Source organism: Arachis stenosperma, chromosome 6, assembly GCF_014773155.1.
Source record: "Arachis stenosperma cultivar V10309 chromosome 6, arast.V10309.gnm1.PFL2, whole genome shotgun sequence".
In the NCBI taxonomy this organism is placed as follows: domain Eukaryota; kingdom Viridiplantae; phylum Streptophyta; class Magnoliopsida; order Fabales; family Fabaceae; genus Arachis; species Arachis stenosperma.
Window position 1 is genome coordinate 22071112 of NC_080382.1, and position 143868 is coordinate 22214979.

Consider the following 143868-nt stretch of genomic DNA (forward strand, 5'->3'; position numbering starts at 1 on the left):
ACACTATTGAATGCACTGTGCACATGTCTAGTTTGTCCGAGCCAAGTGGCACATATTATGAGCAATAACTCTATTTGCTAATGCTAAATCTGTCTTCTTGCGAGTTCGTAAATGGCAGTGTACTTTGGAATATAACCATAGGTCCACAGGCCATAGGGCAAGGTTCACGTGCCAATTCAAAATGTTATTCACGGTCTCTCACCTGCTTCCCCATTCCTTTGAACGCTGGGCAGATCTGTAATCTAACATTTAAAAGGGTGTGTTTGAAACCGTTGGAGTTGGAAGGAAAGAAGCACGTTTAAATTTCTGAAAAATTTCAATTTTTGGTCTGACAAATTTGTTTTTCATGAACGCAGAAGTAATTTTGTTGTCAAAACTACGTTTACAAGAAACAACTATTTGTAGCTTCTGCGTTTTTTTAACTGACTTTTAGCCATAGATACTAACAATTTATTTACCTTTTATCAACTTTATTCTTTATATACGTTATTGTATTATTTATAAAATTCTTGTTATTTCTATTTATATGAGTTCTATTTTCTATTATTTATTATTTTTATTTTTTTTCAACTATTTATTTGACATTATACACTTTTATAATTGTGATTTTTTTGTATTATGTTTGTTATTATCTTTTTATAATATAATTTATTAATTCTATTAGGTAAAATAAATTAAACAAAAAATTAACTGTAAATAATAATAATAGTAAAAAGTTATAACATACTAAAAAATAAGTACCAAAAATACTAAAAATATATTATATAAAAAGATCATCAACAACTTTTAGATTTGTTTCAATCACTATAAAGTAAATATTTAATTTTTTTATTATTTTCAGTATTCTCTTTCATAATTGTAATCCTCGTATACTATGTTTTAGTGTAATTTTTTATAATATAAATTATGATTCCATTAAAAAAGATAAATTAAATAAAAAATTAATCATAAATAATAATAAAATCATAAACGTTGAATTCCAAATTAATATTAAGAATAAGATTATTGAGAGTACTAGAATACGAGTACGATGTAAAAAATACTAAAGTAACATTTAATACTTAGAAAATGTAACATATTTGATTAAATATTCTTTTATAGATATATATATAATTTATATTTTTTATTTTTATTTAAAAATATATTTTATCTATTTTTATATGTTATTTTAATTTTAGTAAATAAATATTAATTTTATTATAAAATTAACTAATAAGATGTATTTAAATATCTAAATTAAAATAATAGGATAATATAAAAAAATTTTAAGTTGATGTCTATTTTAGTAATTTTTTATCTAAAAGTAATTTTGAATGGTATAAGCCAAACAACATTTATTTTACTATAATTTATTTTGATAAAAAATTATCAAACATAAATCATTTTAAGACAAACTTATTTTTGATCAAAATCAAATTTACAAAATTAATTTTATACAAATTTTCGTTTACAAACTATAATTCAAACACACACTAAAAATTTACACCCAGCCGATCGGATGGAGTTCTATAGTTTTCATATATGTCACCAACGCTGAGAAAACAATGTTGTAAGCTTATTACTCCAATAACTTATGCGTTATCTCAACTCTCATCAATATATCTTTTTTCTTTTTTGTTATTAATACAGAATTAATAGTTACATTCGTCTCTAAAAGATTACTATTTTTTAAATTAGTTCTCAAATAATATTTTTAGTCATATTAATTTTTAAAAAATAAAACGTAAGTCAAATTGGTTCTTCATTAGTTAGATAAAACGTATCACGTTAAGTGCCACGTGGCATGATGACGTGTTACGTTAAGTGCTATGTGTCACCAGATAATTGGTTGACGTGTCAGGTCAGCGACACCTGCACGCCACGTGTCACTTGACATATAAAATTTTAAAATACAAATGACAAAATCATTTTATAATAATTCAATTATTTTATTATTTTATTTAAAGAAAATTTTTCTTATTAAAATCTAAAAGTAATAAAATTAGTACTATAAATTCTTTTTTAAAAATTTAATATTATGAAAAAAATAAAAAAATTATATAAGGACTAAATTGATTAAGTTTTGAAATTGTAGAGATGAGAATGATGTACGTTTGAATTTTCAGGAACTATTTTGATTATAAATAACTTTTTTACATGTCAAGTGTGCTATGTCTCATTGACCTGACACGTCAACCAATCATCTGGTGTCACGTGACATTTAACGTGACACGTTATCATCTAACTAACGGAATGATCAATTTGACTTATGTTCTATTTTTTAAAAACTAATATGACTAAAAAATCATTTGAGGACTAATTTAAAAAATAGATGATTTTTCATAAACGAATTTGACTATTAACCTTATTAATAAAAATATATATAATAGATAACATACACGATATTAGAATTTTTCTTACGTAGACATGAATAAATTTGTGATGATGTAAGTATCAGGGCAATTCACCTAAATAAATTGTTTCACCTTCAAAATTACACAAATGCATTGTGTTACGGTGGGTAACCGGAGATTGATGGGCTGGATGGAGTTGGTTGGCCCAAATGTGTGAAGGAGGAGGATTCCGAAGGGATCTGCAACTCGGAAGGCTCCGTCCGACTTGTTTATGCGAGGAGATGGGGGTGGTACCTGCAAAGACACTCCGATGTCTAAGTCAGCAAGGGTGTAAGCAGGTCTAGAGAGTATTGGGCTTAGAGATACCTGAGGGGTGTTAGTGTATTTATAGTGGTGAACCAATAACCACCGTTAGAGTAGTGCCATATTTCTAGGGTGTTAACCGTCCCATTATCTTAGGGAGGTTAAGATATGGCTCGTGGAAGTGGTTAGAGAGATTCTAGGGATAGTTACTCATTTAAATGAGTGTTTATCCGCCAGCTAATCTCGTGCCCGACTTCTTTAGAACAGGTCGTGGTGAATATCGACTTCATATGATGAAGATTGGTACTGGTGAGACCCAACCCTTTGGATTAGGTCCTTTGCTTGATCCTGGGCCTTTATTATTGGGCCAGGGTATGAACAGTGCCCCTACTCGAGCCCAATTTTTTCAAGATTTGGGTTCGAGTATTCTGCTCGGGGTCGTAGCCGACTTGTTGGAGGACCGACGTGATTTTCTGAAACCGACATGACTTTCCGTGTCCTTTTGGTTCTGACAGTTACGTCTAATCAAGCGTCGTGTCCGTTAGGGATGTGCGTAGGTCTTGGTAACGGTGCATTCTCATTAATGACTGCTCCGCTTTTACCATTATGCCCCTTAGCATGTTTATAAATACTTTCCCTCTCTTTTATTTTTTTGTTTCTGCAATTTTTCAAATTTCTTCTTTCTTCGTTCGTGCTGCGTTCTTGCGTTTGGAGACTTCTGCTTCTTCCAACCTTCACTTTTGGATAAAGGTTAGCTTTCCTTCTTTCATGACATGCTTTGTGTTTGCATGCTTTTATTTTGTAGGTAGATAGGTTGGTTTATAGATTTTGACTCCGTATCTCCTCCCTTTAGAGACCGTGTTTTTGATTTTCCTTTTTTTTTTTCTTTTGTAGGCTTTTGTCACCCTTTATAAGAAAAAAGAAATGGCTTCCGTAGATGTTCTTTCTCAATGGGTTGATGTCACGGTCCTAGGGGAGGAACCCTTGGTCGATGCTGAGTTTATTACTCATCTTCGTACTCACCACAGGATTTGTACTTCTGATGAGGACGAGCCAAAATATGAGTTGGTGGTCCCGGGTCCAGAAGACCGGGTTTGTTTTGGGAGGGCCAATGAGGCGGCCCCTCATTTTTTCTTTATGTATGAATGTATGATCACCCGTTTGGGTGTTTTTCTTCCTTTTCGCATTTTGAGATGTCTGTTTTGCACCACTGTCGAGTTGCCCCTACCCAACTTCACCCCAATTCTTGGGATTTTCTGAAAATTTACCAATTTATTAGTCACGCTTTGGACTTTCCAACCTCTTTGTGGATTTTCTTCTATCTTTTCCACATGACTAAGCCCTTTAGTGGGCTAAATAACAAGCAGCAATGGGTGTCTTTCCGAGCCATACAAGGTCGGAGAATTTTCACCCTTTTTGACGAATCCTTCCACGACTTCAAAAATTATTTTTTCAAAGTGCAAGCTGTAGAGGGTCACCACCCTTTTTTCTTGGATGAGAATTCTTCCCCTCGCTTTCCCCTCTATTGGTTAGAGGCCTCCCCTTGTGAGAAGTACGGTCTGGACGACCTGGATGAGGTGGAGGCGGCCATTGTGGGGTTTTTCCGAGAAGTGTGGGGGATGGCCCCATACTTGGATACTAGGAAATTCCTCCAGGGATCGCCGACCTTTGTTCGGTCGCAACTAGGTAGTTTATATATATATATATATATATACATTTCTTATTTTCAACTTGTATCTGCCGACTTTGAGGTTTGCCGACTTGTAATTTTTGCTAATTGTTTCTTTTGCAGATATGGCAAGGAAGAATGCTCAAGAATCTTACCAGAGAGTTCAGGAGGCTAAAGCAAAGTCTCGGGCCAGGGCTGGTGGTGCCAGGGCAATCATCTCTCCTCCTCCTCCTCCTCCTCCTCCTCAGAACGTGGGGACCCCCTCTCAGCCCATTGTGATTTCTTCTTCAGCCTTATCTCGGCCGCTCCCCTCCGCCCGACTTTTTTCTGAGCCAGAGAAGAAGAAGTGCAAGACTTTAGAGTCTGGCTCTTCTTTTGATGGTGGGGTTAAGGCGGATGCTCTTGCATTCGTCCGAAAGAACATCTATCCCCATATAAGTATGGATGATGTTTCTGTTCGAAACCACCTCACCACTCTGGCTGAGGAGAGTTTTAGGGCGGCGGGTGTTTGTGGCAAGCTTTTGGATATTTTTGAGAAGACTTCTCTCAGCTCTTTGGGGTTAACCTCGAAGGTTGAGGAGCTGGAAGGGAGGCTTCTTTCTTATCAGGAGCATGAGAGGGAGTTGAAGGAGGAGGTCGCCAAGCTGAGGGCGGAGAGATATAGCCTTCGGGAGAAGGAGAGTAAGTTGCGGGCCCAATGCAACATGGAGGCGAGTTTGAGGAAGACAGCACAGGAGAGTTATCAGAGTTTATTTCAAGATCTTGTGTCTGTGAAGAAGGATTTGTTGAACTCTCGAGATGCGTATGCCGAGTTGGAGGACTCTGTCGCTGATGGTGCCGAGGAGGCTTGGAGGATTTTCAAGGAGCAGGTCGGAGTTATTGCTCCTGACTTGGATCTTTCTCCTTTAGATCCAGACAAGGTCGTCATTGATGGTGCTATTGTGGATCCTCCTGCCCCCGTGATCGTTTCCGAGCCAGAATTGAAGACTCGGGGGCAGAGGATTATTGAGTCCCATCCTCGTTCCAAGGACGCTTCGAGTTCTTCTGTTGTTCCTCCGACTTCCTCTTCATCTCCCGTGGTTGCCTCTCTTCCTGATCCTGGTGGCGCTCTTCCTAACTCTGGTGGTGGTGATCCATCTACTCTTCTGCAGAAATAACTTTTTTTATGGCTATATGGGGGCTCGGCCTGTGAGTCTCCTCTTTTTTAAACTCTTTGCTTGTTGGTGGTGTTTGGACAATTTCTTTTGGCCTTTTAAGGCCGTAAACAAAATATTTTATAAGTACCCTTTTTAATAAGGGTTTTAACGAAATAAATACCCTTTTTTGGATAAGGGTTTAAGTTACCTTATGCGTGTATGCTTTTCTGATTTTGATTTTTCGAAGTCTCCTTGATCTTTTTCTGAAAACCTTTCTCTTTGGCTTGTCTGTTTTTCTGAGCCTTTAAAGACTTTTTTTTGACAGCCTTTAATCTCTTTTTTGTTATCCTTTATACTCAACTTTGTTTTATTGAGTTCTTATGACTTAGGTTATTTTTGCGATTCGTTTTCTTTTGTACTCGGTTTTTTCCTTTCGACTTATGAGTCGGGATGTTTCCGAATTTTTACAATCAACTTCTATAACCTCATTACACCGACTTGTACCTCGTCGTTTTATCCTGACGACCATCTAGGTCGGTTCATGGGATTTTCACGTTTTGTCGAGCTTAAGTCGGCGCGTTTCGTAGAAAGACTTAAAATAGAAAAGAGTTTATAAGAGATATGAAAAAAAAGATCTTTATTGATTGGGGAGGTACCTTCTTGGTACTAAGGGTTTTTAATAACCTTTTTTCCCTTAGCCTCTACTATAATGCCTCATTAAAAACCCTTCTCCAGAAAAAACCCTTTGATTTTGGGAAAAAATCATGAAGTTGGGAAAAGAGTACACCAGGGAGTAGAGTTCGCTTTTAACTGTAGTACCTTTTCATATTACATGCATGCCACGACCTTGGGAACTCAGTGTCGTTCAGGTCGGTTACTTTATAATAGCCTTTTCCTAAAACTTCATTGACTTTGTATGGTCCCTTCCAATTAGCAGCAAGTTTTCCTTCCCCTGATTTGTTGACTCCAATGTCGTTTCTGATTAAGACCAAGTCATTCGGGGCAAATGTTCTTCGAATGACTTTTTTGTTGTACCTTGTAGTCATCCTTTGCTTCAATGCTGCTTCTCTTATCTGGGCATCTTCTCGGACTTCGGGGAGCAAGTCGAGCTCCTCTTTGTGCCCCTGTATGTTTCCGATCTCGTCATGGAGAATTACCCTTGGGCTTTGTTCATTGATTTCTATTGGTATCATTGCTTCTACGCCATAGACTAGTCGGAAGGGCGTTTCTCCAGTGGCGGATTGGGGCGTTGTCCTGTAAGCCTATAGCACTTGGGGGAGCTCTTCAGCCCAAGCTCCTTTTGCTTCTTGTAATCTTTTCTTTAGCCCTGCCAGTATGACTTTATTGGCTGCCTCGGCTTGCCCATTGGCTTGCGGGTGCTCTACCGAGGTGAACTGGTGTTTGATTCTCATACTGGCTACTAAGCTTCTGAAGGTAGAGTCGGTGAATTGGGTTCCATTATCTGTAGTAATGGAGTAAGGTATCCCATATCTTGTGATGATATTTTTGTAGAGGAACCTCCGACTTCTTTGAGCGGTGATGGTGGCCAATGGTTCTGCTTCTATCCACTTTGTGAAGTAATCTATTCCCACGATTAGGTATTTGACTTGTCCTGACGCTTGGGAAAAAGGACCTAACAAATCCATTCCCCTTTTGCAAAGGGCCATGGAGAAGTGATACTGATGAGTTCTTCTGGTGGAGCCACGTGGAAATTTGCATGCATCTGACATGGTTGACACTTTTTCACAAATTCTGTGGCATCTTTCTGCAAGGTCGGCCAGTAGAATCCAGCTCGGATTACTTTCCTGGCTAGTGACCTTGCTCCGAGATGGTTTCCGCAGATCCCACTATGCACTTCCTCCAATACCTCGGCAGTTTTTGAGGTCGGTACACACTTTAATAATGGTGTTGATATCCCTCTTTTGTAGAGAATATTTCTTACCAAGGTGTAGTGTTGTGCTCCCCTTCGGATCTTTTTAGCCTCTTTCTATTCTTTAGGGAGGATGTCGAATTTCATGTATTCGACCAAGGGGTTCATCCATCCGAGGTTTAAACCGATTACCTCAAGTACTTCTTGTTTGTCTTCTATTTTTACTACCGAGGGTTCCTGGAGGGTTTCTTGGATCAGGCTTCTGTTGTTTCCTCCTGGCTTGGTACTTGCTAACTTAGATAGGGCGTCCGCTCTGCTGTTCAGATCCTGAGTTATATGTTTAACCTCAGTTTCTGCAAAGCGCCCAAGGTGCTCCAGAGTTTTCTCCAAGTACCTCTTCATATTTGGGTCCTTTGCCTGATACTCTCCGCTTATCTGGGAGGTCACTACTTATGAGTCGCTATATATCATCACCTTTGTAGCACCGACTTCTTCTGCCAGCTTTAATCCAGCAATCAAGGCTTCATATTCTGCCTGGTTGTTTGAAGCTGGAAATTCAAATTTTAGGGAAACCTCTATCTGGGTTCCTCTTTCATCTACCAATATTATGCCTGCGCCGCTTCCTGTTTTGTTGGAGGATCCGTCTACATAGAGTTCCCATGTAGTTGGTTTTTCCTCCTGATCCCCTGCGTATTCTGCAACGAAGTCGGCGAGGCATTGGGCTTTGACCGCCGTCCGAGTTTCATATCTTAAGTCGAACTCGGAGAGCTCTATTGCCCATTGAACCATTCTCCCTGAAACATCCGTCTTTTGGAGGATTTGCTTCATGGGTTGGTTCGTACGGACTCTTATTGTGTGAGCCTGAAAGTAAGGTCGTAGCCTTCGTGAGGCTATTACTAAGGAGTAGGCAAACTTCTCTAGTTTGTGGTATCTTAGCTCAGGGCCTTGTAGAACTTTACTGATGAAATAAACTGGATGTTGTCCGACCTCATCTTCTCTTATCAGGGCCGATGAGACAGCCTTGTCTGCTACGGATAAGTACAGGACGAGGTCTTTCCCAGGTACTAGTCGGGTCAGAATAGGAGGTTGGCTTAAAAACTTTTTGAACTCCTGGAACGCCTCCTCGCATTCAGGAGTCCATTCGAACTGGCATCCCTTTCTTAATAAGGAGAACAATGGAAGGGATTTTAGTGCCGATCTTGCCAAAAATCTGGAGAGGGCTGCAAGTCGGCCATTCAGTTGCTGGACTTCTCTCAAACAAGTCGGGCTTTTCATTTCTAGGATGGCTCTACACTTATCGGGATTGGCTTCGATCCCTCTTTGTGTTAGCATAAATCCTAGAAATTTCCCTGCCTCCACCGCGAAGGCGCACTTTGCGGGATTTAGTCTCACCCCGTGCAGCCTTATGGTGTCAAAGACTTGTGAGAGGTCTGACAAGAGGTCGACTTCTTTCTTGGTTTTTACCAGCATGTCGTCGACGTATACTTCCATTAGACTCCCCAGGTGAGGGGAAAACACTTTATTCATCAATCTTTGATATGTGACTCCTGCATTCTTTAACCCGAATGGCATGACCACGTAGCAGAAATTAGCTCTGGGTGTGATGAATGATGTTTTCTCCTGGTCTGGCTCATACATTGGGATTTGATTATATCCCGAATAGGCGTCCATAAATGATAGGTATTGATACCTCGAGCTGGAGTCCACTAGGGTATCAATACTTGGCAGTGGATAAGGGTCCTTGGGACATGCCTTATTTAAGTCGGTATAGTCGACACACATTCTCCATTTGCCATTCTGTTTTTTGACTAGCACTACATTGGCTAGCCATGTTGGGTACTTGACTTCTCTGATGAAGCCAGCTTCCAGGAGCGCCTGCACTTGTTCTTCTACTATTAGGGCTCGTTCTGGGCCGAGCTTGCGTCTTCTTTGTTGTACAGGTCGGGATCCCGGATAAACCGAGAGCTTGTGGGACATGAGCTCGGGGTCTATCCCAGGCATGTCAGAGGCCTTCCAGGCGAAGAGGTCGGAGTTATCTCTTAGGAGCTTAGTCAATTCTTGTTTTAGGGTTTCCCCTAGGTTGGCTCCTATATGAGTATTTTTCCCTTCCTCTTTGCCGACCTGTATCTCCTCGGTTTTTCCTCCCGGTTGTGGTCGCAGCTCTTCTCTGGCCCTTGCACCGCCGAGCTCTATTGTGTGAACTTCTCTGCCCTTTTCTCTCAGATTTAGGCTTTCATTGTAGCATTTCCTTGCCAACTTTTGATCCCCTCTTACCGTTGCTATCCCTGCTGAGGTCGGGAATTTCATGCAAAGGTGGGGAGTGGATACCACGGCTCCAATTAAAGCATTATATGCTGACCCCACATCAATGACTATGAAGTCTATACTCAGAGTCTTTGATTTTTCCCCTTTTCCAAAAGTGGTGTGGAGGGGCAAAAATTCCAGTGGTTTTATTGGCGTGTCCCCTAATCCGTATAGGGTGTCGGGGTAGGCTCTTAATTCTTTCTCATCCAACCCTAGCTTGTCAAAAGTGGGCTTAAAAAGGATGTCCGCCGAGCTTCCTTGGTCTACTAGGGTTCTGTGGAGATGGGCATTCGCCAGGATCATAGTTATTACTACTGGATCATCGTGTCCAGGGATTATTCCTTGCCCATCTTCTTTTGTGAATGAAATGGTAGGGAGGTCGGATGACTCTTCTCCGACCTGGTAGACTCTTTTGAGATGTCTTTTGCGAGAGGATTTGGTGAGTCCCCCTCCCGCAAATCCTCCTAAGATCATATGGATATGTCTCTCTGGAGTCTGCGGCGGTGGGTCTCTTCTATCCATATCGTCTCGCTTTCTCTTTCCATGACCGTCCGACCTTTCTATGAGATATCTATCAAGCCGACCTTTTCTAGCCAGCTTTTCTATCACATTTTTAAGGTCGTAACAGTCGTTTGTGGAGTGATCATATATTTTATGGTACTCACAGTAATCGCTGCGGCTTCCCTCTTTTTTATTTTTAATGGGTCTAGGGGGTGGCAGTCTTTCAGTGTTACAAATCTCTCTGTATACATCCACTATAGAAACTTTCAGGGGAGTATAAGAGTGATATTTTCTTGGTCTCTCGAGACCGAGTTCTTCCTTTTTCTTGGTTTCCCTTTCCCTCTCTTTTGTTGAGGGAGGGGGCCCAGGTCGCCAACTCAGGTCTCTCAACTTAGCGTTTTTCTCCATATTGATGTACTTTTCAGCTCTTTCCTGTACATCACTTAGAGAAACGGGGTGTCTTTTAGATATGGATTGTGAGAAGGGACATTCTCTGAGTCCATTGACTAACCCCATTATGACTGCCTCTGTGGGCAGGTCTTGAATCTCTAAACATGCTTTATTGAACCTTTCCATATAGGCTCGTAAAGATTCTCCGACCTCCTGTTTTATTCCCAGGAGGCTCGGTGCATGTTTCACTTTGTCTTTCTGGATAGAGAACCTCATCAAAAACTTCCTTGAGAGGTCTTCAAAGCTAGTAACCGACCTCGGGGGGAGGCTATCGAACCACTTCATCGCTGCTTTCGATAGAGTGGTCGGGAAAGCTTTGCATCGCATAGCGTCGGAAGCATCAGCTAGGTACATCCGACTTTTGAAGTTGCTCAGGTGATGCTTTGGATCCGTGGTTCCGTCATAGAGGTCCATATCAGGGCTTTTGAAGTTCCTCGAAACTTTTGCCCTCATTATGTCCTCGCTGAAAGGATCCTCCCCACCTAAGGGCGGCTCTTCTTGTTCGTCACGGGAGTTGCGACCTTTGAGGGAGGATTCTAACTTTAAGAGTTTTCTTTCTAACTCTTTTCGTCGTTCCATCTCCTCTTTTAGGTTCTTTTCAGTTTCCTTTTGTCGCTCCCGTTCTTGTTCTAACTGTTCCAGGCGACTGTGGACTAATCCCATGAGTTCAGTTACATGGGATGGTCCCTCTTTCTCTGATTCGCGCCCTTCTGAAGAGTTTACCTTCGGGTTTTTTACTCCAGAGGTACTTTCCCTGTGTTGATTATCAATTTCCTGGTGGAGGGTGAAGTCCGCATCGTTATTGCCTGTGTCCAGATTCTCTTGCTCGGAATCTGTCTCCACATGGCCCTCTTCGTGGGATCTGTCCGCCATCAGTGGTTGATCTCTCGGGTCCCCGGCAACGGCGCCAATGTTACGGTGGGTAACCGGAGATTGATGGGCTGGATGGAGTTAGTTGGCCCAAATGTGTGAAGGAGGAGGATTCCGAAGGGATCTGCAACTCGGAAGGCTCCGTCCGACTTGTTTATGCGAGGAGATGGGGGTGGTACCTGCAAAGACACTCCGATGCCTAAGTCAGTAAGGGTGTAAGCAGGTCTAGAGAGTATTGGGCTTAGAGATACCTGAGGGGTGTCAGTGTATTTATAGTGGTGAACCAATAACCACCGTTGGAGTAGTGCCATATTTCTAGGGTGTTAACCGTCCCATTATCTTAGGGAGGTTAAGATATGGCTCGTGGAAGTGGTTAGAGAGATTCTAGGGATAGTTACTCATTTAAATGAGTGTTTATCCGCCAGCTAATCTCGTGCCCGACTTCTTTAGAACAGGTCGTGGTGAATACCGACTTCATAGGATGAAGATTGGTACTGGTGAGACCCAACCCTTTGGATTAGGTCCTTTGCTTGATCCTGGGCCTTTATTATTGGGCCAGGGTATGAACACATTGTTTCCAAAATGAATACGCAAATGCATTGTTTCACATATCTATGGAAACCATTACTGGCAGTAGCGGTTTACAGAAACACAGAATCCGCTGCTGCCAACCGCAGATTACGTTGAGTTGTGGCAGTATGAAAACCGCTGTTGTCTGCCGCGGTTTTTGCATGATTATGATTGGTCATAAACCGCTACTAACATTAGCGATTTATGTGCATTGGGACACGTGTGTAACCGCTAGAGGTAACAGCGGTTTACGTTGAGTATGAAAACAAATAGTTTTACTAATCTTTATCTAAAAAATAATTACAAAACAAATAATTAATAGTATATACTATTTAAATAATATCATAAATAAAAAATTTTAATTTATCATTTTACAATATAATTTAAAAAAGTATAAATATGCATGTAATAAATTTTTTATTTATATTTATTATTAAAAGTGAGACTAAATTACAAATAAAAAAATACAATACTCAAAGTATTAAATTATATAAATCAAGATTAATTTTTTTTATTCTCATCTCTTTTAAAATTTATAAATAATAAAATAATTTATTTTTAGCCAAAAATTTACTAAATCATATATTTTTCTCTTTAAAAATCATTTCATTCTCCGAATTTCCTTTGTATGGTTGATATAAATAAAAGAAAATGAAATAATTTTAAAGAGAAAAATATATGATTTAGTGAACTTTTGGCTAAAAATAAATTATTTTATTATTTATAAATTTTAAAAGAGATGAGAATAAAAAAAATTAGTATTGATTTATATAATTTAATACTTTGAGTATTGTATTTTTTTATTTGTAATTTAGTCTCACTTTTAATAATAAATACAAATAAAAAATTTATTACATGCATATTTATATTTTTTAAATTATATTGTGAAATGATAAATTAAATTTTTTTATTTATGATATTATTTAAATAGTATATACTATTAATTATTTGTTTTGTAATGATTTTTTAGATAAAATTAGTAAAACTATTTGTTTTCATACTCAACGTAAACCGCTGCTGCCTCTAGCGGTTTACACTCGTGTCCCAATGTACATATACCGCTACTGGTAGCAGTGGTTTATGATCAATCATAATCATACAGAAACCACGTCAGGCAACAACGGTTTCTATGCTGCCACAACTCAACGGAATCTGCGGCTGGCAGCAGCTGATTCTGTGTTTCTGTAAACTCGATTTTCATAAATATGTGAAATAATGCATTGGCATCTTCGTTTTGAAAATAATGCATTTGCGTAATTTTAAAGGTGAAACAATTTATTTAAGTAAATTGACCTAAGTATCATGCATAGAACACCTGACAAAAAGTTAAAATTTATTACGATTTAAAATAAATAAATTAATTCTGATAATTTTGATCAGACTAAATGATTTTTTATGTTTTAAATACAATTTGATATTTGATATTTTTATATAAAATTTTGATTTCAACGCCTTTGCTATATATATAATTTTTTAAAAAAATAAATAAAAATCCATATAAATTTTTGTACAGTAAACAAATATATATTTTAATTTTTTAATAAGTTTTATGTATACACTAATATTAAATTTCATTGATCATTTTATTCTTTCCGTCACTTAAATAACTTTTTCGATAATATGAAAAAAGTCAAGTGGCATGATATTGATCATGATAATTTTGTACATTGTGTGACTTGAATTTAACAAATAATAACAAAAAATTATGAGATTAAAGTAAAATTCTCTCTCTAATCCTTCTCCGCATCTCTAATATTCAGAATTTGTAAATTCTAATATATTAAATGTCACAATCTCAATAAAGAAAGAACGTACTCTATGTTTGTGCAAGTGGTTGTGGTGGCTCTTCTTCCTCGCTGAAGAATAGGAAGAAGAAGAAATTCGACTACAACAACGACAAATATCTGCATAGACTTAATGCAGTGCTACTTGAGTCTGCTACAGAGTGGAACACAATAAGATTATTTTTTCGTTGTTCGTGATGGGAGGTATGTGATTTCTTATTCTGTTTATGATGATAAATACTATGCAATTTATGTGAAATGGTTGAAATTGTCCTCAAATTTATGAATGCAAAAGGTTGAATTGAGGTGTGATTATTTCGTTTAGGTTGATAAAATTGTTGATGCTAAAAAAAATTGGGAGATTTAAGAGTAGCGTTGTTTATTTGGTTTGTGCTTACAGGCCGAGTTAATACAAAGGATCGCTTGAGCAGATTGGACATCATTGACCGAAGTGATAATGAATGTGTTATGTGTAACAATGAAATTAAAACTGTACAACAGTTGTTTGTTACTGGTGAATATGTTTGGCAGATGTGGTGCGCATGGATTACTCATGTGGGTCGTATTTAGAGCATCCTAGGATCCATAAAAGAACACTTTGAGAGTTGGAGGACGATGCCTTTGAAAAAAGACGTACGAAAAACATAGTTAGTGAGATTCTTTTCTGTTATATGAAATATCTGGTTGTGTAGGAATGAGTTCATTTTTTATAACAAGACAACAAATATAGTGAATTCTGTTGATAGGTCATTTTATTGCTCTAAGGAATGGTGCAAAAGTTAGCTCATGTTGTTAATGGCTATGTCGAAAATGACATAGAAGTTACTAAATTTCATGTTTATATATTTTGTAAGCTTCACTAAGTATGTTGAACTTGTCTCGTCTTTTAAAAAAAATATAAAAAAAACAAATAAAAAAAAATGAAAAAGTTGTTGTAGACAATTAATGACAAAAAGATAAAAATAACCAATAGAATTTGATATTGATCTATACACATTAATCATTAAAAAATTAAAATATACATCTAACCACAGTGTAAAAATTTATATGTATTTTTGTCAATTCTTACCACTTTTTTTTAAAAAGCTATTGACCTTATATTAATTAATGGGTATATAAAGCTTCAAAACAACGGTGTTAGTACTATAATCTTTGCTCTTTCCTTTTCCAACAACGTATTCGGTGTCTCATTGAATACTATGCCTTCTTGCTATACTTTATGTTTCAACAAACTTAATGTAATTCAGTTGGACAATAAATGTTGCAAAGGGAAGGGGGAAGAAAAGAAGACAAAGCTCTCTACAAAGTAATAACAAAACAGAGCCATCAGTTGCTTAAAGTTTGAGAAAATCAAATTAGGATGATGTATCCGTTTCAAAAATGTGCAAAATATATATTAAATCTGAATCCCTTTAACTGCAGCTAAGCAGTAAAGTGTAATGAGATTAAATAATTGTCTTTTCGTCTCCATCCTTGAGAAATCTACAATAATTCGTGTAGCTTGCAAGTTGTAAAAGAGAAGTTCCAAATCAAATGATTTGGTCTCATTTGCATGTGGCATTAGTTTATATGATTGAAGGCTTGAATGCCCATTACACATTTTATAATGGGATGGACCAGCATATGATTTAGGTAGATTTACAGGATATATATCGTAGGAACCTTCCCGGTGTCAATCCAATGCAGTCGGTGACCATATAATATAGAAAGAGTTTTAAGCGATTAAAACAATTGAAATAATCCATTTAAAATTTTTACAATAATATATGTGTCCAATTTTAACTGATCCACATGCAAAAAGACAACAACATCATTAATCTAAAATTAATAATCATCGCAAGCATTCACTAATACGTGTGGTACACCAGACAAGATCCAGGTTGATTAAAAGAAAAGCAAAACTATATATAGAACAGAGACGACGACGAATAAAACTACAACACATCACTGGGAACCATATATTATAGAATCACACTCTTAAAATCCAGATGGAAGGGATGACCTTAAGAAGAGGATAAGCAAAAGAATATAATTTAATTGTTTCACTATACTAGACATTAACCGTTGTAATTATCATAACCGCATTCGCTATTGATTCATAAGAACTAAACAAGATCGGAAATCCCTGCGAAAAAATTAAACTCACAGTGAAGAGAGGGCAGTATCCAATGTTGTTGTTGTGGTCGGAAAAGGAGAGTGGAGAGAAGCTTCGCGAAGGAGGGCAGGCTTGATGCTTTTGATGCGGCGCGTGAGGGATACTTGCGTGTGTCTGAGGGCAGTGGTTTCCTTTTGAAGCTGCCGGATTCAGTACTTGTGATCCAAACACCTCACGCTCAGACCAAGGATTGCGGTCATCGCCAACATCTGGACCAAGCTCTCCTTTTCCTTCATCGCATTCCCCATCAGCCCCATTCGATCCTTTGCTCTTTTCTCCTTCCACCTCATTAGATCACCTAATATTCTTCTCTACTTGATTTAACACTATCTTATTCCTCTTGCTATCCTCCTCCTTACATTTGAATTTCCAATTTTCGTCTTTTAATTTTACTTCCCTGTATCTATTTATACTTATCAAAGCGAAACTACTTTTGCTTTAAAGAATAGGAAAAATCAAACTTTTTCAGCCATAATAATTAGTTAAAATTTTTTATAATTTACTTAATTTATATTGTTTAATAACAGCTTTATTTTTTATTTCACTCTCTTATCATTTTTTGCTTATCATATTCTTATCAAATTCACTTATTAATGATATTAATTATAAAATTATATTCCTTTTTATTAGATATTCTTATAATCAATACTTAATATTCTTTTTTATAATTTAATTTTTATATATAAAAATACAATAAAAATTAATAATAAAAATAATAATTAAGAACTGTAATTATAATATCAATTACATTAAATAATTACGATTAATTCTTTATCTGTTGTGATATTTATCATTAATTATTTATGTTAATTCAATAATGTTTATTCAAAAATCACAGGAATAACACCATTGCAAGCACAAAAGTGTATAAGGCAAGAAATTTTACAAGAAATCGTATTTATCATTACAATTTGTATGGCAATTAAATTCGACTTTAATACAGTACCTATAGCAGAAGGTATTGAAGAATTTGAACAACAAACGGACTCACCCGATGAGATTGTTGTCAATCAATCAATTTTCGAGAATATGAAAAACTACACTAGCTCTAATGAGGTATGGTAATAATCCGGATTATTTTTTGTGTATTTTTTACGCGCATTTATACCTATATATACTATTTAGTGAATTGCCAATTTTAACACTTTATTATATGCATAATATTCTTGATCATTATTTGTTTGCTATTTATGTAAAGAAAAATAATTTTTTATTATTTTTGCTATATTTTTTAATTTTTAAAAATATTTTTATCATGTTGATCTCTAAAGTAAGAAGTATTTTTTTGAGTATTTAAATTTTTTTTGGTAATTAATATTTAAATTTTTTTAATACATTTCAGTAGTTTGCTCACTAATATTTTTTTGTTAAATAAAAAAAAAAGAAACAAATAAGACAACAAAAAAAAAAGACTAAGCACTATAGTTTATTGGTCTAAAATTCTGCCAATTATGACCTTTTTGTTTATGCTGTTTATTTTTTCTTTTTTGTATATGAAGACGAAGGAAATAATATTTATTTAAATAAATATTTATATCATGCTTTTTATTCCTTCTTCTTATAATTAATTAGTTATCAAATTATGAATTTTTTATTTTAATTTGCTTAATAACAATAATTTTTTTAGAAAATTCAAAATAAATAAATATATAAAAATTATTTTATCATGACCAATCCATTAATCCATAGAAAAACTATAAAAATTTTTATATTATCTTTTTAAAAAATTAGAATATTTTATTTTATTTACCGACAAATTTTTATTAGACAAGAAAAAAAATCAAAACAGACATATCTAGTTTTTATGTCTATATATAAATTATTATTTCTATTATTATTATTATTATTATTATTATTATTATTATTATTATTTCAACCACTAGCACAGTCATACAATGTTCGTTGTATCGAGTATGATACTAATTGTATCTTCATTTATACTTATATTGTACTATTTAATAAATTACTAATTTTAGCACTTTAGTTATATGCATAACATTCGTGTAAAGTTCATGTTTTATACAATCAATAAGTTCATATAAATAACATCCATAATTACACGAAGTTAACATCCACGTTAACATATATAATGGCAGGAAATTAGCACCTAAAATTACAGTAGTGTGTTTTATTTGTTCTACTCGATAGCGAAATTAGCCACTTTTGTATAGTTAACTATTAGGTAGAGTTTCATTTGTTTTTTTCCTTTTTTTTCAAGTCATAAACCAAGGTATTGGTGACGAGGAGTTAGAGCCCGAGGAGGGAATGTGCTTCGGCACATTAGAAGATGCGCGTGCATATTATTACCGATATGCGGTTAGGACTGGTTTTGTTGTCAAAATAAGAACCACCGGCTGGGAGACTAGAAACAGTCAGAGAGTGGTTGTTAATCAGGCTTTGCATTGTAACAGAGATGGATACCATACATCCCGTGTAAAGGCACCTAAGAGAAGAAAAACGGTGGCCAAAACAAACTGCAAAATCCGTTTGCTATTTGGCATTAGATAAGATGACAGGACAGTGGAGGATTTCTTGAGTAGAGATATTCCACTCACACCCGCTTAATCCGAAGCTATCTGGAATGTTCTCAACAAACCGTCAGCTAAGTATGCATGTGAAGGACTTGATATAGCAAAACGACCAAGCTGGCATTAGACCGAGTAAGACGTATCAGGCACTAGCCAATGCCGCCGGTGGCCCTGCCAACCTCACCTTTACAGAGAAGGATGTTAGAAATTACATTAGTCGTTACTTATGCATTTCCAGATATGAGACGGATCCAAAAGAGTTACTTAAGCACTTCTCACGAGTGAAGGAGGTCAATCCGAACTTTTTCTTTGAAATAGATGTGGAGGAAAACCATAGCCTTAGAAATGTGTTTTGGGTCGATGCTCGGTATAGAGTTACATGGGAATATTTTGGTGATGTCATGACGTTTGACACTACTTACAAGACTAATAGATACCAAATTATTATTTTTTTGTTCAACTTAATTAGATTTTTTTCAGCTAAGGCATTTCGATTTTACACATACGTTACATGTTTTTATATTTCCATTGATTAGGTACGACATATCGTTCGGGTCTTTCGTAGGTGTCAACCACCATAAGATGTCTATGCTTTTTGGGTGCACATTATTGCGAAATAAGGACACCCGTACATTCCAATGGCTTTTTTGTACTTGGTTGAAGTGCATGGAAAAGACCCTCATATGTGTTATAACAGATCAATTCCTGCAGATGCGTTATGCGTTAGAGACCACATTACCAAACACACGCCATAGATGGTGCATATGGCATATCCTAAAGAAGATATCAAACAAGCTGGTTGGTTACTGTCGTTTCGATCAGCTCAACACATGCATGAAGATGATTGTGTTTGAATCTAAATATAAGGATTCATTTGAAAGAGATTGGCACAATTCTATTAAAGAGTATGACCTCCACAATTTTAGATGGCTAAACGGTGGTATAATCTTTCAGTTTATTGCTGCCTCTGTGTGGCTTCTCTATAAATGTTATTTTATAGTCAATATGGATGTTGCACTTATGGGTTAACTTACGCTATTTTTTTTTTGCATTTTTTTCCTATTCATTGGCAGATATGTTTGCTGACCGACAGATGTAGGTGCCAGTATTTTTCAAGGACGAATTCTGGGCTGGCATGAGGAGCACACATCGTAGTGAGAGCATGCATGCAGTTTTCGATAAGTACTTAAACAGTAAGAGCTCTTTGTTGCAATTTATTCGCCAATACCAAACTTATGTTATAGACAAGGAGCAAAATGAGCTTGAGTGTGATATTGCTGATTTAAGAGGTATTATTCCTTGTGTTTTCAGCTCACCAATAGAGAAGCAGTTCCAAAGAGAATATACAAACTCCATGTTTCGAGATGTTTAGGATCAATTTATAAAAAAAGGCCGATTGTGACATCTCCTCAATCAACCATCATGGAACAAGTATAGTTTGTGAAGTTGACCAACAAAAGATGGTGTTTGACATGTTAGTGTATAGCAGATACCAAGTCGTGTATTACTCGCAGTCATCAGAAGTTCAATGTGATTGCTTTATGTTCCAATCGAATGGTATTTTATGCTGCCACATTCTTGCTGTTCTTCTACATTTTTGTATAACAGCAGTGTCCTCACAATACATTCTATTCTGATAGAGTAAGAATGTTAGTTGGAAATACACATACATCAGGAGTAGCATTGACATCGACCATTCTGACGAAAGCATGACCATTTTTAGGGAATTGTGTTTTGATTTTTACAATGCCGCTCAGGATTTCGTGGTTACTCCAGAGGTTGCTGCTATATTGCGTGATGTCATGGATAGTGCTAGGCACAAGCTCAAAGAACACAAAAAATCTGAGCATCAAGCTGCACATGTTCCAAGTGTAATTAACTCACATACGCGTGATGAGTGTTCCGTTAGCATGGATGAGCTACAGGGCCCACGTCGTGTTCCTACGCGAGGTCGTCCAATGTCCACCAGACTTGGGACAGATCTAGAAAAAATCTATTAAAAAGAGGACACGCAAATACAAGAACACTCACAATCACAACAAGGTAAATATGAGATCTACCATTTTTTTTACGTCATTTGTTTGTTTTAAGTGTGTTGAATGGATGATAAATTATGATGTTATTTTTCAATATGATTTGTGTGTTCAGGGACCTAATGGTAATGCACAACCATCTCCTACCAATGTGGCATATTCCTACAAAGATACGCAATGGGCTTGTTCAGAAATGACAGACAATTTGGCTACGCACTCTGGTTCCTTCACATCACTATTGAATTCATTCCATAACGCCGAACAATTGTGTATGTGTACCTAGTATATTTTTCAGAACATTAATGTCATGTCCATTTATTTATTGTTTCCTCTTTATTTTTGTTTTTAAATTTTTTTTCGCATGAAGCATTTTTAGAGGATTCGAAGTTTAACAGCACTACATATCATAAGCATTAGAGTTTAGCAATTACTTTGTACTTTAGTCATGCTTCAACGTTATTTTACATTATCATAATTTGGTGGTTTGTTAAGTTGGTTTTATATATTTTAATATACTCAACTTTATTTTACCTTGTTACAACTTCATATATCATTATTAAACAAAATATAATAATAGACTTGGGCAACTAATATATAACCTTTTTATTTTTTTACTCTTTTTTACCGTTATTATTTCTTATAATATTTAAAATAATAAATGATCAGTTGATAATTTGATCATTATGATAATTTAGGTGCATTACATTAAGTTTAAAATTGAATTTTAAAAGTTTTTATACACAATAAGGTCTTTATTTTATTATTTAAAAATTAGATATCAAAAAGGTATATCCAGGCATATATTTTATTTACATCCAATAACATCCTCTAGTTTATTAAAATAACAACCACGATCGAGCATTTATTGTTTGGGCATAGATATTTTTAGCTGGCTATTAAGTATGGATAATTTTAACGTTCAATTAAAATTTTTTTTAGTAGATATACGAAAGAAAGTTCAAACTTCAATCAACGTGTTTTCGATCTGAGCAAAAACAAGCTAAACATATATAAAAAAAAACTAAGAATTTAAAAACAATTTTTTTTCATACATAATTTTTTACTGTAATAGTGAATTCTTGTGTTTTTTTCCAGTCTAAATCCAAAAACATTCGCAAGAATTTCATGATAAAATCCAATAAATCCTGCAACCATATTAACAGTAAATACATACAGCAACTCTAGTCCTAATTAATTGTTTGTAGATATATTTACCCTACTGTCCAATATAAGTAACCTTGTAAAAAAGATGCACTCGTTTTTGGTTTAAATCCAATAACATCCATTTGTATTTCATGATAACATCCATAAAATTTTAAAATAAAATTAACAGAAAACACACATAGACCAACTCTAATCCCAATTTATGGCTTATAGTTCCATTTAGCTTTCTTAGCCCGTTCCGCTCTTCGAACCAGTGATCTTGTCCTTGGATTTGTCCAATGGTTTTCAATATTTTTCTTCTTTTCCCTATCCTCCACATGACGACATGGCACATTGATACACCTTCTACCACGCTCCTAGAGACGTTGTCTTTGCAAATTAATATGTCAGTTACAATTTCTTTCCGAATTTGTTGCACTTGGGCCTTTGGTGACAAACAGATGTATTTGTGTTTGGTATAAAATACATTAAAGAAGAAAATATAAATCCAACCATCATAAGTAGAATTCATCCAAAAAGAGTTATTTATCAATTATTAAATGCGTAAAAAAGTATCGGCATATGTTTTGGATTACACTAATCGTCGTCCAAATAGGCATGTTCAATTCATCCTCTACCAAGATCTTTGGATCCCACATTTTCATCCATTTAATGATATATACACCATAGTCCCATCTATGCAACACAAACAACAAAAAGTCATGCCAATATATTAAAATTTTGCTTTGGTTGATTTTTTTAACTATTCTTCGTTTTCATCTCTAGACTTACCCATTTGGCTGTTTTTGGAGCTTTGTTTCATAGCAACACTCATAGCTCTCAGCTGTGAATACTACATTCATGTCTACAGTTGCTGCCAACTCTTAGAGAAGAAAGTCCTATGACAAGCCAGATAGAAAAAATTAGGGAGAAAAATATAAAAAACATACATGAAAGGCAACAACTAACACCCAAAAAAATTTGCATCATCAAATCTATTCTCACATACTACATATTTATCTATTTTCTCTCGGTGCTCGGAGTGTGGGCCATTGTGCATGGAGTATAACACCCATAGTTATCAGTATGCCGGTGGAGTACATATAGCCACCAGTGATAATCTCGACACACTGGAACGAACCACTTCATCGTTGAATAAAGCATGTTAGCATATAGTTTTTTTTTCCGCATTCTTGTAATGAAAAATAGATTTTGTGTGTAGATAAGTAAGTACGTGAATTACTTACATATTTAACTTGTTTTGCCTTTTCTGCATCGAACCAGTGCTGCCCCGCGGCCCATGAAGCTGCTAAGAACAGGGACAAAACCAGTGTTCGTGTCGACACATTGTTCAATATTATCATTAGTCAATATTAGGGCATGCAAACCCATTTTGGATTAGTTAAACACCTAACGAAATAATTAAGAGTATCCTTTACCGACACAATTATGGGTATTAATTAATATCCAGCGGGTAAGGATAGATTGCACTAACCATTAGTCTCGGCAGAATACAGTAAAAATTCGTGCAGAACCTTGCGTTGCTCGAAGCATTGAACATGACACAATAGTAATCAACCACCTGAACAAAATAAATGCATTGCATTTCATAGCACTTTAATGCAGAATACATACTCACCAATTAATTACGGTTTTTTTGTTCGGTCTTACTGTATCGCTTAATCTTCTACGCTATCCCAGTGATTGAAGGTCCGCTCACTACAGCTGAACATCATCACCATTGCAAATCCACGCGAGCGTGGCATTCTTTGCAACCCTACGATTTGCCGTCCACTTGTATATCTTGTTCATGTCATCACTTGTAGGCCTTGCAGCACCCACAGATGACATTAGTGTGTTCACCACATCTTTTATTTTTCTTATGTTTTCTGGTGCTTCGGGTTTCGGAGTCGCATTTTGTTCGTTTGTTACCGGAGATCCTGGCGTTGAGTCTGGTATGTGCATCTGAGTGATGCCAAGCGAGAATGACAGAATTGGAAAGTCAACTTGAATTGGGTCCTCTGGCGCAACATACACTTTCATTGCAAGTTCTCCGGATTCCCTGCACATTCACTAACAATTAAGTGCTCTTAACTGAGCACGAATTAAAGTAAAGAAAGTTGTGTAACTAGCATAAGATTAGATAGATAACATCTATTATTGATTAAATATTTCACCTGAAAAGTAGGAAAGAGTCAAAGATAAAAAGTCATGCACCTACTATAATTATCAATACTTCGTATTATTGTTAAATTCTAACTTGCCTTTTCTTTGAAGGTACTTCATTAATATTATCATTTATTCCGTTTTCAACAGGTATGTTGGGCATTGTCTCATCCCCTGTGGGCGTTTCAGTACATGTCTTATTCATACTCATAGTATTCCCCCTATTGGACATATTTTGGGACTCTTGACTGTAGTTTCTATTTAAATAAATTGAAAGTTGAGCAGCTATAGGTGATAATAACAAAAGACACTTGACACAAATCTGATATGATCAAGTAAATCTTGTACGCTTAAATGTGTAAATGATGTTAATTCGAAAGTTTACCCAAAGTTTCTTCGTGCAGAATAAAGTAAAGAATGGATAGTAACATCCGCAATGCCAACCAATTAGCAACCATAATGCCACACAGATAACATCGGGTGTGAGGCATGCATAACATTTGAATTAAAATGATAAATATTAGCTATTTGAACTCCTATTCTAGATAAATCTACAAGTTACAACCTCTAATGTTGCCATCCTTCTCAACTAAGCACAATATTATACGTAGGTAACTATTAAAATTACTTTATAGATGGTAAAATTTTATATACAAACAAATGTAATGATTAATTATGTTAACGCAGATGTCCCAAAAAAAAATTTATACTAGTATACTATTAGAAAGAGACAGGTTAGAGCATTAAAATTTCATATTATAACTGAAAAATCATTAACTTGCCTTTCCTCGGATGACCCTTCATCAACATCATCATTTGCTGCATTTACCATTAGCGTGTCGTCCATTGTCTCCTCCCCTGTGGGCGTTTCCATACATGTCTTGTTCTTACACACTTTATTCTCCCAATGCATCCGTTTTGTGAATCTTGACTACAATTTCTGTTTAAATAAATTGAATGTTGAACAACTATAAGTAATAATAGAAAAAGGTCACCTAGCACAAATATAATCCAATCAAGTAAATCTAGTACACCCAAATATATAAATGAGTTTAATTCAAAAGTTTACCCAAGGCTGCTTTGTGCCGAGTAAAGTACAGAATGGTCAATAATATCCGTAATTCCAATCAGTTAACATCCATAAGGCCACATGGATAACATCAGGTGTCAGGCATACTTAACATCCAAACTAATAAGACAAAAATTAGCTATTCAAAATACCATTTAAAGTAACTAATATTGGCATTACTTAGATCTTTATTTAATTGGAATAACGCTCATCAAACTGTCATCTATGTTGCACATTAAAACCAAAGCAGCTTAGTAAAGGTAGGGCTGGCAATCTATACCCTATCTGCGGATACCCAACCCGGACCAACCCGTTTGAGTAGGGTTGTCTACCCTACCCGCAGGGCAGGTAGGGTAGGGTAGGGTACGGGTTTAGGATATACCCTATCCTACCTTACCTGCACCCCTAATATATTATATAATATATATGTAATGAAGAAAGTGAGTGTTGAACTCACAATCTTTCTCTTATAAAAACTTGAAATAACTACTAAACTAGTTGATGATCATATTATTTGTAGTTTTATGATAGATTTCTTTAAGATTTTATTATTTTTAATTTTAATTTGAACTTAATTTTTTTTATTTTATTAAAATGTATGAAATTTGGAATAATTAAATTTTATATTTGCTTGAAATTTTTTTATTTTTCTGTGGATAGGGTCGGGTAGGGTAGGGTTTAGAATTTTAGAGTGTGGATATAGTTAGGGTTGAGAAATTCTCAACTCGCGAGTAGCGTTATGGTAGAATCCAAACCATACCCTACCCTACTCATTACCAGCCCTAAGTAAAGGGTTTTTAGCTATGCATATAAGGGAGAGGACACAGTTTTCAAAGTTATTATTTTATGAAGTGAATGCTAAAACATAAAAAGATGTATTTAAATGTGTAAGGTCTATTGCCATGCTCAAGATAAGTAGCTCCAACAGTTTTTTAAAGATGAATATATAAGTTACAGCATAATATCACACTTCTAAATTAGATAAATAATTAATTACTTTATACATGATAAAACTTTATATACGATTAAAAAGATGCAAAAACTAAAAAATATTTATACTAGAATACTATTAAAAAGACGCAGGTTAGAATAATAAAATTTTATACTATAATTGAAAAATCATTGAATTGCCTTTTTCTGGAAAGATGTTCATCAAATTTAGCAGGTGACGCATGACCAGCCGGTATGTCGATCTTAGTTTCATCTACCGTGGGAGCTTCTTTACGAGTCTTTCTATTAGACTTTTTTTTTCCTAATGCATCCTTTCTTTTATACACAGTTGTACTTTTTTGGTATCTCAGACATCTTCCCAATTAAATTTAGAATCCCCTACAGTGTACAAAGTATAAGTTTTATTTTCATCATAGCTTAAAAGAAGTGATCCAATTAACATATCTTTCACACTTATCACTATTAAAAGATTATATATCTATCATATGCCTCACCGAGTAAGATGTGTTTTCCTCTTCATCCATCTTCTTTAGATCAGCAAGTGATCAGTCTCTGATCCACGGTTCTCTCCAACTATATCTTCCTAAATCTCCATTCTTGTTAGTATGGAGATATATAATTTGAAAGTTATAGTAATTGCTATAAACAAGGTTTACTATATAATAACAAATAACAAATCAAAGGTTAGAGATATACGGCTCACCAGTAATGCGAACATACATTCATCTACTGTCTTCTTCCCTACATCCTGAAACCTCAAAACTCCCTCAATTAGAAAATCATAAATGTACCTCACCCAATATATCTTTCTTGGATTCGATACATTAATGGCAGCCCATATATGTATGCCTGAAACGGTGGCCTTCAATGAGAAAAAGAACAAACACTTCGCTATCAACATGATGAACTGTCTCCGGAAGTTGATTCTATCGTCATCGGACTGCATCGAGCATGTGATAGCATCCCTTTTCAAATATGCTTGTGTCTTTCCTGTGAAGCTGTTAAAAAGTCGGTGTTCTGCTGGTGTTTCTGAAATTTTGAAACTATTCCCTGCCAAACACAAAATGAGTCGATGTAGTCCAAATCTTTAATGGCTAATTTTACCGAAAACATATAATCAACAAGATTATTGTGAATTTTTTTTCTTTTCTCCCTATTTTATGTGAGAGATTGCTTACCATGGTTCCGTAGTCCAAAATACCGCACAATGGATTGAACCAATATGAAAATTTTTCTTGTTTTGACGATCAAAGACTTCTCATTCCGACTATATGATGATGATGCTAATGCCACCATCATATCTTGGTTGACAGCCCATTCGGGCACATATTGCAGCCAGCCAAATCCCATGTTCTCCACCTCCATTATTTTCTCTCTACCCGCATCTGAACCTAATTACTTCATAACTGAAGCCATGCAACATGACGAGTATCTAGATACCAGTGTTTTCTACACAAACATTCATAATCAGCACAAAGTAACAACGAAGGAGAATGTCAGTTTTAACATTTACTATTAAAATACAACAACCCGAGTTTATAGTTAATTCATGCTAACCATTCAACATACCTTTTTTGGTCCACAAGTTTTTTTGCAGTCCTCTTTCGGGAGCGTTATTCTTATGTGTCTCTTTTTTGCTCCTGGTATGAGTCATGCCTACTTGTTTTTTGAACACCTGTTCACGAGCAACTGCTATATATACTTAAATAGCCCACTTAACTTAATCATCACATACCAACATGTTATCAATAGCATAGCTACGCTAACAACTTTGCTTAGTATAACATCTATGATTGAAACATATCTTGCTTTATTATTAAACTATCACAATAGCCTCCCAAAATACCATTTACGTGTCCAGCTTTTTGAGAGTTTACTGTTAATCTCTAGAAAATTTTAAATTCGATACCCACCTGAACTAACAACTTTGCTTGCAAATAACTTTGAACAAAAGTATGATATCAAGAGATTGCATATGAAATTATGATCCTCCCTCATATCCCATTCTCTATTACTACCGTGATTGTTGTGATAACCACACTAATTAGGTTAGTTCAATACAAAAATCATGATTATTTATTATGTATCCATCATTCTCATAATCATTTCACTAAAGTAACTAATCAAAATTGAGTGAATTAATTTGTTTAACTATATACCATTATTTAAATAGTCATATATGTATGTATGTTCAGTTCTTAGCAGACACCAATTATGTAGGAATGTCTACTAATCTATGCAAAATTTCAACACAACTTTTTATAAAGATAAAGCAATTCACACTAAAAAAAATCAAGGCATAACATCTCTATTGCATCCGTATCTAGAAGAATTTTTTTTACATGAATAAAAACAGAAATCTAAAGAAAAAATACTTTGTCACTAACCTTAAATACTCCTTATGTACTCCCACTATAGTTAACTATCATTATCAGTCAACTATTAAAAAATACATAATTTAAGTGGCACATAAAAATAATACTTTATTCATATTTTTTTCTGTCTCCCAGTAGAATTGACAAAGAGAAAAAAAAGGAAAGGTATCTGAAGCAGCTAGAATGAAAGCAATTTCGTTCTTGCTCTGCTCCTTCGACTCAACTTTATCATCTAGAGACATAAACGCGGCTTTTTCAGTGGAGAACTTTGAAGTATGGAGGCAACTTGAATGAAATGGCTACTTTACATTTGTCACACTATGAATAACTTTAAAGAAAACATAACACCAAGCACGCAAAATAGCAAATCAAACCACAGTTGAACAAATAAAAAATCAGGAAAATCGTAACACCTTAGAAAAATCATGGTTGCTTATGAAAACGAAAAAACCCCTTTTTTGATGTCTTTCCTTCATCTCCACGCCCAAAACGCCATATTTGCAAGCTTTTTCCTTTTCCTAAACACACCAATGTGAGATAAAGACCAAAACTTTCATCGTTAACATCGAATCTAGCCACATGCAATAACTGATAATGGAGCCCCAATATGCCAATTAATCGAAACATAAAACGAGATAACATACCTATAGAAGTCGGAGATAAGGCTATGCGATGCTCCGATGACAAAGCTGCTGGGTTTCCTCCTCTCTGCGCTTTTTGTTTTTCTCGGTTGTGAGCTTATGGTTCGAATGAAATGGGGAGAAAAGTCTTGATCTTTCACTGGGGTTAATTTGATAGTGTTTTCGGATATTAATCTACTAGACAGAAATTGTATTTTAATTGATATAAATGTAGATGAAAGATGTTAGGGATTTAATTTAGAAAAAATTAAAATAAATTTTGAAAATGAAATTAATTACTCCACGCATGGAGAAGAAGGTTGAGTGATAAATATATTATTGATAAGCAGGTGTACTCCACTCACTTATCATGAGATTGTCATTTATTCTGAAATTGACATTTATTTTGTGCTATATCTACATTATATACTATGTATAACTGTTAACTGTCAAGTAGTCAAAGATAAAAAAAAATGAAACTTGATTATTGCATTAAAGTCTAAAGAAGAGAAATGCCAGATGAAAATTAAAATTTATTGTTTTTTTTTTCATAAATCATCCATCAATAGTTAAAAATGTAAACAAAAAATATATTATTAAATTATTAAAATAAAAAAAATTAAATTGATGACCAAAAATAATAACCACAAATAATAAATTTTGATAATTTTTTAACAATTCTCTTTAAAGAATCATAGGAAGTGATTTCTTTTCATGTAATGTTAGGATGTCATTTTGACATGCCTTCAACGCAAGTGCTAGGCAACTAATATGATGTCTTATTTTGAATATTCTTGGAAGCCTTGTTTATTACCAACTAATTACGTTTTACATCTCAAGTCGAGGGTATAGACTATAGAGTTGCAAAATCATTCTGGTTAATTTTTTTGGATATTGGATAAAAATTGGTATAATCCTTTAATACTGGAAGTTATGGTGTTTTACAAAATTCTGGGGGCTATAGAATTCGTAGAGTGCAAATTGTCAGATTAATTTTTTTTTTAATTTATAAAGACAATACATAGACTGCGTATTATATTATTTTAATATTAAATTACAATACGCAAACTGCGTATTGTATTATTTTAATATTAAATTGCGTATTGTAAATACACAGTTTGCGTATTGTCAATACAATACGTGTTCTGTGTATTGTGCTTGCACAGAGCAACACCCCCATAACACTGTAAATCTCTATTTTTTGTAACATTAATGTAAAACTCTCTCCACTCTTCCATATTAAAATAAAAAATCCAATCATTCTAGGTGATTCTCGAGAGTTAACACGCCAATTCCGTGCTATGTATATGATACTTACTGTGGCGGTGTTATTACTTAGTACTTCAGCTCCTCTGAAGTCAACCAAACGTGTACCCAGCCCAATTCAGGGGCAAGATCAGTAATCCCACATTACAATTTACAGAAATGGTGACAATTGATTGACTTGCACCATCAGATCACCTATCATATCGTCCACATCAATGGTCAAATACTAAAGATCCTCAATAGTTGTAACGAAATCAGATCACTAAAATCCGCAAGGACGCAACATGTACATATACTATTTTTGATGAATTCTTCTTGTGTCTGAATTTAGCCCAAAAGTTGATAAAAGTATTAAACCATTTCAAGTGGGGCTATCTCCATTCAAGGGAAAAAAAAGAAAAAAAAGAAAAAAAACACAGAAAATAAGTGGGGCTATCCAACGCCTCATTGTTATAACCAAGGCGTGTGGGGAAAATTAAAATTTCACACATCCATCTGGATGTCTGTCAGAATGATCCAGACCAATTAGTCACAATTACCCAAACTTTCTAGAAACTAGAAAGACACCTAGGATGGCCACACGAAATAGAGGCACTGAAGCAGAAAATACATATCCACAAAAGCTGCAGTTACGACTTGTCCTGCTCAGAATGTCCATCTAGCCGCTGTCTCACATCAAATCGCAACGTCTCCAAATATTCCTGCGCAATCAAGTGTGTCCAACTTTTAAGAGTTCATATGCACAAGACCTGTATGCAAAAGCTTAAAAGCAGAAGCACAACACCAAAGAATACTTACGCTGGCAAGACTCTCATTACTGCATAACTCATCCAGAATATCATCGGTAACATTTACACCCCCAGATACCAGGACGGCATTTTCAGCTACAGCACGGAAAACATCTGTTGGTGGGCTCAAGTGATCAATCCTATCCACCACTTCTTGAAGGTTGAGCTGGAATACATACGAGATAAATATACATTTGTAACTACTATTATTGCACCTCAGCTTAGAAAATAGGTTAATGATAATAGATTCATTGGGGAGATTTTTTTTGAGAGAAAAAGGGGGGGGGGGGGGGGGGACAACCTATATATTATGGTTGAGAGCAAACCAAAAGAAAGCCGAAGATACGATTATCTAAACCAAAGCAAGTAACTAGAAGCTAATCTTATTTTCTCAATAGCCCAGATAAATTACAAAACATGGATGTGCAGTAATACAGGAATCTGCGTACAGACCTGTAAAGTTGTATTATCGGAGTTTTCATCTCTGCAAGGTGCCAAGGTCTCAGGTTCTGCAGCAGAGAATAGTGGAGGAGGAGTATCCCCACCAGCCGCTCGGGATACAATAGGCATCATCTGTTGAAGAATCGTCGAAAAATCAATGCCACCCCCTTGCCCCCTTTCCATCCCGGCAAACATATTTCCCATATCCTGACTGCCAACCTGTTGGACAATTTGATTGACTGTGTTCATCATCTGTGGGCTCTGCGTGAACTGCTGCAACATATTCCTCAAGCCATTAGGTGAGTCAACCCCAGTTTGCTGTGAAACCCCTTCAAGCAAACCATTCAAAGCAGGGCTATGCAAAACCTGAGACATCAAACCAGCCATATCAATCTGCCTATTACTAGAGGGCAGCGGCTGCTGGGATGGTCTATTAGGATTTCTTGCATTCACAGAAGAGCCATGACTTGGAAGAGCTTGTAATGTGTGTTGACCCTCTGTTCCAGTTTGCTGACTTTGGTTGACAGAAGAACCGGATGATACGTCAGCGCCTTTACTTACAGGAGGTTGAAGTCGTGTCCGCCTCTGTTTTCACAAATAAATTTGTCTATAAATAATTTTAAACAAAATGTTGAAGAATACCTCCTGATGTATTACTGGGATTCACTGCTCAAATTCAGACTCATCTCTCAAATTACATTTTCTAAAATACATGAATAAAATTTTCGAAGGGACAGAAGAAACTACAGCAGCCTTTTAAATGATATGGAAATACCATTCCAACATCAAAGCGAACAAATACATTTCACAGAGCATGCCACATCAATGGGGAAATTTAAGGCATCTTAGTCAGAAAAAATCACGAATAAGCTTACCTTACGCTCTAAGCCACCCATGCCCAATCCAAGAGGAGCAGCTCTGGCAGGTTCAGCTACACCCTGTTTCGCACTTGCAGATGGAGCATCCTTTACTTGTTCTGATTTCACTGTTGTTTCTCCACCAGAAGAGCTTTGTAAACCTTGACCGGAAGAACTTGAAGGGTAATTGTCAACTGAAACACCTCTCTCATCATTATCACAGGTTTGCACTGCCTCAGTTTGGAGCTGGTTGTGATTGAGGTTAAATATTAGTCAATTAAAATTTTTATGGGGAATAGATATATAATTAGCTATGGGTAGAAGTACTACAGCTCCACTTACAGAGCCACAGCCAACTGAGGATGCAGTTGCAGTTCTGAAGCCATTCATCCCGGTGGTATCTGCCTGCTCATCTCTCTGGGAAGACCTTGATTCAGAACCAGAAGACAAGTCTCGGCCAGTTGATGCCATCTGACCTGTTTAGATGCAAAAACAGTTTAAAAACTTGAATGCTAGCGGAAGCTACATATTTTGCACAAGAAATTGACACGCACCTGATGGAGCTGTGTTATCTCCTTGTATATTACGAACTAAGTTCCTAAAGAAATTCGATTCATTTGCAGCAGATGACCATGGAGTTGAATTATGTGGTGGCTGTGAAGTAGAAACACCTGACCCAGTCTGTGTGCCACTGGCAACTCCAACACCAGGAGGGTGAGATGGGAAGGCTGCCGACATGAAATTTCTAACGGGCAACGCACGTGCAGAACCTGAATCCCCAGGGCCAGGCTCATTACGGTTTTCATTTCTTGTCCCTTCTCCATTATTTGTCCTAGAACTAATTGCTGAAACAATGGGAGCAAGAGCAGTACCTGGTACAAAGAAGAGTTATTAAAGGTTTGAACGATTCAAAGAAAACCCAGAACTAGTTATATGTACCAGCATGTATATGAATGTTCACATTCCGCGGAGCACTTCCAATACCAATGGCACCAAATGCTGGAGGAGTTGAAGAAGGAATAGGACCACCAAATAGTGAGTTTGTCTGAAGAGGAAAGGGCTGAAAATAGCACAACATCAGTAACATCAGAAACTACAATGTAAACAGTATCCAACCTGTCCAAAAGACTAGAGAAAATGTTAAACAAGGACATAAGCAAAATTCCAGTTTCCCATTTGAATTAATTAATTGCATTTTGAAGAAGCATCACCTAATGCTGAAATAATTGGTCTGGAAGAACCATTAAAAAAAAAATTATAGATTTAAAAAATGTCAAACCTGAACCATTACAGGATTTGGCCCTGATGGAGAAATATAAACTGCAGGTCCAGCATTTACAGCAGATTCTGCCTGAAAATTGAATATTAACCTGAAGGATCTGTTGACACAATAAACTAAACCAAATCCCTTAAGTAAAGGATGAAAACATACAGGAGACTGTCCCATACGCAGGGTTAAAATCGTTCGGCCAAGCTCAAGTAAAAGTGTGCCCAAATGCTGCATAGCAAGTCCTAAGTGTGCTGCCTCTGACTGTATTTGATCCCTTATACTTAAATCAGACGAAGTTCCCTCTCGCTCCAACCGTCCAGCAATATGCTAGAGTCCCAAATTATATATAAAACATTCAGATAGGATACATGATAAGGATGGAAAGGTTAATAAACATAATGATCCTACATTTAAATATGAACTTCATCGCGATAACAATATTTCTGTGTTTCTCAGAAGTAACTTAAGACTCGTATTATGCTTAGTATTTATGCTTCATTGCGCGAACATATGTGATCACTGATCAGAGATGGACAATAAGGAAAGAGGAAATTGGAAGTTTTATATAACAAGAGACTAAGTAATAAATGCATCTCCCGAATAAATCATTAAAAGGGTAAGTATGAATATTTGTAAAAGGGAATCCTTAATTACAGATATCGCAGCAACAGCTTGATGACTAAGCAACTGTTCTGTACGATGCAAGATGGTGCTTAATGCTTCAACTGTTGGCAACCCTTGTGCATTGGTAGGCAATTCAACCCGTTGATCTCCAGCATTAGTTGAAGATAAATTTGACTGATAACCTGCATAAATAAATCTATATAACTCCATTTCCTTTTCATTTGCATTAAAAAAATCAAGTGTCAGTGTCATCACCATTTAGCAATAGTGTCTGTTCCATGCGATTTATAAATTCAGAGAGTGTGTTCAATGAATCAGGAATTGGCTGAAATGTAAAAGAAAATGAATGAGGAAAATTGTTAATTGTAATCAACAATGCATTAAATTTCAAGATTTGGAGAGTAATGCATAAATGTTACTATGTTCATACAGCATTGAGAGAAGGGATTGGTATGGCCCCAGAAGCCACAGGAATTTGAACAACATGAGGCAGAGATTGGAATGCCTGACCAGGAAATGTCTGGCCAGACTGTGCTTGATTTCCAGATGCATTTTGATTCCCAGAATTCACGACCGCAGCTTCATTCCCTAGCGGAGCCTGTACAGATAGATTGGGCTCTAGTTTAAATACATACCTACTTGGCTACTTGGTTCAATGGACATATATTGCACAATGCATGCAGCAAAACAACATACACAAACATCAAAGCACAAGCCTGTGATCCGCATCAAATCTCTTTGACAAATCGTAGCAAACAAGTAGTATCATGAGGAAAAGTACACATTTTAGCCCTCCAAAAAATTGGGGAAAATAAAGTCTCCAAAATTAGATAAAAACTCAAGATACTTGATATTTAAAAATATTGGGAAGGATACATATATATATAATGAAGGTTTTATGCACTAAGGAATACAAGCCACCTGAAGCAGGTAATAAGCAAGTAAAGGTCTCACGATCTACTTAGTAGAAATGGTGATGGATGTCAAAAGGAGGGGCCTAAACAACAATATTTAGGAATGTTGCAAGAAAAATCACAAGAAACTTACTTAAAAACCTATTAACCTAGGTAGGGGTGCACATGGGCCGGGTGAAGCCGGGTTTGATGTGACCCAAAACCCGACCCGAAATGTACACCGGGTCTATTTATTAGACCCGAACCCGGCCCTAGACCCGATGAAACCAATACACTTTCGGGCCACAATTATACCGGGTAAAAACCGGGTGAAAACCGGGCCGTTAACATTACATTACGTTGATACCTTCTTATAAGCTAGCATGTAAAAATATACAAATTTTCAAGACTCCAACCATTATTTAACATGGTAAAATTCACTTAGAAAAATATAACAAGAACCAACCCTTCTTCAAAATTAAAGCATAACCACAATCAATACTAATATTATCTAATAATACCAAATATTTAAATCAATACAAATAACACAATATTATGCATTAGTCTAAAGTTTTATGCATTCTAAACATAAAACATTAATTTATAGTCTTATAATGACTAACACAAAATATTAAGATTTACAATACTTAAATTCCACATAAGAATAGTAATGATCCATCACTAATAACACAAAATATTAATTGTGTATGATGACCGGGCCACCGGGCCGACTTCGGGTGACCCGAGCTATGGCCCAGACCCGACTCGAAATAATGACCGGGTCTATTTTTGAGACCCTTACCCAGCCCTAAATCCGATGAAATCACATCAAATTAGCCCCAAAAATATTCGGGACCGGGCCGGGCCTTCGGGCCGGGCCGGGTCTGTGCACCCCTAAACCTAGGCAACAGATAGGCTATGGACTTGATCAAAGTCAATTTTGGATTAAAAAAAGTTGGATATGTGTAGTACAAAAAAAAATATATCAAAATGATGCAAATACAAGGGATAAAGAGCTTTTCAAACAAAACGCGATACTAACTGTAGCAGGTTGGGTAGCATTGGGAGGACTACTTGTGTTCTGACCACCAATTCCAATAGAATTCAAAACTGCCCCAATAACCTGAAAACATGGCACATCTATATTTCTTTGGTAATAGCATTATAGCAAAAGTACTTTTTGGAAAACTTAACAGAATAAACAATGAATATGAACTACTAAGATATAGATGCTAATTACAAAAGACACACCCGTGTAAGGTCAGGAACAATGCCTTCTCCTTGGTCCCCCACATTAAAAGTTCCAAGAACAACACTGTGTGAAATTTGTCCAACACGGTTACGAGGAGGCACGGAGGCTGCATCATTTCCTTCCAAATAAGAAGATTTATCACTAGTACAGTACAATACAACAAAGCATTGATGTAATTAAATCTGACAGAAACCTAGTGGAGGGGAGAAAAAACTTCAACATGAATGCATCCTTAAGTTATAACTGCATTACCATTAGCACCAGCTGGCTCAGCAGTACTATTACCAGAAGCCTGTGACTGATTTGGTTGCCTTTCAACTAGATGCAAGGTATGCCCATTCTCGATATCTTCAATGGTTAAGGATTACGGTATAAAACAAATAGATAAGCACCACAATTTTCAAACACAAACTCATTTCCCCATTTGATTCAAGCTATATCATTTCCATCTGCCTTAAAATCAAATCCATTCTTTTTCGAAAGCCAGACTGATAGCAATGTTGAATAATGAGAAGACACTAGCCATACCTATTGTGCTTTGCTTACAAAAAGATAAACAAATTATTCAACAACTAAGAAAACATCCAGTCCACCATAAATTATTCTAACAAAAAACAACGAGTCACAATTGGAAGGATACGATACTCAGATAGCACATGCTCGTCCTTTAAGACTTTTCCTCTAAAAATCAGCCGTTGCTGACCAACTGGAAGACCAATTTCATTAGCAATTTTCTCCTTTAACAACGAAACAGGCATCTGAAACCATTTTTAAGACCAAACTAGTATTATAATCTGATGGTCTAATATAAGAGCAGAAAATTTTTTTTTGGGGGGTACAAAAATCCAGTAATTGACATAGATGGAGACGGTTCTTACATTTTTGTCCAGTTGAAAATTATAGACACGTGAATCTAGAGTCTTGATGTTGAGTTGAACAGTTGAATCCGAACACTCAGCCGATGTAATGCCGGAACTAGAGCCTTCATTAGAGCCCTGACTTGCCATGCTGTTTTCTCAGCAACAATTTCACGGACCAAAAAATTCTATAGAAAAAATCCCCCGGGGCCAAGGAAAAACAATTAAATAGGAGGTAAACATTCATTTTCAGGCATTTAATTACAAAATTCATTAAAAAGGAAGCCATATCACGAATGCGGATATTAAAGAAAATTATGTAATGTGTACTATTTACTTTTCTCAAGAACTCGTTATTCATAAAGACGCTCAACGGCATTATTGCCGTGGCACCTCATCTTCATCGAATATATCAACTAGGTGAATGGATATCCAATCCATACATTTTGCAAGTAAAAATTGCTTATTTCTATGGACACATAACGACATATAGAGGCCACAAAGTATAACATAACAGGTCTCCTACAGCACAAGCAATCTAGACACGGCACCAAAGCATGGCAATGAACAGGTTTATATCCGCGACATAAACAAAGGCAACTGAAGAATACAGAAATACATTTGAAATTCTTGAAATGATTTATAGGACTAGTAAAAAGTAAAATGCCTGAAAGTTAGGACAGATTTTGATACAGCATAAAGAGAGTAAAAATAATGAGACATGAGAGATATTTGATAGATAAATCAGGGCAAAAGGAAAGCAGCAGAGGATGTATAATTACATTAGAAAGGAAAAAAAATAATAAAAAGTGGTGACAGAACCCGATCCAAGAGTGAGCAGAAGAAGTTGGCGTTGGGGAAAGAGGTAGGAAGTAGGGAGAGAGAAAGAAGCGGTAAGATCTGAGGGTATAGAAGATTCTAGAGAGTTAACAACGAAAAAATGAATGAAGTATAGGATAAGATAGGAACAACCGAAACGGCGGAAATAGTGCTCACCGTAACCGGAGATGAAGGCGATGATCTTTGTGCGTTTGTTTAATTTGGAGCAGTAGCAGAAACCCAAGAAAATGAGGGCTATTGCTATTGCAAATTTGCAATTGTATGCTAATACCTTCTTTTATTATTTATTTATTTATATTATTATCGTGTCGTAGAAAAAGAAAGGAAATGGAAATATCAAATATGGAATGCGTGATGTTTGGGAGGAGTATCGGGTATGAAAGTTTTCTCCTAGTCCCTGTGGGCTACTATGGGGGATAGTTGGGCCTTTTTGTTAAGGCATAAATCACTTTGAAGAAGCCCAAGTAAGAGAGGCGCGCGAGGTCGCTGTGGATATTTTTCTCCAGTTGTTTAAAGGGATGGGAGAAAGGAAAACAAAAATAAAGGGATGGAGTATCAGCCACGTGTGCTAAAGAAGATCACAAGCCAAAGTTATGGCACAGGTTGAAGTTGAAGTTGAAGTTGAAGCAGCTCGGTTGTTCATCTTAAAAACGCAACAACGTAGGATTACTCCACATTCGCCCAAATGAAATAAGGAAGGAAGCAACTAGCAAGTGATATAAATATAATTGAGGAGCTGATTAGATTAGAGATATCAGAGGTAGCAGTAGCTTGTTGTCCTGAACCAGATAGAAGAAGCAATAAAGAAAGAAAGAAGATAAGGATGGCGTTTCTGTCGTCCTCAGCTTCAAACTTGCTGGGAACCAAAGTCCTAATATCGCCCCCAACTCCGAAAACAACGAAATCGAGCTCCGCAAGAACAAGCAGGCTCATCAACGCAAAAAACCTGCAACAGCAACCACAACCACAATGGAAGAAATCACTGCCTGCTCTCACCGCCCTCTTCATCTCCTCCCTTACCCCACAACCACAAGCCATCGCCGTAGACAACGCAGGGCCCCCAACCGTCATCGAGGCCCAGCAGCCCAGCACCCAGAATCCCTCTCCATTCTCTCAGAACCTTCTCCTCAACGCCCCCAAACCCCAGGCCCAGGCCTCGTCGGACCTCCCCGAGGGCTCCCAGTGGCGTTACAGCGAGTTCCTCAACGCCGTCAAGAAGGGCAAGGTCGAGAGGGTCAGGTTCAGTAAGGACGGCTCCGCCCTCCAGCTCACCGCCGTCGACGGCCGCCGCGCCACCGTCATCGTCCCCAACGATCCCGATCTCATCGACATCCTCGCTATGAACGGCGTCGACATCTCCGTCTCCGAGGGCGACTCCGGCAACGGCCTCTTCAACTTCATCGGCAACCTCCTCTTCCCCTTCCTCGCCTTCGCAGGCCTCTTCCTCCTCTTCCGTAGGGCCCAGGGTGGCCCCGGGGGCCCAGGCGGCCTCGGAGGCCCCATGGACTTCGGCCGCTCAAAGTCCAAGTTCCAGGAGGTCCCCGAAACCGGCGTCACCTTCGCTGACGTCGCAGGCGCTGACCAAGCCAAGCTGGAATTGCAGGAAGTTGTTGATTTTCTCAAGAACCCTGACAAGTACACCGCTTTGGGTGCTAAGATCCCAAAAGGGTGTCTTCTGGTGGGGCCACCTGGAACCGGGAAGACCCTTCTGGCACGGGCGGTTGCCGGTGAGGCCGGAGTACCGTTCTTCTCTTGCGCGGCTTCGGAGTTCGTGGAGCTGTTTGTTGGGGTTGGTGCTTCCCGCGTTAGGGATTTGTTTGAGAAAGCCAAGTCAAAGGCGCCGTGCATTGTTTTCATTGATGAGATTGATGCCGTGGGGAGGCAGAGAGGGGCTGGTCTCGGAGGCGGGAACGATGAGAGGGAGCAGACCATTAACCAGCTCCTGACGGAGATGGATGGCTTCTCTGGTAATTCCGGTGTCATTGTTTTGGCTGCTACCAACAGGCCCGATGTCCTCGACTCTGCCCTGCTGCGGCCCGGCAGGTTCGATAGGCAGGTTACTGTTGACAGGCCTGATGTTGCTGGCAGAGTTAAGATCCTTCAGGTAAGCATCCTCTCTTGATGGACTCACTGGGGATTTAATGCTAATCTTGATAAACTTAAGCACTTGTGATATGAACCCTTAGTTTTTTTCATATATGGAATTGGTTGTTTGGAATGATATATAGTGCATGCTTGGATGATTGGTATTAGCCTATTAGGTTCTCTCACCACTTTCAGTATATCCAAATGTTTGCTGGTGTCTAAGATAAGCATGTAGGTGCACACATGTCTGTATCTTGACTTGTAAACTTTTCATGCCTTTCAGGTACATTCTAGAGGAAAGGCACTTGCAAAGGATGTTGACTTTGAAAAGATTGCAAGAAGAACCCCAGGATTCACCGGGGCCGACTTGCAGAATCTGATGAATGAAGCAGCTATTCTTGCAGCAAGGCGTGACCTTAAGGAAATAAGTAAAGATGAGATATCCGATGCCCTTGAGAGGATCATTGCTGGACCAGAAAAGAAAAATGCAGTTGTTTCAGATGAGAAGAAGAAATTAGTAGCCTACCACGGTTTGTATTATTTATTATGTGTTACGTAGCTAAGCTTTGCTGCTTTTAATTTATTCTTGGGTCATAAACAATTTTTTCGTTATTAATTTCAGAGGCTGGCCATGCTCTAGTGGGTGCTTTGATGCCCGAATATGATCCTGTGGCGAAGATTTCAATCATTCCTCGCGGCCAAGCTGGTGGTCTCACATTTTTTGCTCCCAGTGAAGAGAGGCTTGAGTCTGGACTGTACAGCAGAAGCTACTTGGAAAATCAGATGGCAGTTGCTCTAGGAGGAAGGTTAGTAGACCATTGCTCCATTGCATATGTGATTTTGGGGTTTGATAAGTACTATCACACCACCTCGTAGTTTGAACCCATGGATGGGTTTTGATAATTTTTTAGCATGATTTTTAACCATGGTTTTAAACTAGTTAGCTTTATTCAGAAAACAAAAGGAGCAAGTACACAATAACACAAACTCATGATTAATAATTATAGAAAGAAGAAAAAATAGATAAAAAGTTTTGGCAGCGCCACCAAAGGTTTCTAGAAGTAGCGCCCAATTCCATGCAAGAAAACCCCAAATTACAGAACTAATTAAAATAAAAATAATAAAATAAGTCCTAAATTGGAAGATAACTATAATATTATACATTGGTTGGTCAACCGCTCTCCCCAAGTTAGCACCTAATTGTCTGCTTTATGTCACTATCAAACATCACCAAGGAAAACTGCTATCCGTGTTCCTATTGAAACATAGACTAGGATAGGATGTGGTTTCTCTACAGGAACTTACTCATCAAGAAGAACTACTTGGGAAGAATCGTCCTCCATGTTCATGATCCATCAAAACCTCATGATCATGGTCAGAGGGTCTTGTTGGGTTGCTTAGTCTCTGGAAAAACGTGTTGTCACCTCCACCTTGTGTGCTACCACTATACATGAACTGTTGGTTTTGTGGCTGAAAGAGATTTTGATGGTGTTGTTGCTGTTGTAGAAGGTAACCAGCTGGGGGTGAAACCATGAGCGTCGAAGAGTTTACAGCTGGGACAGGGCGTGACCCGAACCCAAGACCCAGCAGATTTGGCAGCCCTGATGGTGCAGCTGGGGATGCTGTTGGTGCAAAGGGAGCGTTTGGGCCTCCGGTGAATTGCTGCACCATGGCACGGAAGTTTGTGGTGTCTGTGGTCAGCAAAGTGGTGGGAGTTCGCCGTGAGGCCCGTGATCGGCGCCGTGCAGGCTTTGAGACCCGGCCCTCTGGGCTTAGATTTGGGGATGATGTTGGTGGTGAACCCGAATTCACCATCATCCCCATCCCTGGCAGAGGGTTGGTGGTGGCAGTGGCAGTGGCAGTGGCAGTGGTGGGGGTTGCTGCGGTGACGGGAATTGAAGGATTACCTTGGGAAGGGAAATTTTGGTTGTAGAATTGTAACCAGTCATTTGGGGCAGACATGGTTTAGTTCATGACCAATGGCCATATAGGAGGACAAGAAATTGGACAGTTGAGGGGGAAGGAAACTAACGTGTTGTGACTTGGTATTTATGGTGGTTGTATTTGTTTTTTTTTTTTTTTCTTCTTTTCTTTTAAGTGCATTTTATTATTTTATAGTGGTTTATAGTTTATACCTAGTATTGAGTCAAAAGTGTGAACGTAGGGCATGATCCCTGACTCTGAATTTTGGGGAAAGCAGTATATTCTAAAGGCGGCAGCCACTGACATGTCTTGGGAGATTAACCAATTAACTTCTTAATCTTTTGTTAATTATTATTACAATTTAAATATAGTTTTTTTAATTTTTATTTTCCTCTCAGAGAATTCCAATGCAATTGTAAACTTGGATTTAACAAAAGTAGAAAACAAATAAATATTTCGTGTAACATGTGCCATTATCTTAAAGAAAAAGGGTTTGGTGTGGAAAATATTTGAGTTTGACTGAGTGACGTGTTGAGCATGAGCTTCTGGAAGTGGGTTGATTGGGAGATTATCTATCTAATCTGTGGCAGTGTCTTCCTTCCTTATGCCCTGCGTGTTCCTGGAAGCATCATCATCCTCTCTATCTCTCCTCGTGTAGTTTGGCAGTAGGTGAATCTGTTGACTGAGTCAAAATAGAATAAGCAAATATTAATATTTTATGAAAAAGCACATTAAAACTTTATGAAACATGGTGGTGGTATTTTATGGTCACTCACTCACTCAGACCCAAACAATGAATGCATGCAGGGTTGCAGAAGAGGTAATATTCGGGGAGGAAAATGTGACGACAGGAGCATCAAATGACTTCATGCAAGTTTCAAGGGTGGCAAGGCAGATGGTTGAGAGATTCGGGTTCAGCAAGAAGATTGGACAAGTTGCTATTGGCGGCCCTGGTGGTAATCCATTCTTGGGCCAACAGGTATGGTACCTACATCACATTTTCATCGCTGTCGTCATTCTTGGACATGCTTTCATTTCTCACTATTACCTATGTTATTCTTAACTAACCGCAGATGTCAACGCAAAAGGATTACTCCATGGCAACTGCCGATGTTGTGGATGCAGAGGTGAGGGAGCTAGTGGAAACAGCCTATTCGAGGGCTAAGCAAATCATAACCACCCACATCGACATCCTTCACAAGCTTGCCCAGCTTCTCATTGAAAAGGAAACCGTCGATGGCGAAGAGTTCATGAGCCTCTTCATTGATGGCCAAGCTGAACTTTATGTTGCCTAAGGCCCAACCTTGTTTCCCTACCAATCAGCACAAATCTTGTTCTTGTTTGTATCATAAGAGCAGTACACATGTTTAACAATTCGGTCAATACACTTCATCAAAGCAAGAAGTCGAAAGTTGTATAAAATGGTTTAGAAGCAGAGACATTTATTTGTGGGATGAATGCATCTGGAAAAGTTGTGCATTGTTCTCCATTCACACCCAGTTCAATACAAAGATTGCACTATACATTTTAGGTTTCACTTTATAGTTTTGTTTGCCTTTACTTCTTAAGTGTTACTATCTCTTAATCTTTGCTTCTGAGTTCTGTCTTTTTACATGTCTGACCTTATTTTATTAATTTCAAATAAACATTTTAACTTATTTTAAGAAGTTTAATTTTAATGCACCGAACATACAATCACATCCGTTTTTTCCCATGACCATTCACACTATTAATGTATGTATAAAATTATTTTATATTTGTATCAAAGTTAAATTTTATTTTAAATGCGTAACATGTAAATTTCAATTAACCAACCCTTTCTTCGAAGGTTAACATATATGACATATAAAACCTTGGATGCAATGCGACAAGAATCAACGAATGGTGCAATATGAATAAAGCGAAAGAAAACTAATGAATGTTGTTGAGATCTCCCGAAAGATGGTTGTCTGGCTCAATTTGCTGGCACAATTGTTCATATGCACGAGTGGCGGAGGCAGTGAACCTCTCCATTGCAGCAAAAATATGTTGGAGACCTGACTGCAAGCTCATAGCAGCAAGAAGTTCACCACGATGCACAGCATCCCCTCTACCCATCTTTATCTCCCGAGACTGAATCACTTTGTGCATCTTTTGCTCCTGCCTCTCCAAGATTTTCACTTGTCTCTCCAGTTCCTTGTCCAATGTTGCTTTTTGACGAGGGTCTGAGATATGCTTATCCAAGATCTCATTCACTCTGAGGATGAATCTGTTGACGGCTTCCACCATTTCCTTCTCCGATAGATCATCCATTGCCCGTGACCATTTGCTGCAGATAACAAACAGAGGCGGTGCACCAATCCCACCAGAGGAAAAGGGTGGTACTGCTGTTGTTTCTTCAAGATCATGCATCAGGCATCTTACTAGCCAGCCATTCAAGGCTTTGACATGCGACTTTTGGGCGTATATCCAATCTGAGAAGCTTAGAGTCCAGTTCTTAATCTCAGATTTGAGTTTTATTGCTGCATAGAGATGAGAATTACTGAGCTTTTCGTTGAAGGAGGTATCTAAACTCCTGGCTTCAGCAATCTGCCTACACTGTCGTTTGTAACATTCTAGCATGTCTTTCCACATTCGAAGAAACCTTTTTCTCACATATATGAACCAGTGTTAGCTAAGGGGTATCAATATAGCTAGCAAACAGCATCTAGAGAAAAGAGGGTTCAGAGTATATACCTAAAGAGGAAGGTGCTGATGTGCGGCCATAACTGGTGCTCCCTCAAGTCGCATATGGTGTTAGATATGTTGTCAACTACTTGGAAAGATATTTTCATTTTGGTAGCTAGAAGAGCAATCATGGTCTCCAGGGAATCAATCTTGTGAGCATCAGCACCCGTTTTACTGATGCGCCTCAACTGCCTACACTTGTTCTGATGGATTATGCGCAATTTCTCCTCGCCCTGAAATGAAATAGCCGCGTTAGTTCATTTTAGTATTAACAAATCAACTCATCACACATGGTTGGTTGGTGCATATATACCTTGACTTCATCGTAGAGCTTCTTCTCCCACATACATAGCTTGTTTAGAGTAGAGCAAACATTCTCGGATCCCATTGATCTCCGACCAACCAAGAGGGATGATTGCATGCTGCAATGGACCGTGACAGGCGTTGAAGGACTAGTAAATACCTGCATCAACTTGCAACCAACTGAAAAAAAAACCTTACTTTTTTAATTCAAAACTTGTTCATCTGATTTGAAATTGATAAACAAAATACACAACACAGGAGTGGGTAGCCGCAGCCATAGGTGATAATGAGTACCTGGATTAACGGCTATATTGCGATGGTACCGAAGTTTGCCAACGTCCAACATTTCCAAGATTGGGTTTCCCGATTCAGATGCTTTCTCAAAAAGAAGCTGAATCTCTTTCATTGCCTCAGAGAAACTACTACCTTTGGCGAAAGGATCCTCCGATTCTTTCTTGTTCCAAGTTGAAGTCTTTTCCTTGGAAGAAGCAGCAGCAGCGTCAGCAGCATCCTCCTTCTGCTGCTTGGCTTCTCCTTTGTGAGTGTGATGATGATGAGTAGGAGTAGGAGTGTGCGGGTTGGGAGCAGTGTAGGGGAGATGGTATTTGTCGAAAGAAGTGTCAAAGAAGTTGAGGAAATCCCATTCTGAGGTGCTCGGCGGTGACGGAGGAGGAGGAGGAGGTGAGGAATCATAACGGGTAGTGCTTTGGTTGAACAAGTGGGATATTTTATTCGTATCCATATCCATATCCGCATCCGTATCTGTATCTGTATCCTCATCCACTGAGCCTGAGGAGGCAGAGGAGGAAGAGTGCACATGTTGATGGCAATTAGAATAAGGAGGTAATGGTAATGTTTCAGAGTGACGGAAGAAGGTGTGGAGAGCGAGGCCAAGACTTTTGAGGGACTGCATGTGTGCCACGTGTGCATCAGCCACAGCGTAGCTCTGGCGGAGGGCCTCGTCCAGCAAGTTGCAGCGCTCGCGGCACAGAGCCACCGCCGGAAGTCCATCCACTCTTGAGGCGTTGCAACCCATCACCCCTGTCTTGCTTTCCTTGAAACTGTAAAATGTCGAATTTGAATTGGAATGAATGTTACTATTACTTCTATTACATTACATTCACTTACATGGAAGCGGAAGGGGAGCCTTATTGCTTTATTCGATACTAACTGGTAGTACTAGTAGTGAATAACGGTGATTATTAATATGATTAATAGCATTCAAGTGTATGTTAGGATAGCATATTGACTTATTATGACTAGCTTGAGGGGTGGGCCTCTCTTTCTAATTTCTATGTTTACCCATTAACTTCCAAAAGTGGCGGGTACTGCCAATGCAACGTCTCTCTTCCTCCTAACTCCTAATTCAATTATTGTTCATTGCTATTCGTGGTCCTTTCCTTCTATCCTTATGCCTATGTACTCTTTATTCTCTCTACTGCTGCTACTACTAACCTTTTACGTTCTCTCACACACACACTCAACTTTTTCATATCTTTTATTCTTAGGTAAAAAGATAATTACGTTATTGACTTTGAATCAAGAGAGTCATTGGTATAAACATGTCTAAAACGTTTTTTTTTAAGATATTTTTTAATTATTAAAATTTAACACATATAATTAATTAAATTATGTTATTTTTATTAAAATTAGACTAAATAAATTAGTTTAACTAAAAAACGATAAATCAAATCTTAAATTAATTTAAATTAATATTATTTTTTTATAAAAATTAACTACAATACTTTTATTATAAATACTCTTATTATAAAAAATAATTAAAATATTTTTATTTTATATATATATATATATATATATATATATTAATTTTAAAAATTCTAAATCTTAATTATATGACTGGAGAGAAGTAAAAGACTAGAATTTAGGATTTTTAAAATTATATATATATATATATATATATATATATATATATATAGTCATTTTCTATAATAAGGATATTGAGATCATTTTCTATAAAAAAAATTAATTTAGATCACTTCAAGATTTGATTCACTATTTTTTCAATCAAATTAATTTGTCTAGCCTAATTTTGACAAAAATAACACTTTAATCGATTATATATGTTAAATTTTAACTACTAAAAAATATCTTTAAAAAAACGTTTTAAGCGTCTTTATCTGAGTGGCTCCCTTGATTAGAAGAAGAAGAAGAATGTCTACTGAAAGCTTGAGTTCTGTAGTAGAAAAAAGGTCACCGGAAGAAGAAGATCTGGTGGCAAAGAATACCAAGAAAGTCAAAATGGATGAATTCATACAAGAAAAGAATAAAATGGAGGAGGGAGAACAGACCATAGAACCGGATGAAGAGGCTATGGAGGAGGGACACATCGTGCCAGAAGAAGTAGGTGTTCAGGAGACCATTCCGGAACAAGCAACGAAGGCTTTCTATAAAGACAAACTGATAAGTAATGGTTTAGACAAACTGAATCCAGAAGAGATTGTGGACATGGTAGCAGAAGATTATCTTTCTGGGGAAGAGCTGATGGAATCAGAGGAGGATGAAAAGACTCCCTTCAATCCTATGCCAAAAGTTGAAGTTACGCTCGAGGAGTATGACGAATGGTGTAGACCATGGAAGCAATCACTCATAGTGAAACCTCTGGGAAAGAAGCTGAACCTACCTACTATGGAGAGATGGGTTAGTAGAAGATGGTCCAAGAAGGGGGCTGTCCATGTCATGGACTTAGAAGGAGGATATTTTTTTATTCGCTTCTCGGACCAGGGAGACTATGCGCATGCCCTCTTTGAAGGACCATGGAGGATTGCTGATCATTATCTACTCATTTAGAGATGGAGACCTTTGTTTATCCCAAAGGAAAATGAGGTTCAAAAGGTAGCAGTTTGGGTACGTATCCCAAATCTCCCAGCAGAATTATACAATAGATATTTCTTATGGAAGGTGGGTAAATCTATTGGAACTATGCTAAAAGTAGATGAACACACTTCTATACATTCAAGAGGTAAGTTTGCAAGGATTTGTGTTGAGATCGATATTCGAAAAAAATTGGTGCCGTCCTTCTCAGCACTTGGGAAAGAATTCAACCTTGTGTACGAGGGACTACATCAAATCTATTTTAATTGCGGTAAATACGGTCATCGAATAGAGGGCTGTCCGGATGAAAATAAAGAAGGACAGAAGGAAATAAGGCTTGACCAACAGAACCACCATGCAGCTGCCGGAGATCTTCCTGCTCAGAACACTTTCGAACAGATTCCAATTCCGAACCAGAAAGGAAAAAAATTGTGATGGAGAAAAATCAGGGGGCTGGTCTTGAGGAGAAAGCCGTTGCTAATAATGAGCAATCTTCTCAGATTTTTACTAAAAATAAAGTAGCTGATACAATTAAGGAGGTGGGGCCCTTTGGCCCTTGGATGATTGTGAAGAAGCCCCAAAGAAGAAATAAACAGAGATATGGAGAATTTAATGAGGAGAAAAAGAAAGCAGTTAATGCAAACAGATTTGGCATACTAGTTGATGAAGAAAACAACCAGGAAACAAATATGGAAAAACAAGATATTGCCAATTTGGACAAGAAAGAAGGTGGGAACCAGACAAGCAAGGACGACAAGCAAGGAGTTAGTGTGGAAGCATCTCTGAAAATGCAAGGTGCAGGAAACAAGAAAAACATGTTTAACAAAGCAAATAAAGGAAAAAGTATTGAGAATAGCAGGAAGTTCTCTGCTATCCAACCAAAATTTGGAAGAATAAAAGATGTCCAGCAACCTTTAGTACCCAAAGGAGAAAAAGAACACAACTATAAAGAGGATCAAGGAAACAAGATAAAGAGCATCATGAGTACTGGAATCAGTTCAATAATCTGTTGAAGGGCATTTACAAAAGCCACCAGCAAGGAAACCACATTAACTTCAACGAACCTTCCAACCCTCTTTTAAGCAATCTTATTGCCAAGACCATGGGTGGAGGCAGACCGGAAGGAGAAAGCAGTGGTACTCTCAAGGACAAACCACCAAAAATAAATCAGGATGAATGTGTGAACATGATTATGGATGGCAGACATGACAAGCAGCCAGTGCAAATTCCAGTTGGAGAAGACAAGGAAGAGGAATATGGTCCCAAGCCTATGGATGACTAAGTCTATCTTTTTGGCCAGGAAGCTTCTATACTCTTTGATTTGTCCTTTTTACTTCTTTTCTTTTTATGATGAGGAATATTTTAATTTGGAATTGCATAGGTGCCTCAGCTAAGGGGCTCAATTCTTTGATTAAGGATATAACATATAGATATCATAGCTGCTTTTGTGTCCTTCTTGAGACTCATGTTTCAGGCAGGAAAGCAGAAAATATTATAAAGAACTTAGGTTTTGATGATTGGTGTGTTAGCGATGCTGAAGGTTTTTCTGGCGGAATTTGGTGCCTTTGGATGAAAGATAAGTGGATGATAAAACCAATTATAGTGCATAAACAGTTCATACACCTTGAAGTGCAATGGGATAAGGATCAGCCATGGATGTTCACAGCTGTTTACGGCAGCCCACAGGTGGGAAGAAGAAGGGAGCTTTGGAAAGGATTGGATGACATTACTAGAACTATTGACGGACCATGGCGTTTAGGGGGGAGATTTTAACTCTGTTCTCACCTTAAATGACACTGGGATTACATCTAATTTATCTCAAGACTCTAATACTTTTCTTAACTGTATTAATAGGTGTGATCTTAACGATCTAAGCTTCACTGGCCCACCCTTTACCTGGCAAAGGGGCAATGTCGAGAGAAGATTAGATCGGTGTTTAAGTAACCTGGATTTTTCTAACAGATTTTTGGAAGTGGGAGTAAGACATTTACCTAAGTTAAAATCTGACCACTTACCTATTCTTCTTGATTTTCAGATGGTAGAGCATGACCGAGGACCCAAACCTTTCAGATTTTTGGCACCTTGGGTTCTTCATAATGATTATAAGAATATGGTGGAGAGGAGCTAGAATAATAGGAACAATTTACTGCAGAATATTTCTGACGTTACAAATAACATGAAGGTCTGAAATAGGGAAGTTTTTGGACATATCTTTCACAAAAAATAGCAGATTATAGCTAGATTAGAGGGAATCAGCAATAGACTCTCGTTCTCTAGCAATCCCTTTCTAGAGAAACTACAAAAAGATCTATGTAAAGAGTATGAGAGCATAGCAACACAGGAGGAAGCCTATTGGATGCAGATGTCTAGATGCATATATATCAAGTTCGGAGATAAAAATTCTAAATACTTTCATTAAAAAGCTAATGGAAGAAGGAAGAGGAATAAAGTGATTGCTTTGAAAAATGAAGAAGGGAAATGGGTGGATGATGTGGAGTACTTAAAGAATTGGGGTGTTAATTTTTTCAAAGAGTTGTACTATGCAGAATTAGATGAAATCCCTTCGCAGTCAGTGGCTGCTTTCCAACGCTAGAAAGAATAGAATATGAGGAAATTGAAAAGGAGGTGACCTCTGATGAAGTTAAAGATGCGGTTTTTAGCATGGGTAGCGGAAGGTCCCAGGAAGCGATGGTCTCCCAGCCAAATTCTATCAACACTCTTGGAACATAGTGGCTGAATCCCTGGTAAATTGGGTTAAGATGATATTTAGGGATCCTAGTAACATTGCTGAGGTCAACAAAACTCTCATCTCCATCATACCAAAGATTTCAACGCCTGAAAATTTTGGACACTTTAGACCCATCAGTGTCTGCAACGTTTGTTACAAAATTATTACGAAGATTGTGGCTTCAAGACTAAAGAGATTCATGCCCACTCTCATTTCAAATACTCAAGCGAGTTTTATTCTTGGACGTGTGAGTGCAGATAATATCCTTGTGGTGCAAGAAATGATTCACACAATGAGAAATAAAAATCATGGTAAAAGCTTTATGGCTATAAAAATAGATTTAGAGAAGGCCTACGATAGATTGAGCTGGAGATTTATTACAGAGACTTTGGAGGAGGCTAGAGTTCCAAATACCATCATTTCGGTAATCAAGCACTGCATTACATCTTCTACCATGAATCTTTTGTGGAATGGCTCGCCGTTAGAGACCTTTACCCCAATGAGGGGTATTAGACAGGGAGACCCCTTATCCCCATATCTTTTTGTTCTATGCATAGAAAGACTATCTCATTTAATTAATAAATTAGTTGTAGACAAAAAATGGAAACCTATTACCCTTTCACGTAATGGACCTAAAATCTCTCACCTTTGTTTTGCAGATGACTTGGTACTCTTTGCTGAAGCAAACATCAAACAAGTACAAGTGATCAAGGATGCGCTTAGGAAGTTCTGTGAGAGCTCAGGACAAAAGATTAGTCTGAATAAATCTTGCGTCTTCTTCTCAAAGAATGTGAACCACAATATCAGAAATCATCTGAGTCAAGAGCTAGAAATCGCGCTTACGGCTAACTTGGGGAAATACCTAGGTGTTCCACTCATCCATGAAAGATGTAATCAACATCACTTCCAATTTATCATCGATCGCATGCAGGCTAAGCTCGCGTTTTGGAAAAGAAGGTCCTTATCTCTAGCAGGTAGGTGCACGCTGATTCAATCGGTGTTATCAACTATCCCAAGTTACTGTATGCAAACTATGAAGAATCCCACGACAGTTTGCAACCGCATTGACAAAATTTGTAGAGACTTCCTCTGGGGCAGCAGTGAAGAGGGAAAAAGAATTCACCTTATAAACTGGGATAAGGTGTGCAGAACCAAAGAAAAGGGTGGGTTAGGAATTCGAAAAGCGCAGGAAACAAATAATTTGTTCCTAATGAAGCTTGCTTGGGGTCTAATCCATAACCGAGATGCTCTATGGGTTCAAGTAATGAGGACGAAATATGGGTGTGGAGAGGAGACTATTCCCAAAATCCGCCTCAAAACCAGCAACTCAAATGCTTGGAGTGGAATTACAAGAGTCTGGGAGAACATTCAACAGAACTTAATTTGACAAATAGGAGATGGTAAGAAGATATCCTTTTGGAAGGATCACTGGATTCCGGAGATACACAGGCTAAAAGAGGTTGCTCTAAATAATCCTAGTAAGGAACAACTACGACAGAGGGTTGCAGACTATGCTGCTAGCCAAGGGGAATGAAACTGGGAGGCAATTCGAAGTGTGCTAACAGAAGAAATCATAGACCATATTCGAATAATTAAAGCACCCACTGATAGGATTGGGAGTGACACAACAGGGTGGCTACAAACTCCTAATGGAGTTTTCACTATAAAATCAGCCTACGAGTTCTACTACAACGGAAACGAGGAAACGGATTTCTCATACAAATAGTTGTGGAAAATTAAACTACCTCAGAGGATAAAATTCTTTGCATGGTTATCAGCCATGAGGTGCTTCTGACAAACTCAAATATAAAGAAAAGAGGCCTTACCGAGAATGACAGATGCCCGAGGTATCACAGAGAGGAGGAGACTTTGCTCCATATATTACGAGACTGTCCTTTTGCTTGTAGTATTTGGAAGAGCATGGTAAATAGAGATTATCAGAATATTTTCTTTAACCAAAATTTTAAAGAATGGTTAAGAACAAACCTAAATTTTATCTCTCATATGCAAAATGGGACTTCTTGGACCATCCACTTTGTTACAACCTGCAATACTCTATGGAGGTGCAGGAATGAGCTTATCTTTGACAACCAGAACATACAAAGTAATCAACTTTGTCATTTAATCACTAGATTATCAGAGAATTATGCCTCAACTTTTGGCAATACAGAGGGTTCAATTAATAATATAAGACTTACGAAGAAAATTCAAGTTGGGTGGACACCTCCAGAGGAAGGGTGGGTCAAGCTGAACGTCGACGGTTCTATGTACCATCCAGGAAGCAGAGGAGCGTGTGGTGGTGTGCTTAGAGACCTGAACGGAGATTTCATTGCAGGGTTTTGCATGAATATAGGCTGTTGTAGCATAACAACGGCAGAACTTTGGGGAATATATCTTAGGATCAAGCTTGCAGTTGAGATGGGTATCCCCAACCTGGAGGTGGAATCGGACTCTCACTGCGTTATCACCATTGTTGGGATGCCTTCAGTTGAAGCTCACGCAAACTCGTCTCTGGCTTGTTCGATCAAGGAGCTTGAAACCAGGTTGGAAAATGTAAAAATCAGCCATGTCTATAGAGAATCCAACTTTTGTGCTGATTCAATGGCGAAGCTCGGACACACAATGGAAGAGGGAGTCACCGTTTTTAGACATCCCCTGTCATTGTTGATGATGCATCTTCTTGCAGATATAAGGGAAGTTAAATTTCCAAGAGTAGTTGTTGTTTAGCTTTCTTTTTGTCGTTGGGCCTGTGGCCCTTTCATTATAAAAAAAATCTGAGTGGCTCCCTTGAATTAATTAGTCATTAAGAAAAATAAAGAGTATTAATTAGATTTCTATGATAATAAATAATAGACACGTTATATTTTTATGTTAATTTATTATATAAAAGATCGTCACATAAATAACAAATGTTAGAATGAAATTTTACCTGCTTTGTTAGGGTTCTTAATAAATAAACAGCAATCGATAAAAATTATATAAAAACTAAAAAGATAATAAATATTTCTGTTCCGGACAAAAGACAACATAACCGATGAAGCAATAAAGGTCGCAACGGGATAACAGCAACGCCAGATCACCCGATCCTGTAACTGCTGAACCCCAACCATAATGAGCACTAAATGCCGGAAAACGACAACCTCCAAAGACAGGAGTTAAAAGGAAGAGTTCAGGTAAATACACGAAAAAAAAACTTTTTGCTATTTCATACACTATTGACTTTAGAGTGTCTTGCAGGTTGTCCTCCCAACCTAGTTTTGTAACCTTCGAAGTTGAGATCTCTAGTTCTTCCACTTCACCAGCTTGTAACCTTGCTTGGAGCATAAATAATTTTACTCTACAAAATTATATTATTTTCATAGTCATATCACAATAACAAAACACATCTATTTTGAATTTGACATGCTAATCTCTAAAACGGTCAAACAATGATCCGACTCTCAAATTTAAATCTTTTTTACAGTCTAAACTAGTAAAAATTTGATAATCATCAACTAATTTTTAAATTTAAATACTTCTATTATCTTAATAAATAAGATAAAATAATAAAACAAAAATTATATAAAAAAAATAAAAAACTCTCTCTCGTAAATATTATACATCCATAACCCTCACTTATAATTTAGACTCATTCTAATTTAAGCATCATATCTTTATAAATATTACTTCCTACCACTCTAAAAATTCAATCACATCATCACTAACACCGATAAATGTATGATCCTTTCTTCAATTCGTACCAACAAAATTTCGTACAACATCCTATACCCATTGCTTGCTATCATAAAAATGCTAATTGAATAATTGATACTTAGGGTCAAAGTACTTACTTTTTAGTTTTTAAACTTCTTCTACATCCTACATTCTAACATCTACATGTAAATAGTGAAATAGGGCCGCTAAAATATACGCACATTTATTCAGTCACACACCGACATTTGTGTATAAAAGTTTTAGTGTCATATTCTTTAAATTTATACCCTTAATTAATCCAATATGCCAATAATTAATTTCCATTAAAAATCTATTTGACCAATAAATTATTATATATATAAAACAAAATTCAAATATTAACGCTTAAACGAATAAATAAATTTATCATCAATCTAAATTTGTTAAATTGGTACATTATATATCAATTATGTTAAATATATATTAAATATTAATCATACTTATAAAATATATATAAAAAATAAATAAATATTTAAAAAAATACTGGAGAACAATTAAAAATTAATATTTTTTACTATCACTTTTAACCATCAATCGAATTCGTTTTAGTTTAATAATCTAATAATATATTTTAATTCACACTTTTAAATATTGATAATTAATTTATGGTCTAAAATAATAAATTTTAATAAATTTTTCAATCATTAATGCAAGGAAAACTACGACCTCAGTAGATAATTTTTTGTGGCTATATTGCAACTGGAGTATAATTCCGTTAATTTTCTCTAGTTTTCAAATTAGCCATAAATACTAATCATTATTGTGCAAAGCATAAGGCAAAGAGCCTTAACTTTATGATTTATCATGCAAAGCTGAATGAATGAATCCAAAGATCATAATTTGATTTCAGTAAGTGCAAAAGTAATTAATTTAAAATGACAAAAAAGATAATCCTAAAGTTATTACGAACACATTGTGATCTTTTTTTGGTGAACGAAGGCATCATGATTTAGGATGATGGCAAGCAGGAGCGGAGCTAGATGAAATATTAGAGGGGGCAAAAAATATTTACACAATAAAATAAGATTAAAATAAAATTTTAAGGGAGGCTAAACTGAAATTTACATATAATTTACATGTAAAAAATTAAAATTAGGGGGGGCCGTTGCCCCCCTCTTCTTATACCTGGCTCCGCCACTGATGGCAAGGGAAACGATGCATAGATTTGGCCAGGTGGGAAATCAGATATGCGTCTCTTCCTCAAAAGAATATTTTCGATGGAATTCCAACTCATTTAATTTTGTTTGCGTCGTACTCTATAACATAGAGATTGGGAGACAAAAATTAAAAAATTGAGACTAAATTAAATTTTTATATTATATTTAATGTAAAATATATATGATTAAGTTATATTTTAGTATTTGTTTTGTTGAAAATAAATATAAAAATAAAATAAATATTCTTAATTAAATTTATTATAAAAAATGTTGCTAAAATTTTAATTTTGATTTTTAGTTTTAATTCTCTATATTTTTATCTTTTAAAAATATTAAAAAAATTAAAATTTTATGTCCCAAACTACAATATTAAATCATAATTTTTCAATCTTAGTGTTCGGTAAGTTGGTGGCTGAACGGGTCGGAGATGCTATGAGTGTGCGTGTGGTTGGAGGGGACCTAGCTCTGGGCGGCTGGTGCGTGAGTGGATCTCCCTGGCTGGCGCTGGTGAGTGAGGAATGGGGCTTCACGACCTCCCGAGTTGTTGTAGTGAAGGGGGGGGGGGGGGAGGGGAGCCACCTACAAAAGGGACTCCAATGCTCAAGTCAGAATCCATACAAGGCGGCAGAAAAGGTGATGGTTAGGTGACGTACCTCAGGGGAGGGGTAGGACCCTCCCCTTATATAGTCTGTACTAGGGCGGGTCCCACAGGAATAGACCCTCCTTCCAGGAAGTTTCCTTCCTAGCTGTCAAGTGCCTCGTGGGAGGGGAGGTGACAGGCGGGTCTCCTCCTGGTTCGGACCGTGCGACTTCGTCGGGTCGGCCGTTCGGGCCGGGGTACTAAACCAGCTGGGTTGGGCCGGAACAGTACCCCCAACACGCCAGCTATGGTCGTAAGCGCCGTTGCTAGCGCGTTCTATTCTCCTTTCTCCTTGGTTGGGATCCTCACGGGGTCGGCCGCTCGTAATTGGGTCGTACCCTTTACGCACGAGTAAGTTTCACCATTTCGGAAAATGGCATCCGTTGCCTCATTTCTCGCGCTGGGCATTTAATGCTCTTAATTGCTGATTTGAATCCTGAGTGAAATGTTCATTTTGCCCTTGCCTTTCGCGCTACTCAATCGTCAGTTACATTTCAGTTTTGTGCCTTCCCTTCTCTATTTTTCAAAACACTCTCCTCTTTTCATCACCCTTTCATTTTCTCTACAACTCCTCTCTGATTCTCCAGGCTCAAGCGCTTCGATACGCTCTCGTTCGATCAAGGCTTTGTTTTTACTACCTCTTCGTTCATCATTTCTTGGTAAGCATCATCTTCCCCTTCCTTCTGGTAGATTGACCTTGTATTGCCATTACTTTTTTACTGCCTGGAATACGTATGGTTGCTTGTTGTTGCTGCTTATTTTTTGTAGCTTTTAGGCCATGCATGTGCATTGTTTGAATTACTCTGCTGTTAGTTAGACTTTAGAGGGGGTTACTATTTAGATTTTTGGTTTTTAGTCTTCGTTTAACTGTAGATTTAGCCTTTGTTTATCTGTAGATAGGCTCACTGTAGTATATAGTGTTAGTTCCGATTTTTTCGGCTTCCCGACCTCGTAGTCTGACTTTGAGTGGTGCCCCTACTGTAGGTATGGCACAGCGTCCCATCGCGAGGGTTCCTATCGCGAGAGCTCCTGTAGTGAGGGCTCCTGTAGACCGGTATGCCTGGGTGACCTCGGATGTGAAGGATACTCCTTCGCAAATAACTCTGGAGGAGCTTACGGAGTTCCGTCAGACCGACCAGTTGTGCAGTGGGGGTCCTGAAGAGGACTATTACGACGTGTTTGTTCCTGCGGATCGGGAGCGAATACGTAACCTTAACTTAAACACTCCGTGGGTTGCTGATTGGATTTGGTTGTACAAAGCAATGTTCACCAGCCTGGGAGTTTGCATCCCCTTCCCCCCTTACAAATGGCGCTATTGAACCGATGTGACGTGGCGCCGTCACAACTGCACCCCAATAGTTGGGCCTCCATCCGATGCTTCGAGATGGTCTGCGAATATCTTGAGCTACCGGTCTCGGTGGAGGTCTTCTTATGGTTCTTTGTCTTGACGAATCCCTCCAAAGAAGGGAAAGCCAAAAAGGGATACATGTCTTTCTGGGCAGCCCAGGGTCGACGGATTTTTTCGTTGTTCAAAGATTCTTTTCACGGTTTCAAGGAAAAGTACTTTAAGGTGCGGCCTGTGGAAGGTCATCATCCCTTCTGGTTAACCCTGGAGGGAGAACACCGCATCCCGACTTACTGGAGCTTCGGGGCTGGGGCCAATGTGTTCACGAAGGTTACATACAAAGGCCTAACCCCGCAAAACAAAAAGGTTGCCGACGTAATGTTGGCTATTTTTGGCAAAAATTATGTTAACCCACACCTTCTTATGGGTGATCGCGAGATGAGTAGGGTTACATAGGTGAGTAGTCGTCTGGTCATAGTTTCCTTATTTCATTTTATTTACTTATTTATCATTCCCCTTACTGAGCTCTTACGTGTTTCCTTGTTTCAGTGTCAATGGCTGGCGAACAGGTTGGACTTGACAATTTATTTCAAATGTTTCTTCACGGGGACAGTGATGATAGCTCTGCCACCCATACCAATGAGGCGTCGCCTTCTCCTGCTGCCGATGCGCAATCCCAACTCCCCCAGGGGAGCAGGTCGGTACAAGCGCAGGTTCGATCCCTCGGCCAGAGTTCGAAAAAGAGGGGGCGGGGCCCGAGGTTGTCGTTGTCGATAATCCGAGGAAGAGGAAACCGACCTCGAGCCTCGAGGGAGTTCTTACCGTGATGGAGAAGAACTTCGATGCCATGAACTTTATTGACTCCCAGCTCCTACCCGGCACGGAGGACTTCTTCTACAGTGGAGATTTTGCCTCCCAAGCCAAGTGGGTGTATCGCACCTTGCTTTGGGCAGCCACCATAGCAAGGAAAGCGGAGCCCATTTTGGCGGGGGCTCGGACTCTGGAGAATAGCTTCAATCAGTCGCCAATGCTAATGAGAAGTACAAACTTGAAGTGAAGTTACTATAGACACAGCTGGCTGCTTCTGAAGAGAAGGTGAAGACTTCCGATGCGACAGTCGCTCAACTTACTGAGCGAGAGCTTACTTTAGAGAGTTAGCTCAACATCGTTCAAGGTCGGGTGAAGGAGCTAAAGAGGGAGCGTAACGATGTTGTCTCGTCGGCAAACACTGCCAAGGCTGAAGTTGCCGATTTGAAGAAAAAGAATAAGGTGGCGGTGAAGCATGCTCGAAATGCCATTGGGGCTAACGAGGAGGCGATTAAGGCACAGGTGAAGTTGCTGGCTCCCGAGTTTGATGTCTCGGCTGTCAGCGCTTTCAAGACCATCAAAGATGGCAAGATTATCGACCTCCCAAAGAAGTGAAATGTAAAGACTTGTATTATTTCTTTTGCCGCTTGTGGCTTATTGTTATGTGCTTTCGAACTGGTAATTTGTAGTTTTTTGTAAAACGATTTACCATTTTGTCAAACACTGACAACAATCGAAACTGAGCAGTGGATTTATTGTTTAATCACTTGGATTATGGCCTTATTTGCGTTGCGGTTTAGTGTGGTGCTTAACGAATTCTTTGGCTTCCGGGGTGATCAATCCCGCAATGCCGCAATCTTACAGGTCGAAGTGACCGAACGATGTCATAAAGGCAGTAAGTCGGGAATAAGAAAGAAATTATTAAAGCTCAACGAAGCGTAATTAGAGCATGCTAAGTTCATGAACTAAGCAAACGAGGTAAGTAATTAGTAGCAAATGAACATGAAACTAAAGACAAGTAAACAGTAGCCGGTAAACTTGGAACTAAAGATAGGTGAACATGAAACGAGTCACTAAATCGGGTTACCGGTTGACTGCGGGTTTGTTAATGCTTCTAAGAGTAAAATCTCTTTAAGTTCCCTACGTTTCACGTTCTGAGCACTTCCTTTCCGTCTAGTCACTCTAGTTTATATGCTCCACTGCTGACTACTTCCTTTCCCCTGTAGGGGCCTTCCCAGCTGGCTGCCAGCTTCCCTTCTTCTGGGGTCGGGAGGCCAACATCGTTGCGTCGTAAGATCAGGTCGTTAAGTTCAAAACTCCTTTTAAGCACTTTGGCGTTGTACCGTAGGGCTATCCTCTGCTTTAACGCCGTCTCTAACAAGTGGGCCATCTCCCTGGTCTCGTCAACCAGGTCCTTCTTTACTGCTTCCTCGACTCCACCAAGGAGTAGTTGTGGGCTTGATTTTCCTAGTTCCACAGGGATCACCGCATCGACCCCGTAAGTAAGTCGAAAAAGAGTCTCCATGGTGGAAGATTGTAGTGTTGTCCTATAGGACCATAAAACTGATGCGAGTTCATCTGCCCATGCTCCTTTCTTCTGGTTAATTTGTTTCTTCAAGCCTTGGAGGATGACTTTATTTGCTGCCTCCACCTAGCCATTGGTCTGCGGGTGCTCCACTGATGAGAACCTTTGCTTTATCCCTAGGCCAGTAAAAAACTCACCAAACTTCTTTTCAGCAAACTGTGTCCCATTATCTGATATTACAACCTCCGGGATACCAAACCGGGAGATCACTTGACGCCACATGAATTTTCGGTAATTTACTGATGATATGCTGGCCAGAGCTTCCGCTTCGACCCACTTGGTGTAGTAGTCTATGGCCACGATCAGGTATTTGACCTGTCCAGGTCCTACCGGGAAGGGCCCTAGGAGGCCAACTCCCCACTGACTGAAAGGTCGGGAGACCAGAAGGAAACTCAATTTCGTTGCTGGGGTCTGGTGCGCGAAATTGTGATCACTACACAACTTTGCACAACTAACCAGCAAGTGCACTGGGTCGTCCAAGTAATAAACCTTACGCGAGTAAGGGTTGATCCCACGGAGATTGTTGGTATGAAGCAAGCTATGGTCACCTTGTAGATCTTAGTCAGGCAGACTCAAATGGGTATAGATGATGAATAAAACATAAAGATAAAGATAGAGATACTTATGTATATCATTGGTGAGAGCTTCAGATAAGCGTATGAAGATGCTTGGTGGTGCACGAAATTGTGATCAATACTTTTCAAAACATAAACAATCCCTAGTAATGGCTCCAAAGACTTGGTGCTCAATACCATGGCATAAACACAACTTCGCACAACTAACCAGCAAGTGCACTGGGTCGTCCAAGTAATAAACCTTACGCGAGTAAGGGTCGATCCCACGGAGATTGGTGGTATGAAGCAAGCTATGGTCATCTTGTAAATCTCAGTCAGGCAGACTCAAATGGGTATAGTGGTAAACGAATAAAGCAATAAGATAAAGATAGAGATACTTATGCATATCATTGGTGAGAGCTTCAGATAAGCGTATGAAGATGCCTTCCCTTCCGTCTCTCTGCTTTCTTACTGTCTTCATCCAATCCTTCTTACTCCTTTCCATGGCAAGCTCGTGTAGGGTTTCACCGTTGTCAGTGGCTACCTCCCATCCTCTCATTGGAAATACGTCCCTGATGCTCTGTCACAGCATAGGCTATCCATCTGTCGGTTCTCAATCAGGCCGGAATAGAATCCAGTGATTCTTTTGCGTCTGTCACTAACGCCCCGCCCTCAGGAGTTTGAAGCACGTCACAGTCATTCAATCATTGAATCCTACTCAGAATACCACAGACAAGGTTAGACCTTCCGGATTCTCTTGAATGCCGCCATCAGTTCTTGCCTATACCACGAAGACTCCGATTAAAGAATCCAAGAGATATTCACTAAGCCTCGTATGCTTGTAGAACAAGAGTGGTTGTCAGTCACTTTGTTCATGAGTGAGAATGGTGATGATCCGTGACAATCATCACCTTCATCAAGTTGAAGAACAAGTGATATCTTGGACAAAGAACAAGCGGAATTGAATAGAAGAACAATAGTAATTGCATTAATACTCGAGGTACAGCAGAGCTCCACACCTTAATCTATGGTGTGTAGAAACTCCACCGTTGAAAATACATAAGAACAAGGTCTAGGCATGGCCGAATGGCCAGCCTCCCAAACGATCTAAGATAGCATAAAACTCAAAGATAGCTACCCCGATGTCAAATACAATAGTAAAAGGTCCTACTTATAGAAAACTAGTAGCCTAAGGTGTACAAAGATGAGTAAATGACATAAAAATCCACTTCCGGGCCCACTTGGTGTGTGCTTGGGCTGAGCAATGAAGCATTTTCGTGTAGAGACTCTCCTTGGAGTTAAACGCCAGCTTTTATGCCAGTTTGGGCGTTTAACTCCCATTTAGGTGCCAGTTCCGGCGTTTAACGCTGGAATTTCTTGAGGTGACTTTGAACGCCGGTTTGGGCCATCAAATCTTGGGCAAAGTATAGACTATCATATATTTCTGGAAAGCCCAGGATGTCTACTTTCCAACGCCGTTGGGAGCGCGCCAATTGGGCTTCTGTAGCTCCAGAAAATCCACTTCGAGTGCAGGGAGGTCAGAATCCAACAGCATCTGCAGTCCTTTTCAGTCTCTGAATCAGATTTTTGCTCAGGTCCCTCAATTTCAGCCTGAAAATACCTGAAATCACAGAAAAACACACAAACTCATATTAAAGTCCAGAAAAGTGAATTTTAATTAAAAACTAATAAAAATATACTAAAAACTAACTAGATCACACTAAAAACATACTAAAAACAATGCCAAAAAGCGTACAAATTATCCGCTCATCACTTGGTCCCTTCCGTCTCTCTGCTTTCCTAATGTCTTCATCCAATCCTTCTCACTCCTTTCCATGGCAAGCTTATGCAAGGGTTTCACCGTTGTCAGTGGCTACCTCCCATCCTCTCATTGGAAATGTTCAACGCACCCTGTCATGGCACGGCTATCCATCTGTCGGTTCTCAATCAGGCCGGAATAGAATCCAGTGATTCTTTTGCGTCTGTCACTAACGCCCCGCCCTCAGGAGTTTGAAGCACGTCACAGTCATTCAATCATTGAATCCTACTCAGAATACCACAGACAAGGTTAGACCTTCCGGATTCTCTTGAATGCCGCCATCAGTTCTTGCCTATACCACGAAGACTCTGATCTCACGGAATGGCTGGCTCGTTTGTCAGGCGAGCACTCGGTTGTCAGGCGATCAACCATGCATCATGTATCAGGAATCCAAGAGATATTCACCCAATCTAAGGTAGAACGGAGGTGGTTGTCAGTCACACGTTCATAGGTGAGAATGATGATGAGTGTCAGGGATCATCACATTCATCAAGTTGAAGAACAAGTGATATCTTGGACAAAGAACAAGTGGAATTGAATAGAAGAACAATAGTAATTGCATTAATACTCGAGGTACAGCAGAGCTCCACACCTTAATCTATGGTGTGTAGAAACTCCACCGTTGAAAATACATAAGAACAAGGTCTAGGCATGGCCGAATGGCCAGCCTCCCAAAGTGATCAAAAGATCTAAAGAACAAAAGTTTCCAAAGATCAGAAGATGAAAATACAATAGTAAAAGGTCCTATATATAGAAAACTAGTAGCCTAGGGTGTACAGAGATGAGTAAATGACATAAAAATCCACTTCTGGGCCCACTTGGTGTGTGCTTGGGCTGAGCATTGAAGCATTTTTCGTGTAGAGACTCTTCTTGGAGTTAAACGCCAGCTTTTATGCCAGTTTGGGCGTTTAACTCCCATTTTGGTGCCAGTTCCGGCGTTTGACGCTGGGAAATCTGAAGGTGACTTTGAACGCCGATTTGGGCCATCAAATCTTGGGCAAAGTATGGACTATCATATATTGCTGGAAAGCCCAGGATGTCTACTTTCCAACGCCATTGAGAGCGCGCCAATTGGGCTTCTCTAGCTCCAGAAAATCCACTTCGAGTGTAGGGAGGTCAGAATCCAACAGCATCTGCAGTCCTTTTCAGTCTCTGAATCAGATTTTTGCTCAAGTCCCTCAATTTCAGCCAGAAAATACCTGAAATCATAGAAAAACACACAAACTCGTAGTAAAGTCCAGAAAAGTGAATTTTAATTAAAAACTAATAAAAGTATATTAAAAACTAACTAAATCATACTAAAAACATACTAAAAACAATGCCAAAAAGCGTACAAATTATCCGCTCATCAGGGTCCTATAGAAATTGGCGTTTCCCTGGCACTTTTTGCATTTCTTCACGAATTCATGGGAGTCCACCATCATCGAGGGCCAATAGTAACCGGCCTTGATGAGCTTCTGTGCCAAAGCTTTTCCCCCGATGTGGTGGTCGCAACACCCCTCATGGACTTTTCTTAAGATATAGTCTGTTTGGTTGGGGCGTAGGCATTTTAATAGGGGTTGGTTTAGTCCTCTCTTGAATAGCTGGCCCAGTACTATTACGTACTTTGCTGCCTCTCTCCTTAACACCTTTGCAGTCTTGTGGTCGTCAAGGAGCTTGACGTTTTCCAAGAAATAGGTAATTGCGTCAATCCATGAGGGAACGACGTCGGCTCGGGACACACATAGGGCGACTGTCGGCTCTTTTACCAATCCTTGGATCAAAAACCAATTTTCCGTTCCTGGATTCATGCTAGCCAGTTTTGATAGGAGGTTGGCTCGGATATTCCTTTCTCTTGGAACATGCTGAACCACGACCTCATCGAATTCTTCATTCAAATTTTTTACCCTTTCCAAATATTTTTGTAGTAGGGAGTCCCTGGCTTGATATGTCCCATTGATTTGGGATGTGACGACTTGGGAGTTGCTGTTCACCTCCACCCTGGTCGCCCCAACGTCTTTTGCTAAGAGCAGGCCACCAATGAGGGCTTCATATTCTGCTTGGTTGTTAGAGATTGAAAACTCAAACTTGATGAACTGCTCATATACTATTCCGGTCGGGCTCTTTAGGATTATCTCTGCTCCCCCGAACGTTTGGTCGGACGCTCCATCCACATGGAGTTTCCACCGCGTGTTCGGGGTCTCATGAGGGTCTCCAATTACTTTCACCAGGAAATTGGCCATTGCCTGCGCTTTAATTGCGTGTCTGGACTCATATTGCAGATCGTATTGAGACAACTCGACTACCCAAGTCATCATCCACCCAGCCAGGTCGGGCTTTTGCAGGACTTGCCGAATCGCTTTATCCGTCCTGACGACTACACGATGCCCTTGGAAGTATTGTCATAGCCTTTGGGACGAGGTCAAAAGCGCATATGCTAGCTTTTCCAACTTACTGTACCTTAACTCTGCCCCTTATAGTGCTTTGCTAACAAAGTAGACCGGCTGCTAGATTTTTCCCTCTTCTCGCACCAAAATGCCGCCAAGGCTTCGTCTGTTACTGCCAAGCATAAAAACAGCGTTTCCCCATCCGTGGGCTTGCCGAGAAGGGGGGTGCCGAGAGTATGCTTTTGAAGTGGTTGAAAGTCTCTTTGCAAGCTGGGGTCCACTCAAAAGCTATTGCCTTTTTCATCAAGGTAAAGAATGGGATGGCTTTGGCCGCCGATGTGCTGAGAAAATGGGATAGGGCCGTGAGTCTTCTGGCTAACCTTTGGACGCCCTTGATGCATCCCGGGCTCGTCATTCGGAGAATTGCCTCGCACTTCTCAAGGTTGGCTTCAACTCCCCTCTGGGTTATCATGAAACCTAGGAACTTCCCGGCCTCCATGGCAAAAGCGCACTTGAGGGGGTTAAGCCTCATATTGTGTCGTCGGAGTGACGCGAACACAGTCTTTATGTCACCAACCAGGTCTTTCGATTGGCTGGTCTTCACCAGGATGTCATTCACGCACTTCTACCGACTTCCCGATAAGGTCAATGAAAACTTTGCTCATCAGCCTTTGATAAGTCGCTCTCGCATTTTTTAGTCCGAACGGCATTACTCTGTAGCAGTAAGTGCCACCTGGCGTTATGAACGTCATTTTCTCCTCGTCCAGCCGGTGCATCAATATCTAGTCAGAGTACGCATCCATGAAGCTCAGAAAGAGGTATCCCGCAGCCGCATCCACTAAATCATCAATGTTGGGGAGGGGGAAGGAGTCCTTGGAGCATGCCTTGTTGAGGTTTGAGTAGTCTACACACATCATCCACTTCCCGTTGGCCTTCTTAACTAGGACTATGTTCGACAACCAGGTCGAGTAGTCTAGTTCCTGGATAAATCATGCTTCTAACAAGCTAGTTTGCTTGGCCATCTCGTTGGCTCTTTTCTGGGACAGCTTCTTTTGCCTTTGGGCTACGGGCTTAGCATCTGCCTTCACGGCCAAGTGATGCGACATGAACTGGGGGTCGATCCCCGATATGTCGGCTGGTGTCCAGGCAAACAAGTCGCCATTTGCTCAAATTATTTCTATCAAGGGTTCTTCAGGTTGTGGGGGAGGTTTCTGTTCACGAAAGTGAACTTGTCTTCCGAGTTACCAACCCTAAATTTTTCCAGATCTCCTTCAGGCTCTGGTCTTGGTTTGTCCTCAATCCTAGTATCGAGATCGAGGAAGACTCCGAACTTCTCCTTCGACTTCTTCCTTAGGGAGAGGCTGGCGTTATTGCACGCGACCGCCGTTTCCAGGTCTCCTCTGATGGATGCCACCGATCCGTCGTCGGCTACAAATTTCATAACCAGTAACTTAGTGCATATTACCGCACAAAACTCGTTGATTGTTTTCCTCCCCAAGATAAGGTTGTAAGCCGTGGAGTCCCTCAGAACGAGGAACTTCGCCATTAGCGACCTCTTTCCTTGGCCTCCTCCTATGGAGACCGGGAGGGAACCTATCCTGTAAGGCTTTATAAAATTATCTCCTAGGCCGACCACCCCGTGCTGATGAGTCTTTAAGTCGGTTTCTCGGAGGCCCAGAGCGTCAAACACGTTTTGGAACATAATGTTGGAGTCGACGCTGGTGTCGACGAGAATTCGCTTGACCAACCCGGTTTCCACTCTTGCCGTGATTACCATGGGAGGGTTCTCCGAGAGGTCGTGGAACCATTGGTCCTCTGGTCCTAACGATATCATTGGGTTCTCCTGTGGGAGGGTCCATGGTTAGTTGATGATACAGCCAAGACCTTGGCATCTTTCTTTGCTGCGGACTTCGATCTTGGTGCTACATCCCTCCCGACTATGACATTTAGGATATTGAGGCCGCAGTCATTGTCCTCTTCGAGCTCTTGCCTTGGCTTCACAGCACGGCTTCTATCGTCGTCAGGTCAGTCGTGCTCTCGCCTCTTGTGTTTTCTTATGAACCGCGAGAAGTCAGCCAAGTTGCCTTCCCAAATTGCTTGTTCCAGAGCATCCTTCAAGTCGAAGCAAACTTGGGTTTTATGGCCAAAACCCTTGTGGTAATCATAGTAGAGGTTCTTATTTCTGCCGGTTCTATCTTTGAGCTGGCGAGGCTTCATCAAGATGCCTTTATCGGCTATTTGTTGGTACACCTCAACGATCGGGGCCATCAAAGGGGTATAGTTAGTGAACTTTCCTACCCGGGGGACGGCTTGAGGGGTCTAGATGGTCCTCCGTCCTTGGAGTGTTCCTTAGGCCTTTCCTTGTTCCCAGGCTGATGAGCATGATGATAGGCGGGCTGCCGCTTGTTGCTGCCACCACTTGGCTGACCTCCTCGTCGTTGATGTACTCTCTCGCCACATTCTGGATTTGCTGCATTGTACACACAGGTTTGGTGGTGAGGTATTTCCTAAAATATTTGTTCAATAACCCGTTTGTCAGACACGGGCTGGCCATCGAGTCGGTCAGGCCGTTAATCTCTAGGCATTCGTCGTTGAACCTATCTAGATACTTCTTGGTCGGTTTCCCGCTTCTTTGGGTCACCCTTAGAAGGTTGATCGGGTGCTTGGCCTTGGCAATACGCGTGGTGAACTGTCCTAGAAAGCCATGAGTTATGTCTGCGAAAGTCGTCACGGACCCCTGAGGGAGCGCATTGAACCACCGAATTGTCAGCCCCGCTAGGGTCACGGGGAAAGCGCGACATCTCACCTCGTCGCCCACACCCTCCAGGTTCATCCTGGCCTCAAAAGCCATTAGATGTTTCTAGGGGTCCTGGGTTCCATCATATCTCATGTCCGTGGGCTTGTCGAAGTATTTCAGCAGCCGGACCTCGGGAATGGAGTGGTGGAAAGGGGTTGTTCCCATGATTATGGGGTTTCATCATCTTCTCAGTCTCTCACGGCTCTTTTCTCGATCTTCCTCCTCAACGTGTCTCGCTAAGGGTCGAGTGTAGATTATGGGGTCTTGTCATCTCCTTGGTATTTCCCTGCTTTCCCCCTCGTCCTCCGACTCCACGCGGGTCATGGGGGATCGGGAACCCGTTGCACACCTGGCGTGGTGCCTCCGGGGCTTCTACCTCGGGCTTTCCCTCTCCTTTGAGGAGACCGGGAGCGACGTTGGCTCGGGCCGGGCTGGTAGCGCTCCTTGGTCCCCAACTCCCTCTCCAGATTTTGCACCCTGTAGCACAACTCTTGCATTATTCTTACGCTGTCACTTCCTGTTCCTCCGAAAAGACGCCTTTCTCTGGAACGGGAGAGGAGCTCGTCCCCACGGGAGGGGGATCTCGTGCGTTTGCGGGAAGAAACCAAAGGGGCCGCCCTACTGATTCGGTGAGTGTTCATCTCTACGCACAGCTCGCCTCCATGTTGCCCTTCCACCAGGCCTAGCAGGAAGTCCATTCAGGCCAAGGGTCCCCACAGACGACGCCAATGTTCGGTAAGTCGGTGGCTGAATGGGTCGAAGAAGCTATGAGTGTGCGTATGGTTGGAGGGGACCTGGCTTTGAGCGGCTGGTGCGTGAGTAGATCTCCCTGGCTGGCGCTGGTGAGTGAGGAATGGGGCTTCACAACCTCCCGAGTTGTAATGAAAAGGGGGGGAGCCATCTGTAAAAGGGACTCTAACGCTCAAGTCAGAATCTGTACAAGGCGGCAGAAAAGGTGATGATTAAGTGACGTACCTCCAGGGAGGAGTAAGGCCCTCCCGTTATATAGTCTGTATTAGGGCGGGTCCCACAGGAGCAGACCCTCCTTCCAGAAAGTTTCCTTTCCAGCTATCAAGTGCTTCATGGGAGGGGAGGTGACATGCGGGTCTCCTCCCGATTCGGACCGTGCGAGTTCGTCGGATCGGCCGATCGGGCCGGGATACTAAACTAGTTGGGCTGGACCGAAACACTTAGTATGTGAAAACTAGCACCAACTATATGTATATATGTATTGAGACATATTCGAACTAGATATAGAACCATATATATAATTTTTTTCTCGAAAACCAAGGTCTCCTTTGGTATAGAGAATAAAATAACATATAAAAAGTCGTTCATGAATTTAGTATAGAGAATCTGTAATTTCAAATATCCCTCGGACAAAGAACACGCCACTGGGAATCTAGGAATTGGGACTAAATAAAGTTATTAAAGTAAAGTAAGCATAGAGTATTTGCTCACCAGAGTCAAGAGGAAGAGACACGTCGGCTTTTGTGGGGTCGTTTGTGGGGAACGAGTTATTTTTACAGACAACCATAACTTTGTCATAATTTTGTTTAAAATAAAATTGAACCTTTTATCCATCTTCATGACACTTCAAAGTTTTACTTACTGGCTATATACCTTTTTATCTTTTCTTACTTTCTAACGCAATAGTTTCTTCACTTCAAAAGCATGCTCAAAGGAAAATGCTCATTTTCATAATATAATGTTAATTTGTGTGTGAGTTGCTAGTTAGGACGCAGAGTGGATGGCGTGATCCAAAATGGATACTTTCATCATTATGTTCAAGCTACCCCTAAATACAAGACCAGCAAAACGAAAAGGCTCTCAGATTTTAACAGGTGAGTTATAGCCTGCACCGATCAAAATGAGGTGAATGATATACCTTGTTTTTTCTGTTTTGTTGTCCCCTTCATATAGATGACACGTGTAAAAAATTTTCATCATGTGACAAAGTGCAGGTTGCTTTATTTCTGTTTCTCGGATGTGCAAGTGATATATGAAAATTTTACTTTTAGCCCAGTAATGTCTATTTTGTAAATAATAAAGAAATTGTAATGCAAAATTAGAAAATATGAAATACAATTTTTTGGTATTGTATAAAATACATATTTATTAAAAAGATTTCTTCCAACATCGTTTGGGTTTATTGTTGTTCAAATATTGGCTTCTGTTTTTTGAAGCCCAAATCAACCCATTGACCCCAACTCAAGGTATCACAGCTATCCCGACTAGAGAGAAGTCAAGAATTCCTCGTCAGGGCCAAGACAGAATCGTAAGAAGTGGCGGTAAAGAAAAGATGGTGATGAGTCCTAACGACGACGACGGTTCGCGTTACGGCAACACATGACGTCAGTCGACACAGTAATGACGAGGTACGGGAGCTGCGTCTTCTTCGCATGGGAGAGACGATGTCGCGGTGTCAATTTGTTGAAAGCATCGGCCATGAAAATGGAGCAGAGCTGCAGCCAACAGATTTTGAAAAGAAGGGAGATCAAATTCGGTCGGGTCGGAGAATGGATTTTGTGTTCTGGTCTGGGCCTTTTTTTTTTTGTACCAAACACTAACCAAAAAACAAAAAAAAAAAAACAAAAAGGTATCACAGCTGCCTAACTCATCAAAAATGGTAGCCAATGATACCTCAGTTCCACCAACAAAGTGTGTGTTTGGATTGATGTTGGCTAAAGTAGAATTTGAATGAAAGTGATTTTGTAGAATTGATTTTGGATAGAAGTGAGTTTGTGCCAACATGATTTATGTTTGGCAATTTTTATTAAAATTAATTTTGATAAAATAAATGTTGTTTGGATAATATTAGGTAAAATCACTTTTAGATAAATAATTAATTAATTACTAAAAAATATATAATATTAAATTATAATATTATTTTTTTAAATATATTTATTTTTTTATATTTTTTAGTATTTTTTATATAGTATTTTTGTATAGTATTCTATTTTAGTATATTATAATTTTTTACTATTATAATAAAAATTAATATTTATTTATAAAATTAAAAATAACATATAAAAATGAACAATTTTATAAGTATTTTTTTATAATAATATATTTTAGTACTTTTTTTAAGTATTCTTAATCATCTTATTTTTATTATTATTTTAGGTTCTAATTTTTTACTAGTTATATTTTTATTATTATTTATAATTAATTTTTTATTTAATTTATCATATCTAATAGGAACAATAATACATACTATAAAAAATTAGAATAATAAACAATGCACAAAAATTAGAATAATTATTTTAATACTCTCAGCATTTTTTTATTTAGAAAAAATTATGGAAAAAACTAATAATGACTAGCAACAAGCCTAGACCTACATTGAGTGAACGCAGAAGCTATAATTTCTTGCTTCAAGTGAACGGACTTTTGGGATGCAAAATCACGTTTGCGTTCAGAGAAAAAAAGTTGTCAAGTATCAAAAAACAGTGTTCAAAGCATTTAAACGCACTTTTTATCATTTCCAACGTGTTTTCCAAACACACCCAAAAATCATCAGCGGCAGCATTAGCATTTCGGATTCGAACGCAGTGTATACCATGAAGGCAATGCTAAGCAGCAGTGCCAAAACAGAATCTCCATCATCACACACTTCAAACCGCTCTCAATGTCAGAGCTATCGGCATAGAAGACCAATTTAACAAAGGCCAGAAATGAAGAGTTACGGAGGTAGCAGAAAATTTGGCGAAAAAAGAGTAATTTTTTGTTTTTGGTACAAGAAGAGATTAATTGTTAGCATAAGGTGGTTGTGTTTTTTTATATAGCATTAAATTACTTTTACAAAAAATCGTAAGGGATAAAAGTCCCATTGGTTAAGAAGAACAGAATTTTTGTCGATAAAAAAAATTAAATAATAAATTTTTTAGTTATTATTTTTATATGAAACAGTTTAATTTTTTATTAATAATTAATTTTAATATTTGTTATCTAAAATTTGAAAGAATTTAACGTGTATACTTTTATATTTAATTATATGTTAAGTCTATTGCACAAATAGAAATAATTAATTTGTATACTTACTATTTAAAAATAATAATTTTTTCTCTATATATATAAAAATATAATTATATATTAGCATAAACAAATTTATATTGATAGTTATAAAATTAACTCAAATTTATTTTTTTTAAAATAATTGAATATTGATTCTAACTTTTAATCACAATATTAGTATTTTCTCTAAAGTATATGTAATAAATATTTGAAGAAAAAGAAGTAAAAATATGGGTAAAAAACCATAATAAGCCAACTGGCTCAGAAAATTACGTAAATACGCCAAAGCAAAAATCGTTACAGCAATAAGCCAGATCGTATTTTTATATAATTCGAACCAGGTTGGTTCGAACTCCATTTATTAGTAAATCGAACCAGGTTGGTTCGAATTATGGTTTTTTTTTGTTAGTAATTCGAACCAGCCTGGTTCGAATTAGTAATGAAGGTAATTCGAACCAAGGTGGTTCGAATTATGAGAGAGAATGTCTGCATGTAATTCGAACCAGGCTGGTTCGAATTACACCAATCATAGTTCGAACCAGGCCGGTTCGAACTATGTGTGAGACTGACTGTATATATATGGTTCCAAACGTGAGTTACTCTCATTAGAGGGAGAAGGATGGCTAGTGAGGAGAGTTTTGTGTTTTGGTGCACCACAGAGGATCTGTTAATAAAAAACTCGTTCCGGATAAAGTTCACAGATAAGAATCCTCTATGTATTGTCATAAATCTACGACGAGTTACGATGACCTTGTTAGCGCTGTACTAATGAAGCTTGGTCTGGAGGGTGCGAAGCGGTAAAGAAGTTTTTTCTATCGCATCCATCACGGTGCTACAATACGGTGAAGTGCTTCACGATTAATAATGATGCGGACTTGCAAGTAATGTTTCTCTCTGTCGGCGGCAGTTTTCCGGAGGTGAGGACACCGGAGTTGTTGGCCCGGCTGTTGATGTTGTATCCAGCTCCGACGGTTCGAACAGAATATGAACACTATAGCGAATGCAGCAGGTTCTAGTTCCCGGCCTGCCGTTGCTTCCTCGTCGTCCCTGTGTACGAACCAGTGGTCCAACTGTCGCCTCCCCATTTTCGCTGTTGACCTCAATGCCACCGAAGGCGACGAGGTAGTGGAAAGGGAAAATTTGCCGAACGCTTTAGTGGGAGTTGCACCTGTTGGCGTAGGAGACGGTTTTTTGGACGATGAAGACGAGGATGACGTCGAGCCGGATATGATGACGATGATAGCGCTGATGATATGGAGCGACTGGCCTGCTTGGAGGTAGGTGGTTCTAGCTCTGGCACACAGCAGTATCCACCACATTTTTCCTCATTGGACTTGGACGCCATGAGACATGAGGGGGTTTTAGGGCACGCTGTGGATTCGGAGCTAGATGCGGAAAGGAGTACTGGTCTGACAGAGTTCCAGGTTGGTCAGCAATTCCAGGATAAAGATGAGGCCCTTTTAAGTGTGAAGACTTACAGCATCGGCGAGGGGTACAGTACAGGTGGTGGAGTCCGATCACCGCCGGTATGTGGGCAAGTGTTCCGAGTTTGGGAATGGGTGCACATGGTTGATTCGGCGAGTCTCCGGAAGCGCAAGGGCATCTGGGAGGTCAAACGGTACAATGGACCTCACACTTGCCTGGCCACATCCATCTCTAGTGACCACAGGAGTTTGGATTATCATGTTATCGGCTTTCATTATGCCAATGGTTAGGGCCGATGCATCCGTGAGCATCAAGGTGCTCCTGACGCCACGGCAGCACTTTGGTTTTAAGCCGACTTACTGGAGGGTTTGGATGGCGAAGCAGAAATCTATTGCCCTCATATACGGTGACTGGGATGAGTCCTACAACGACCTGCCTAGGTGGGTCTTGGGTGTCCATGACGATGCCTGGGAGTGTTGTGGTCCTAAAGACGAGCCCGGTTCGAGTTGGAGGACAGGTGGACGAATCTCAGCGTACTTCCACAGACTTTTCTGGACTTTCCCGCCCTGCATCGAGGCATTCCGTCATTGCAAGCCGCTAATCAGCATTGACGGCACACATTTGTAGGGGAAGTATGGGGGAACGTTGCTCATCGCGATTGCACAGGATGGGAACTCCAACATTCTACCTGTGGCATTCGCACTAGTAGAGGTGAGAACGCGGAATCCTGGACATTCTTTCTCTCACACCTTCGACAGCACGTGACCCTGCAGCCCGGTCTGCTGGTTATATCGGACAGGCACAACGGCATCAAGGCTGCACTTGAGGCCCCTGACGGCGGTTGGCTACCGCCATCTGCGTACCGTGTATTCTGCATACGACACGTTGCGGCTAATTTTGCCCTAACCTTCAAGGCAAAGACGCTAGGAGGCTACTAGTGAACGCGGCGTATGCGAAGACCGAGGTTGAATTTGATTACTGGTTTGATATCCTGCGATCTGAAGATCCGGCGATGTGTGAGTGGGCGAACCGGATTGATTACTCGTTGTGGACTCAGCATCGTGATGAGGGGCGGAGATTCGGTCACATGACGACGAACATCTCCGAGTGTGTGAACTCTATCCTGAAGGGGGTCAGAAATCTCCCTGTAGCATCCCTGGTGAAGGCAACATATTGTAGGCTTGCAGAACTATTTGTTCGCAAGGGGAGAGAGGCTGAGGCCCAGATGGGAACAGGACAACAATTCAGTCAGCATTTGGTGAAGTGTATTGAGGCCAACATGACGGCCAGGTGCTTCACGGTGACGCTGTATGACCGGGATACTCCGAGTTCACTGTAGCAGAGACTACTCCGACTGGTTCTTTCTCCTTGGTACTTACAGAGTATCACTTGCCTCTCGGACATGTGACTGCGGACTTCCAGGCTCTTCATTTCCCGTGTCAGCACGCACTTGCGTGCTGTGCATACTCACGGGTCACCTGGACCTCTTACGTTCACAGCGTCTATCAGATTAGCTCGGTCTTCAATGTGTATCGGATGGGATTCACACCTCCCCTCCCGGAGGGCTTCTGGCCACCTTACGACGGGCCCACAGTGATTCCAGACCCTGCCATGAGGCGTGCCAGAGAGGTCGTCCTAGATCCACTAGGATACGGACGAACATGGACGAGGCGGATCCGAATCGGCCAAAGAGTGCGGCCTATGTCGCCAACCTGGACACACGCGACGTAGTTGCCACAGGTTGCAGGCTCGTCTCAGACAGGACACCATTAGTATGCATGTTGTTAGTGTTAGCATTATCTACATTAGTGCGCATCTGCTAGTCTTAGAGTTATTTAGATTATATCCCATGTTGTTAGTGTCAGTATTATTTACATTAGTGCACATGACTTTTAGTTTGTTGTTGCGAGTAGTAATGAATATGGCTTTTTAATTATGTATTTTTTTTCTTTAAAGTTCAATCATGTATGATCCTGGTTTGTACTTTTTTTGTTATTATAGTCTGTTTATCTATGTTTTTTTTTAATTTGTGTTTTGGGACATTCATTTTGTATGATCAATGAATCTTGAAACAGTTTAGCGTTTATTTTCTCTTATTGAACTGTGTCCGGGTTGGCGACATAGGCCGCATCTCTTTGGCTGATTCGGATATGCCTCGTCCATAGATACACAGCTTAGTCAGTCTCACACATAGTTCGAACCGGCCTGGTTCGAACTATGATTGGTGTAATTCGAACCAGTCTCACACATAGTTCGAACCGGCCTGGTTCGAACTATGATTGGTGTAATTCGAACCAGCCTGGTTCGAATTACATGCAGACATTCTCTCTCTATAATTCGAACCACCTTGGTTCGAATTACCTTCATTACTAATTCGAACCAGGCTGGTTCGAATTACTAACAAAAAAAAAACCATAATTCGAACCAACCTGGTTCGATTTACTAATAAATGGAGTTCGAACCAACCTGGTTCGAATTATATAAAAATACGATCTGGCTTATTGCTGTAACGATTTTTGCTTTGGCGTATTTACGTAATTTTCTGAGCCAGTTGGCTTATTATGGTTTTTTACCCTAAAAATATAGATTAAAAAGATAAGTAGTAAAAATTTGAAGCTAAATAAAAAAATATGCATATAATAATATTTTTATTTAAATTATATTATGTTGTTAATTTTAATTTAAAGAATAGAAAGGTAGAGAGAAAAAGAGAATGAAAGAAAAGAGAGAGAAAGATAAAGAAAAAGAAAAATGAGAGAGGGGTTTGTTAATTTTGGAAGTTAAAATTTTGGGTAAAAAACCTAAATAAACCAAAGAGAGATCTTTATTACCTAAATCAGCCAAAACAAGAAATTTTTCAGCAATCCACCAAGTAGCAAATATATATAATTCGAATCAACATGATTCGAACTCCAAATGCAAGTAATTCGAAACAACTTGATTCGAATTATATTTAAGACAAATTGCATGTAATTCGAATCAAGTAGATTCGAATTAGTGAAGCATAAATCGAATCAAGTCGATTTGAACTAGTAGGCAAACGTAACTAGAGGAAGTTCGAATTAACCTGATTCGAATTATGTGTATATAGTTCAACTTTGATCGTTTCGAATTAGTGTGTTCCAGGCCTATGTATATATGTGATGAACGTGAGTTGCTCTAAAAAAGTACGTAGCATAAACATTAAAAAAGATTCTCTAAATTAACAGATTTTGCAAGGTAAGTAACAGAACTAATATAAATAAGCAAAGTAACATAGTTCTCATAGTGCCTGATACAATGTAACCATTAATAAACATACAGACATCATCTGATGAAGTAAATGACTAGTACATACAACAGTGATAACGGAAATACATAAACATAAGTATGTAGCAATCGACACCGACAATGAACTAACAAACAAGACACTACACAAATCATCTAAAAAGATGCGATCCCGTGAAGCAACGTTGAGGAACCCGTGTCCTGTGACCTCTCCGGATCAGCAGCTCCTCATCCTCTATGTCATCCTCCTCATCATCCTGGGGTGGCTGGGCAAGTCTGGTAGGCTGGATATGTAACAGCCGGCATCGGGTATAACACTACCATGAGCAGCACCCCCGCAACGGCATCGTCACCATGATCACCCCTGATATGGTGCGCTGCAGCCCCTCTCCGTCGGCCGCCACGACGCCGTCCTCGTCCATGACCCCTCCCTGCCTGCTCACCTTCCTCTATAGCATGGTCAAGCCACCTCCACTCCCGGTCGCTACGCCGTGTCCCTACACGAGCTCTCCTGTCAACCCGTCGCCTATCGGGAACGTCGTCAACTATGTCCATGTCGGGAACTGTTCCGACACCCCTCTATGTAGCCTCAACTGGAATAGGAATGTCTCTAGGATCCCCCAAGAATATCTCCGGTGACAAAAACCTCTTTCCGTGTTGACGCCACCAGTCCAAGAAGTCATGTGACGGCCCCGGGTCCGGCACAACGTCAAACCGAAGGACGTGCTCCGCACGTGTCTCCAAGTGAAGATGCCAGTGGTGTAACTGGGACAGAAACCAACGATCACCTCCTCTACCGTCCTTCGACATCAAGAAGTCGATGTTCAGGGCGGGACGGGGGCAAGCCTGTACTCCTCCAAACTGTGGTAACACCCGATCAACCTGGGGCCACTCAACCACGGCAAAATATATCAGCGAGGTAACGGAACGCCATAAAGCCGTATGACGAGGCTCTAACACCTCCGGATGGACCACCTGAACGACCTCTAGTCTACTATATGGCATCCAGATAAACTGAAAAAGGAATCCCCAATACATTAGAAGATCTATTTATGGAAGTCTAAAATTACATTGACTAAACATGGGTGCTTAGCATACTCACATCCCTAGGCTGTAACATGTCGATCCTCAGCCGGGTCATCTGAACCCGAGGTCCCTTCTCGCTAACCCTAGGATTGTAACCTGACCACCTGAAAAGGCCGTTAATTTATGAAGTCAATCATTAGTGTAACGCGGTAGAATAACAATTACAGGCGATAACTTAAATTCATAGATTAATTAAACATACTATAATGAGATAGTCGTACCTGGATGCCAGGGGCCAGCTAAACGTATCAAACCCATCAGGCCGAAATCTAGGAAAACGCCAAAATATCCAGGACTGAAGTAACTGTAACGGCCCAGCTAACTTCACGACATGTCTGTTGGCCACTCGGCACATACACCGGTATAGCCATGCAAGCACGGCCGACCCCCAACTGTAGCCACCCATATCCTCAAGCCTAGCCACGTACGATAGCCATCTGATGTGAATACAATTGCCGGACTTGTCGGCAAAAAGCTGGGTGCCCAACAACATCATGATATAGGCACGGGCAAAGCACCTAACTGTCTCCTCGTCTGCCCCCTCGGGGCACTCTCCGAAGGTCTCTTGGAACCAGCTGCAGTTTACTGCGAACTTTTGAATTTGGCTCGGGAGGGGGGGTAACACACCCAGCAACTCCTGGAACCACTGCCAAGCTGGCCGACCACCCTGTATGTATACATGGAAATCCGTCAGACAACCACTGGCGTAATGTCCGTCCACTGGCAACCCCAACTGGTATGCCACGTCCTGAAGTGTGATCGTGCACTCTCCGAATGGCATATGGAAAGTGTGCGTCTCTGGACGCCACCGCTTGACGAATGCACTCACAAGTGGCTCGTCTAATCGGAACCATCTGTCGTTCAGTCTCGCAAGATGGTATAATCCGGCCATCTGCAAGTACAAAACGTACCGCTCATCCAGTCGCATTCCAAGCTGCCGCCGCATACTCGATATGCAGCGCCGGGGCTGCGAAATAAAAGGACCGCATGATTAGAACAAATTAAAAACTAGTCTTAAATCTGAAATTTTAATTAATTTTTACACTTAAAAAATCCTATACTTTAATTAATTAATTTCAAATTAACAACTACCATAACTACCTACGTAAACCGCTAACAAAAATCATCAACAAAACTACATAGAAAACTACTATACAAAACCGCATGCAAAACCACTTATATAAACCACTAGCAATACCACTTTAATAAACCACTACCAATTCCACTTTAATAAACCACTTCCAATACCACTTTAATAAACCACTAAAATATAGTAACAACAAAAACCGCTAAACATTTACCACTATTAAAAACAACTAAACATATACCACTATTAAAAATCACTAAACATATACCACTATTAAAAATCACTATACATATACCACTATTAAAAATCACTAACCTCGTTGTTGATCAACCCGGCGATGTGAGCGACTCCATCCAAACGATACAGCCTTCCCGGATCGTCCCCCATCGCGTTAATCTGCCTCTTGAGTCTTTGTCAAACAGATTCTGCGTCGTTTTCTCTGGAATTTGGTGGGGTATGAGAAAGTGAAACTGATTCAAATGAGCTTGGTTCGATCTCCTTATATAGGCAACTTACTAGTAATTCGAATCAAGTTAATTCGAATTTCCCTTTGACACCAACAATGAGTAATTCGAATCAATATGATTCGAACTCCCTCTAGTCACGTTTGCCTACTAGTTCGAATCGACTTGATTCGATTTATGCTTCACTAATTCGAATCTACTTGATTCGAATTACATGCAATTTGTCTTAAACGTAATTCGAATCAAGTTGTTTCGAATTACTTGCATTTGGAGTTCGAATCATGTTGATTCGAATTATATATATTTGCTACTTGGTGGATTGCTGAAAAATTTCTTGTTTTGGCTGATTTAGGTAATAAAGATCTCTCTTTGGTTTATTTAAGTTTTTTACCCTAAAATTTTTTTATTTTAATTATAATAAAAAATATCTAATAACATATTTTGATTTGTCAGATTACTAATATAAAATATAAATTATAAATTATATAGAGTGGGAAGGATAGAGAAAAATAGAAAAAAAAAGAGAGGTAGATAAGAGAATGTAAAAAGAATGTTTACTAATTTTGGAGGAAAATATTTTCTCTAAATCTTAATGAGAGAATGTCGTGTGACACATTTTAGTTATTAAATTAGTTAGTAATATATAAATATAATATATAATATAGTTATATTTTAATTTTAATTTTAATTTAATTTGAATATAATTAAAGAATATCATGTTGTATATTTTGATTATCAAATTTGTAATTAGTCATTGATAATGATATATAAGAGAGATAGAGTGAGTGAAGAAATGAGAGAGATAGAGAAAGAGAGAGAGAGAGAGGAGGGAGAATTAACTTTTTAATTTTAAAGGAAAAGATTTTATTTCAATTACAATAAAAGAGTGGCATGTGACATATTTTAATTATAAAATTAATAATATATAATATATTTTAATATTATATTAGAATCAAGTGTATATTTAACTTATTTTTCCAAAAATTGGTTGAAAAACAAAAATTATTTTAACAAATCTCTCTCTCAACAAAAGAGAATTTTCTAAATTCTAATACGAATATATAACCCCACCAATTTTAAAAGATGTTAACATAGTTATGGTATAATTAAATAATTATCTCTTTTATATATTAATTAATATTCAAAATTTTAAATAATATTGAAACTAATTATATTTGTTGATATGATAAAATAAAAGATCATTAATTAATTATATAAAATTTGTGTCTTAATTAATCAAATTTATAAAAATTATACATAATATTATATTTTATTGGACTATATGAATGTACTAATAATCACCAAAAAAAAATAAATATTACTAATTATCAAAAAAAGGAATGAACACTCGGATATGACTTTGTTTTTTGTACTTGATAGTTGGGTATGATTAAGAAAAAATGTTTCAATTTGTTTTTTTTTTTTGTTCGTCTAAGCAAACAGTCCAACTGTCCAAAACAGGGTATTTATGCAAATATTAGTTTTTTAAAATGTCACCGTATAATATATGACAACAACAAAGGTCTTTGCTTAAATAATAAAGAAACTTGATAACAAGTGCAAACAGGTGTCAGAAGTTACTGGTATCTCATTCACCTCATTTTGACAAGTGCAGGCTATAACTCACCATTTTAACATAGTTGTACGAGAGAACATAGATTAACATTTAACAACTAACAATATACAAAAATTAGCATTTGTCAAAAACTCAAGATTCTACTATCTGGTCAATAATGTGAAATACGAAAATGCTTCTGATACATTCTATCAAGTGCTCCTATGGTCCTCAATAATTTTGGAGCTATCATATCTAATACTAAACTATTAATAAAGAATTTTCACTGTCATGATAGAAAGAGTTTAGAAGTTGGATTTTTTTTTATAGTATTCTCTGCATAGTTAGTTCATGTGTAGTCTTCCATTCAATTATTTTTTTTTCAAGTAAACCTTGCTTCTTATTTTTCACAAAACAACTTCTTTCTTCGGTTAATTCTCCTTCATCCTCTGCCTCAATATTTATTTCTTCTTTACCTAACAAGTACCAAAAGCCTAAAATTTTAAATTTGAATGGCAAAAAAGAGGTATAATTATAACCCAGCATTCATTGTTCATTGAATTTGTATAGTTGTTTCTCCCCTTATTTTTTTTTCAATTCGTCGCCGTGGTGGCGTTGGCATCACAATGAACATCGTGGTAGGAATTACGGCGGTGGATGAGATGGCAACCGCTATGGTGGTGGAAGAGAATATGGAGGTGGTGGTCGCGGCAGAATTTGTGGTGGTGGTGGATTCAAAGAAGGAAACGGTGAAATAGATCAGTGAAAAAACTAAGCAGTGATGATTTAGAGCATATGTATCAAGACTAGGAAAGCATAAAAAATATTAGCGGCAAGAAGAACAGAGCGGTGAGATATATTTATTTTTTGTTATTGTTTTTCTTCTTTGATCTGAGAATTCAAAACTTCAATGTTGTTTAATGTTCTGATTAGCTAATGTCTCCTTGAATTCCGATTAGATAAGAAAGGCTGGTGGTGTCAAGTGGAAGTCCATGTTTGATGCTGTGAGCAAAGCAAACCCGTTTTTCTTTTCTTTTATTATCCTTTTCTCCAGATAACGATTATTTCCACTTCTGCTGTAATTGTTGTTTTATGATTTACTCTCTTGTTTGTTATTATTATTGTTTTTTCAGTAACCATACCAAGCAAATACTAAGAAGAATAAACTAGCATATGAGGAGAATATCAAGGCCTACGACAAAGAATTGGTGATTACTTTAACTCAATGTTGTGATTCTCTCTTATATTGTGATTCATACTAATCCTATGGTTGAACTCTTTTGATGTATTAGAACGAGAGTGGAGATTTTGATAAGTCAAAATTTGAGTAAATCGACGATGATAAAGATGTGATGGAGCTTTGAACTTTATTTTCAATTGTGAAATAGATTCTAACATTAGTTGTTATTATTTGTTGTTATTGTTTTTCAACTAATGCTTGAGTTACTATATTTTTACTTAGGCATTTTAATATCACAAATGATATTGCATGGTTAGCAGATAGAACAGTGAAATTTTAGGATTTAAGAACCTTTGAACTAATTGAATCTACTAGACAAGAGGTATCTAATTTTGCTGAATATTTATATTTTTTTAGAATGGATCATTATAATTTGATATATATGCCATTAAAATGCATATCTAGCACTTTTTAGTTGGAATTTGTGGTAACACTTCCATCAGTTTTATAGTTATATCATTACAAACTTCATGAAAACTGTTTTATGACTTTCGCAGTGGATCACCAATTTCGACCCTTATAATTATAAATAATTTTTTCAAACATTATTGTTAGTGGTGAATGTTTAGTTTAATTGTGTCTAAGTCCTTTTTCTATTTTATATTTTTCAGATTTAAATATGTACTTAAATTTAAAAATGTTGGTATATCATGGTAGAAAATATGGGAGCAAGTAGTACTAAAATTTGTGAAAAGATGATAGTTTGCTTCTTTTTCTTTTAGGTAATTGAAGGTTTTTTAAATTATTTTACATTTTTGTGGGTAGATACAATGTGTAAAAGATTAATTGAGAAATGTTTGTATATTATGTTTTTTTTTACTCATTTGAGATTAATTACTTTAAAAAATAAAATTCAAAAATTTTGTTATATGTGTGAATAATATTTTTTTCTATTATCACTCTTTAGTATAATTACTGTATAGTAACACTTGGCCCATCTTTTTTAACTTCTTTAGTATAATTTTTGTACGGTCATTGTTTTGTTTTTAGTGATTGAATATTTTATTTTATTTTTTTATTCATATATGTAATAATATTGCCAAGTTAAGAATTATTAAATATAATTTATCATTTTACCTTCATTAAATTAATAAAAATATATTGTAATGATTGGATGAAAATGTGTCGTAGGAATTGAATCAGATGATAGAATTTACAGCATAAAGAGTATTTTAGGTGTTATAAAATAAAAGAGACAGGGAACAAGTTTTACTCTAGGAATTGAGTGCAATAGGAACTCGGCATTTACATGTATGTGAATAATACTTCTGATTCAAATCTCATTGAATGCCATATACTTCTGAAAATCAAATATGGTTCACATATTCAATTCTCAAAGTTTGATAGAGAATTTAGTTATTTAGCAGCTAGCTAGAATCTGCTTTAATTTAATTTGGTGGTTGTATTTGCAAATTGAAACTTTATTTATACTTAGTTTCTTTTCTTATGTGCTTGCTTAGTGTATAGCCATAGATATTTCAAACCAACAATTTTGTACAGGCAGCAAAACTCAAAAGACAAGCAGCTGCTAAAGATAGAAATCTTAGACCCCTTTTTTGGTCTTGAAGAATCAAAAACCATTCTAGTTAGTTTATGAGTTCACTAATTTTTGAGATTTGCACTATATGTTTTGATAATTCTACTAATTGATGTATTTTATTTTATTTTTTGTTTGTTTATTTATAGGTAGCTGCATTTGATAATGGAATGAGCTCAAAATATTTGTTGGAGTCAGAACCAGCATGAAGTAATATTGAGGTATTATCTTCTGTTCATGTATATTACCCTTCCATTAATCAACAATCAAGAATATAATGTTGAAATGGCCTTCTTACGATTTTTACAACAACTTAATGCAAGGTTCTGTATCACCTTTATTCAAATCTCTGTTAATATCAGATAATGTGAGTTCTAAAAGAATTTTCTTGCTATCTCTTATAATTTATAGTCTCTAATAATATAAGAGAATTAGTTGTGCACTCAATATAATATGTTGTTTTCTTTCTATTCTTATATAATATGAATTTTTTGATCATATGTAAATTATTTCAAATTTTCTGCTATTCTAAAAAAAGATATTTATATTGACTATGCTTTTTGATAGATGCACTGATGAGTCATGAGTTTATCAAAACACGTTTTTGCACCTTGGTGTATTAATTATGATGCAATTAGTAAACAAATAGAAAAGTTAGCAAATTCACTACTAAGTAGCAACTAATTTGATATATACAGAAATAGATGCTTTAGCAAATGAACATCTAAAATTACAAGTAAGTATAATACAAAAGTTTAGTTTACATGTTTCTGTTTTTTTTTTTTTTTGTCTTAAAAAATAAAATCCTGCATCAATTTTAAGAATTAGAATCATGTTAATTTATTAAAAAAATATTTATATGACCAAACACTTCTCTTTTGTTTAATGACAAGTGAATGACTATCCCACACTTCTACTTTACAAAGCACATGATAAGACAAATTTGATAATTATTTTTAGGTACTTTGTTTTTGGTGGTAAACATTTGATTTATTCTTTGTTTTTGTTTTTCTATAAAATAACAAATTATACTTCTCATAGGAAATGATTAATTTATTTTATTTTATTTTATTTGTATGGTAACATTCCTTCTTAATTTAGAATTTTATCATTGATTTATATTCAAAAAATGGTTGAGTGCATAGCATATCGATTGAAAACAATAAAACTAATTTCATGTAGGTTTGTTTTAATTTTTAAATAGTCATTTTTTTTTTGTGCTTCTTATTACTTGATTCAGTGTGTTGTTTAGAAGCCAATAGTTAGTTATTGAATGATATTTTATTTCATATACCATGTATCATGCCTTCTTATTACTTGGTTGAAAATTTGATCATGCAACTGATTATGTATTGGGAATGCTATGTTTTGATTGATTATGCCTACTAATGTATTATACAGTTTATGTTGTTGTGTCAGCTTTTAGAGATTCTTCATTTTTATTCAAATTATATGGCATAAGCTTCAATAGTCAATGGAATTAATTTTTTAGAGCATTTGATGAGTATGAAGGGATAAAAAATACATGTTAACATAGTTTGATTTTTTGTTTTTAAAGTAATTTATACATTATTATACTAGCAAGGGCCTTATTTGATTATTGGTTTTGAATTCCATGTTTTGACAGTATAACGAAGTTCTTGGCAAAGGAGTTTCTAAGACAATGTATACACCATATCTTTTATTATTTTTAGCATAGTCACCTTATAAAATTTTTAAAGAAAAATCTTCAATTATTTTTAGATTTTCTTCTTTTCGCAAGTTAAAAATTGTGGGATACCACCAAAATATGATATTTGTTTTTAATGAGGTCATATATATTTTTTGCAGTGTTCTCAATAAACATTGCCGGTTTTTTATTTTAATTATTTATTTATTGCTGAAAACTAATGGCTACAAAATCTTCCATTTCTATAATTTTCATAGGTTGTGAAACTTTATGAAAAATAGTTGATTGTGTGTGCCAATTACTCTAAATACTAGATGCGTTATGCAGAGTTAATGAAAATGAAGGGGAAGAGAAATTACAAATTATTCTGTAGACCAAGTAACAGAAATTTATTTGTTTACTAAAATATATTTATTTGATTGAATTTTGTGTTAATGCTTGGCTTATTATGTGCTTTTGCTCTTTTTTTATATGAGCTTTTCTAAAGTGATTTGACAAATAATTACAAATGATAAGACTTTTTAATGAATGAAAATATGAAGTATAATAATCAATATCAAATGACAGTATTACGCATTCAAGATGCAGAGACTGTATTTTTAATAGAAATTTTTAAGTTAAATTGTAAAAGTGAAATCTATAACTTCAGAAGTCGAGGTCAACATATATTGTAAGTCATCTTTAATGAATTAAGAGGAGAAAGATGAACAATGAGCTGAAAAAATTTAGTTTTTAGTTATCTTTTAACTATTCTAAAGATCTATTTTTTGTCCCCATTATTGTGGTTCCTAAACTATAATAAAATAAAGTTCAAATTCTATTAAGTAGATGCATAATTTGTATTTGCACTAATATTTTCTCCTGTTTTACTATTTTCATGATTTTAGTATTTTTTTCTAATTTGGTATTACTCAAGCAAAATCAGGGATAGCTTTGGGAGTAAAATATACCAAATTTTTGGTGATAATATATTGCAAAACTTATAAAATATGTTTTTGTTTCTTTTATTTTCTCTTCATCATTTTTTTACTCAATTTATTCATTATTACTGTTATTTGTTTATTTACTTTTCATTTTTAGCTGTTGTATGACTTAATTATCTCTCTCTTTTATCTTTCTATACAATATATTTTATTCTATATTTTTATTTTTATTCTAACCTTATCTTGTTACAAAGACAACATTAAAATGTTCATGTGAATCTTGGATCAAATCACATATATCAATTCTTATTGTATTTATATGGCTTTTAGATGATTGGGAGTGTATGATTGAATTTTACTTTTGTGTAAATGTATTGAAAAAATTTGATAGCATCAGTGTATTATGGGTACAAAGAAGCTCAAAAAAATGTATAGTACGATATTAATTTTGGTGATGTTAGCATATTTATAAGATTTTGTAATTTTTTCTTTTAAATATTTTTATTGTGCATTATTTTCTTTTTCAGTTTCAGCCCATTACATACAAACACAAATATAATAGGTTATGGATGACGATTATAATTAGATATAAGTGAGAGGAATACAGATCAAGCTAACTGAGGCTTAGAGAAAAGATTAAATTTAGTTTTTCTCTATGCGTGGTTGCTTTCACTTTTAGTATTTATCTGAAATTATCAGTAAATATGACTATTAAACATGCTTAGTCAGAGTTAGTATCTGCATTATTTTTGTGACTTGATTATTTGTTCACTACTAACATACTTCATTATTTAAAACCATTTGTAAGAACTTGAAGAGGTTAATTAAAGTTCTAAATTTTGTGATATGTCATGAAATTTTTTTAATTGATTTGGTTTGCATGACATGGGAATAAATGAGGTTGGGATTGAAGTTTTTTTTAATTGTTCATTTTTAGAACAATTTTTTTCGCTTATCCGTTTTACTTTTTTTTTTTAATTTAAAAACAAATCATACAAGGTAGTCACATTTTTTTGGTCAAATTTTTAGATTTTTATTATGGATTATTTTGTTAGAATTATATTTGTAACTGATTAATTACATCTTTATTTAAAATTTTATCACTGTATTTAAGATAATGTTAAAAATTATTTATATCATGCATTTAAAGAATTTTTAAATTTTTTTTAAAATGTTTGTTCCTAAAGTATTAAAATAGTTCTTTCTTTTAATACTTCATTTATTAGAACATATTATTCTACACATTGAGTTAATCTTTAAAAGCAAGAAGAGAGAAGTATGTTGTTGGTTGGATTAAGCGAGATCTAATTTATGGTGGAGGAGACGAATTTACAGGAACAGGAGTTGAAAGTATTTTTGGATACAAAATCACGGTGAATTGGATTAATGGTGTAAGCGTAACAAATTGGGAACAACGTTTTCTGAGAAATAAGACTACAATCATAGCATAAGAATTTTAAAATGGTGTGTTGAATTCAAATGTAAAGGGGAGTATAAACTAATAAAAGAGTGATAATAAAAGACACTAAACAATAAGAATAAATGGGTATAGTGGATGGCTTTAACAAATTGTAGCACAAAGAATAAAGCAGACATAAGTATTGAAGTGCAGCGACGACTGTAGATTGATGTTTTATAACATAATAGGGTGCCGGATTTTTTAAGTTGCTAAATTGCTTATACTAATAAAAATTTATATAATTATATAAATTAACATTAAATTTAACATCACATAGCTATATAATATTTAATAACATTTTGAGAAGAATGAAATGTAAAAAATTATAATTTATTAATTTTGGTATTTTTTATATTTGTAATTTATATTACATGTTTTCTTTTTTGTGTTTCTATTATTATTTATAAGAATTTTTCATATATAATTTTTAGACTAAGTTATTTAAAATATAAATAAATTATATAATATCTTTATTTTTATTTGGTGTGTGAATGTATAATGTACAATTATGTGTGACACATGTCTAATAAAAAAATTAAAAATATAATATATGTGTTACTGTAATGACTATAAAGGTGATTTAGTTTAGCATTCCCGTGCATCGCTGCACGGGGCATGCACTAGTCAGAATCAAGACCAAATTATCACACATGAAGACAACACAAGGATAGAAAGACTAAAAAGAACACTTAGCATCCCGTTCCAGGCGGAAAAATTTTGACAAAATCTACCTCAACAATAGGGGGTTAAAAAAAATTGAAAGATTTACAAAGTCTATCACCTATAACAAATTTTCTGAATAAAGATATACACCGCCTATCAACTGTAGTGATTTCCCTATTTCTATAAAGACAACCAAACTCATTTTCTTTCTGCAGCTATTGCTGGCTAGATTTCCTCCTATTCCTCTATTGGTTATATTTGATCTCGGACCCCTTCAGATTTAAATTGACATCCAGACACTCCATTCAGCATGAAAATAGGCAATTATGTCCCTACGAAGCCAGTATTGAGCAAGACATGTGGGAGTTCTTTTCCTTTTCATTTTTTTTAATTATATCATTCTGTTTCTTGTGTTTATATATGATGCAACTCTCAAGCAGCAGCAGCAGCAGCAGCTGAAGGCAGCATGAGGAGGCAACAAATCACGATGGAAGCGTCAAGAAGACAGCTGTCCTTAATAAGGACCTTTCACTAATCTGACAGAATTTCTTCCAACTCAGGATCCTCAGAGTTCAGAGCTTCATAGTCCGAAATTGTTTCATTGAACATCCCCTTCTCATCACCCTGATCTTCATCATCATCCATGTCAGGCCATTCAGACTCATCATCCACATCCTGATCCTTATTTGTTACATTTTTCCTATTCGTGTTATCCTTCCCAAATTTTCTAGGTCCAGATATTTTCTCCACTTTGGTTACAGAATCCTCGCATATGCAGGTAGATGGATTCTCATGAAACCCACCTCTACCTGGTCTAACTTCCTTTGGCTCCCCCATGAAGCCTTTCTGGAAAGTACGGACACTAGAAGCAAAAACTTCCCAAGTCAAATTGTTTCTGTTCAAGAACAAACGGTAGAGCTTTTTTGCATTTGGACGAATGGTAGGCTTGTGCCCAAAGTATCTCCTACAAAGAAGTGCTCAAAAAGTTGATCAGGCAGCACGTTAGTAACGATAAACAGGAGAAGAAAAAACCTGACATACCTTCTTCCAGCTAATATTTTAGCCATATTACCATTGTTGTTTGTCACAAATACATCACTTTCATCACAAACAATGAAGTCAAGTGCAGCCATGCGAGAAGAAAATGGAGAAAATGGCTCTAATTCTTCTTTCGTAGCAATGGTGTCCTTTGAGTGGAAATTGGGAAACAATGCTTTGAGAGGTGCCAATGTTTCTTCCCCTCCATATACTTCCCCTGATGCAACATATATATGAACATCAGAGCCATACCCCAATGCTCTTAGCATGAGTCCAACTTCTTCTGGGGTTAACGGGCATTTCCCCTGTCTCCTTTGCCTATCAGGATTGCTTCTCTGCATTTCAATATTTCTCAACATTTTTTACTAGTCTATAGTCTATATCCATAATTCTGAATAAACTTTCAAATGCAAACATAGAAAGATTTTCTATTCACAACAATATGCCTTTTGCTACAAACAAATAATCAGTCATTAACACCGCTCCACCAGTGCCCAAACTCATTTTTCTGAAAAAACATCCAGTTAGGTTTTATCTCCAGTATAATTCTAACAAAATTAATATTGACTACCACTATCATGTGCTTGCATGTGCTGTCAAGCATACAAAGTAGAAGACTAAATAATACAATAATACATTATGGAATTTTCAAGATCTCCTAATAATTGAGGTTTGTAATGAGTAACAACATTAAACATGCAAGCCTTACATGCAGTGTTTTCCATCTCCTCCTTATAGTGCCCAGTTCCTTTTGCTCCTTCTCTCCACCACCATAATCACATCCAGAAAATGCAAGCATATCAGGTTCAAACCTGTAGAAAAATTCAGCGAGATTAATGAACTCTGGCAATAGTTATTTCACCTAGTTAACTGCAGCAACACAAAAAAGTCATTGCTACTTGTCCACATTTCAATAAACAAAATCTTTGTTAATGCAATCATGTCAATCAAACTTTTTCACAGCAATTGTCCCATTGGTGGTCAGATATTCCAATAGCATGGTTAGCGAGGATGGCTGGCCACTGGCCCAATTTGACTTTATAATACTTGACTACTTGCAAATACCACATTCTAGTAAGAACAACAATCCTACATGATATTGGTTGCTCTTTTGTTTCAAAATAGTACAAATAGATGGAATTGGATATCATAAGATTATGTTTAGATAGCACATTTAGTTAAAAAAAAAAAACAGCAGGAATATTCACAAGAAAAAAATGCTTGCTAAAAGCAGGGAGACTCACATTTGTGCTACAATATACCTGAGATTTTTAGTAGGGATTAACACCAAAAATACCAGCAAATTATTCCGTCGCCAACAAAAATGCCTTGACTTGTATTATCAACAAAAATACTCTCAAAACATTTAAACACTTGACAAAAGTACATAGATGTGACAAAAAGTCATCTTTATTAACGGAAATGCTGATCTGGCAAACAACATGTCCGCCGAACGGAAGCCACATAAGCATTGTCGGTTGCCACCTCAATCGTTTCCGTTATCGGAGATGGTCTTTCTTCACATCTAGGTCCTACTATCACATTTTTAAATATTTTGACAGTACTTTTGTTATTAACATAAACCGAAGATATTTTCATCAGCGCCTGAGGGCATCTGTGGGTTAACTCTTTTAGTGATCACGTACAGGCTATATAGGATCAAATTCAAATGTGAATACTACCTTAGGTGCAATGCAATATAGTGCTTGCTTCTCATCCTCATTCGATGAACCAATTTTTCACCCATTGAAAATATTGGATTGGTAAACCTTAAAGCATGGTAATTAACTCTACATCTCAGTTTCTGATATTCTGTATCCAACCTGTTTGCAAGCCTGTAGTCAAACTTGCTGAGTTGAACAGCCTGCACAAAAAGAAGCAAACTAAATACTTTGCAGGGGGTAACAAAATACCCTAAACAATCCGTAAATTGATTAAAACTTAATAGTATTACTTAGATCTGAATGTGAAGAGGTTTGACTTGGCTTCCATAAAATATAAATCAATTCAAAGTTCAAACTCAAACAATTCAACTAATTATTATATGGCAATGAAATGCAAATGATACCCAGAGGAACAGGGGTTTTCATTAAGCAATAAAAGCAGCAGCCGAGGCTAAATAGTGTTCTCATGCATCCACAGACTTCCTCAAATTTCTTGAGGTTTCAAGTGGCAAAACTGCTTTTAAAAATTAAAGAATGGAACCACAGCAATTACAATTTTAAGAAGGCTACAAGTTATGAACCTTCAGGGTTTGGTCTAACTAGCTATGAACCAATAACCTAGATTGATGAAACAAGGGAGTAACATGAGTTATCTAATCATGGTGAGGATCTAGATTTGAGCATATGACATCTTCCAGACAGCAAATAATAATAATCATCAAGCCAAAGGGTAAAGATGACTTGTTCCAGTTAAGGAAAGAATTTTAAACAAGTAGGCAATATTTCTGCATTTAAGAAATTTCAGACAGGGCATAAAAGACGTACATGCTTTTTCAGGAGTACAGGTAATATACGATTTACGTAACATCTTTCATTACACTTCCTTGGAACACGCATGTTGTACGAAGATAATGTTTTCCCACCTCTTCTTGGGAGTTGCTTGATGATTTTTACATCCTTTGACAAGTATGAGATAAACCAGTCAACATCAAAAATTTCTGAGAAGTTACTGCAAAAGAAAAAGCATGACATCATTTCACAATTAAAAAGTTGCTAGCTACACTGACATTTGGATACTCAGATGGCGCATTTGAATTACAAAAGCATAGCTACACACACGGACGGACCAGATAACAAAAAGTCATTCCATAACTGACCTAGAGTCTTTCCAGAACGATTTTTGATCCAATTTAGGAATAACAAGTGTAGCATTCAAGATACGTGCAGCAACAACACCATCTGTAATCTGGCAGTTGCAGACATAAAATAGTTGTCATTAACAGCTGAGTATGTTGATAACTTGCAAGCAATAAGCAATCGAAACAGCTATCCTGTTGCATTAAACTCTCTGATTTTGATTTTGTTTCTACTTTTAATTCATTTCACTTCTTTTATTTCAAAACTATTATACATATAACTATAATCACATAAATAGAAGGTAAAAGGTTTAAAACATGATGGAATGTAAACAAAAGCCAAGCATCAAATACTCGGTTTGCCATAAAAGGGATAGATAGAAAAATACCCCAGTTCTCTGTTGATTCAAGCCTCCACTTGTTGCAATCATCAAATATCTGTTAGGTTGTGTAATAACTTGAGCCTCTGCCATGAGAAAAACAAAGTTATCTGTAACAGGTACATTTATACAATTATACATGTATTGAGAGAGATAAAGAGAGAGAGAGAACACTTATTAGTGAAGTGATGTGTAATCAATGCGAATATAAACATTGCAATGAAATACGCACTTGGAAACTTGTTGCCCGCATCGCTGCAGCCGTGGAAGTGTTCGGAGTTTCTAGAACTCCAGACATGGCGATCCATCTTTCCTCCACCTCTCTGCTCATCATATCAAAACAAAGAAAACACAACTAAGGAATTAAGATCCAATAGAAACAAGCAGAAGCTGATTAGGTAAAGGAGAGATAAGAAGAACCCTAACCGGAACGCGGAAAACGGGAGTTGTAATTGCATCATCCGGCGTAGCGTTAAGCTATTATTAAATAGATAGAAGAGAAGAGAAAGCGGATGAGCAAGTCGCATCGAAAGAGTATCCAATTTTATGAAATGTGAATTTAATTAGCTAGTACTGACCGAGGAGGTGTAGAAGTGGCGCAGATGATCGGTGTCGTTGGGGGAAGGAGCCAGAATGGAAAGGAGAGAGAAGAGAACCAGAAGAGCAGCGGCGACGCCTGAAATCAGAGGAATCAAGAGGCGGATGCGAATGCGTTGGTAATTGTTGTGGCGCCGCCGCTGAAGCGCCATAGACTCCTCTCTCTCTCTCTCTCTCGCCGCTTGGCTTCCTCAGTTGCTCTTTGTTTTTTGGTCTTACTAGCTTGCGAGAAAAGAATAGCGAGCAATTTGATATGATAAAAAAATTAACTAATAAGTTGTTTTATCAGTTGTAATTCAATATTTAATTAAATTAAGTAATTGATAACAGCGCGAGTGCCATCCAGGAAAAGGGAGGGAAACATGAAGGCAGCATTAAGCTCACTCTCTCCCCCAATAATGGATGGTGGTGATAGTGAATTAATGATCCAATACAATATACACAGATAATTTAGAAAGTAAAATATAGAATAAGTAATAAATAAGAAGGAATAAAAGCAGGAATAAGGCCAGGTGTAGTGAAGGTGTGGTTACTGAAGCCTAGTGAGTGTAGTTGTAGATCTATGATTTATCTACCTACTTTCTACTTATGTGTTGTGGTGTTGTGGTGGTTTCTGTTTAAGGTAAACTGGTAAAGGAAATCAAGATAGAAATGACGCTGCACCGCCACGCCACGCGACAGGGCGAAAAATGAAATAAAATAAAATAAAATGGATGAGGGTTGAGTGTTGTGGGCTGCCTTCCTTTCTTGCAGTTTTCTTGATTTTCACTCTAATCATTAACCATACCGAAGTATTATGCTTTCCTTCCCCCTTTCGCCCCCTTCCTCAGTTCCTCTTCACCTCAGCAGGGTATCTTTCCTTGCACGTGTCACGTGGACTCTCTCTCTCTCTCTGAACGACAGAGCATATTTGTTTGGCTACATAAACTTATTTATAGAGGGGGCTTTTAAATATTAATCGGGTAACTCGTATAATTTTCCCACTCAGTTTCCTTCGGATTTGGAACAACCTATATTCTAGCATACGCGCTCTACGCTCGTCAATTTAATTTCTGAAATTACACTTGAATATCAATTTAATTCTTAAAATTAAAATTTGAATTGTCTCAATTTATTTTTTAATTTTTTTAAGGTGAAAACTATGTACAATCGACTTTACGTGAAGTTGATACCTGAAAATTGTTAGATGATTTAACTGATTTAACTAAATTTTCATCTAACAACTCTCAGATATCAACTTCACGTGAAATCGACTTCATCTGAGTTTTTACCTTGAAACAATTAAAATTTCAAGGACTAAATTGAGATTCAAATATAACTTCAGAGACCAAACTGAATATTTTTTTCTTCTACTGACTAATTGTATTTATTACTTTATTAATTAAGCTATGCTTTACTTTAAAAAAGAAAGGGTTCAAATACTACCTTCATTTGAGGGAGGTCTATCGCTATCATCATGAAATAAAATATATAAGAGGTATAATATTAGGTGTTTTGATCTTCACCAAATAAATAAATAAATTGTTTAGATTGTTCATGGCAAGTCTATCGTGATCACCATGAAATATATAGAGTATAGACCATGTGTATCTAGACAAGTCCCATTCAATTTTTAATGAACTAAAAGGGTGGACGCGAAACTTATTTTGAAATGAAATGAAGGGAGGATTAGCTAACACCATACCATATATGAGTGTTTATTATTGTATTTCAACATGTTTATTAGTACATTTCAATTTCAATTTCTTCTCATTTTTTTCTCCATTTTTCCTTTCTTCTCAGCAAACATTAGACCAATCCAGTAATGAGGTTGGAGATCTGAAAAGATTTTTTTTAAGTTTGTGAAATTTGTACAATATGCTAATATTACATCTATTTCCTTTTCCTAGTAGTGATATTACATCTAATTAAATTTTATATTTTATAAAATGGAATGCAAAATATATATGTACAATCAACATAGGATTAATAAATCAAGAATTGTGAATGTGTTGTCAATGATTTTACTCCGTTCCTCCCGAGTTTTACTTGTCTAACCAGTTAAACATTTCACTTATTATTGCCCTTTTAAAACAGATACACGAGCACAAAATGTAATTACCGAAATCAATTAATCCATTTAAGGAAAAGATCAGGAACCTTTTTTTTTTTTAAATAACAATCAGCCAATATTTTTCTTCTCTTAGAATTTTCTTTTCTTTCTCTACAACCCAGATCCTTAATCTTTATTAGTTCTCTATTTTGTTGGCTGATTAACCGGGGGGAATGAACAGGATGTAAATTATAGGATCCAAGCAGGTTGGTCAAAATGGCGGAGTGCATCTGATTTTATATGCGACAAAAAAGTGCCTTTAAAACTTAAAGGTAAATTTTATCGCACCACTAGAAGACCGGCTATGCTGTATGGTACGGAGTGTTGGGCGGCTAAAGGGAAGCACGAACATAAGCTGAGTGTGGCAGAGATGAAGATGTTGAGATGGATGAGTGGTCATACGCGATTGGATAAAATAAGGAATGAAGATATAAGGGAGAGAGTTGGAGTAGCACCCATTGTGGAAAAGATGGTTGAATCGCGTCTCAGGTGGTTTGGACATGTGAGAAGAAGACCGATAGAACATCCAGTAAGGAGGGTGGATGAGATGAAAGATGGACAAAGGGCGAAAGGCAGAGGAAGACCTAAGAAGACTATCCATGAAGTGGTCAAACGAAATCTACATGTAAACGGTCTCTCTGTAGACATGATACATGACAGAGCACAATGGCGTCGTTTGATTCATGTAGCCGACCCCACTTAGTGGGACAAGGCTTTGTTGTTGTTGTTGTATTAACCGGGGGGGGATGATTCCCTAGGAAAACCAGTGAATTTGTGAAAGTTAGGCTCTCTTACAGAATGTATTAAAGATACTGAGGCCAATGAAGTTGATCGAATTATTTATAGTGGACCTACAAAATACATCTATTTGACTATTTCATTTAACATAAAAATCTGCCGAAGCTCAAGATTGTGAGATCAAACCAGCAGTAGTTAACACGGGAACAGGCAGGCAGCTCCAAGTCCTGTACTGTTTGATTGCATTCAATAATCCAGCCGGTGTTCTGATACTGCTAATGACTGCTAATGTACATTATGTCTTGCTCTGAGATATGCATCAGTCCCCGCTCTCTTTGGCCACTAACTTGGGTTCTTTCTGGTTGGTCTCGCTGTAACCATTTTTACAATAAGTTGGCAACGGCGTCATTATCAATAATAAAAACATAATAACTTAGTCACTGACCTTTCTCAACACAAACGACATGTATAAATAAGCAGCTTCCCATTCATCGGCTGATAGTGTACCTGACATGGAAACAAAACATATTCTCTATTGTCAGCAGCACACTGAAAATTTATGTCCAATGATTATCATTGGAACTAATAAAACAAACAGCACTGGCACAAAGCCTTACTCTTGTCTTGGTTGCCATCACCCAATGCACCAAGTCTTTGCATGAGCTCCACAAATTCAGGTTTTTTCAGATACTCATGCACAAATTCATGAGAGTTCTTTGCAAAAATGAGCTCAAAATCATACTGTGAACAATAAATTTAAATTAGCATCCTTAGTAGCATGAACTCTTATAATCCAATGCTTACTACTAAGAAACTAGAAATATTCATTTTCATTGGTCAGGACTGCAATGGGGTGCATGGTTCTCCTTAACATTTAAGCTTTTTTGGCAGTGGTACCTCTTCAGCTAATGACTTGAATACATGAAAGGGGACAATCCATTCAGGACAATCAACAGCATCCTGCAAGAAGAGATCACATCTTAAATAATAAAATTCGTATTAACAGTGTCCCAGGGTTAAAGGGCTTTAAATATAAGTATATAACCCATATGCCATGAAAGATAAACCTATTAAGTCATACATCTAAGGATAGCTTGACAAGTAAACTTAGAATCAGTCTTGGGTTATCAGAAAACATCTATTTGATACAAAAGTAAAGGAGCAGATTTAAGAGAAATGATACCTCTAAATGGAAGGTATATTTTATTCCAAAGGGGCTGGAAGATTTGAATTTCTGCATCACACAGGAGCAGTCCAGGTTTGAAGTAAAATTCACAACCATTTTTAGGAAATAATGAAGTTGTAGAATAAAGAAGCTAAATTACCTTGTCAGAAAATACTTCATCAAAACGCACCCAATATACACTATTACCAAAAGCCAGACCTTCAGCTATATAAAAACAGTTAAATGTTGAACAGAACAACAATTTTATTAAAAAGTTAATGCTAATGCAAAAGAGATAACAACACTTCAAATCAAAGTTGTTGTGATGCCCATATTAATTCAAACTATTTTATTCATCAGTTGAACTTGGAAAATTATGACAATATCAAAGGGAATCCAGGATAACAATCAACACAAAAATGTGGGGCATAATGCTATTTGGGAACAGCCCATTAAAATTTTTGTAGATAGCAAAGGAATATGATAGTGCTTCACTAATGCACTAATTTAGAAAAATAGCCCCCTATTTTCCTTCAGACATTTCACCAAACAAAGATCAGATCCCTACATGTACTCTAGTTCTGAATAAAACCTTTTCCTCAAACATATAAGGAAGCCTATGTGAACTATAAGACTTAATCGGGAACGTTAATCAATGTCCATCAAACTTATCTATTATTTCTAACACAACACACACCCCAAAAACTTATTTCAATTGCCAGTTGATTGCATGGATTAATCAATGCCACAGGAATTTATGAACAACCAAATTGATTTAGAATAATAATAACAAAAATTATAAGTGCCAAAAACCTTCTCTAAGCTTTTTGATTATCACATTGGCATCCGGCATAGTTCCAATGAAAATGCCTCCTGGGCGAAGTAAAGCTGACACATTAGCCAATGCTTGTCGGGCACGTGCCTCTGTAGACCACGAATAATGCAATGCAAACTACAGATTCATAAATTTTTTCAGATTAGACACCAACATACACTTTAATATGGAAAGAAGCTGGTTCATGCAATATTTTATTTTTTTCACAGATGCATATTTACATCAAATACTGCTATCCTAACTTCTTATATTTGTTACTAATTATTTCATAAAATTGCTTTATTTATGTACAATCCAATGTAGTATTCAATATGCATTCTTGCTTTCGTGCAACATATTAAAAATTTGTATATGTATGAACGAATCAGGTAGGTGGGCGGGATGGCGTGTGTAAACAAGTCAATATTATGCATAAGAGCAAAAGTAGCTAGTTACAAAGAGAAGCCACTTCAACAGATATATTGATGGAGTGCTTATTTCTCAAAGGTGCATCATTCACCTGGCAACTGCAAATATCAAAAGGAGCATCATCTACAAGAACTTTGTCCAACCGAACCTGAAATAAGATGACATAAGCAATGAAAACTAATTCAGCTTTCAGAAAAAATTAATAAATAAAATATGAAAAGGGACCCAAATTGATATGAAAGGCAATGATCATAATATTAGTTTCTATACGATAAAATTAACCTAAAAAGAGTTTACTTAATATGATCAGAACCATTCTGTGATGTTCTTGTTCATCTGAAGAAATGTGATGACACATAAGTTTAAAGAATGAAACAGCTTGAACAAGAAGAAGTAGCTGTATTTAACTTAAGGATTTGATAACATATGTTTTATGCCAGAAGAAAGCAACAAAAAGAGAGAATATAAAAGTCACTTGATGGAGACATATAAATTAAATAAGTGTCAATCTTCTGTTTCAACTTTTCTTAACGATCAATATGAATTGGTGTTTGAGGGGAAATAGAAAAGGTTGTGAATCTGATATTCGCCATTTTCATTCTATTATTTCCAACTCACGCCTTGAGTTTGGGTTCCTCCCATTTTGCTGGGGAACAAACCATTGATATCTGTAAGATTAAATACCTCCGAAATTTGAATTGCCCTTCAAAACATTAGTAGGTTAAAATCTTATTTTCGGGATGTTATTAAAAACATTAGTAGGCTAAAATCCATCACCTCATAACAATCTCCACATATCAGGCGAGCAGGAAACGAAAACTTTTTACGTCGCTGATGATGGTCAGCATCACCATTGTAACGTGTGCGACAGTCTTTGATCTGGACAGATTGGTGAATTCAATGAGCTGACAGTGATGACTACAAACAAACGACAGTTGGAAATAACTTGACACATAAGGCATACAATGTTTCACAATGAGTCCGAGAACAAGAAGGACTTGAGCTATTAAATATAGCTCATCACCTGGAATGGAAGGAAATATAAAACTGCAATGACAATTTCACTACTACTAGCAAAGATATGAAACTGCTATCAGTTTATAGTTAAAAATATAAAAAGTGAAGCTTGACTTGTAACTAGAACAAATAAGTGACCAAATGTTAAGAAAAATTTTACGGTCTAAGTTTACTGCCACACAAGCACATAACATGCCAAAAGCAAAACTCTTTAAATGCACTTGTGTCGAAATTCAAATCATGATGGGGATATGTGTACTCAAAAAGAAGACTTAATATTATTTTGCAGAAAATAAAGACCACTTATCAACAAGAGGGACCACTTATCAACAAGAGATGTATGCATAACAACTATCCAGAGCTTATTTCAATAATAGTGTTCAAAAAGGACTTATTACCACGTATCAGTATAATTAATCGGAAATGATAACGCAAACCAAAGCAGAAAATTTTGAACACTTACTGAGCCTTCAGCGATGTCGATACCAACATAATATCCAATTTTGGCCTTGTCCCATTTGATAAGATCCCCACCCTGGTAAACATGTATGAAATGGGGGGAAAATGCTCAGCTAAAAACCTGGGAATAACTTCTACTATAATAAACAGCTGCCAAAAACCACTGACACCTTGCCACAGGCGAGGTCAAGGACTGCATCTCCTTGATGAGCATAAAGCTGAATTAAGACACTCTTAATCTGTTCAATAACAAAATTACCCAGATAATAATAAAAAGAATCATATAATATTCTTACTGTAACAAACTATTCATTATTGCAAAATACAACATATACCCAATTGTTGAGTTTCTTCAAATGAATTATAGGACTAGCCTCCCGTTCTTCTAGAGTCTGGTTGGATCTAGCGCTGTAATGATCAGCTACTTTCTGAGCAAAAATCTTTGTGGTTTCATCCTCCAGAAACTGTGCATCACCTAAATAGAAAGCCAAAAAGTGAAAATGAAATAAGCACAAGAACAGTAAGTTTTCTACAAGAAAAATAGGTATGCTCCGTTATACATACCAATGAACTTTCCACAACAAAACGCTAGAAAGCAACAAAATGAATAAACATTCTACTGCGATATTCACAAAGCTCGAAAGAAAGCAAAACAATAAGAACAAATGAAGAACAAAGGTCAACTGCTGATTACTTGCTATCATCATTCAATTGGAGTGCTAAAGGTCAACTGCTGATTACTTACACTCACTATTTGATGCTTCCTCTTTCCCAGCGGGGATTTCAGTCATAGAGCCACTTGGCCATGAGAACTTGCGCTTTTTAGACATCTGGGATGCATAGTGCTCTTCTTGCTCATACACTGTATCTGCGATTCTAATTGACCTTGAAGCTTTGCCTTTTTTGCTTGCCATAACACTCTGCACCCAAAAAAAATGTTACAAAATTCATACTAATAATTCATATACCGTGTTCAACTAAATACAATGAAACAAAACCAACGGAGAAAGAAAAGAATCGAAGACCTAGATCAGCGAGTGACGGTGGGGGGGCGCTGAATTCGCAGAGGCAGATCGAGCGGCGGCGGCGGCGTCCCCTTAGCTACTCACAAATGCGAACGCAGACGACGCTCGGCGACGTTTATGTTGACCATGAGAGGTTGTGGAGACTAGTGGTGGGGGTGGGGGTGAGGGTGGCGGTTTTGCGTTGCGCTGTTGCACAGTCACAGCGAAAAGAGCATGGGCTGAGATGCCCAAGTTTCAGGCTCGGCGGTCCCGGAAAAAAGAAAAAGAAAGGTCTGTTCTTTTTCTCACTGATATATTTTAAATTACCGATAGAATTGTTTAAATTATAATTAATAAATATAATATAATTTTATATTTATAACATATATTTTAAGGAAAAAACATTCGCTATAAAATTTAGATATAGAAGTGAAATGAGAGATATATTTTAACATTATAATTTTTAGTGTTTTTTAAAATTATAGAAGATCTAATTTTTGGGTATGTCTAAAACGAGCTCAACTATTATGTGCTTATTGAATGAGCCACACTTATATAGGCCATTAGATGTTATTAGATGAAAATTAAAGGATAATATAAAACAAGAGCATTGATGGACTCTAATAAATATAGAATATCCTAGTACATAAATAAATACTTTAAATGACAATACTTTAATACACAATACTTTAAACGACAACAAAATTTTTTTATTTTTAAATAATTAAATATAAAATATATGAGTATTTTTTATTTATTAAAATTAATTATTGCAAAAAATTTTATAATATTAAAAAATTATATTAAAATAATATTTTAAAATATAACTAACATAAAAATATAAAATAATTAAAATTTTATTTTATATTACTTGACAAATAATTAGATTATTATATTTAAAATTTATTAACTAACTAAATTTATTAAATATATTATTATATAATATAATTTTTTATAAAAATATTTTAAAAATATAATTTATTTAAAATATTATATATAATACATGAAAATATTAACTTTTTTATTTTTTTCAATTTTTTTTAGAAAAATATAATAAATAATATAATTTTAAATACATACCTAAATAAAAAAGTTAATATTTTTATGTATTTTATATAACTTTTTAAATAAATTTTACTTTTACAAATATTTTGATAAAAAAATTATATGATATAATAATATATTTAATAAAATAATTAATTAATAAATTTTAAATATAATAATCTAATTATTTGTCAAGTAATATAAAATAAATTTTAATTATTTTATATTTTATATTATAGCTTAAAATATCATTTTAATATTATAAAAAAATTTGCATAATAATTAATCTTAATGAATAAAAAAATTTATATTTTTTGTATTTATTTAATTTATATTTTTTTAGAATAAAAAGTTTCTACCTTTATATAGTAAAATATGTGATAATCTTCTTAATATATATTAGGGGTGGTAAAACGGGTCGAGTCTGTCGGGCCAACCCGCCGAACTCGCTAAAAAAGGTGGGTCGGACTAGGATTTAAAACCGGTCAAATTAAAAAAATTTGCCAAACTCTCAAAATTTTTATGCAAAATTATTTTATAATATTAAAAGATTATATAAAAATGATATTTTAAATAGTTATACTATAATAGATTTAATATGTTTTCTGATTTCAATGTTATTAAATGATTATAATTATTTAATATATAAAAAAATTATTAAATAGTATATATATAGGGGTGGCAAACGGGCTTAAACCTGCCGGGTCGACCCGCGTAACCCGCCAAAAAAGGCGGACTGGGCTGGAAAATTGAGACCGCCAAATAGCAAAAGTTCGCCTAACTCGCACCGCTTAAACCACGGGCTTTGGCGGGGTGGGTGGGTTTCCCCGCCGGGCTTATTATTTTTAGCAAGGGGTATTTTTATAATTTTTTTTTGCCAAAACCCAACTTCCCCCAACCTAACTTACAAGAAAATGAAGATGAAAATTGAATGTTTTGGATTATATTTATTTTTTTTAGAGACAATATTTATAATTATGTTTTAGATTATGTTTATTTTGCTTTGGAAACAATATTTATAATTATGTTTTGGATGAAAAATTGGTTTATATTTATATTTATTAGATATTTATAATTACAAAGACTTTAATATTTGTGAATATAAAAATTATAATTTGTTTATACTTTTAGAAATTATAATAGTTAAAAGTAAAAAATAGGAGATATTTTTTATGCATTTATATATATTATTTAATAGTTAAAAGTAAAAAAAAAAAAAGAGAATATTTGGCGGACTATGCCTGCCGTTAGGCGGGGAGGGCTAGGATTTTGGAACCGCCTCACTAGGCGGGGCGGGGCGGGCTTCCCCGCTTGCCACCCCTATATATATATATATATATATTACGGGTGGCAAGGCAGGCCGGCTCGCCCCAACCCGCCCCGCCTCACCTAGGCTCGCACCTTAAACGGGACGGGCCAGCCCGCCCCGCCAACTAAAGTGGGTACAGAATGCTAGTCGTTTGACTTTGTTTTTTATTTTGAAAAATAAAATTAATTAAAATTAACTAAAAAATAATAATTAAACAATTAATTACAAATTAAAAATAGTCAAATTATAATATAACTTTTTATTATTTTTTTTAAAATTTTCAACTTCAATAAATTTGTTTAAAATAATATTTGTCAATAGAACCATCTTTATTTTAAAAAATAAGTCACATAATTTGAACATATATACGAAATTATAAAATAAAATAAATAAAGTCACATAATTAGAAGTTAGAACATATATACATAATTTAGCGAATTTTTTTAATTTGACAGGTTTCAAATTCTAACCCAACCCACATTTTTTAGCGAGTTCGGCGGGTCGGCCCGACAAATTCGACCCGTTTTACCACCCCTAATATATATAAAAGAAGATTATCACATATTTTATTATATAAAGATAAAAAATTTTTATTTTAAAAAATATAAAATATAAATACAAAAAATATAAGTTTTTTTATTCATTAAGATTAATTATTATATACAAATTTTTTTATAATATTAAAATGATATTTTAAACTACAATATAAAAATATAAAATAAATAAAATTTATTTTATATTACTTGACAAATAATTAGTTTATTATATTTAAAATTTATTAACTAATTACTTTGTTAAATATATTATTATATAATATAATTTTTTATCAAAATATTTGTAAAAGTAAATTTTATTTATAACGTTATATATAATACATGAAAATATTAATTTTTTTATTTAGGTATGTTTTTAAATTATATTATTTATTTTGTTTTTCTAAAAAAATTAAAAAATAAAAAATAATATTTTCATGTATTATATATAATATTTTAAATAAATTATTTTTTAAAATATTTTTATAAAAAATTATATTATATAATAATATCTTTAATAAAAGTAGTTAGTTAATAAATTTTGAATATAATAATCTAATTATTTATCAAGTAATATAAAATAAATTTGAATGATTTTATAGTTTTATGTTACTATTTAAAATATTATTTTAATATAATTTTTTAATATTATAAAAAAATTTTGCATAATAATTAATTTTATTAAATAAAAAATACTCATATATTTTATATTTATATATTTTATATTTAGTTATTTAAGAATAAAAAATTTTGTTGTCGTTTAAAGTATTGTGTATTAAAGTATTGCTATTTAAAGCATTTATTTATGTACTAGGATATTCTATATTTATTAGAGTCTATCAATGCTCTTGTTTTATATTAGCCTTCGATTTTCATCTAATAAAATCTAATGACCTATATAAATGTGGCTCATTCAATAAGCACATAATGCTTGAGCTCGTTTTAGACATACATTCCCTAAATTAAATCATCCCACATTTTAAAAAAAATAAAAATATCATAGCAGTTCACAATTCAAAAAAATACCATTGTTAATCCAATACTAAAAATAAAAATGTGAAAAACATTATATATACTACAAAATATCTTGATCTAATAGTTGTTAGGCTACTGAATAGGTTTTGGGTCTCCGATTCAAACCAAAGAGAAGCCTCTTTTTAATAATTTTTAGGTTTAATTACTTTGTAGGTCTTTATAATTTCACATAATTTTCAATCAGGTCTTTATATATTTTTTGTGAGTAAACTACCATTTTTATTTATAAAAATTAAAAATGCTAACATATCTACTCATAAAAAATAAAATTTACCATTTTTATCCATAAAAGATTGACTTTCGCAAACAAAATTACCCAAACCCTAAATAATTATATAAAATTCCCAAACTATCCTTGGTGAGCCTCATCCTCTTCAATTCTTCATCTATAGCCATGAACCACCACTGCCGCAGCACCATCCCCTTTTCTACTCTCTCTCTCTCTCTCTCACACTCACTCACCAGTTGTGTTCTTTCTCCTCCATCTTTTTCAATCATCCTCTTCTTCTCCTAGCGATGCATCTTCATCATCTTTTCCTTTTAGTGTCGCCAAAATCGAATTAATGTTCTATGTTATTTGCAAAGAAAATGGTGATCTGGAATCTAAGAAATTGACAATTTTAGTGAAGATTCTAAGAAATTAGGGTTTTATTTTGAATCTATGCATGTTCTATTCTTTGATTTGATCTGAGTTTGTTCTTTTTTGTGATTTTGAATAGGTAATGACGGGGCTATGTTAATGCTCAAGAGGTGAGAGAGAGAAAAAATGAGAGAGAGAGAGAGAGAGAGAGAGAGAGAGAGAGAGAGAGAGAGAGAGAAGGAAGATGATGCTACGGTAGTGGTGGTTCACGGTTGACAAATGTGCTTCATATAGTGAGTGAATGAGTTGACAAAAGAGAAGGGGGAATGGAGAGTTGTGACACAGGGAGAGAGCTATAGACGAATAATTAAATAGGATGAGACTCACCAATGGTAGTTTGAGAATTTTATATAATTATTAAGGGTTTGGGTAATTTTGCTTGCGAAAGTCAATCTTTTATGGATACAAATAGTATTTTTTATCTTCTATGAATAGATATGTCAGCGTTTTCAACTTTTATGGGTAGAAATGGTAGTTTACTCTTTTTTTGCAACTGAGTCCTTATACGTTAATTTTTTTTCTTAATTTAGTTCTTACCATGACAAATCCGTTTAAAATAATAGAATATTCTGTTAAAAAATTGAATATTCTCGTAATTGTGTTAGAATATGTAATTAAGATCTCCTCCATTTTTTTAAAAATACCAATAGTACCATTTGCATTTTCGTCCCTCAAAATTAGAGAACCCTAACCAGCCCTAAATTAGTTTCCTAAGTTCCGAATTGGGTTTCTCCTCTGTTGCACTCTGCTGCCGTCTTAGGTGGCATTGTCCTTGTCCGTCGCTGGGTGGTGCTCATCCACCTTGCCCATTGCATTACCCCGCCTTGTCTCACTGTGCCTCGCCGCGCCGCACCTCACCTCGAATCATCGTTGTTCGACTCTGTCTTGCTTTTTAGATTGGCTCTGCAATAACGTGTGACTGCTAAGACAGAAGAAAAAAATATTGGAGTTGCTATTTTTTCGATGGAGTGAGCATCATAAAAGACTAAGCAATTTTATATGGCTATTTCTTATTTTCAGATATTTTATGACAAATCTTGAAGTAACACTAACCATTGAAGATGTGAAGCTTCTCATGACAAATCTTTTTTGTTACTTCATGCCTTAATATCTGATATCATATCATGTTATGTGATGCTTTGCAGGTTATTTTTAATTTTGGTCTAAGTGTCCATATTCACATTTTATTGAGATGAATATAAGTTTCTATTCATGTGCCTTGTAGTTTTGAGGCAAGCTGAGAACTAGATGTTTCTTGCTAATTATAGGATTTTAGGTAGACATATGAATTTTTCTTTGATCATTTTTTGTTTTTCTTTGATTGAATGTGGCATGCATTTTTTCAGGACTAAAGCAGAGCCTCCAATATACTATTTGCCTAAGAAGCCCTTGGAGAAAGATACTGAGTCAATTGAAAAATGCAAAAAAGAGGTTTGATCTTTTGAACTTGAGAAAACAGGTGTCAAACTTACACATTTCCCCTCCCTTTTTTTGCTAAGGCTTCATATTGTATATATTTAAGTTTTGACAATTATAAGCATCACAGTTTAGCATTAAGCCACCCAAATCTTAATTGAATCTCAAAACATATAATTAATATTTTATTCATGTGATATCTTTCTTTTAAATTTGCAGGATTTCTTAGCATGGAAGAATGTTAAAAGAGGGGAAGCCTCTAAGTATCAGAAACAGGTTGGAAAGCAGTATCTTGCCAATATTTTGAAGGAGCTAGAGAGATGGCAGAATATATGGAATGTAAAGAAAGCAAACAATGATCAGAATTTGCAGGAGACTATGGACAAAGAGTTGGACACACATAGGCTTGAGCATGGTCCCAAGAAAAGAAAAATCTCAGGTGGAAGCACCAATGACGATCACGATGATATGGAAGATATAAATGTTGGCGAGGATGACATGATGGATGTCAAATTAAAGGATGATTCTGGGAGAAGGGTTGAGGAAGCAATTGAAACAGAAGCGGATAACAACAATGCAGATTTTGCAACTGATGCTGATAATGTTGAGAAGCAGTGATGGCTAGCCAGAGTTGTCTACTTTAGAGGAATTTGAGATATTCGTGTTTAGCAGTAATTTTTTTCTTAGCTACATATGAAAAAAACTTGTTGCCTTTCTATTTTCTTAATATTTTTTGTATTTTCTGTATTAGAATATAAATATTGTTCATACCCTGTCTCAATATTATGGCCCAGGTCCAAGTAAGCCAAAAAGGCCAAATCTTGGATTGCGCCTTTACCACCTATCCGACCTCCCCAAAGAGATTGGGCACGATATAAGCTCCTCCCCAAAGAGGTCGAGTTCGACATTAGCTAACAGATAAACACTTATTGAAATAAGTAACTGCCCCCTAAAATCTCTCATCCACTTCTAGAAGAGATATCTCAACAACCCTAAGATAAAGGGACGGTTATCCACCTTCAGAAGTGGAACTATTCCAACGGTGGTTATTGGACCATCACCTATAAATACACTAACACACTCAGGTAAAACTAAGTTCCAATACACTCAAAACCTGCATACCTCCTTGCTAACTTAGGCATCGGAGTGTCTTTGCAGGTACCACCCCCCATACTTTCACGTACACCACTTGGACGGCGGCTCTCAGGCGCAAACCAAGTCGGAGACCATCCTCCTTTAGCGTTTGGGCTTCTCATTCAATCCCAACCCTCCTATTCCAGGTTACCCACGTAACATTGACGCTGTTATCGGGGACCTGGAAAAATAACTCACAATGGCAGATGACCAGAAAGAGGACGGACATACTGCATTGGAGTCTAAGCAAGAGCAGCAAGATGCAGTTAACAACGACAGGGCAATAATCTCTCTGTAGGGAGCAGACAGACAACACAGAGAAGGTCCCTCAGGCGTGCAAGATCTAAGAAGAATCCCCTCTGAAGTGCATGAACCAGAGAAGGAGGGGTAACCTCACGCTGCCGATCTCATAGTGCTGCTCCACAGCCACCAAGGACGGCTAGAACAGTTGGAACAAGAACTGGAATGATAGCGAGAAGCGGAGATAAACTTAAGGAGAGAGGTTGAGCGATGAAAAAAGCTTGAAGAAAAGCTCTTAAGATTAGAATCCAATCTCCGAGGTAGGGGCTCTCGCACTGACCGAGAAGATACCCCATTAGGGGGAGAAGATCCGTTCAGTGAAGACATCATGAGGGCAAAAGTTCTCAGGAACTTCAAAAGCCTTGATATGAATCTGTATGACAGGACTACTGACCCAAAGCATCACCTGAGCAACTTCAAAAGTCAGATGTACCTAGTTAATGCCTCTGATGCTACCCGCTGTAAAGCCTTTCCAACGACTTTGACAAAAACAGCGATGAAATGGTTCGATAGCCTCCCCCCAAGGTCGGTCACTAGCTTCGACGACCTCGCGCGAAAGTTCCTTATGTGATTTTCAATTCAAAAGGACAAAGTCAAGCACGCGCCTAGTCTCCTGGTAGTAAAACAGGAGATTAGAGAACCCCTGAGAGATTACATGGAGAGGTTCAACAAGGCATGCTTGGAAATTCAAGACCTGCCTACAGAAGCAGTAATCATGGGCCTAGTAAATGGACTCCGAGAAGGCCCCTTCTCTCAGTCCATCTCGAAAAGGCATCTGACTTCTTTGAGTGATGTGCAAGAAAGAGCTGAAAAGTACATCAATATGGAGGAAAATGCCAGGCTGCGAGAACCAAGCTGGCGACCTGGGCACTCTCACCCATCAAAGAAATAGGAAAAGGAGCCCAAGAGAAAAAGGAAGTCAGGCCTGAAAGGCCCAGGAGATATCATTTTTATACTCCTCTGCGAGTTTCCTTAGTCGACATTTACAGGAAAATTTGTCACACTAAAAAGCTACCCCCCTCGACCCATCAAAAACAAAAAGGGGAGAAGTCGTAGCGAATACTGTGAATACCATAAGCTGTATGGCCATTCATCCAATGATTGTTATGACTTAAAAAATGTTATAGAAAAGCTGGCCAGGGAAGGTCGGCTGGACAGATATCTCATGGAAAGATCGGACAACCATGGAAAAAGAAAACGAGATGAGGAAGATCGAAGAGACCCACCACCACGGACCCCGGAACAACACATACACACGATCTCGGGAGGGTTCGCCATAGGAGGACTCACAAAATCATCTCGTAAAAGGCATATGAAGGAAGTTTATCAGGTCAGAAGTGAACTACCCGACCTCCCCACCATCTGTTTTACCAAAGAAGATGGGCAGGGTATTGCCCCCAAACATGACGATCCGGTGGTAATTACCATGATTCTCGCCAACGCTCATCTACACAGAACTCTGGTGGATCAGGGGAGTTCGGCAGATATCCTGTTCAAACCAGCATTTGACAAGCTGAGATTGGATGAAAAGGAGTTAAGGGCATACCCTGACACCCTCTACGGACTAAGGGATACACCAATAAAACCACTGGGATTCATACCCCTACATACCACTTTTGGAAAGGGGATGAAATCCAAAACTCTAAGCATCAACTTTATTATCGTCGATGTGGGCTCGACCTATAATTCCTCAATAGGTAGAACGACCCTAAATTGGCTTGGAACAGTGGTATCCACCCCCTACCTTTGCATGAAATTTTCAACACCAGAGGGAATATCAACTATCAAGGGAGATCAGAAGCTGGCGAGAAAATGCTACAACAAAAGCCTAAACCTAAGAGGTAAAGGCAAAGAGGTTAACACCATTGAGCTCGAAGGCATTCGAGCTAAAGAAGAATTGCGACCACAGCCCAGAGGGAAAACTAAAGAGGTACAGATCGGACAAGAGGATGGAAAAAATACCAACATAGGTGCCAATTTAAAAGGAGATTTGAAGCAGAAGCTGGTAAGGCTCCTACAAAAAAATTCCGACCTCTTCACTTGGAAAGCCTCCGATATGCCTAGGATAGATCCCGAGCTCATGGTGCACAAATTGTCAGTATACCCAGGATCTCGACCTGTTCATGAGAGAAGGCAGAAGCTCAATCCTGAACGGGCTCAAGTTCTCTCTTGAACGGGCTCAGGTATTCAAAGAACAAATACAAGCCCTCTTAGAGGCCGGCTTCATCAGAGAGGTCAAATATCCGGCCTGGCTGGAAAACATAGTGCTAGTCAAGAAGCAGAACGGCAAGTGGAGGATGTGTGTCGACTACACCGACTTGAATAAGACATGTCTAAAAGACCCATATCCTCTTCCAAATATTGATACCTGTTCTGAGGGTTACCTGAAACTGTAGGTCGATCTCGGAAGAGATCTTCTGTACTGGTCGGAGCTGTTGTGTTCGATTTGTGGGACTTGGTGATGGTGCTGATCCTTCGTCACCGGAGGGTGGTGGTACCTGCAAGGGACTCCGATGCTTAAGTTAGCAAGGGTATTAAGCAGGTTTTTTGTAAAATCAGAGTATGAGTTATACCTGGGTGCTCTAGTGTATTTATAATGGTGTAGAGTGACCTTTGCAGATAATATAAGTTAGTTATCTTATCTTATCTTACTCGGGCTGCCTTTGAATTTGGGTCGTGTTCCTCTATTTGGGCCCTTCGTTGGGCTTTCCTGGTAATTTGGCCGAGCTCTTTGAGAAGAGGTCGGGTAGCTTAACCTGAGGAGGTCGGTCGTCTCGTTGCTAATCATCTCGGGTCGGACAGCTCGACCGAGGGTATGAACAGTGCCCCTGCTCGAGCTCGGTCTTTCTTTTGAGATTGAGTCTTAGTTTTAGAACTTCGATCCTTCTCTGGTGAAGCCGAACTCGAGCATTTTGTCGACTTCTTCTTTGTAGAGTTCTCCTTTGAATGCGGAATGTTTTCTTTTGCTTCTTCTTCAAAAGCGCGCACTTTTGCATTAGCACTTTTAGCCTTGGGAATAGGCGAGGGTTTAGTACCCTCATTAATTGGTTTTTAATTGTGCCGTTTCTCTTAGCCTCTCCATTTTGAATTTTTACTTTTCAGAAAAAATGGTTTCTCTTCTCCGTAACTTCCATTTTCTTTCTCTCTTTCTGTTTTTGCCTGAAGTTTGCAGTTTTTGCTTTTCTTCCTGCGATGCTGCTTGGCGATTATTTAGTGCTTTCCTTATTGTGAAAGGGCGACTCCTGATTCCATTTCCTACCTTCAATTTCGTCGAAGCTTTCGGCTTTCCTAGGTTGGTTCTTCCTTCCGCTTTTTTCGTTGCTTTGCATTCGGTTTTTGGTAAAGTTTGATTTTGCTGTGATGCATGTTGTCACTGAGGCTTTTGAAAGATTGTTCCTTTGATGTCTTTTCTCCATGTTGGTAAATGTGATGACTTTGGGTATGAATAGTAACTTTGCTGATGAACCTTTGTAGAAAGTAACGATTTTTGATGCCTCGTTTAGATTTTGTGTCATTTGCCCGTTTGAGGGGGCTTGTTTCTCTGAAAAAGGTTTCGTTTTTGATGACTTCTTCTTGATACGTTTTGCTGCTTGGTAGTTTCGTTTGCTGATAAGCTGATACTGTGAATTTGGAGGGTAGTTATTTTGATGACTTTATTTGATCTGTAGCTTTCTGGGGTAATGACTTTCTTTTCTTCTCAGGATGTCACTTTTTGAGAGAGGGCTTTTCTTTGTCTTTGCTGAGAGTTTTGTTGGGATGTTAGTCTTGTAGGTTTTCCTGAGTCCTTGTTCTGTTAACTGCCTCCAAAGGATGCCCCTGGATCTTTTTGGTGTAGGTTCTGGGGTTTCTTTTTGTTGCCTGTACTGCGCTAGATTATATTGTCCGAGTTGTTTTGCTTTTGTCCGAGATGTTTTTGAGTAATCCAATCTTCTTTTCTTGTTGTAGGATTAGTTGACCTCATGTCTTCTCACAAAAATATTGTTGAGACATCTTCCCAAGTCCCTGAGGGCATGGCTGATTGGGTGGATTCTATGGTTCTTTTGTGTGTTTCGTTGGTTGACTCAGAGTTTTGTCAACAACTTAGGCAATTTCATAGGGTTTGTGGTAATGGTAGTGATGAGAAGAACTATGAGCTCGTATCTCCAACTTCTGAGGAAAAGGTCTGTTTTTCTACCCGAATTGCTGGAGAGCGCCCCTTTTTCTATGCATATGACTTCTTTTTTAGTCAAATGAATATTACCCTTCCTTTTACCCCTTTTGAGACCAACCTATTATGGTTCTGTAATGTAGCTCCATCCCAACTTCACCCCAATTCCTGGGGTTTTATAAAAATCTTTCCGTTGCTGTGTCGTGAGCTCGGTATCCCTGCTTCACAATCCCTCTTCTTTTATCTTTTCATTTTGACAAAGCCTGGGGCTGTTAAGAAGAAAGCCGCTTGGGTTTCTTTCCGAGCTTTCCAGGGGAAAAAGGTTTTCTCCATGTTTGATTAATCTTTTCGCGATTTCAAAAATTACTTTTTTAGGGTCCGAGCTGTTGAAGGAGCTCGGCCTTTTTTCTGGATGAAAATGATGAGCCCACCTTTCCCTTGGAATGGCAAAAGAATGTAATGGTATCTAAATATACGTGGGAGATGTTAGATAAGACTGAGCAAGCTTTTGTGACTGTGCTGGAAGAAAACTAGGGGCAGCCTCCCCGTCTCGACACAAAGAAATTCTTAGCAAACCCCTCTCTCCTCCGAGCTGAGCTGGGTAGTGGTCAATTCTTCTTTTGGTTTTGTTTGTTTTGTCAAGTTTATCTTCTTATAAGATATTTTCTGATTCGTAATTTGTTTTCCCGCTGTGATGTTTGTTTGCAGAGATGATTAAAATAACGAATCCATGAAGGCCTTTAAAAGGGCAAGGAAGGCTACTACAGCTCAAAACGTCTCGGCCAAGCCGGTCGGGGAGGGGTCTTCTCAGGTTTCATCGAAGCCTTTGGTTCCGAGCTCTCTTGGACCGAGGAGGATGATCCCTACTCCTCAGGTTCGTTTGGTTGATCCTTCACAAACTTCTGCTGCTACCTCTTCTCCTATCGGTGCTCCTCCTCCAAAAAGACCCCGGACTGTCGAGCCTTTTAATTTAGAGGCTCTCGACTTTGATGCTGTCGGGTTTGTTGATCAACAGATTGCTCCTTATGGTGTCATGCCTACTGATGATGTATCCATTCTTCATCATTTGGATTTTATCACTCAGAGTGGCATTAAACTAGCACACATGGGAGCAGCTTTATACCGGACCGCTCAAGATCTTCCTATCCATGCTACAAAGGCCTTTATGGAGGAGGCAAAATCAGAGTTTGACCGGATTAAGGGTTTGAAAGAGGAGCTTGAGATGAAAGTGACCAAGCTGGAGAAGGAGTTGGATGGGGAAAAGACTCGGGCTATTGGTCTGGTGGCCGCTGTGCAATTAGCTGAGGATACAGCGTTAAAACATAAGGATAGCTATGTTACCACCTATAGGGAGATGATGGATCTCAGGAACAGCTTGGAATTTGTCCGGGCCGATTATACCGAACTTCAAGGTCACCTTGTAGGCAGTGTTAATGCTGCTTATGAGAATCTGAAGGAGCAAGTTCGAGTTCTTGCGCCGGAGCTTGAACTTTCCCTTTTTAGCCTGGACAACATTGTTAGGGATGGTAAGATTGTTCCTGATGACCCTGATGATGATGATGTCGATCGTCCTTTACTGCTTGCCACCAAAACCTCTGTTGTGCCGACCTCTTTGACTCCCACTGTTAAGGTCGGTTGTCCTAAGTCGGAACCTGATTGTCACATCTTGAACCAGGATGATGGGACAGTGGATGCGGTGCCTCTTCAAACTCGTCCTCTTTCACCCCGTGTTGATGCTTGGTGCGCGAAATTGTGAACAATACTTTTTCACAACTCAAATAATCCCCGGTAATGGCTCCAAGAACTTGGTGGCTCAATACCATGGCATTACACAACTTCGCATAACTAACCAGCAAGTGCACTGGGTCGTCCAAGTAATAACCCTTACGTGAGTAAGGGTCGATCCCACGGAGATTGTTAGTATTGAAGCAAGCTATGGTCATCTTGTAAATCTTAGTCAGGCAAACTCAGATGTATATGGTGATGAACGAAAATAACATAAAAGATAAGGATAGAGATACTTATGTAATTCATTGGTAGGAACTTCAGATAAGCGCATGAAGATGCCTTCCCTTCCGTCTCTCTGCTTTCCTACTGCCTTCATCCAGCCCTTCTTACTCCTTTCCATGGCAAGCTCGTGTAGGGTCTCACTGTTGTCAGCAGCTACCTCCCATCCTCGCAGTGAAAGCTAATGTATACACTCTGTCACAGTGCTGCCAATCACCGGTGTGGTTCCCTCCCCTACCGGAATAGAATAACTCTTTTGCGTCTGTCACTAACGCCCAGTAGGTTACAGGTTTGAAGTACGTCACAGTCATTCAATCATTGAATCCTACTAAGAATACCACAGACAAGGTTAGACCTTCCGGATTCTCTTAAATGCTGCCATCAGTTCTTGCCTATACCACGAAGACTCTGATCTCACGGAATGGCTGGCTCGTTTGTCAGGCGAGCACTCGGTTGTCAGGCGATCAACCATGCATCGTGCAATCAGAAATCCAAGAGATATTCACTAAGCCTCAAATGCTTGTAGAACAAGAGTGGTTGTCAGTCACTTTGTTCATGAGTGAGAATGGTGATGGGCGTCAATCATCACCTTCATCAAGTTGAAGAACAAGTGATATCTTGGACAAAGAACAAGCGGAATTGAATGGAAGAACAATAGTAATTGCATTAATACTCGAGGTACAGCAGAGCTCCACACCTTAATCTATGGTGTGTAGAAACTCCACCGTTGAAAATACATAAGAACAAAAGTGATCATTGGTTTCGGCCCCAGAGAGGGAACCAGAAGAACCAAGATGAAAATACAATAGTAAAAGGTCCTACTTATAGAAAACTAGTAGCCTAAGGTGTACAAAGATGAGTAAATGACATAAAAATCCTCTTCCGGGCCCACTTGGTGTGTGCTTGGGCTGAGCAATGAAGCAAATTTCGTGTAGAGACTCTTCTTGGAGTTAAACGCCAGCTTTGGTGCCAGTTTGGGCGTTTAACTCCCATTTGGGTGCCAGTTCCAGCGTTTAACGCTGGGATTTCTTGAGGTGACTTTGAACGCCGGTTTGGGCCATCAAATCTTGGGCAAAGTATGGACTATCATATATTGCTGGAAAGCCCAGGATGTCTACTTTCCAACGCCGTTGAGAGCGCGCCAATTGGGCTTCTGTAGCTCCAGAAAATCCGCTTCGAGTGCAGGGAGGTCAGAATCCAACAGCATCTGCAGTCCTTTTTGGTCTCTGGATCAGATTTTTGCTCAGGTCCCTCAATTTCAGCCAGAAAATACCTGAAATCACAGAAAAACACACAAACTCATAGTAAAGTCCAGAAAAGTGAATTTTAACTAAAAACTAATAAAAATATACTAAAAACTAACTAGATCATACTAAAAAACATACTAAAAACAATGCCAAAAAGTATACAAATCATCCGCTCATCACAACACCAAACTTAAATTGTTGCTTGTCCCCAAGCAACTGAAAATCAAATAAGATAAAAGGAAGAGAATATGCAATGAATTCCAAAAACATCTGTGAAGATCAGTATTAATTAGATGAGCGGGGCTTTTAACTTTTTGCCTCTGAACAGTTTTGGCATCTCAATCTATCCTTTGAAATTCAGAATGGTTGGCTTCTTTAGGAACTTAGAATCCAGACAGTGTTAATGATTCTCCTAGTAAAGTATGATGATTCTTGAACATAGCTATTTATTGAGTCTTGGCTGTGGCCCAAAGCACTCTGTCTTTCCAGTATTACCACCGGATACATACATGCCACAGACACATAATTGGGTGAACCTTTTCAGATTGTGACTTAGCTTTGCTAAAGTCCCCAATTAGAGGTGTCCAGGGTTCTTAAGCACACTCTTATTTGCCTTGGATCACAACTCTTATTTTTTTTTCGTTTTCTTTTTTTTTTCTTTTTTTTTTCGATTTTTTTTTTGAATAGCAATGCTTTTTCTTGCTTCAAGAATCATTTTATTGATTTTTCAGATCCTCAATAACATGTCTCCTTTTTCATCATTCTTTCAAGAGCCAACATTCATGAACCACAAATTCAAGATACATATGCACTGTTTAAGCATACATTCAGAGAACAAAAATATTGCCACCACATCAAAATAATTAAACTATTATAAAATTCAAAATTCATGCAATTCTTCCTTTTTCAATTAAGCACATTTTTATTCAAGAAAGGTGATGGATTCATAGGACATTCATAACTTTAAGGCATAGACACTAAGACACTAATGATCATAAGACACAAGCATGGATAACATAAAGCACTAAAATTCGAAAAACAAAGGAATAAAGAACAAGGAAATCAAGGAATGGGTCCACCTCAGTGATGGCGGCTCTTCCTTGCTTTTGAAGGTCCTATGGAGTGCTTGAGCTCCTCAATGTCTCTTCCTTGCTTTTGTTGCTCCTCTCTCATGATTCTTTGTTCTTCTCTAATTTCATGGAGGAGAATGGAGTGTTCTTGGTGCTCCACCCTTAGTTGTCCCATATTGGAACTCAACTCTCCTAGGGAGGTGTTTAGTTGCCCCCAATAGTCTTGTGGAGGAAAATTCATCCCTTGAGGAATCTCAGGGATCTCATGATGAGTGGGATCTCTTGTGTACTCCATCCTTTTCTTAGTGATGGGCTTGTCCTCATCAATGGTGATGTCTCCCTCTATGTCAACTCCCACTGAATAACAGAAGTGACAAATGAGGTGAGGAAAGGCTAACCTTGCCAAGGTAGAGGTCTTGTCCGCCACCCTATAGAGTTCTTGGGCTATAACCTCATGAACCTCTATTTCTTCTCCAATCATGATGCTATGGATCATGATAGCCCGGTCTATGGTAACTTCGGACCGGTTGCTAGTGGGAATGATTGAGCGTTGTATGAACTCTAACCATCCTCTAGCCACGGGTTTGAGGTCATGCCTTCTCAATTGGACCGGCTTTCCTCTTGAATCTTGCTTCCATTGTGCGCCCTCTTCACATATGACTGTGAGGACTTGGTCCAACCTTTGATCAAAGTTGACCCTTCTAGTGTAAGGATGCTCATCTCCTTGCATCATAGGCAAGTTGAACGCTACCCTCACACTTTCCGGACTAAAATCCAAGTATTTCCCCCGAACCATAGTAAGATAATTCTTTGGATCCGGGTTCACACTTTGGTCATGGTTCTTGGTGATCCATGCATTGGCATAGAACTCTTGAACCATCAAGATTCCGACTTGTTGAATGGGGTTAGTAAGTACTTCCCAACCTCTTCTTCGGATCTCATGGCGGATCTCCGGATATTCACCCTTTTTGAGTGAAAAGGGGACTTCGGGGATCACCTTCTTCAAGGCCACAACTTCATAGAAGTGGACTTGATGCACCATTGAGAGGAATCTATCCATCTCCCATGACTCGGAGGTGGAAGCCTTTGCCTTCCCTTTCCTCTTTCTAGAGGTTTCTCCGGCCTTGGATGCCATAAATGGTTATGGAAAAACGAAAAAGCAACGCTTTCACCACACCAAACTTAAAATGTTTGCTCGTCCTCGAGCAAAAGAAGAAAGAAGAGAGTAGAAGAAGAAGAAATGAGGAAGAGGGAGATGGTGGTGTATTCGGCCAAGGAGGGGGAGAAGTGGTGTTTAGGTAGTGGGAAAATGAAGGGGTAAAGAGGGGTTTATATAGGAAAGAGGGGGATGAGGGTTCAGCCATTTGAGGGTGGGTTTGGGAGGGAAAGTGGTTTGAATTTGAAGGGTGAGGTTGGTGGGGTTTTATGAAGGATGGATGTGAGTGGTGAAGAGAAAGATGGGATTTGATAGGTGAGGGGTTTTTGGGGAAGAGGTGTTGAGGTGATTGGTGAATGGGGGAAGAAGAGAGAGAGTGATGGTAGGGTCCTGTGGGGTCCACAGATCCTGTAGTGTCAAGGAAAAGGCATCCTTGCACCAAATGGCATCAAAATCCACGTTTTGAGCCTTTTCTGGCGTTAAACGCCGGGCTGGTGCCCATTCCTGGCGTTTAACGCCAGGTTTTTGCCCTTTACTGGCGTTTAACGCCAGTCTGGTGCCCCTTTCTGGCGTTAAACGCCCAGAAGGGTGCCAGACTGGGCGTTAAACGCCCAACTGCTAGGCTGACTGGCGTTTGAACGCCAGCAGCATCTTCCTCCAGGGTGTGCTGTTTTTCTTCCTGTTTTTCATTTTGTTTTTGCTTTTTTTTTCATTGTTTTTGTGACTTCTTATGATCATCAACCTACAAAAAAGATAAAATAACAAAAGAAAATAATTAATTATAAAACATTGGGTTGCCTCCCAACAAGCGCTTCTTTACTGTCATTAGCTTGACAGAGGACTCTCATGGAGCCTCAGAGATGCTCAGAACCGTGTTGGAACTTCCCAACACCAAACTTAGAGTTTGATTGTGGCCTCCCAACACCAAACTTAGAGTCTGACTGTGGGGGCTCTGTTTGGCTCTGTTTTGAGAGAAGCTCTTCATGCTTCTTCTCCATGATGACAGAGGGATATCCTTGGGCCTTAAACACCAAGGATTCTTCATTCACTTGAATGATCAACTCTCCTCTATCAACATCAATCACAGCCTTTGCTGTGGCTAGGAAGGGTCTGCCAAGGATGATTGATTCATCCATGCACTTCCCAGTCTCTAGGACTATGAAATCAGTAGGAATGTAATGGTCTTCAACCTTAACCAGAACATCCTCTACAAGTCCATGGGCTTGTTTTCTTGAGTTGTCTGCCATCTCTAGTGAGATTTTTGCAGCTTGCACCTCAAAGATCCCTAATTTCTCCATTACAGAGAGGGGTATGAGGTTTACACTTGACCCCAAGTCACACAAGGCCTTCTTGAAGGTCATGGTGCCTATGGTACAAGGTATAGAAAACTTCCCAGGATCCTGCCTCTTTTGAGGCAATTGCTGCCTAGACAAGTTATCCAGTTCTTTGGTGAGCAAAGGGGGTTCATCCTCCCAAGTCTCATTTCCAAATAACCTGTCATTTAGCTTCATGATTGCTCCAAGGTATTTAGCAACTTGCTCCTCAGTGACATACTCATCCTCTTCAGAGGAAGAATACTCATCAGAGCTCATGAAAGGCAGTAGTAAGTCCAAGGGAATCTCTATGGTCTCAGTTTGAGCCTCAGATTCCCAAGGTTCCTCATTGGGGAACTCATTGGAGGCCAGTGGACGTCCAGTGAGGCCTTCCTCAGTGGCGTTCACTGCCTCTTCTTCCTCCCAGAATTCGGCCATATTTATGGCTTTGCACTCTCCTTTTGGATTTTCTTCAGTGTTACTTGGGAGAGTGCTTGGGGGAAGTTCAGTAATTTTCTTGCTCAGCTGACCCACTTGTCCTTCCAAATTCCTAATGGAGGATCTAGTTTCAGTCATGAAACTTTGAGTGGTTTTGATTAGATCAGAGACCATGGTTGCTAAGTCAGAGGTATTCTGCTTAGAGCTCTCTGTCTGTTGCTGAGAAGATGATGGAAAAGGTTTACCATTGTTAAACCTGTTTCTTCCACCATTATTATTGAAACCTTGTTGAGGTCTCTCTTGATTCTTCCATGAGAGATTTGGGTGATTTCTCCATGAAGAATTATAGGTGTTACCATAGGGTTCTCCCAGGTAATTTACCTCTTCCATTGAAGGGTTCTCAGGATCATAAGCTTCTTCCTCAGATGAAGCATCCTTAGTACTGTTTGGTGCATTTTGCATTCCAGACAGACTTTGAGAAATCAGATTGACTTGTTGAGTCAATATTTTATTCTGAGCCAAAATGGCATTCAGAGTGTCAATTTCAAGAACTCCTTTCTTCTGACTAGTCCCATTGTTCACAGGATTCCTTTCAGAAGTGTACATGAATTGGTTATTTGCAACCATTTCAATCAGTTCTTGAGCCTCAGTAGGCGTCTTCTTCAGATGAAGAGATCCTCCAGCAGAGCTATCCAAAGACATCTTGGATAGTTCAGAGAGACCATCATAGAAAATACCTATGATGCTCCATTCAGAAAGCATGTCAGAGGGACATTTTCTGATTAATTGTTTGTATCTTTCCAAGCTTCATAGAGGGATTCTCCATCCTTCTGTCTGAAGGTTTGGACTTCCACTCTAAGCTTACTCCATCTTTGTGGTGGAAAGAACTTTGCCAAGAAGGCATTGACTAGCTTTTCCCAAGAGTCCAGGCTTTCTTTAGGTTGGGAGTCCAACCATATTCTAGCTCTGTCTCTCACAGCAAAAGGGAATAGCATCAGTCTATAGACCTCAGGGTTAACCCCATTAGTCTTGACTGTGTCACAGATTTGCAAGAACTCAGCTAAAAACTGATGAGGATCTTCCATTAGAAGTCCATGAAACTTGCAATTCTGTTGCATTAGAGAAACTAATTGAGGCTTAAGCTCAAAGTTGTTTGCTCCAATGGCAGGGATAGAGATGCTTCTCCCATAGAAATCAGGAGTAGGTGCAGTAAAGTCACCAAGCACCTTCCTTGCATTGTTGGCATTGTTGTTGTTTTCGGCTGCCATTTGTTCTTCTTCCTTGAAGAATTCGGTCAGGTGCTCTAAAGAGAGTTGTGCTTTGGCTTCTCTTAGCTTTCTCTTCAAGGTCCTTTCAGGTTCAGGATCAGCCTCAACAAGAATGCCTTTGTCTCTGCTCCTGCTCATATGAAAGAGAAGAGAACAAGAAAGTGTGGAATCCTCTATGTCACAGTATAGAGATCCCTTTAGGTGTCAGAGGAAAAGAAAAATAGAAGAAAGAAGAAGGAGAATTCGAACTTGATCAGATATAGTTCGAATTGTGCATTAAGAAGGAGTGATACTCCATAAATAGAAGGATGTGAAGAAGAAGGGGGGATAATTTTCGAAAATTAATTATAAAATTTTGAAAACATTTTTGAAGAACACTAATTGATTTTCGAAAACAAAAGTGGGAAAGAAGTTAAGTGATTTTCGAAAAAAAGATTTTGAAATTAGACATCAAAAAGATTTGATTGAAAACTATTTTGAAAAAGATGTGGTTAAAAAGATTTAATTGAAAAGTAATGGTTTTAAAAAGATGTGATTGAGAAGATATGATTTGAAAACAATTTTAAAAGATATAATTTGAAAACAATTTGAAAAAGATTTGATTTTTAAAAATTAATAACTTGCCTAACAAGAAAAGATATGATTCAAACATAAAACCTTTCTCAACAGAAAAGGCAACAATTTTGAGATGTTCAATCAAATCATTAATTGTTAGTAAGTATCTTTTAAAAAGGAAAGAAATTGATTTTGAAAACATTTGATTGAAAAGATTTGATTTGAAAAAGATTTGATTTTGAAAAACTAAAAAAAATTGATTTGAAAACAAAATCTTCCCCCTAGCACCATCCTGGCGTTAAACGCCCAGAATGGTATACATTCTGGCGTTTAACGCCCAAAATGCTACCTCTTTGGGCGTTAAACGCCCAACCAGGTGCCCTGGCTGGCGTTTAAACGCCAGTCTGCCTTCTTCACTGGGCATTTTTAAATGCTCAGCTTTTTCTGTGTAATTCCTCTGCAGTATGTTCTGAATCTTCAATTCTTTGTATCATTGACTTGAAAAGACACAAATTAAAAATATTCTTGGATTTTTTTTTTATAATCAAAATGCAACAAGAATCAATTAACAATGCATGCAAGACACCAAACTTAGCAGTTTGTGTGCCACTGACACTATATGAGACACACAAAATACTTCAAGTCAATAGAATTCAAAGATCAAAACAAAAAAAAATATATGCATGGATTCGAAAATTATAACAAAAACATGCATTTGACACCAAACTTAGGATGAGACACTAAACTTAAGCAAGAAACATCAAATATTTTTGGTCTTTTTATGATTTTGTAATTTTTTTTTGTGTTTTTCGAAAATTAAATGGGAAAAGGTATCAAAATTCTTAATGAGAATTCCAGGAATCAGTGCAATGCTAGTCTAAGACTCCGGTCCAGGAATTAGACATGGCTTCACAGCCAGCCAAGCTTTCAAAGAAAGCTTCGGTCCAAAACACTAGACATGGCCAGAGGCCAGCCAAGCCTTAGCAAATCACTGCTCCAAAAGCAAGATTGATAAGAAATCAACAAGTTCTTGTGGTGATAAGTTGAAACCTCGGTCCAATGAGATTAGACATGGCTTCTCAGCCAGCCAGATTTCAACAAATCATCATGAAACTCTAGAATTCATCTTCAAGAATTTCGAAAAAAAAATAATACCTAATCTAAGCAACAAGATGAACCGTCAGTTGTCCAGCCTAAACAATCCCGGGCAATAACACCAAAAACTTGATGTTGTTGCCGGATCTTGGCACTGATGTTACCAAAAGCTTGCTCAAAACTTGAACAATCCCCAGCAACGGCGCCAAAAACTTGGTGCGCGAAATTGTGAACAATACTTTTTCACAACTCAAATAATCCCCGGTAATGGCTCCAAGAACTTGGTGGCTCAATACCATGGCATTACACAACTTCGCACAACTAACCAGCAAGTGCACTGGGTCGTCCAAGTAATAACCCTTACGTGAGTAAGGGTCGATCCCACGGAGATTGTTAGTATTGAAGCAAGCTATGGTCATCTTGTAAATCTTAGTCAGGCAAACTCAGATGTATATGGTGATGAACGAAAATAACATAAAAGATAAGGATAGAGATACTTATGTAATTCATTGGTAGGAACTTCAGATAAGCGCATGAAGATGCCTTCCCTTCCGTCTCTCTGCTTTCCTACTGCCTTCATCCAGCCCTTCTTACTCCTTTCCATGGCAAGCTCGTGTAGGGTCTCACTGTTGTCAGCAGCTACCTCCCATCCTCGCAGTGAAAGCTAATGCATACACTCTGTCACAGTGCTGCCAATCACCGGTGTGGTTCCCTCCCCTACCGGAATAGAATAACTCTTTTGCGTCTGTCACTAACGCCCAGTAGGTTACAGGTTTGAAGCACGTCACAGTCATTCAATCATTGAATCCTACTCAGAATACCACAGACAAGGTTAGACCTTCCGGATTCTCTTGAATGCTGCCATCAGTTCTTGCCTATACCACGAAGACTCTGATCTCACGGAATGGCTGGCTCGTTTGTCAGGCGAGCACTCGGTTGTCAGGCGATCAACCATGCATCGTGCAATCAGAAATCCAAGAGATATTCACTAAGCCTCAAATGCTTGTAGAACAAGAGTGGTTGTCAGTCACTTTGTTCACGAGTGAGAATGGTGATGGGCGTCAATCATCACCTTCATCAAGTTGAAGAACAAGTGATATCTTAGACAAAGAACAAGCGGAATTGAATGGAAGAACAATAGTAATTGCATTAATACTCGAGGTACAGCAGAGCTCCACACCTTAATCTATGGTGTGTAGAAACTCCACCGTTGAAAATACATAAGAACAAAAGTGATCATTGGTTTCGGCCCCAGAGAGGGAACCAGAAGAACCAAGATGAAAATACAATAGTAAAAGGTCCTACTTATAGAAAACTAGTAGCCTAAGGTGTACAAAGATGAGTAAATGACATAAAAATCCTCTTCCGGGCCCACTTGGTGTGTGCTTGGGCTGAGCAATAAAGCAAATTTCGTGTAGAGACTCTTCTTGGAGTTAAACGCCAGCTTTGGTGCCAGTTTGGGCGTTTAACTCCCATTTGGGTGCCAGTTCCAGCGTTTAACGCTGGGATTTCTTGAGGTGACTTTGAACGCCGGTTTGGGCCATCAAATCTTGGGCAAAGTATGGACTATCATATATTGCTGGAAAGCCCAGGATGTCTACTTTCCAACGCCGTTGAGAGCGCGCCAATTGGGCTTCTGTAGCTCCAGAAAATCCGCTTCGAGTGCAGGGAGGTCAGAATCCAACAGCATCTGCAGTCCTTTTTGGTCTCTGGATCAGATTTTTGCTCAGGTCCCTCAATTTCAGCCAGAAAATACCTGAAATCACAGAAAAACACACAAACTCATAGTAAAGTCCAGAAAAGTGAATTTTAACTAAAAACTAATAAAAATATACTAAAAACTAACTAGATCATATCAAAAACATACTAAAAACAATGCCAAAAAGTATACAAATCATCCGCTCATCAATGCTGCCGAGAAGTCTTTGGATCCCCAATGATTTATTTAGGATGTTTATGTAGACTGCCCGGCTTGTGGGCTTTTAAACTTTTTACATTTGTAGATGGTGTTTTTGACTTTTGCTACTTTCCTAGTTGCTTGTTTAGCAACTTTATTTTGAAAAACAAAGTAGTTTTCAGGCTCTTGGGGTTGACTTTGGTGGCCTCTTGAGTTTTGTTCTTCTTTTGACTTGTGCTTTTTTACGACATGTTGGTCCGCATTTGTCTGGTACCTTATTGTCCGACTTCTTTGGATTACCTCTATATTTTCATACTTTTGGCTTGAGGTTGTGGATGTTTGGGTCCAACTTGTATGTTGACTTCCTTAGTTCGGTCACAAGTTTATTTTTAGTAATCCTCTTTTTTGGACCTTTGTCAGGTCTCTTTCAGGGATTTACTTTTTATAACTTGTTTGTGGGAGGCCGACTTCATCATGCCGGTCCCTTCTAAGTTATTTTTAGTAATCCTCTTTCTTGGACATTTGTCAGGTCTTTTTTAGGGATTTACTTTTTATAACTTATTTGGGGGAGGCCGACTTCATCATGCCGGTCCCTTCTAAGTTATTTTTACTAATCCTCTTTCTTGGACCTTTGTCAGATATCTTTCAGGGATTTACTTTTTATAACTTGTTTGTGGGAGGCCGACTGGTGCACGAAATTGTGATCTCTATCAATGGCATTCAACTTGGTATGCGCGTTTATAACTTAACACTTTCTTCACAACTTCACACAACTAACCAGCAAGTGCACTGGGTCGTCCAAGTAATAAACCTTACGTGAGTAAGGGTCGATCCCACGGAGATTGTTGGTATGAAGCAAGCTATGGTCATCTTGTAAATCTCAGTTAGGCGGATTTAAATGATTATATTGGTTTTCGAAAATAATAATAAATAAAACATAAAATAAAGATAAAGATAGAAATACTTATGTAACTCATTGGTAAGAATTTCAGATAAGTGTATGGAGATGCTGTGTTCCTTTTGGATCTCTGCAACATACTACTTTCATACTTTCAATCCTTCTTACTCCTTTCCATGGCAAGCTGTATGTAGGACATCACCGTTGTCAATGGCTACATCCCATCCTCTCAGTGAAAAAGGTCCAAATGCTCTGTCACGGCACGGCTAATCATCTGTCGGTTCTCGATCATGTCAGAATAGAATCCATTGATTCTTTTGCGTTTGTCATCACGCCCAACAATCGCGAGTTTAAAGCTCGTCACAGTCATTCAATCCCTGAATCTTACTCGAAATACCACAGACAAGGTTTAGACTTTTCGGATTCTCATGAATGCCGCCATCAATTCTAGCTTCTACCACGAAGATTCTGATTAAGGAATCCAAAAGATATACGCTCGGTCTAAGGTAGAACGGAGGTGGTTGTCAGTCACGCGTTCATAGGTGAGAATGATGATGAGTATCACGGATCATCACATTCATCATGGTGAAGTGCAAAGAATATCTTTGAAAAGGAATAAACTGAATTGAATAGAAAATAATAGTAATTGCATTGAAACTCGAGGTACAGCAGAGCTCCACACCCTTAATCTATGGTATGTAGAAACTCCACCGTTGAAAATACATAAGTGATGGTCCAGGCATGGCCGAATGGCCAGCCCCCATGGTCTAAGAACTAAACATCCAAAGATGTGGTCAAAGACTATATTGTCAAAAAGACGTCTAATACAATAGTAAAATGTCCTATTTATACTAGACTAGCTACTAGGGTTTACAGAAGTAAGTAATTGATGCAGAAATCTACTTCTGGGGCCCACTTGGTGTGTGCTTGGGCTGAGCTTGAGCTTTACACGTGCAGAGGCTTCTCTTGGAGTTAAACGCCAAGTTGTAACGTGTTTTTGGTGTTTAACTCTGGTTTGTGACGTGTTTCTGGCGTTTGACTCTAGAATGCAACATGGAATTGGCGTTGAGTGCCAGTTTGCGTCATCTAATATCGAATAAAGTATGGACTATTATAAATTGCTAGAAAGCTCTGGATGTCTACTTTCCAACACCGTTGAGAGCGTGCCATTTGGAGTTCTTTAGCTCCAGAAAATCTATTTCGAGTGCAGGGAGGTCAGAATCCAACAGCATCAGCAGTCCTTTATCAGCCTTCTATCAGATTTTTGCTCAGGTCCCTCAATTTCAGCCAGAAAATATCTGAAATCATAGAAAAACACACAAACTCATAGTAAAGTCCAGAAATGTGAATTTAGCATAAAAACTAATGAAAACATCCCTAAAAGTAGCTATATCCTACTGAAAATTACCTAAAAACAATGCCAAAAAGCGTATAAATTATCCGCTCATCACAACACCAAACTTAAATTATTACTTGTCCCCAAGCAATTGAAAATCAAATAGGATAAAAGAAGAGAATATACTATAAAGCTCAAAATATCAATGAATATTAGTTCAAACTAGATGAGCGGGACTTATAGGAACTTAGAATTTCAGATAGTGTTATTGATTCTCCTAGTTAAGTATGTTGATTCTTGAACACAGCTACTTTTATGAGTCTTGGCCGTGGCCCTAAGTATTTTGTTTTCCAGTATTACCACCAGATACATAAATGCCATAGACACATGACTGGGTGAACCTTTTCAGATTGTGACTCAGCTTTGCTAAAGTCCCCAGTTAGAGGTGTCCAGAGCTCTTAAGCACACTCTTTTTGCTTTGGATCACGACTTTAACCACTCAGTCTCAAGCTTTTCACTTGGCCTGCATGCCACAAGCACATAGTTAGGGACAGCTTGATTTAGCCGCTTAGGCCTGGATTTTATTTCCTTGGGCCCTCCTATCCATTGATGCTCAAAGCCTTGGATCCTTTTTACCCTTGCCTTTTGGTTTTAAGGGTTATTGGCTTTCTCTACTTGCTTTTTCTTTTTCTTTCTATTTTATTTTATTTTTTTTGCCACACTTTTTTTTTGAATTTTTTTTTCGCAAGCTTTTGCTTTTTCACTGCTTTTTCTTGCTTCAAGAATCAATTTCATGATTTTTCAGATTATCAATCACATTTCTCTTTGTTCATCATTCTTTCAAGAGCCAACAATTTTAACATTCATAAACAACAAGATAAAAAATATGCACTGTTCAATTATTCATTCAGAAAACAAAAAGTATTGTCACCACATCAATATAATTAAACTAAATTCAAGGATAAATTTGAAACTCATGTACTTCTTGTTCTTTTTGTATTAAAACATTTTTCATTTAAGAGAGATGAAGGATTTATGGAATTATTCATAGCCTTAAGACATAGTTACTAAATACTAATGATCATGTAGGAAAGACACAAAACATAAATAAACATTTAAGCATAAAAACCAAAAAACAGAGAAATAAGAATAAGGAATGAGTCCACCTCAGTGATGGTGGCGCTTTCTTCTTGAAGAACCAATGATGTCCTTGAGCTCTTCTATGTCTCTTCCTTGCCTTTGTTGCTCCTCCCTCATTGCTCTTTGATCTTCTCTAATTTCATGGAGAATGATGGAGTGCTCTTGATGTTCCACCCTTAATTGATCTATATTGTAACTCAAATCTTCTAGAGAAGTGTTGAGTTGTTCCCGATAGTTGTTGGGAGAAAAGTGCATCCCTTGAGGCATCTCCGGGATTTCTTGGTGATGAGCTTCCTCATGTATCTCTTGGGATCCATGAATGGGCTCTCTTGTTTGCTCCATTCTTTTCTTAGTGATGGGCTTATCCTCCTCAATGAGGATGTCTCCTTCTATGATAACTCCAGCTGAGTAACATAGATGGCAAATAAGATGAGGAAAAGCTAGCCTTGCCATGGTGGAGGACTTTTCGGCTATTTTGTAGAATTCAAGGGAGATGACTTCATGAACTTCTACTTCCTCTCCATTCATGATGCTATGAATCATGATGGCCCGATCCACAGTAACTTCAGATCGGTTGCTAGTGGGGATGATGGAGCGTTGGATGAACTCCAACCATCCTCTAGCCACAGGCTTGAGGTCCAATCTTCTTAATTGAGCCGGCTTGCCTTTGGAGTCTCTTTTCCATTGAGCTCCTTCCACACATATGTCCATAAGGACTTGGTCCAACCTTTGATCAAAGTTGACCCTTCTAGTGTAGGGGCATGCATCTCTTTGCATCATGGGCAAGTTGAATGCCAACCTCAAATTTTTCGGACTAAAATCTAAGTATTTTCCCCGAACCATTGTAAGATAATTCTTTGGATTCGGGTTCACACTTTGATCATGGTTCCTAGTGATCCATGCATTGGCATAAAACTCTTGAACCATTAAGATTCCGACTTGTTGAATGGGGTTGGTCAGAACTTCCCAACCTCTTCTTTGGATCTCATGTCGGATCTCCAGGTACTCATTTTTTTTGAGTTTGAAAGGGACCTCGGGGATCACCTTCTTCTTGGCCACAACTTCATAAAAGTGGTCTTGATAGACTTTGGAGATGAATCTCTCCATCTCCCATGACTCGGAGGTGGAAGCTTTTGTCTTCCCTTTCCCTTTTCTAGAGGTTTCTCCGGCCTTAGGTGCCATCAATAGTTATCGAAAAACAAAAAAGCTATACTTTTACCACACCAAACTTAGAATATTGCTCGCCCTCGAGCAAGAGAAGAAAGAATAGATGAAGAAGAAGAGGAAGGAGAGGGGGAGAGGGTTGTGTTTCGACCAAGGAGGAGAAGAGAGGGTTGTGTTGTGTGAAAATAAAGAAGAATGGAGGGGTTTATATAGTGAAGGGAGAGGGGTTAAGGTTTGGCCATATTGGGTGGGTTGGGTGGGAAAAAGGGATTTTGAATTTTGAAGGTATGTGGGGTTTATGGGGAAGAGTGTTATTGGATTGTGTGAAGAGGAGAGAAGGTTAGTTTAGGTAGGTGGGGATCCTGTGGGATCCATAGATCCTGAGGTGTCAAGGATTATCATCCCTACACCAATGAGGCGTGTAAAAGGCCCTCTGCATGCAATCCTGGCGTTCAACGCCAGATTGATGCTTGTTTCTGGCGTTGAACGCCAGCTTCATGCTTGTTTTGGGCGTTCAACGCCCATTTGCAGCATGTTTCTGGTGTTGAATGCCAGTTCCATGCTTGTTTCTGGCGTTCAGCACCAGCTTTCTTCATAGTGTATTCCTGACATTTAAACGCCAGGATGCTGCTTGTTTTTGGCGTTCAACACCAAATTCATGCTCTGTTCTGGTGTTGAACGCCAGCCAGATGCTCCTTACTGGCGTTTAAACGCCAATAAGCCCTTCCTCCAGGGTGTGCTTTTTCTTCTGCTGTTTTTGATTCTATTTTTAATTTTAGTATTTATTTTGTGACTCCACATGATCATGAACCTAATAGAACATAAAAGAACAATAAAAGAAAAATAAAATTAGATAAATAAAAATTGGGTTGCCTCCCAATAAGTGCTTCTTTAATGTCAATAGCTTGACAGTGGGTTCTCATGGAGCCTCACAGGTGATCAGGTCAATGTTGTAGACTCCCAACACCAAACTTAGAGTTTGGATGTGGGGATTCAACACCAAACTTAGAGTTTGGCCGTGGCCTCCCAACACCAAACTCAGAGTTTGATTGTGGGGGCTTTATTTGACTCTGTACTGAGAGAAGCTTTTCATGCTTCCTCTCCATTGTTACAGAAGAACACCCTTGGGTCTTAAACACAAGGTAGTCCCCATTCAATCGAAGGACTAATTCTCCTCTGTTAACATCTATCACAGCTCCTGCTGTGGCTAGGAAAGGTCTTTCAAGGATGATGCATTCATCCTCCTCCTTCCTAGTGTCTAAGATTATGAAATCAGCAGGGATGTAAAGGCCTTCAACCTTCACTAACACATCCTCTACCAATCCATAAGCTTGTCTTACTGACTTGTCTGCCATTTGCAATGAGAATATGGCAGGTTGTACCTCAATGATTCCCAGCTTCTCCATTACAGAGAGTGGCATAAGATTTATGCCTGACCCTAGGTCACACAGAGCCTTCTCAAAGATCATGGTGCCTATGGTATAGGGTATTAAGAATTTGCCAGGATCTTGTTTCTTTTGAGGTAAAGTTTGCTGAATCCAAGTATCTAGTTCATTAATGAGCAATAGAGGTTCGCCTTCCCAAGTCTCATTACCAAACAATTTGGCATTCAGCTTCATGATGGCTCCTAGATATTGAGCTACTTGCTCTCCAGTTACATCTTCATCCTCTTCAGAGGAAGAATAGTTTTCAGAGCTCATGAATGGCAGAAGGAGGTTTAATGGAATCTCTATGGTCTCTATATGAGCCTCAGATTCCTTTAGGTCCCCAATAGGGAACTCCTTCTTGCTTGAGAGACATCCCATGAGGTCTTCCTCATTGGGATTCATGTCATTTCCTTCCTCTCTAGGTTCGGCCATGTTGATTATGTCAATGGCCTTGTACTCTCTTTTTGGATTATCTTCAGTGTTGCTTGGGAGAGTACTAGAAAGAGTTTCAGTGATTTTCTTACTCAGCTAGCCCACTTGTGCCTCCAGATTTCTAATGGAGGACCTTGTTTCACTCATGAAACTTAAAGTGGCCTTAGACAGATCAGAGACTAAGTTTGCTAAGTTAGAGGTGCTCTGCTCAGAATTCTCTGTCTGTTGCTGAGAAGATGATGGATAAGGCTTGCTATTGCTGAGCCTATTTTTCCACCATTATTAAAGCCTTGTTGAGGCTTTTATTGATCCTTCCATGAGAAATTTAGATGATTTCTCCATGATGAATTATAGGTGTTTCCATAAGGTTCCCCCATATAATTTACCTCTACTATTGCAGGGTTCTCAAGATCATAAGCTTCTTCTTCAGAAGATGCCTCTTTAGTACTATTGGATGCATTTTGCCATCCATTCAGACTTTGAGAAATCATGTTGACTTGTTGAGTCAACATTTTGTTCTGAGCCAATATGGCATTCAGAGCATCAATTTCAAGAATTCCCTTTTTTTGAGGCGTCCCATTATTCACGGAATTTCTCTCAAAAGTATACATGAACTGGTTATTTGAAACCATGTCAATAAGTTCTTGAGCTTCTGCAGGTGTTTTCTTTAGGTGAATGGATCCACCTGCAGAATGGTCCAATGACATCTTGGAGAACTCAGATAGACCATAATAGAATATATTCAGAATGATCTATTCTGAAAACATGTCAGATGGACATCTTTTGGTCAGCTGCTTGTATCTTTCCCAAGCTTCATAGAGGGATTCACCATCTTTTTGTTTGAAGGTTTGAACATCCACTCTCAGCTTGCTCAGCTTTTGAGGAGGAAAGAATTTATCCAAGAAGGCAGTGACCAGCTTATCCCATGAGTCCAGGCTATCCTTGGGTTGTGAATCCAACCATATTCGAGCTCTATCTCTTACAGCAAAAGGGAAAAGCATGAGTCTGTAGACTTCAGGATCAACTCCATTCGTCTTTACAGTCTCACAGATCTGCAAGAACTCAGTTAAAAACTGATAAGGATCTTCAGATGGAAGTCCATAAAACTTGCAGTTTTGTTGCATTAAGGCAACTAGCTGAGGTTTCAGCTCAAAGTTGTTGGCTCCAATGGCAGGAATGGAGATGCTTCTTCCATCAAACTTGGACGTTGGCTTTGTGAAGTCACCAAGCATTCTCCTTGCATTATTATTATTTTCGGCTGCCATCTCCTTCTCTTGTTCGAAAATTTCTGAAAGGTTGTTTCTGGATTGTTGTAATTTAGCTTCTCTTAATTTTCTCTTCAAAGTCCTTTCAGGTTCTGGATCAATTTCAACAAGAGTGCCTTTATCCCTGTTCCTGCTCATATGAAAGAGAAGAAAACAAGAAAAGAAAGAGGAATCCTCTATGTCACAGTATAGAGATTCCTTTATGTTAGTAGAAAAAGAAGGGAGTAGAAGAATGAAGAAGAATTCGGATTTTTAGATGAAGAGAGGTGAAGAGAAGTGTTAGTAAACAAATAATTAAATAGAAGAAGAAAAGAGAAGGGATATTTCGAAAATAATTTTTGAAAAAGGGGTTAGTAATTTTCGAAATTTAGAGATAAAATGTAATTAAATTTAAAACATGAAACATTTTAGTTAATTAAAAAGAATTTTTGAAAAGAGAGAGATATTTTTCAAAAATAGAAGAGGGAGAAGTAGTTAGGTGATTTTGAAAAAGATAAGAAACAAACAAAAAGTTAGTTAGTTGATTGAAAAAGATTTGAAATCAAAATTTTAAAAAGATAAGAAGATAATAAGTTAGATAAGATATTTTGAAATCAAATTTTGAAAAAGATAAAATTTTTGAAAAAGATCAAATAAAAGATAAAAAAGATTTAATTCAAAAATTTTGAAATTATTTACTTCACTAACAAGAAACTACAAGATAAGATTCTAAAACTTTAAAGATTGAACCTTTCTTAACAAGAAAGTAACAAACTTCAAATTTTTGAACCAATCACATTAATTATTAGTGAATTTTCGAAAATATGATGTAAAAGATAAAGAAAAGATTTTGAAAAATAATTTGAAAAAAATATTTTTGAAAATTTCGAAAATTATAAAAAAATGAAAAAGATATGATTTTTGAAAAAGATTTTAAAAGATAAGATTTTTAAAATTTGAAATTTTGATTTGACTTGTAAGAAACAACTAATTTTAAAAATTTTTGACCAAGTCAACTCAAAATTTCGAAAATTGGAGGGAAATAAGGAAAAGATATTTTTTTGATTTTTGAATTTTTAATTATGAGAGAGAAAAACAACAAAAATACTCAATGCATGAAATTTTTAGATCAAAACAATGAGTGCATGCAAGAATGCTATGAATGTCAAGATGAACACCAAGAACACTTTGAAGATCAAGATGAACATCAAGAACATAATTTTGAAAAATCTTTGATGCAATGAAAACATGCAAGACACCAAACTTAGAAATTTTTAATGCTTGGAAAATATGAATGCAAAAATGCACATGAAAAACAAGAAAAGACACAAAACAAGAAAACATCAAGATCAAACAAGAAGACTTGTCAAGAACAACTTGAAGATCATGAAGAACACTATGAATGCATGGATTTTCGAAAAAATGCAAGAAAAAATTTTTAAAGCATGCAATTGACACCAAACTTAAAAATTAACTCAAGACTCAAACAAAAAAATAATTTTTTTATTTTTATGATTTTCTAATTTTTTTGTATTTTTTGGATTTTTATTAAATTTTTTTCGAAAATATATTTTAGAAAAACGAAAAAGAAAAGAAAAATTTTGAAAAAGATTTTTGAAAAGAAAATTACCTAATCTGAGCAACAAGATGAACCGTCAGTTGTCCATACTCGAACAATCCCCGGCAACGGCGCCAAAAACTTGGTGGTGTTGCCGGATTAAAAACTTTGCACCATTGTGGGTTGGAAACAATTGTTTGAATTGTTGTTCGAAATTGATTGTTCCCCGGCAACGGCGCCAAAAACTTGGTGGACGAAATTGTGATCCATATTCTTTGTATTTGTATGAAATCATTATTATGGCACCGGTTGAATTCACAACTCCGTTCAACTAACCAGCAAGTGTACTGGGTCGTCCAAGTAATAAACCTTACGTGAGTAAGGGTCGATCCCACAGAGATTGTTGGTATGAAGCAAGCTATGGTCACCTTGTAAATCTCAGTTAGGCAGATTAAATTTGTTTATGGTTTCGAAAATTAATAATAAAATAGAAATAATAAAAGGGATAGAATACTTATGCAGATTCATTGGTGGGAATTTCAGATAAGCGAATGGAGATACTGTATGGCTCAAGAACGCCTACTTTCCTACTGCTTCAACTCAATCCTTCTTACTCCTTTCCATAGCAAGCTGTATATAGGGGTTCACCGTTCGACGATGGCTACTTTGTATCCTCTCTGGAAAATGGTCCTCTGCGCTGTCACTCGCATGGCTAATCGTCTGGAGGCATCACACTGGCCGAAGGCTACATCCCATCCTCGCAGTGAAAACTACGCTCACGCGCTCTGTCACAGCACGACTAATCACTGGTTGGTTCCCGCTCCTGCTGGAATAGAATCCCTTGATTCTTTTGCGTCTGTCACTAACGCCCAGCACTTGCGAGTCTGAAGCACGTCACAGTCATTCATTACCGGAATCCTACTCGGAATACCACAGACAAGGTTAGACTTTCCGGATTCCCAGGATCCTACTCGGAATATGGTGCGCGAAATTGTGATCACTACATAACTTTGCACAACTAACCAGCAAGTGCACTGGGTCGTCCAAGTATGACCTTACGTGAGTAAGGGTCGATCCCACGGAGATTGTTGGTATGAAGCAAGCTATGGTCACCTTGTAGATCTTAGTCAGGCAGACTCAAATGGGTATGAATGATGAATAAAACATAAAGATAAAGATAGAGATACTTATGTATATCATTGGTGAGAGCTTCAGATAAGCGTATGAAGATGCTTGTCCCTTCCGTCTCTCTGCTTTCCTAATGTCTTCATCCAATCCTTCTCACTCCTTTCCATGGCAAGCTTATGCAAGGGTTTCACCGTTGTCAATGGCTACCTCCCATCCTCTCATTGGAAATGTTCAACGCACCCTGTCACAGCATGGCTATCCATCTGTCGGTTCTCAATCAGGCCGGAATAGAATCCAGTGATTCTTTTGCGTCTATCACTAACGCCCCGCCCTCAGGAGTTTGAAGCACGTCACAGTCATTCAATCATTGAATCCTACTCAGAATACCACAGACAAGGTTAGACCTTTCGGATTCTCTTGAATGCCGCCATCAGTTCTTGCCTATACCACGAAGACTCTGATCTCACGGAATGGCTGGCTCGTTTGTCAGGCGAGCACTCGGTTGTCAGGCGATCAACCATGCATCGTGTATCAGGAATCCAAGAGATATTCACCCAATCTAAGGTAGAACGGAGGTGGTTGTCAGTCACACGTTCATAGGTGAGAATGATGATGAGTGTCACGGATCATCACATTCATCAAGTTGAAGAACAAGTGATATCTTGGACAAAGAACAAGCGGAATTGAATAGAAGAACAATAGTAATTGCATTAATACTCGAGGTACAGCAGAGCTCCACACCTTAATCTATGGTGTGTAGAAACTCCACCGTTGAAAATACATAAGAACAAGGTCTAGGCATGGCCGTGAGGCCAGCCCCCCAATGATCTAGATGTCCAAAGATGATCTAGAGATCTAAAGTGATCAAAAGATGAAAATACAATAGTAAAAGGTCCTATTTATAGGAAACTAGTAGCTTAAGAATTACAAAGATGAGTAAATGACATAAAAATCCACTTCCGGGCCCACTTGGTGTGTGCTTGGGCTGAGCATTGAAGCATTTTTTGTGTAGAGACTCTTCTTGGAGTTAAACGCCAGCTTTTGTGCCAGTTTGGGCGTTTAACTCCCATTTTGGTGCCAGTTCCGGCGTTTAACGCTGGGAATTCTGAGGGTGACTTTGAACGCCGGTTTGGGCCATAAAATCTTGAGCAAAGTATGGACTATCATATATTGCTGGAAAGCCCAGGATGTCTACTTTCCAACGCCGTTGAGAGCGCGCTAATTGGGCTTCTGTAGCTCCAGAAAATCCACTTCGAGTGCAGGGAGGTCAGAATCCAACAGCATCTGCAGTCCTTTTCACTCTCTGAATCAGATTTTTGCTCAGGTCCCTCAATTTCAGCTAGAAAATACCTGAAATCACAGAAAAACACACAAACTCATAGTAAAGTCCAGAAAAATGAATTTTAACTAAAAACTAATAAAAATATACTAAAAACTAACTAAATCATACTAAAAACATACTAAAAACAATGCCAAAAAGCGTACAAATTATCCGCTCATCACAACACCAAACTTAATTTGTTGCTTGTCCCCAAGCAACTGAAAATCAAATAAGATAAAAAGAAGAGAATATGCAATGAACTCCAAAAACATCTATGAAGATCAGTATTAATTAGATGAGCGGGGCTTTTAGCTTTTTGCCTCTGAACAGTTTTGGCATCTCACTCTATCCTTTGAAATTCAGAATGGTTGGCTTCTTTAGGAACTCAGAATCCAGATAGTGTCATTGATTCTCCTAGTTAAGTATGATGATTCTTGAACACAGCTACTTTATGAGTCTTGCCGTGGCCCAAAGCACTCTGTCTTCCAGTATTACCACCGGATACATACATGCCACAGACACATAATTGGGTGAACCTTTTCAGATTGTGACTCAGCTTTGCTAAAGTCCCCAATTAGAGGTGTCCAGGGTTCTTAAGCACACTCTTTTTGCCTTGGATCACAACTTTATTTCTTTCTTTTTTCTTTCTTTTTCTTTTTCTCTTTTTTTTCTTTTCGTTTTTTTTTGTATTAACTGCTTTTTCTTGCTTCAAGAATCATTTTTATGATTTTTCAGATCCTCAGTAACATGTCTCCTTTTTCATCATTCTTTCAAGAGCCAACATTCATGAACCACAAATTCAAAAAGACATATGCACTGTTTAAGCATACATTCAGAAAACAAAAATGTTGCCACCACATCAAAATAATTAATCTGTTATAAAATTCAAAATTCATGCAATTCTTCTCCTTTTCAATTAAGAACATTGTTAATTTAAGAAAGGTGATGGATTCATAGGACATTCATAACTTTAAGGCATAGACACTAAGACACTAATGATCATAAGACACAAACATGGACAAACATAAAGCATAAATTTTCGAAAAACAAGAAAATAAAGAACCAGGAGATTAAAGAACGGGTCCACCTTAGTGAAGGCGGCTTGTTCTTCCTTTTGAAGGTCTTATGGAGTGCTTGAGCTCCTCAATATCTCTTCCTTGTCTTTGTTGCTCCTCTCTCATGATTCTTTGATCTTCTCTAATTTCATGGAGGAGGATGGAATGTTCTTGGTGCTCCACCCTTAGTTGTCCCATGTTGGAACTCAATTCTCCTAGGGAGGTGTTTAGTTGCTCCCAATAGTCTTGTGGAGGAAAGTGCATCCCTTGAGGCATCTCAGGGATCTCATGATGAGAGGGGTCTCTTGTTTGCTCCATCCTCTTCTTAGTAATGGGCTTGTCCTCATCAATGGGGATGTCTCCCTCTATGTCCACTCCAACTGAATAACAGAGGTGACAAATGAGGTGAGGAAAGGCTAACCTTGCCAAGGTAGAGGACTTGTCCGCCACCTTATAAAGTTCTTGGGCTATAACCTCATGAACTTCCACTTCTTCTCCAATCATGATGCTATGAATCATGATGGCCCGGTCTAGAGTAACTTCGGACCGGTTGCTAGTGGGAATGATTGAGCGTTGAATAAACTCCAACCATCCTCTAGCCACAGGCTTGAGGTCATGCCTTCTTAATTGAACCGGCTTCCCTCTTGAATCTCTCTTCCATTGGGCGCCCTCTTTACAAATGTCAGTGAGGACTTGGTCCAACCTTTGATCAAAGTTGACCCTTCTAGTGTAAGGATGTTCATCTCCTTGCATCATAGGCAAGTTGAATGCCAACCTCACATTTTCCGGACTAAAATCCAAGTATTTTCCCCGAACCATAGTAAGCCAATTCTTTGGATCCGGGTTCACACTTTGATCATGGCTCTTGGTGATCCATGCATTGGCATAGAACTCTTGAACCATTAAGATTCCGACTTGTTGAATGGGGTTGGTAAGAACTTCCCAACCTCTTCTTCGGATCTCATGTCGGATCTCCGGATATTCACTCTTTTTGAGTGAAAAGGGACCTCGGGGATCACCTTCTTCAAGGCCACAACTTCATAGAAGTGGTCTTGATGCACCCTTGAGATGAATCTCTCCATCTCCCATGACTCGGAGGTGGAAGCTTTTGCCTTCCCTTTCCTCTTTCTAGAGGTTTCTCTGGCCTTGGATGCCATAAATGGTTATGGAAAAATAAAAAGCAATGCTTTTACCACACCAAACTTAAAAGGTTTGCTCGTCCTCGAGCAAAAGAAGAAAGAAGAGAGTAGAAGAAGAAGAAATGAGGAAGAAGGGAATGGCTTTGTGTTCGGCCAAAGAGGGGGAGAAGTGGTGTTTAGGTTGTGTGAAAATGAAGGGGTGAAGAAGGGTTTTTATAGGAGAGGGGGGCTCATGGTTCGGTCATGTATGGGTGGGTTTGGGAGGGAAAGTGGTTTGAATTTGAAGGGTGAGGTAGGTGGGGTTTTATGAAGGATGGATGTGAGTGGTGAAGAGAAAGATGGGATTTGATAGGTGAAGGGTTTTTGGGGAAGAGGTATTGAGGTGATTGGTGAATGGTTGAAGAAGAAGAGAGAGAGTGGTGGGGTTAGTTGGGGATCCTGTGGGGTCTACAGATCCTGAGGTGTCAAGGAAAAGTCATCCTTGCACCAAATGGCATGCAAAAACACATTTTGTGCCAAATCTGGTGTTAAACGCCGAGCTGGTGCCCATTTCTGGCGTTTAACGCCAGGTTCTTGCCCTTTTCTGGCGTTTAATGCCAGTCTGGTGCCCCTTTCTGGCGTTAAACGCCCAGAATGGTGCCAGACTGGGCGTTAAACGCCCAACTGCTAGCCTTACTGGCGTTTAAACGCCAGTAGGTTCTTCCTCCAGGGTGTGCTGTTTTTCTTCCTGTTTTTCATTTTGTTTTTGCTTTTTCAATTGATTTTGTGACTTCTTATGATCATCAACCTACAAAAAAAAAATAACAAAAGAAAATAGATAAAATATAACATTGGGTTGCCTTCCAACAAGCGCTTCTTTAATGTCAGTAGCTTGACAGAGGGCTCTCATGGAGCCTCACAGATACTCAGAGCAATGTTGGAACCTCCCAACACCAAACTTAGAGTTTGAATGTGGGGGTTCAACACCAAACTTAGAGTTTGGTTGTGGCCTCCCAACACCAAACTTAGAGTTTGACTGTGGGGGCTCTGTTTGACTCTGAGTTGAGAGAAGCTCTTCATGCTTCCTCTCCATGGTGACAGAGGGATATCCTTGAGCCTTAAACACAAAGGATTCTTCATTCACTTGAATGATCAGTTCACCTCTATCAACATCAATCACAGCCTTGGCTGTGGCTAGGAAGGGTCTGCCAAGGATGATGGTTTCATCCATGCACTTCCCAGTCTCTAGGACTATAAAATCAGCAGGGATGTAATGGTCTTCAATCTTCACCAAAACATCCTCTACAAGTCCATAAGCTTGTTTTCTTGAGTTGTCTGCCATCTCTAGTGAGATTCTTGCAGCTTGTACCTCAAAGATTCCTAGCTTCTCCATTACAGAGAGAGGCATGAGGTTTACACTTGACCCTAAGTCACACAGAGCCTTCTTGAAGGTCATGGTGCCTATGGTACAAGGTATTGAAAACTTCCCAGGATCTTGTCTTTTTTTAGGTAATTTCTGCCTAGACAAGTCATCCAGTTCTTTGGTGAGCAAAGGGGGTTCATCCTCCCAAGTCTCATTTCCAAATAACTTGTCATTTAGCTTCATGATTGCTCCAAGGTATTTAGCAACTTGCTCTTCAGTGACATACTCATCTTCTTCAGAGGAAGAATACTCATCAGAGCTCATGAAAGGCAGAAGTAAGTCCAATGGAATCTCTATGGTCTCATTTTGAGCCTCAGATTCCCATGGTTCCTCATTAGGGAACTCATTGGAGGCTAGTGCACGCCCATTGAGGTCTTCCTCAGTGGCGTTCACTTCCTCTCCCTCCTCTCCAAATTCGGCCATGTTGATGGCCTTGCACTCTCCTTTTGGGTTTTCTTCTGTATTGCTTGGGAGAGTACTAGGAGGGAGTTCAGTAACTTTCTTGCTCAGCTGTCCCACTTGTGCCTCCAAATTCCTAATGGAGGATCTTGTTTCAGTCATGAAACTTTGAGTGGTTTTGATTAGATCAGAGACCATGGTTGCTAAGTCAGAGGGGTTTTGCTTAGAATCTCTGTCTGTTGCTGAGAAGATGATGGAAACGGCTTGCCATTGCTAAACCTGTTTCTTCCACCATTATTGTTGAAACCTTGTTGAGGTCTCTCTTGATTCTTCCATGAGAAATTTGGGTGATTTCTCCATGAAGAATTGTAGGTGTTTCCATAGGGTTCTCCTAGGTAATTCACCTCTTCCATTGAAGGGTTCTCAGGATCATAAGCTTCTTCTTCAGATGAAGCATCCTTAGTACTGCTTGGTGCATCTTGCATTCCAGACAGACTTTGAGAAATCAAATTGACTTGCTGAGTCAATATCTTGTTCTGAGCCAATATGGCATTCAGAGTATCAATCTCAAGAACTCCTTTCTTCTGATTAGTCCCATTGTTCACAGGATTCCTTTCAGAAGTGTACATGAATTGGTTATTTGCAACCATTTCAATTAGTTCCTGAGCTTCTGTAGGCGTCTTCTTCAGGTGAAGAGATCCTCCAGCAGAGCTATCCAAAGACATCTTGGATAGTTCAGAGAGACCATCATAGAAAATACCTATGATGCTCCATTCAGAAAGCATGTCAGAAGGACATTTTCTGATTAATTGTTTGTATCTTTCCCAAGCTTCATAGAGGGATTCTCCTTCCTTCTGTCTGAAGGTTTGGACTTCCACTCTAAGCTTACTCAATTTTTGAGGTGGAAAGAACTTTGCCAAGAAGGCATTGACTAGCTTTTCCCATGAGTCCAGGCTTTCTTTAGGTTGTGAGTCCAACCATGTCCTAGCTCTGTCTCTTACAGCAGAAGGGAATAGCATAAGTCTGTAGACCTCAGGGTCAACCCCATTAGTCTTGACAGTGTCACAGATTTGCAAGAATTCAGCTAAGAACTGATGAGGATCTTCCAATGGAAGTCCATGGAACTTGCAATTCTGTTGCATTAGAGAAACTAATTGAGGCTTAAGCTCAAAGTTGTTTGCTCCAATGGCAGGGATAGATATGCTTCTCCCATAGAAGTCGGGAGTAGGTGCAGTAAAAACACCCAGCACCTTCCTTGCATTGATGTTGTTGTTGTTGTTGTTTTCGGCTGCCATGGTTTCTTCTTCTTTGAAGAATTCGGTTAGGCCCTCTACAGAGAATTGTGCCTTAGCTTCTCTTAGCTTTCGCTTCAAGGTCCTTTCAGGTTCAGGGTCAGCTTCAACAAGAATGCCTTTGTTTTTGTTCCTGCTCATATGAAAGAGAAGAGAACAAGAAAATATAGAATCCTCTATGTCACAGTATAGAGATTCCTTGAGGTGTCAGAGGAAAAGAAAAATAGAAGGAAGAGGTAGAAGAATTCGAACTTAATTAGATAGAGTTCGAATTGTGCATTGAGAAGGAGTGATACTCCATAAATAGAAGGATGTGGGAAGAGAAGAAGAAATTTTCGAAAATCAAGTGAAATATTTTGAAAATATTTTTAAAAAAAATTAATTAATTTTTCGAAAATCAAGAGTGAGAAAGAGATCAAGTAATTTTTGAAAAAGATTTTTGAAATTAGAAATAAAAAAGATATGATTTGAAAACTATTTTGAAAAAGATGTGATTAAAAAGATATGATTGAAAAGTTATGGTTTTAAAAAGATATGATTGAAAAGATATGATTTTGAAAACAATTTAAAAAGATTTGATTTTAAAAATTAATGACTTGCTTAACAAGAAAAGATATGATTCAAACATTAAACCTTTCTCAACAGAAAAGGCAACATACTTAAAATGTTCAATCAAATCATTAATTGTTAGTAAGTATCTTTGAAAAAGGAAAGAAATTGATTTTGAAAACATTTGATTGAAAATATATGATTTGAAAAAGATTTGATTTTGAAAAACTTTGAAAACTTGAAAAAAATTGATTTTGAAAACAAAATCCTCCCCCTTGTGCCATCCTGGCGTTAAACGCCCAGAATGGTGCACATTCTGGCGTTTAACGCCCAATGCACTACCTTTTTGGGCGTTAAACGCCCAACCAGGCACCCTGGCTGGCGTTTAAACGCCAGTCTGTCCTTCTTCACTGGGCGTTTTGAATGCCCAGCTTTTTCTGTGTAATTCCTCTGCTGCATGTTCTGAATCTTCAGTTCCCTGTACTATTGACTTGAAAATAGAGCCAAGATCAATTAAACAATGCATGCAAGACACCAAACTTAAAATTAGACACTAGACTCAAACAAGAAACATAAAAATATTTTTGGTTTTTATGATTTTTATAATTTTTTTGTGCTTTTTCGAAAATTATATGAAAATATAAATTAAAGGTTTCAGAATTCTCAATTTGGATTCCAGGAATCATTGCAATGTTAGTCTAAGACTCCGGTCCAGGAATTAGACATGGCTTCACAGCCAGCCAAGCTTTCAAAGAAAGCTTCGGTCCAAAACACTAGACATGGCCAATGGCCAGCCAAGCCTTAGCAGATCATTGCTCCAATAGCAAGATTGATAGGAATCAACAAGCTCTTGTGATGATAGGTTGAAACCTCGGTCCAATTAGATTAGACATGGCTTCTCAGCCAGCCAGACTTCAACAGATCATCATGAAACACTAGAATTTATTCTTAAGAACTCTGAAGAAAAATACCTAATCTAAGCAACAAGATGAACCGTTAGTTGTCCATACTCAAAACAATCCCCGGCAACGGCGCCAAAAACTTGGTGCGCGAAATTGTGATCACTACACAACTTTGCACAACTAACCAGCAAGTGCACTGGGTCGTCCAAGTAATACCTTACGTGAGTAAGGGTCGATCCCACGGAGATTGTTGGTATGAAGCAAGCTATGGTCACCTTGTAGATCTTAGTCAGGCAGACTCAAATGGGTATGAATGATGAAAAACATAAGATAAAGATAGAGATACTTATGTATATCATTGGTGAGAGCTTCAGATAAGCGTATGAAGATGCTTGTCCCTTCCGTCTCTCTGCTTTCCTAATGTCTTCATCCAATCCTTCTCACTCCTTTCCATGGCAAGCTTATGCAAGGGTTTCACCGTTGTCAATGGCTACCTCCCATCCTCTCATTGGAAATGTTCAACGCACCCTGTCACGGCACGACTATCCATCTGTCGGTTCTCAATCAGGCCAGAATAGAATCCAGTGATTCTTTTGCATCTGTCACTAACGCCCCGCCCTCAGGAGTTTGAAGCACGTCACAGTCATTCAATCATTGAATCCTACTCAGAATACCACAGACAAGGTTAGACCTTTCGGATTCTCTTGAATGCCGCCATCAGTTCTTGCCTATACCACGAAGACTCTGATCTCACGGAATGGCTGGCTCGTTTGTCAGGCGAGCACTCGGTTGTCAGGCGATCAACCATGCATCGTGTATCAGGAATCCAAGAGATATTCACCCAATCTAAGGTAGAACGGAGGTGGTTGTCAGTCACACGTTCATAGGTGAGAATGATGATGAGTGTCACGGATCATCACATTCATCAAGTTGAAGAACAAGTGATATCTTGGACAAAGAACAAGCGGTATTGAATAGAAGAACAATAGTAATTGCATTAATACTCGAGGTACAGCAGAGCTCCACACCTTAATCTATGGTGTGTAGAAACTCCACCGTTGAAAATACATAAGAACAAGGTCTAGGCATGGCCATGAGGCCAGCCCCCCAATGATCTAGATGTCCAAAGATGATCTAGAGATCTAAAGTGATCAAAAGATGAAAATACAATAGTAAAAGGTCCTATTTATAGGAAACTAGTAGCTTAAGAATTACAAAGATGAGTAAATGACATAAAAATCCACTTCCGGGCCCACTTGGTGTGTGCTTGGGCTGAGCATTGAAGCATTTTTCGTGTAGAGACTCTTCTTGGAGTTAAACGCCAGCTTTTGTGCCAGTTTGGGCGTTTAACTCCCATTTTGGTGCCAGTTCCGGCGTTTAACGCTGGGAATTCTGAGGGTGACTTTGAACGCCAGTTTGGGCCATCAAATCTTGGGCAAAATATGGACTATCATATATTGCTGGAAAGCCCAGGATGTCTACTTTCCAACGCCGTTGAAAGCGCGCTAATTGGGCTTCTGTAGCTCCAGAAAATCCACTTCGAGTGCAGGAAGGTCAGAATCCAACAGCATCTGCAGTCCTTTTCACTCTCTGAATCAGATTTTTGCTCAGGTCCCTCAATTTCAGCCAGAAAATACCTGAAATCACAGAAAAACA

General features: G+C 37.9%; 9 protein-coding genes, 1 long non-coding RNA gene, 1 other non-coding gene and 1 pseudogene across 12 annotated transcripts; 5 read left to right on the forward strand and 7 right to left on the reverse strand.

Moving 5' to 3' along the window:
- Positions 1–30353: 30353 nt before the first annotated feature.
- Positions 30354–38332, reverse strand: LOC130936658 (ubiquitin-like domain-containing protein CIP73). Of its 2 annotated transcripts, none has more exons than XM_057866771.1 (18): positions 38075–38332; positions 37100–37266; positions 36862–36979; positions 36474–36569; positions 36221–36327; positions 36012–36092; positions 34507–34674; positions 34332–34401; positions 34107–34258; positions 33615–33779; positions 33462–33533; positions 33122–33242; positions 32737–33054; positions 32525–32658; positions 32201–32428; positions 31338–31910; positions 30895–31050; positions 30354–30797 (listed from the first exon to the last, which is right to left on the reverse strand). In XM_057866771.1, exons 2-18 carry the CDS (start codon positions 37226–37228, stop codon positions 30726–30728), a joined length of 2760 nt encoding a protein of 919 aa, XP_057722754.1. In that variant the 5' UTR covers positions 37229–37266; positions 38075–38332; the 3' UTR covers positions 30354–30725. The 2 variants fall into 2 exon arrangements, with proteins under 2 accessions (XP_057722754.1, XP_057722753.1); XM_057866770.1 differs by having other exon boundaries at positions 36221–36339.
- Positions 38333–38468: 136 nt separating this feature from the next.
- Positions 38469–43463, forward strand: LOC130936659 (ATP-dependent zinc metalloprotease FTSH, chloroplastic). The gene is made up of 5 exons (XM_057866772.1): positions 38469–40022; positions 40287–40533; positions 40626–40809; positions 42734–42905; positions 43000–43463. The coding sequence occupies exons 1-5, from the start codon at positions 38742–38744 to the stop codon at positions 43219–43221; spliced, it is 2106 nt and encodes a 701-aa protein (XP_057722755.1). The 5' UTR covers positions 38469–38741; the 3' UTR covers positions 43222–43463.
- A 285-nt stretch (positions 43464–43748) lies between these two features.
- LOC130936660 (protein ALTERED PHOSPHATE STARVATION RESPONSE 1-like) lies at positions 43749–45013 on the reverse strand. Its single transcript, XM_057866773.1, has 3 exons — positions 44946–45013; positions 44642–44865; positions 43749–44549 (listed from the first exon to the last, which is right to left on the reverse strand). Exons 1-3 carry the CDS (start codon positions 44976–44978, stop codon positions 43838–43840), a joined length of 969 nt encoding a protein of 322 aa, XP_057722756.1. The 5' UTR covers positions 44979–45013; the 3' UTR covers positions 43749–43837.
- Positions 45014–45137: 124 nt separating this feature from the next.
- LOC130933880 (protein ALTERED PHOSPHATE STARVATION RESPONSE 1-like) lies at positions 45138–45971 on the reverse strand. The gene has a single exon (XM_057863487.1). The coding sequence runs from the start codon at positions 45969–45971 to the stop codon at positions 45138–45140; it is 834 nt and encodes a 277-aa protein (XP_057719470.1).
- A 20810-nt stretch (positions 45972–66781) lies between these two features.
- Positions 66782–67351, reverse strand: LOC130933881 (uncharacterized). The gene has a single exon (XM_057863488.1). The coding sequence runs from the start codon at positions 67349–67351 to the stop codon at positions 66782–66784; it is 570 nt and encodes a 189-aa protein (XP_057719471.1).
- A 5306-nt stretch (positions 67352–72657) lies between these two features.
- LOC130933883 (uncharacterized) lies at positions 72658–73677 on the forward strand. Its single transcript, XM_057863489.1, has 3 exons — positions 72658–72932; positions 73030–73256; positions 73367–73677. The coding sequence occupies exons 1-3, from the start codon at positions 72658–72660 to the stop codon at positions 73675–73677; spliced, it is 813 nt and encodes a 270-aa protein (XP_057719472.1).
- Positions 73678–76585: 2908 nt separating this feature from the next.
- Positions 76586–78566, reverse strand: LOC130933884 (serine/threonine-protein phosphatase 7 long form homolog). Its single transcript, XM_057863490.1, has 4 exons — positions 78495–78566; positions 77314–78059; positions 77109–77196; positions 76586–77020 (listed from the first exon to the last, which is right to left on the reverse strand). The coding sequence occupies exons 1-4, from the start codon at positions 78564–78566 to the stop codon at positions 76586–76588; spliced, it is 1341 nt and encodes a 446-aa protein (XP_057719473.1).
- Positions 78567–80542: 1976 nt separating this feature from the next.
- On the forward strand, positions 80543–86022 carry LOC130936256 (uncharacterized). Its single transcript, XR_009068085.1, has 4 exons — positions 80543–81047; positions 81158–81202; positions 81332–81406; positions 83125–86022. It is a non-coding gene; the product is annotated as an uncharacterized LOC130936256 (long non-coding RNA).
- Positions 86023–87754: 1732 nt separating this feature from the next.
- LOC130935525 (O-fucosyltransferase 16-like) lies at positions 87755–93540 on the reverse strand. The gene is made up of 10 exons (XM_057865308.1): positions 92486–93540; positions 92334–92384; positions 92140–92230; positions 91917–91993; positions 91549–91637; positions 91217–91400; positions 90410–90591; positions 89437–89539; positions 88731–89062; positions 87755–88653 (listed from the first exon to the last, which is right to left on the reverse strand). Exons 1-10 carry the CDS (start codon positions 92654–92656, stop codon positions 88221–88223), a joined length of 1713 nt encoding a protein of 570 aa, XP_057721291.1. The 5' UTR covers positions 92657–93540; the 3' UTR covers positions 87755–88220.
- Positions 93541–95351: 1811 nt separating this feature from the next.
- Positions 95352–100532, reverse strand: LOC130936470 (mRNA cap guanine-N7 methyltransferase 1-like). Its single transcript, XM_057866541.1, has 14 exons — positions 100244–100532; positions 99964–100138; positions 99554–99693; positions 99389–99457; positions 99223–99294; positions 98520–98621; positions 97834–97890; positions 97313–97451; positions 96660–96724; positions 96518–96568; positions 96232–96294; positions 95952–96075; positions 95780–95841; positions 95352–95705 (listed from the first exon to the last, which is right to left on the reverse strand). The coding sequence occupies exons 2-14, from the start codon at positions 100130–100132 to the stop codon at positions 95610–95612; spliced, it is 1209 nt and encodes a 402-aa protein (XP_057722524.1). The 5' UTR covers positions 100133–100138; positions 100244–100532; the 3' UTR covers positions 95352–95609.
- On the forward strand, positions 100330–106817 carry LOC130933885 (uncharacterized; annotated as a pseudogene).
- Positions 106818–140248: 33431 nt separating this feature from the next.
- On the forward strand, positions 140249–140356 carry LOC130937834 (small nucleolar RNA R71). Its single transcript, XR_009069030.1, has one exon. It is a non-coding gene; the product is annotated as a small nucleolar RNA R71 (small nucleolar RNA).
- The last annotated feature ends 3512 nt before the right edge of the window (positions 140357–143868 follow it).

Excerpts from the sequence above, each read along its gene's own strand:
- LOC130933883 (XM_057863489.1), top strand. The coding sequence starts at position 72,658 with ATGAGACATGAGGGGGTTTTAGGGCACGCTGTGGATTCGGAGCTAGAT. Across the intron at positions 72,933-73,029 it reads GGCATCTGGGAGGTCAAACG|GGCCGATGCATCCGTGAGCA; the intron begins GTACAATGGACC and ends GCCAATGGTTAG. Across the intron at positions 73,257-73,366 it reads CGGTTCGAGTTGGAGGACAG|GGGAAGTATGGGGGAACGTT; the intron begins GTGGACGAATCT and ends ACACATTTGTAG.
- LOC130936658 (XM_057866770.1), bottom strand. The coding sequence starts at position 37,228 with ATGGCAAGTCAGGGCTCTAATGAAGGCTCTAGTTCCGGCATTACATCG. Across the intron at positions 36,570-36,861 it reads GCATGTGCTATCTGAGTATC|ATATCGAGAATGGGCATACC; the intron begins GTATCCTTCCAA and ends TAACCATTGAAG. Across the intron at positions 36,093-36,220 it reads TTGTTCCTGACCTTACACGG|GTTATTGGGGCAGTTTTGAA; the intron begins GTGTGTCTTTTG and ends CCATGTTTTCAG.
- LOC130936470 (XM_057866541.1), bottom strand. The coding sequence starts at position 100,132 with ATGGCAAGCAAAAAAGGCAAAGCTTCAAGGTCAATTAGAATCGCAGAT. Across the intron at positions 99,694-99,963 it reads GGAAGCATCAAATAGTGAGT|GTGATGCACAGTTTCTGGAG; the intron begins GTAAGTAATCAG and ends CTTTCTATTTAG. Across the intron at positions 96,076-96,231 it reads TCAAGTCATTAGCTGAAGAG|TATGATTTTGAGCTCATTTT; the intron begins GTACCACTGCCA and ends TATTGTTCACAG.
- LOC130936660 (XM_057866773.1), bottom strand. The coding sequence starts at position 44,978 with ATGTGGGAGAAGAAGCTCTACGATGAAGTCAAG. Across the intron at positions 44,866-44,945 it reads AGCTCTACGATGAAGTCAAG|GGCGAGGAGAAATTGCGCAT; the intron begins GTATATATGCAC and ends ATTTCATTTCAG. Across the intron at positions 44,550-44,641 it reads ATCAGCACCTTCCTCTTTAG|GTTTCTTCGAATGTGGAAAG; the intron begins GTATATACTCTG and ends TGTGAGAAAAAG.
- LOC130933881 (XM_057863488.1), bottom strand. The coding sequence starts at position 67,351 with ATGGCTTTTGAGGCCAGGATGAACCTGGAGGGTGTGGGCGACGAGGTG.
- LOC130933880 (XM_057863487.1), bottom strand. The coding sequence starts at position 45,971 with ATGGGTTGCAACGCCTCAAGAGTGGATGGACTTCCGGCGGTGGCTCTG.
- LOC130936659 (XM_057866772.1), top strand. The coding sequence starts at position 38,742 with ATGGCGTTTCTGTCGTCCTCAGCTTCAAACTTGCTGGGAACCAAAGTC. Across the intron at positions 40,534-40,625 it reads GAAATTAGTAGCCTACCACG|AGGCTGGCCATGCTCTAGTG; the intron begins GTTTGTATTATT and ends TATTAATTTCAG. Across the intron at positions 40,810-42,733 it reads GCAGTTGCTCTAGGAGGAAG|GGTTGCAGAAGAGGTAATAT; the intron begins GTTAGTAGACCA and ends GAATGCATGCAG.
- LOC130935525 (XM_057865308.1), bottom strand. The coding sequence starts at position 92,656 with ATGGCGCTTCAGCGGCGGCGCCACAACAATTACCAACGCATTCGCATC. Across the intron at positions 92,385-92,485 it reads GCCACTTCTACACCTCCTCG|CTTAACGCTACGCCGGATGA; the intron begins GTCAGTACTAGC and ends ATTTAATAATAG. Across the intron at positions 88,654-88,730 it reads AAAATATTAGCTGGAAGAAG|GAGATACTTTGGGCACAAGC; the intron begins GTATGTCAGGTT and ends ACTTCTTTGTAG.
- LOC130933884 (XM_057863490.1), bottom strand. The coding sequence starts at position 78,566 with ATGGGGGACGATCCGGGAAGGCTGTATCGTTTGGATGGAGTCGCTCAC. Across the intron at positions 77,197-77,313 it reads AGCTGGCCCCTGGCATCCAG|GTGGTCAGGTTACAATCCTA; the intron begins GTACGACTATCT and ends CGGCCTTTTCAG. Across the intron at positions 77,021-77,108 it reads ACATGTTACAGCCTAGGGAT|TTTATCTGGATGCCATATAG; the intron begins GTGAGTATGCTA and ends TTCCTTTTTCAG.